Here is a 125,121-nt window from a genome sequence, read left to right on the forward strand (position 1 = left end):
CTGAACAAAGGCGCCTGCTCTGCTCTAGGGATAGTTTACCTAGGCTGACGTTGTACAGTTTCACTGTCTGCAGATTTCATAAAGCCTTTTTTTTTTTTCTGTGAAAATTAACTGCCAAAAATGTTTTCGTAAAACGAAGTTATATTTAATGTAAATCATGTGGCGCAAAGAACTGCAAAGGTTCTTGTAGGCAGAAAGCAAGCCGAGTTCTCTGCTTGACGTGGATGATATATCCACAACGTAACAAACAAACACGGATCGAACGCATCTACAATGCCTGCCCTGCATATGCAGTTTAGGAAAGGTTTGCAGCGACCTAGTTGGGTCGACCTAGCTTAGGCTGAGCGCTAAACTTACAGAAAGCTTGAGCTGATAGTGCAGGCAGGGCCGTCTCCTATGTCTGTGTTCATCCCCATCAGATCGTTTTCTTTAAATTTGGCGCACAATCGTATGATATGTATGGTACGTTTCTTGTCCGCTTATTGCACTGACAACATGTCGTATGTCAAAGACGAGAAGCAAGCACTTCCGCGTCATATGGCTTTAGCTGCCCTTCATTATCCTTCTTTGCATTACTTTTTCTTCCCTTTAATCTAACTTACCAATGCAGGCACTAAACTTCTAAGGGCACTTTTTTCCGCCATGGAGCGAGATGAAGGACTTGGATGTTCACGGAACCCTAAACTCAACATAAGAGAAAATCGAGATAAAAATGCAACCGGACTAAACATCAGCGCTGCGGTTTTCCGTGCCGTGAGCATACAATATACGCACCTGCCTCGTTGAAGTCAAGTCACATCGCTCTGTCCCGCTGATCTCTGGTTTTGAAATTCGTCATTTGTCGTTCCAAGAGACAAGGGAGTATTGCTGCCAACGCGCTTTGCGACTGTCTTTCCGAACCATTGTATCCACACAGCGAAAATGTTCCCCCCTCCCCCCCCCCCCCCCCGCCACCTCCGAAATTTCGGTCTACCAGGACATATAACACCACGTGCGACAGCACGTGCCGTTTAGAAGATTTGTTTTTGAGCACTGTAATTATGGCCCATGTATTAGCGATGAAAATACTGTTATGTACTGAAAAAAGAAAGAAAGGAAGCAGACATTTCAGCTTATCTCATGGTGGTATGCAGGAAGCGTAGTACGAAGAGCGTTCATACGATGCGCAGTGCGTCGGAAAGATGGCTGTTCAGCGGAAATTTGCTAAATGTGTGTTCTAGTGAGATAAGTCGTACAGTGGCGATGATACTGTGTGTCCGTTGAAAGGATTAAGACCAGGAGTTTCGTATTTATAAGCGGTAATGTTTATCAACAAAAAGACAATCCCTTTCGAGGTTAGGCTTTTTCTCCGCACGTTCTCTCGGTCCCAGGTGAGAGCGAGGGAGCGCGCAGTTTCTCCTCCGCGCACCCCCCGAGGCAAGTCGAGGAATCGTTGGCGGGCATCGGTCAGCGGCGGTTCTTGGGGCAGCTCGACCTGTTGTTATTCATTTGCTTCATTGAACGCGCATCCACTAGGCGGGCCGTTTCACTTTCGTCCAGCCAGCGCAATCGTTCCGAAAATGCCTCCGTGTTCGCGTCTTTTGGGATGGACCGCTTTGCTGGTCGTTCGCGAGTGTAAGGGCAACGCACCCGGTTCTGCTTTCTCGACGTTGCATGTTCCTGTCGGAGTACGGTGGCGGTTATGATGGCGCCTCGTGGAAGTGCATGTGGCGGCACTGTTTGCTGTGCCCCCCGTTAGTGTTCCCGTGTGCTGTGGCCCGTGTCTATCCTACAATGTTATCAACAAGTGCAGTGACCTCTGTAGACTACAGCAAGTCTGAACATGAAGGCGCCGGGGGAAAGCTGAGTGCTTGACAATGACAACGAAGTTTTATTTATTTTCATGACGATACATGGAAATGGACCGGAACGAAAAGTCACAAAACGTGGTTTGAAAGTGTTCCAAGGCGCGAAAGTAGACGGACAACAAGTTGAGCTATATTAATCAATCACGCTTTTAATACGCAAGAAGAAGCCCATGAGCTTAGTTAACAAGCTCTCCATGTGGCATCATGGATTTTGACGGCGACTGCTCGGACGCAGTTATTTTTTTTTTAACAGGAAATGCGGACCAAATTAATTGTATTCCGAAGGAACCAAGGGCTAGGCTTAGCAAGTTTCGAGAACTACTGGCGCGCGCAAACGTGAGACCGGATCTGTTACAGGCATATGTTGCGGTACAATGTAATTGGAGAAGTTTGGAGGAAGGAAAGAAAAATAATTAAGGAGATGTAGACAAAACGCTAGACTGAAAAGCTTGTATCGCATACGTACCTGATTATATCAAGCACGCTAGGTGGCTATTTGTCACCGCCACGTTTCAGGTGGGATGCCGGTAAATCGCCATTATCATAGTGATAATCATCATTGATATCCGCGACGCGATGCCGAACTCTGGGTCGTTAACGCTGCGTTATGTCTTGTTACATCTCCTTCGTAACTATCTCGGAACTGTTTGGTGGGAGCGTATATCGATTGGGTCGCGGTATGCGTCCTCGGAGATCTAAGCGCCAGTCCCCGTAGTAGTTGCACTGCGCCTGGAGTTCATATAGTTGCATGCGCGAGTGTGCCACGTACGTCAAGCCCGTCGACGTGCGATGCGTTTTCGCAACGACCGTTGCAGTGTGCAGAGGCGTACCTCCAGTGTGTCTGTTGCAACGTATATTCAGCTCGAGGCTCCCCTTTCGCGGGTGACTGCCGGAGGGAAAAGGTTGAGCGAGTTCAAGGCATGTCTGCGGTGGCGCCGCTAACGCGTGACCTTGGCTCGCTCCTTCTGCACGTTCGTGGAAAGGCATACCACTGGCCTGACGATGCACGCTGGTCTGACGAATAAGTGCTGGCGCCAGTCGCTCAGCACCCATGGCGGTCGGTCGACATGCCGCACTTTCATTGCTACCGAGGACCTCGAAATTCAGATTCTTTTCGGATAAATTCGTATCGTAAACTTCCTTTTTTCTTTACCGACGAGTAGTTATAAGGTTTTGTCACGTTTACTACCCGTGCAGATGGTCGCGGGTGGCTTCGGAAGAGGCTGCTCGGCGGCAACGCTCGTTGGTTGCGAAAGCCGGCGAAGGCCCACAAGCCGTCGACAGCAGATGAGTGATTTACGATCGAAGGCCTGGATGAATGACCTTGTGCAGGGCCGCGCGGTCTTGTCCTGCGCTCGTCGACTCGCTGCAACGAAAACATACAAAGTGTCCATGATGAAACTGTCTCCTGAGATGCATATGTTGGGGCCGCGCTAGGTGAGAACGAGTCGATAGGACATCATATAGTGCATCTACGGCAGGCCACGCGCAGATACGAAATGCGGCTTAGCTTCTTCTTCGCATACTCACACAGGAAGAAGCATTGTGTTTTGCCCAATACATGGCACATGATATACAATTAACTAGATAGACTACATGTCGAAGTACAGCTTCTTCTTCGCATACTCACACAGGAAGAAGCATTGTGTTTTGCCCAATACATGACACATGATATACAACTAGATAGACTACATGTCGAAGTAGGCAACATTCGCCGGTGCAGCTGGACGGGATGCAAGCAGTACAAGTGGGATACGCGCCGAAGCCAAATGTCTTAAAACTGCATGTCGCTCTGCAGAAGTTCTCAAAGAGCGAGGTAGATCTGATACTGTATTTTGAGCCAAGTCCTGTCAACACCTCAAACAAATCTCGTAGCGAGCTGAAAACGAAAGTTTAACGTCCTACCTGCGCTGCGGTTTTGATTAAGTGGTGAGGCTTTCCCGCCTTGGGTGTCTACTTGACAACATTTGAAATCACTATAATAGGTAGTGGCTGTCTTTGGAGGCGTGCAGCATGGTAGGCTACTGCTCGGTGCCACAGTGCCGGACGTACACAACGGAGCCTGGTGTCAGCCTTACTCACACGTAGCCGCAGGACAAGAACTTGGCTCGCGAAACTTAGAACCGACAAACAGCCATCGGCTACAACTCGGGTATGCAGCAAGTACAGACGGGAGGAATATTTCTGCTACGGCGCAGGGACTGCGATGTTCGTTGAGTAGCAGAAAACGCGCACTGAGACGTTCGCCTGCGCTCCCTGCCCGGCTAATGTCACGACGGTTTAGTCTATGAACGTGTTGATGCTAGACACTGGCAAGTTCACTGGAACGGAAAGGGAGTAGTAAGAAGCACATTAAATAAAGGCATGGCATATGGTCATGTTTGTGTTACGAATTAACGCACTGGATTACGAAAAAGAAGCAGTGCGAAATCACCCGCTGACTGCATACAGTGCGACGTAACTTTAGAAATAATATTGAAACGCCCAAGAATATACAAGAAAAAAAATATCGAATCGTCGCGAAGGCACATCACAGTCACCGTAGGCGTCGAAGCCCCTTATTGTTAAAACGAAGTTGTGTTTGAACAGGTCTGCGCAACAATGGTTGCCTGTGGACTGTTAAATGCTCATACGCTGCGGCCTAAAGCTCACAGCACGGTGAGAAAACGCTTTTTTTATTTTTAATAAAAGTTTTATACTACTACTACTCTCAGTGAAAGCGAAACATTGTGTGTGGACATGTATGCAGACGCGTAGTCGGTCGCCGCAAACACGTCTGATCGCTGCATGCATTGAGGCTTCGTTCTGTTATGCACCATTTGGTTACACAGACCGCCCACTATAAGAACATACTTCACATAGTGCTCAGCGATTGCCGACCTTTCAGGCAAGAAGCCGGTTCGGGAGACTCCATCGCGGCGACCGCGCGCAGTGGCTTTCACTGTACGTATTCGGTGAAGAGATAGCGTTTGTAAACGATTCTGTGCTTTCAGTCTGTCCAAGATTATTATTTTGACAGTAATAAAGTTCCCTCGTTTTGAGAGTGCTTACAGAAATGTACAGGAGGGCTGCCGCGTGGTGTTTTTATTAAAGGGGCAGATAAGGGGCAGAAGCGCCGTAAGCCAAACCTATCAGGAGCGCGCCGCGTGATCCCTCATATATACTACGCAAGGGAGGCGCTTCCGACAGATGGCGTCTCCGTAAGTCCTCGCCGCCAATAGGTAGTTACACCACATCTATAGGGTTATCGTTTTGTTTTGGTAGACACGATGACACACGGAGTTAGCAGAAAACAAGGTAGAAATCCTTTTATCTCCCTTTTGTCTGCTTTTATATCTAGTTGCGTATGTAATCTGCAGTTGCTGATGGCAGCTACGGGTATACAGTCTTCTTTCCTTTCGAATAAAACTCGCTCGACAACTTGCGCTTCATTTGTCGCGTGTTCCTTGTTTTCTAACTTCGTCGGCCACCGTGCCCCCTACAGGGTAACGATTTGATGAAAACACACCATACTTAGTACTGTTTAAGTGCAGAATTTACAAAAACCACAAAGGGACACGAACGGAATAGGCGCTATAGTTTTCAACTACCGTTTAAAGCAAGGTGTCGTGAATGTATAGATAAAAACATAGAAAAAGAAGCAGAAAAGACAAGAGAGAACATAACTAATAATTTACAACAACTAGGCCCTTTACAAGATGTGCTTGCTTTCACACCACGCGGGGTTCTTTCGGCCATCACGCCGCTCGGTATAGGGTGGTAGGGCCGTTATAAAATTTTTCGACAACGTGTAGGCTATTTTTTTTTCCTACTCCGGGTATTCTTTAATGACCTCATAAGCAAACCATAGGAAACCGAGGAAAACGCGCAAAATCTGGCGAATCGTATCCGCTGAAACTAAAAATGCAACTTGAAAGCCAGTATGCATGAAGTTTTTTTTTTTTTTTCAACGATACTCGGGAATTTGCAGAACACGAGGGGCAGAGGATCGTCGTTTATGACTTTATGCAACCCTGAGGGACGCGCTGATCATATGCACACAATTTTCGCGTCTATCGGAAATCGTTTACCTCTGAACGAAGACTGCAAGGACTGCAACTGCTGCATAAACATGCGCATTAAGAGGAAGCTTTAGCTTGCTGCCAACTCCAATTTTTCTATTAAGAAAACTGAAACACATAAATGTGCTTATTAGACAAATGGCTGTAGGAAGCAGAATTTCGATTCGGGGCCTCATATAGTTTCTACAAAAAATTGACAAAAATTGGATAGTTACAAAAATAGAAGTATGAAGTTTACAACTGCATAACTAGATCTGCACCAAAAAGCAGATATCGCAATCCTGTTAGCTATACATCACCCAGAACAGGCGTACAAATGTGGTGTGTGATAATTTTCAGCTTGGGCAAAATTGTTACACTGCTTAGGATAGTCTTGCAATACTCCCACTCACAAATTCGTGGTGTATTTCAGAGCGGTGTACAGCACATCAGTATTGCTCTCTTTAGATTTATCACATAGGCGCAGTTTGAAGAATGCGATTCTGAGCTAGAGTTGAAAACTTTATGCATCAGTTTTTTTTAAATTCCGATTATCAATAATTTCCGTAAGCAAACCTAATGAAACTCGGCGCAGTAAATTTCAGAAATTTTCAGAAATATCTCCACATTGGTACAAATCATAGCGTTATCTTTACAGCACCCACAATGCAGCGACTGGAGGAACACTCTCCAGCATGAGCTGGTGACCTGAACGGTGTTCTTTTTAAATCAGTTTTCGCTGTGACTCGATGAAACGATGTGAATATGAGCATTGATCGAATAATAGGAAAGAGCAGCATACTATAAAGTCTATTAAAAGGAAATGTAATAAACAGACAAATTTTCTGGAGCTTTAGGAATGAGTTGACAGGTAATACTGCTTTTTTGGGCTGTTCGTTACGGCCAAGCAAGAGGGCATAATATTCAAAATAAACAGCTAATAATAATGTCACCATACTAAATAGTAATCGTGTGTTTTTACCACTACAAAACTCAAAATATTACCTCAGAACATATTCCATCTTTTCAGATTCTAATTTCTTTGCAGGTAAACTCAAAAACTAACACAGATTCTGAATTGAGCGAATTTTAGCCATGAAACACTGCTTCACAAATGTACATGTGATGTAACTTCCAAGAAATGTCACATTTATTAGAAAACGTTGCTTTTGTCAATTAATTAACAGTTGCAGTCACTTATTTTGAGATCCTGTCATTTATTATTTATACTTTCCTCTTGTTTTAAATCGGGTCGCGAAGTATCTGAATGAGAAATTATATGGAACGTAGGGTCAGCCGTATACATTGGGCCAAGCCGCTGGTAATCACTAAAAATAAAGAAAATGCGCTGCTTTGATAGTGCTGTAGTAGTAATTTATCACAAATAAGAAATAAAAGGGGAAAAGCCACGGATGTCGTTACTCTCTCAATTTTCAGTGGACACTTGAACTAGCTGTTCTGCGGCAACAGAAAGAGGGACAGGAAAGCTACAATAACATCGGATTTACTAGAGCAAATTATATCCGAGGACACATAGAGGAACAACAATAAGGACGTAACTTTACGTTCGAAAACTGAGCCCTGACAATTGAGTAGTACGTAAACGCATGGAAATGGATAAATCGTTTTCCTCGGCAACCACTGCCCCGAATTTGATGATGTTTGTTGCATTTAAAAGAAAATATTAAACTATAGTAACTGTAGGAAGCAGATATTTTTTGTATTTAGGCCATATACATTTTTATAAATATTGTTGAATATCGCAAAATACATAAAAACGAAACTATAATGTTTACAGCTCTGTAATTCGGTAATAAATAATGACTTTGCAATTCTGTAAACTGTACCTAATAACACATCTAAAGCGAACAAAATTGCGGTCTAATACTGAATTATACCGCTAATTGTGAGAAGGGCTTTTGCAAAACCCTCGCAAACATTGTAAAAATTTCACGTAATATGTAGCAATTTCACCCCTTTGTAGCAATTGCTACGAATGGGTGGATGTCTGATTTTCCCTGTATTATGTAAATTCATACACCACAATTGCCCGCTTTAGGTTCTCTAACAGGTGCAGTTTACAGAACTGCGGTATGTTTTCGATAACTTAGTGCTTCAGTTTTTTATTCGCTTACCAATTCCAAGGTCCTAAATCGAAATTCCGCTTCCTAGAGTCTCTAGAATTTGACTTTTCCACTGAAATGAGGCGACAAATTTCATTCAGATCGGTCCAGCCGTTTCCTCATCAAAGCATTTTTGCGTTTCACATGCATTTGAATAGGCGGCATCGGAGTTGGCCCCGAGATGTTCATGATCATACTGGCTCTGTATTGTCTAGGATGGCGCCTGGGAAACGGAGAGGGAAAGAGAGAAGCACGTAAGCACACCCACGCGCCGACTTGGGGCTTCGTGTCTGTCGCCGCCAGTGGAGCAGCGCGCAGACAGACCCCTCGAGGAGCGCGCCTGCTGGACGCCGATAAGCTTGGTGTTGGGTTGCAGCGCTCTCTTTCGTTTATTTATGCCACGCATCTCGCGCAGGAGATCATCGAGCAAAGCGTCATCTCCACGCCGCGGTGCGCGTTATACGCTAGCGTTCGACCACGGCCGCTCAATGGAACGCACCAAGTGCGTTTCCATTGAGCGGCCGTGGTTCTGACCCTGTCGTACCCGTGCTCTAGACAACTTGAGGAACGGCGAAGGCGAGAGGAAGGGCACAATTGGATGCCCTACTCGCGCCTTCTTTTTGCGCAAGAAAAGTATGGGCGCACGGAAAATTTGCGCTGGCGGCTGTTTTGGGATCTATGGTCACTATACACAACAAGACGTTCAGCGCCCTATTTTTGGGACCTGGTGCTGCCGTGCCAAGCCTTTCTTTCTTTTTTTTTCTTAGCCTATGCAGCATTCAAAGTGATTTCTTGTCTTGCCTGAGAAGACACAGAAATATACACGTCCGTCATGCCCCCTCAATAAGTTATATATGCACAGCATAGTTGCATCAACAAACGTGCATGGGATATTCAGAGGCACGCAAGGTGTGTACGCCACCAGCGTGCACCACCATGCACGCGCCAGTTGGTAAAGAAGGGGCTGTTGTGCCGATAGGCCCGAGCGCCGACTGCAATTTCTGCACGAGGTTCATCAGATATCAACAAAGGCGGCCAGACATCCGGCCCCGCCATCTGACGGGTGTCGAAAGTGTCTGAAGGGCCCGGCTGGCTGAGAGAACTCCGATCGGGCAGGGCGTCATTCCGTTCATCGTGTGAGCGGTAGCACCATGTTGGCTGTCTCCGTTTGCCGGCGTTGACTCTCTCTGGGATCGCGGTAAGTTCACATGCTGCAAACGTGGTTTCAAAGTTGACGGATTACTATACGCGAGTGCAACCAAGTGTGGTAGTGAGTCATTGTGTTTATTAGTCGCCAGCGGCCCCTGAAATCTGACAGAAAGAGAAAGAGAGAGAAAAGGAATTAAGAGAAAAAGCTGTGTGGAAACCAAGTACGTGTCGTTCAGAACTGCCAGCTTAGCAAGTGTGTTTTTACAGGGCGGCCGTGCTGGCACGACGTGGAAACATAGTGAAAAATATTGTTCAGACGAGGACATAAAGATTAAGACTGACGCACGCCCTCGCGTCTCTCCCTATGTCCTAGTCGCAAGACTTATACTTGTGCTAAACAGAAGTTTTCACGGAAACACTTGGCTGGTTTAGTGCACCATACGCATTTCTGCAGCAGCTGTCTCTGTTAGAAGCGAATGATTCTTTATAGACAAAATGATAATGTAATTTTGTCAGGATAAAATTGATTGTGGATTCTGCGACATTGGTCAATAAGCTTAGGTTAAATGTAACTGAATTAAAATTAATTGATGATACACACGCGCGCACGTAGTACGTGCACGTAACACACTTACGCACACGCGCGCAAATCAAGTTTCGCTGAAAAATCAACGCACCTTAACAAGGCCTACCAATAAAAGGAAGGAGTCGTTTGTTCCGTTACATGGTGGTTGTTTTATAATTGTGTTGATTGTATTCGCCAAGACCTTGGAGCGGTAATCGATAGTTTTGAGATGTGGTAGTCCAATCACAGCAACATAAATGAAACTATAACTTAAGTTGTTCTGAATATTGTTCAAAAATGTAAAACAAAACACATACACATAGTAACAAGAACAAAAAAAGTAAGGGGAGTTTCGACAAAGCTTCCTCCGAAAATCGGGGAAGAAGAAAAAACGAGACATTCAAGTTTTGCTCCAAGCAGCAGACAACGAACGCGAAACTGAATGCCGTGGTGGAAGCGGCGCTCGTAATACTGGTAGAATTTCTTACCCTGATTCATGCTTTACTTTCACTTTCCGAGAGCATTTGTACATATTGTACTGAGTGTGTATTTCCTTACAAAGGAACATTATTCTATGCTAGCTGCAACTATCATCATCTGTAGGCGCTGTCAGTCGGCCTGCGGTGGGATTTAAAACGGTGCTTTCGGAAATGAAGACTTGGCGCACAATTGAAAAGTAGCGAGGTGTGTATGCACGATGGTTACGGCTACGATAAGCTCTCTAAGCAGTACCTTTATAGGGGCTTAATCAAAATTGAGCATGCGCAAACTGAGTTGGCCAAGCATAATTCTACGTGTTATAGTTTCTCTTTTGCTGTCGGGCGCCGGGCTGGGTAAAAATGAACAAGTTAGCCCTAAACGCCGTAATTAGCTTGCTGTTCGTTAAGACAGTGTAATACCACATGCATTGATATGTAAGCCATGCATTACAGAGGTTCACAGGAAAATGGAAACCTGATGCAATAAGGGATGTCTCCATATGGGGCCAATTGCGAATTCCCTGATAAAATTCGTTGCCGAAGCGTTGACTCCAGCGACCCGATCACAGTTGTTCGCTAGATATATATGCGGCTATCAAACTCGCGCATGTTTGCACAGCCGAACACACGGAATTTCGTGGTTATTGCCGTATGTAACTTCTGAGCTTAAACAAATTGACAAGTACTAATGAGTCGTGTGGTCTGCGCAGAATGCGCGTTTGTTTACGTTCTTATTGCAATATTGGGATTGTTCAAGATATATTTACTGAAAATTCTGCAATGCATGCAGCTCCGTCATGCGTCTAGCAATTTTGCCTGTCTTAATTGGCCCGATAAGACTGATCATACTTAACTGGGACGGTGATGTACTTTTACAACCTTTCCTTTGTGTTGCGTTATATAGCACACCCGGCCTCCACCTACCCATCTGCATACGCTTCTTATTTGGGACAGATGACTTTGAAAGGTGGTATGGAAGAATTGAAATCTGAGGAGTCAGGGACATCGTTGGGGGCGGTATATAATTCTCCATATGGTATCAATTATAGTTGGGCTGTCTGTAAAGCTGTACTTGTTTTCCTTTTTTTTTGTCATTTTTACTTTTGATTTTTCAGAAAATCAGTTTTTTTTCATAGCTATTAGTCTCAGAACCTTCGATTTTTGCAGAAAGGACACTGGTATGCTACATATCTGGAACTAGAACTATGCAGATATCTAAAGAAATTAAGGCAAAAAATTTTTTTTCTCTTTTGCCATAGTATAACTGCCACTATGACATGCTTTTTTTGTTTATTATACTCCCCTTAGCTTGTGTATTCATTCTAGTTGCAGATTCGTACATGGCACTAACTCAAATGTTGACAAAATTTGATTCATATACACACATCAGCTTTTTAGACAAAAGTGCTGTAAAATTGCATTCTAAGAGAAATGAAAATAAGGTGGTGTCAAAGTACATGATACAAGCCGTGATTAGTCCTTCTCTTCAACATTAGTGTAGACTTTCTCTCTGTTTCTTCAGTCCCACCTTTGCTGTTTTGCTTGAACATTCATTTTAAAGTTGCATTTTTTGTATCCACCGTGAGTGCATCGATAACATGTACATGGAAACACACGAAGGTTCAGAAGGGGCCCCTAGGTGTTTTAGCATGCTTGTACTCCAGCAGTTGTCATAAAGCGTATATTTGTGTCAGTCTTTACATTCTTCCCACAAGCAACACTGAAAAAGGACTAAAAAGTTGTAAGGTACCCTCTGAAGAGTGCGTGCCACCATAAACAAACAAAAGAGTGTGTAGCACCTATCAATGCTGCAGCACAGGGACGCTAATGTCAGTGCTCTCAGCTGGCACCTTGGTGCCGGCTGCAAAAGGCTAGGAAAAAAAAGTTGAGGGGTGTGTGCTCGAAGCGCCAGCACGGCACATGGAGTTCGGTTCTAGAAACCTGCAATGCTGGTCCTCTTGTTCTGGTGCTCTGCTGTGACCCCTCGGTTCCCGACAAGTGCATTAGAGCTACAGAGACCTCCATAATGACTAAAATGCACTATGTAGAAAAAGAAAGTTTCAAAACTAAAAGCAAGACTTTTGTCGAACAAAAGTTGTTTCCGTAAGATCAAGCCTCACGCAAATTCGACACTCGACGATACATACTTTCTGGTCGACGCAAAAAATAAAATGAGAATCAAATAAGCATTTTAAAGGGCACACATACCCAAGTGTTACATATTTTTTGCAACCTAAAGATATGCACCATCAAAATAACACAAAATCAGAAAATAGATATGGACCAAACAGTCTCACCCCTCTCAGCCCATCTTAAGACGTTTAGACAATCAGGTTGGCGCATTGCCAGGTCATATTGCATTTCCAGTTACTGCAGCATTATGCTCATAGTACTCTAGAAAAGAAGCATTTCCATCAGCTGAGTAGAGTATCAGTCTTGTGAGCTTTGATAGAGCATGAGCAAGGCATATGTGTGGGTGTGTAATCAGGTTGCATAGTTTTGTAAAATTTTGTTTGTTGACAAAACGCTCAAGAGCAGTTTGTCTTGGTGCCAAGGCAAAAGGCGGCACTAAAAGCCACCTGACTAGGCCTTTGACATGAGACAGCACGTGCTGCAGACAACATGAGCGCAACATGCTTCAAAACACACTGCAAAATATCAAACACATGCAAATTAAAATGCATGTACAGAGTATTAAACACGATAATGCAATATAAGGAAGAATGACAGAATTAGTAGTCAGCACATTCATCATCAACATGACACATAACTATTAAGGCCAATGGACTACAATTGGATTGAAGAGAACAAAACAAATGTACACCAAAATTACAACTGTTGGAGGAAAGACATTTTAGTTAGTTCTCTGAAAGCAAGCAAAGAGGGAGAACTCTCCATTGTATCTAAAAACGATGGATAACAATTCAGACGGTTCACAATTTGCCATTTTAATAATTGCATACCGTAGCTAGTTCTCATTTTAATCTTTACGAAGTTTTTGTTTCTGAAATGATATGGTGCCTTCATATTTGTTTATGTATGAAAGAACAGCTCACTTAATTTTCAGTGCAGAGCATAAAAATTATAGCTAACTATGCAACACTAATTTGAATTGACCTGTCATAATAATTTTGAGTTGATGAATCACTTATGAGCAAGTTTTTAGGTTTAACCATGTCTACTGTACTCATCTGTAATGAAGTGACCTGATTGTTCATTTTAACCAACATTATAATTGCTTATCTTCCTTTCTATTTTAGTGGAAAGCCATAAAGGGCACCACTTAAAGATGGCCTCCACAATGAGGAGTCACCTGTCTTTCACCTGTGTTTGGACACAGAAGCCCGGCGATGATGTTGAAGCATTTATGGCAGCATACAAGCAGTTCTTTGAAGTACACCAGGTACAAGCAACATTGAGCATTGGGCGATGTCGACAGCAGAAGACGTACAAGAGTGACTGTGAAGATCCAATCTGGCTTGTTGAAATCAGCCTTAATCTATATTCACGAAAGGATAAAACTCAGCTCGAGTCATTGAGTGTGGAGATAGCTCGACGGTGGTGCACAAGCGGACTCCAAGATGAGAGGATGTCTAGGTACTTGCAGTGGCTGCAACCTGACCGCAGATTTGGCTTTTGGCATGGCTGGTATGATATTGAAGAGGGCATCAAGATGAACTCCATAGCATTTGGCACATTCGTTGGCCTGAACATGTTTGCTGAACGTCATGCCATAGTCAGTAACTCCACTGGCGAAGGCTACAACATAGACTGCACATTCAAGCATGGTGAGAGGACTATGCAGGTGTTCATTGAGTTAAACCATTGCATGGGAACGACAGATGTCTATCGGCTAAGCCTGTCTTACAACAACATCTTCTGTGTGGTTGTGCACGACCCTGATGGTGGGCCCACGGATGTATTTCTTCATGTGCACACTCTTCCGTTGTTTCACAAGGCAGTGGACAGTGTGGTTCCTTTTTACATTCTTTCACACGCCAAAAGACCAAAAGATCAAATGAACTTCGAGAGAACTTTGAAGATTGGATGCACGCAGTGCAATCAAATTTTAGAAAGCAGAGATGTGGGCGGCTGTTTTGTCATCAGGCTGAGCTTCAATGACAGGCACATGGCACGGCGCACCGTTGGCCGCCTAAGCCGTAGATGCAGGAGACCCCGCTTTAGTTTTGCTGCCATAAAAACTCATCCCATTGGCAGAAAAGCCGAGGAGTTACGGCAGCAGTTGTGCTCAAGGATCATGCCAAAGCTCAAATTTCGGTGCTGCTATGCACTCAATGCCCTCATTCAAAGGAGTGATGACATTATTGTGCAGCTGATGCTGTTGGAGAACTGTGAACGGGACACTCTCTTAAGGGACCTGGAATCCTACGCATCTCACAATGAAGGTGCTCTTGAAGAGGTCCTGTTTAACATTGGCAGTGCTCTTGAGAACCACTGCAATATCACCTTTGCTGCTGTCTTGCCTGAATTGTTCAAAAAGTGCTGCAAAACATATCTGCCCACTAACGTGCCACGAGGCTCCTGCCTTGTACGACGACTGTTTGTGACACCGTCTCGCATCTTTTTCTTGCCACCTGCTCTGCATGCTGAGAACAGAGTGATACGCAGGTTTGATACGGACTATGCACTTCGAGTTTCCTTTCGTGACGACCATTTCGAACTTTTGTCGCACACCCTGGGATCTCATGGCGAGAGACTTGAGATGCTGGACGAAGTAGTTGGTGGCTTCCTGCGGAATGGAATTACGATTGGTGACCGTCACTTCAAGCTTCTAGCCAGCTCTGTAAGCCAACTTCGAGACCATGGAGTTTGGCTCTATGCAAATGTAAGAAAAATTTACTAAAATGTGAATGATGAGACTGTTATGGGCAGACAGAAAGGGTACAGAAACCCTTGCCTCTAGTGCCAGATATATGTGGGTTTGGAGACCAAAGCTGCATGCATTGCAAACAAAATAAATGCATTCTGCCAATACTCATCTAGAGCATTGAAACATGGAGGCTAATGAAAAAGCTTGTATATTGCAGGTTATTAGATACACTTACTATCTCCATTCATAAACACCTGTCTTATAGTATGTAGCGATAAAAAGTGCAGGCCTGAGATGCTGGAAAGATTCATGTAACACTCTAGGTCCAAACAGTGTGAGGGACTACAATAAGAGAAACAAGAATGTGTGCTAACATCAGAATTTATTTGATAAAATAACATGAATTTGTGTAGTATTGCATGCTTTATCAGTACAACTGATGTTGGCATAACAAATCAAAAGAATGCAAGAAAAAAAAGCATTATTTTTCAAACAAGATCAGTTGGTAGTTAGTGAGCACGTTTGTTCTGCCTCTCTTTGTACTCCCTAGTACTGTGTTGTCTGTTATAAGTCAATATGAGTCAACTACCAATTTGCTTATACTCTCATGTTGTTTTACTATCGGGAATCTAGCATTAAGCGCCTCATTTTTGGTGATGTCAGTGATCTGGCTGTGAGGAGCTATCGGGCATTGTTTGGTATATCATTGGCCTTAGTGAGGTTAGGACGGCTGAGGCTTATACAGTGCTGATTAATGGCCACGTCCTGTGCTATAGAGGACTCCCAGATAACAAGCAATGCAGGGTAGGATTCTGAATCCATAGGACCATAGCAAGCAACATTGATGAATTCTACAGCAATAATGAGAGGGTAGCTGTAGTCGTAATAAAACTTAATAAGAGTTATAGGCTAAAGTTAGTAGAAGCGTAGGCTCCAACCTCAAGTCACGATAATGATGAAGTAGACAGTTTTATGAAGATGTTGGATTAGCAATGAGAAAAATGCAAAATCAGTATACTGTAGTAATGGGCAACTTCAATGCAATAGGCTGCTGAACAAGCAATTGGCTACTACGGCGTCGATTCTAGGAATGCTAGAGGAGAGATGGCTGGTAGAATTCACGAAAAGGAATATGCTGCAAATAATGAACACCTTCTTCAGGAAGTGTAGCAAAAGAAAGTGGACCTGGAAAAGCCCTAATGATGAAACAAGAAAATAATTACAGGGTCTCTTCCAAGATCTCTCTTAAGAGGCGAATTGCAAAAGCCTACTCTTCCTCCTTTTATCATTTGCCTCTTTCTCATTGCCTCTTCTCTTTCTCTTCTTTCCTTTTAGCCATTACTGCTCACTACTAAGCATCTTCAGTCATTTGTTATCAATTGTGGTCATTACAAGCTGGCGTTAGACATGTTGGTCATATAGTCATTAGCAGTAATTACAACTAATTTCAGCCATTACTGTTCATTAATAAGCATGTTTAGTCATTTCTAATTAATTGTAGTCATTACAAGTTGTCGTTAGACATAGTGGTCATTTCATAGTTATCTCAGGCATTATTAGTCATTACTGCTCACTACTAAGCATATTAGTCATTTGTAATTAATTGTGGTCATTACAAGCCGTCGTTAGACATGTTGGTCATATCATAGTCATCAGTAGTCATTACTGCTCATTACTAAGCAATTTTAGTCATATCTAATCAATTGTAATCGTCACAAGTTGTCGTTAGACGTGTTGGTCATTTTATAGTCATTACTAGTTATTACAAGTCATTTCAGTCATTATTAGTCATTACTGCTCACTAGTAAGCATTTTTAGTCATTTGTAAACAATTGTGGTCAGTACAAGCCGTTGTTAGACATACTGGTCATTTCATAGTCATTACTATTCATTACTAGACATTTCTAGTCATTTCTAATCAATTGTGGTCATTACAAGCAGTCATTAGACATATTGGTAATTTCTGAATCATTAGTAGTCATTATTAGTCATTACTAGTCATTATTAACCTCTACGAATCTCTATTATAACATTATCATTCAATAACTGTCACTATCAGTCATTTTTCATTCTTTAATCTGTCTTTAATCGGTCTTCATATGGCGTGATGACGCTTCGGCAGGCACTCCGGCGGTCAGGTCTGCTGACACAAACTTCACCATGAGCTTAGAAAGGCTTTCGCCTTAATAGATTTCATACTTTCTGCCGATCTCAGCGTAGGGCAGGATGTATAAGCGTTGGGTAGGGTAAAGTGCAGTGATTACAGGTTAGTGAAGTCTAGGATTCACCTCAATTTGAAGAGAGTAAAAATGGTCAGGAAGAAACAGGCCAATCTAGATGCAGTAAGGGTAAAAGCGGACCAATTCAGGCTGGTATTTGCAAACAAATATGCAGCCTTAGAACAGAGAGGTGAAGATGATATAGATGTAATGAATGAAACCTAACTAGGCTGGCTTCAGAAGCAGCAATTGAAGTGGGAGGTAAGGCACAGAGGCAAATAGTAGATAAGCTCTTCCAAGTAACAAAGGACCTAATAAAGAAACAACAAAGAATGAGTGTTCAACTCAAGAGATCAGATAGAATTCGTGGAGCTGTCAAAACTGAACAAGGAAAGAATGAGGGGTTATTTGAAATTACAATGTGAGAAAGACTGAGGAAGCAGTAAAAATGGATGCAGCATGAAATCAGTGAGAAGGAAACTTGGCATAGGACAAACCAAGATGTATGCACTGAAAGATAAGCAGGGTAATATCAGCTACCTCGGAGATATAGTAAAAGCAGCGGAAGGATTCTATACTGGCCTGTACAGTACCCAGAGCAGCCACGATACCTCCATTCAAAGTAGTAATGAACAGGTCACAGAGGCTCCTTCTTAACTAGCGATGAAGTTAGAAGGGCCTTGAAAGACATGAAACAGGGAAAAGCGGCAGGAGAAGATGGAATAACAGTCAATTTAATCAAAGATGGAGGAGACAGTGCTTGAAAAACTGGCGGCCCTTTATACGAACTGTCTCACGACTTCAAGGGTCCCAGAGAACTGGAAGAATGCCAACATTATACTAATCCACAAAAAGGGAGATATTAAAGAATTGAAAAATTATAGGCCCATTAGCCTACTTCCAATATTGTATAAAATATTCACCAAGATAATTTCAATAGAATAAGGGCAACACTTAGTCAACCAAGGAAACAGGCTGGCTTCAGGAAGAAATACTCTACAATGGATCACATCCATGACATCAGTCAGGTAATCGAGAAATCCGCTGAGTACAATCAGCCTCTCTACGTGGCTTTCATAGATTACACAAAGGCACTTGATTCAGAAGAGATTCTAGCAGTCATAGAAGCATTACGTAATCATAGAGTACAGGAGGTTTACATAAATATCTTGGAAAATATCTACAGTGATTCCACAGCTACCTTAATCCTCCACAAGAAGAGTAGTAAGATACCTATAAAGAAAGGGGTCAGACAAAGAGATGCAATCTCTCCAATGCCATTCACTGCGTGCTTGGAAGAAGTATTCGAGCTAATAAACTGGGAAGGCTTAGGAGTGAAGATCAATTTTGTATATCCCAGCAACCTTCAGTTTGCAGACGGCATTGTCCTGTTCAGCAACACGAGTTACAACAAATGATTGAGGACCTTAACATAGAAAGTGTAAGAGCGGGGTTGAAGATTAATATGCAGAAGGCAAAGATTACTATCAATAGCCTGGCAAGGGAACAAAAGTTCAGGATCATCAGTCAGCCTCTAGAGTCTGTGAAGGAGTACCTAGGTGAACTACTCACAGGGGACCCTGATCATTGAAGGAAATTTACAGAATAACAAAAATGGGTTGGAGCACATATGGCAGACATTATCAGATCTTGACTGGAAGCTTACCATTATCATTGAAAAGAAAGGTGTACGATCAGTGAATTTTACCACTGCTAACATATGGGGCAGAAACATGGAATTAAGCTTGGAGGCTGACAAAGAAGCTAGAGAACAAGTTAAGGACTGCGCAAAGAATGATGGAACGAAGAATGTTAGGCATAACGTTAAGAGACGGGAAGAGAGTGGTGTGGATCAGAGAGCAAATGGGGATAGCCAATATTCTAAGTGACATTAAGAGAAAAAAATGGAGCTGGGCAGGTCATGTAATGTGTAGGTTAGATAACTGGTGGACCATTAGGGTTAGAATGGGTGCCAAGAGAAGGGAAGTGCAGTTGAGGACAGCAGAAGACTAGTTGGGGCAATGAAATTGGGAAATTCACAGGCACTAGTTGGAATCGGTTGGGGCAGGACTGGGGCAATTGGAGATGGCAGGGAGAGGCCTTCGTCCTGCAGTGGACATAAAATAGGCTGATGATGATAATGATGAGTGATCTGTCAGAATAACTGCCTAATGTGAAATGTATAGTGGTTATGTTGTTCTTTTTTATGAGCTGTTTACATGCTTTTACATACGAAGCAACAAATTAACTAGTAATCAGTCACTTAATTTATTTGTGGCTGGCACTGTACATTGCAGGACTGTCATGGAAATTCAGTGGAGTCCATACGGGCCTGGATGGGGGACTTCAGTGCGATTCCCAGTGTTGCAAAGAAGATAGCACGGATGGGCCAATGTTTTTCAACAACAGAAGAGTCGGTCATTGTGCCTCTTCATGACGAAATAATGCAGGATGCGCCAGATATTGAGGGTGGCGTGCACCCTATATCCGGGAAGCCTTATGTCTTCTCAGATGGCATTGGCATGATCTCCGAATCCCTCATGAAAAAGGTGTGCCCATGTCTATACATGAATTGAAAAATTAAGGTCTCTGACTAAGCTAAAAATCATTTCATGTTTCAGAGCTCATATGGATTTGTTCACAGTGCACTTTTTGTAACGAGCTACCAGACAAGACGAGCTTTCGTTGAATACTTGACTACATATACATACGTTTATATGGCTTCTAATTTAGTACCTGTGATCTGTAGTTTATTGATCACTGATTGGAAGAGGTGCTGGTACAACTTGCCCTTTGTACAAATATGATAGGACTAATAATAGCAGCAGCCAGCAGCAGCAATTTCATGGACACTACAGGACAAAGGCCTCTCCGAGTGATCTCCACTTACCCTTGCCTAGCATCAGCGAGCTCCATCTTTGGCTGCATTCTCTTGATGCTCATTATGTTACTCTAATTATTGGTAGTCGTTGGAAATCTCTATGCATTACAATTGTTTTTACCGCATTATAAGCACCTGTGATACTATTGTTAAACTTTTGATGCTTGCATCGCTACTAAATACACCAAAGAAGCGAGTAGTGGCCTAACAACGATGGGTATTATAATATGACATAGTGAGGGCAGTTTGACCTTCTAGGTCTAGTGTACATGCGATGGCAGGTGGACTTTTTTAGATAAATGCTAAATCAATTCTTGGTCATGGTTTTTGTGTGCAAAGAAAAATTCTTGGTCATGGTTTTTGTGTGCAAAGAAAAAAACAGGAAATGCAAAGGCAATTGTGGACCAAACAATCTTGAAGTACCTTAAGTGGAAGGTCCATCTCAATACATAGAAATGAAGAAATCATTTTATTCAGCATTCACTGCACTGAAATTAATGTGGTTTATTGTACTTAAGATAAAAAAGTAAATATATAAACTGCAGGGAACAGATCTTTTAAATTCAGAGTGTCAAGATTTTTGAAAATTTTTGAAAATTGATAAAAATGCATTCACACAAACAAACAAAATCTCGGGTGTGAAGTTTCCAGCTGTATAACTCTGTATTAAAAACAGTATCACAATTGAAGCATCAAGTTTCTAGCTAACTTGGCAATAAAAAACAATATCGCAATTCCGTATGCTGCACCTGTTAGACATCTGAAGTTGAAAAACTCAATATTTGTTTTTGGTGAAGAAGTGTTAATGTGTAAACTTCGTTCTTCACTGTTTTTGAAGATTACCAATTTTTGGAAGTATCTAAAAAATGAATGGAGGCCATAAATTAAAATTTTGCTTTTTGCAATCGATAGAATTCAGCTCTCTCACATGAATGCAACAAACTTTATTGAAATCGGTTGAGAGGTCATCCAATGACAGTATTTCTGCATTTCACATATTTGTGTAGGTGATTGGAGTGTGGTTCGAGGGCAGGCTTCCTCTTAAATAAAAACTTCAGTAAAAAGGCAAGCTACAGGATTAGGTGATGCTACAGAGATCCCTGTTATGTCTGGGTGATATGCTTTGTGTTGTGCTTCGGCAACTCTTGTTCAGGGGTAACCAGACAACATAGTACTCTAAAGAGCCACAATACAGCTCACAATATTGTTCTAATCGCAGCAGATCATGGTAGCTTCTGATAATAATACTACCTCTTGACTTAAGGGGTTTGAATAGCAAAATTTCCTAATCTAATCAAATGTGAATTTTTGACTTCATATGACACATTGAATAACAAATGTTTTCTTTTTCTAAACAAAGTGAAATATGAAAGTTGCAAAGAGTCTTCTTGGTAAAATGGAAAAGGCTTATTTGCAATATTTGGTGCATTTATTTTCATTGAGAACTGAGGAGCTTGCGAATGAAACAACTGAAAGATAATTATAGGTGCATACTTGCCAACTGTTTCGTTGTAGTTGTGTAATGCCCAATTTTTAGTGCTCGTGTATGATTGTCTTACTGACACAAGTATTTTACAATTTTTTGTTTGAATACCGTTTAGGAAAAAACCAAATGCCATAAAACACAAATACAGACGCTGAGTGATTATTTATAGCCGAATTTTTCAGACCCATTGGCTTTACGGACCTACCTGCACAGCAAGGACATCACCTGATAGATCCAATGTACAACAGCAGTCGAACCTTCGACCGCCGTTATGTGAATATTTTATTAAAAACATGACAAACATTTCTGCGTGTCTGCGGCGCAGACCATTGTTGCTGCGATTATATAGAGCGGAGTGGCTGTTCACGGCCTCCCTGCAGAATAAAGTCTGCGAATCTAGTAAACAGTCAACATATTGAATTATCAAATATGTTTTAGTATTTTTCCCTGAATATTTGTATATTTTTCATTATTTTGGCTGCCACTGTAGTATTTCTCGAGGCAGGTCTGTATCTGTGATATCATTACAGTTACGGTAATGAAACACAAGAAAGGCACATCATGGGATATTGAAGAAGCAGAGTAGTACCACAGCGCTGTACATTGTTATAGACGGATCCAAACGTGGCGAGATTGTCCAAATGATAAATTGCTTTGCCTAAATCAAGAAAGTAAATTCATAAGCTGCCGAAAGATGAGGCATCATTATTGAATGACTGGAAATTATTGAGCTGAAGTTAAGAACCCACATGCATTTGCTCACCAACTGGTTTCTTCCTGCAGCAGAAACATTAGGAACAGTCACCACTTTCACCTGGCTTTGTCCCTGTGTAAGCATTCATTTCCCTTATATTCAAACAGGAACAAACATTTTTCATTATTTGATCATGTATTCTCAACTGAAATTTAATTCAAATTGCAAAGACTTCTGATTCATATTCAGAATTTCGAATACTTGTGTACCTGCACATTTGTCTTGTTGGCCTCTCTGTTAAGAAATGCTGGTCTAGTTTCTGAAAACAGAAGTTGCATAATTCGTTTATAACTACCTGGTTTCAGCAGGAATTAACTACTTTGCTTATATTTAGTTCAAAATGGGCAGTGACTGCTCTACCAAAAGCTGGCCAAGAGGCGCAGACAGAAGGCTTGCAAGCCATAGCATGGCTACCTGCTCTAGTTTTTGTTTACATTGGCCTAGCCTGCACTGGTCTTTCAAGTGGAGCAGGCTTGGGAATTGAGGGGCCATATTTCACAGCTGAAGCATCTGTCTAACTCGCAGGGAGTTATGCTATATTATTTTTTTATATTGTGCCTGAGGCATAAAAAAGAGAAAAAAAGGGAAAAATTACCCAGTTTTCTAATCTTGCATCTATTTCAGAAAAACAGTAAACGTTGCTTATTTATTTAATAAGGCTTTGAAGATTTGGCATGGCACTTCTCAGTTGCAAACATTAAAGTGGTAAAGAGCTCTTAAATCACTGCACCCTTTGATGTCTGAGCAAAAGACATGCTTCATTGGTATACTTGAAGGAGGGACAGTGATGTATAGGAAGCATACACTCATTCTGGTTATGAGAGATGCTTTCCAAAGTTCCAGAGCTGCGTAACTGGGTGGTTTACACAAAATGGCTGGGTTGTGACGATGGGTGAATTGTCACTCTATGTGTCACATATTCCTGTTGCGTGCAATATAGTGTAAATGCAGTTTAGCCTTCAGGATGCCTTGCTTGTTCCCATGCAATAAGGGATATTCAAAATGCTTAGTGATCTGGCAACACTGGCTACATCCGCCATAATCTCCGGAGTGTAGTGATCAAGTGCTTGCATTTTGTGCATATTGCAATCATCGCCATGTAGCTATTCAGGACTCTAAAGTGCAACAGGTGTCTTCATCGTTGAGCATTTAATGAAGAGCCAACTTAACTGTGCCCCTGCATATCAACGAAGCCATGCCTGCTGGTTTTTTGCCATCTTTGGTTATCCATCCGGATGATATTTTCAAAAGGTGAACTGCTTTGAAACTGAAACCTTCACTGAGCCTCCTTTCGCAGCGATCTGGGCTAAGTAACCTATAAACAATTGCTCTTACTCTAGAATTTTCAACTGGAGCGTCTAAAACAACCTCGCATTACATTAATCTCCCAGATTCATTGCATCCACAAGAAAACGCGTCTCGTGTGAAAAGGCTTTGCTGGAAATTCTAGCTTCACAGTACTTGTTTTCTTCAAAAAAGCTTCATACATGAGGCTAATGAACACTGGTGTTGCTTCGTTTGTGTTAGATTTTTACACTGAGTGTAAATTGAAATTGTGCGAGTCTGTTCGCATGTGCGTGTCCCATGAAAACGAAGGACAAACATGATCTGTGAGGTGACGTTCAGGAGTTAATTTGTTACGTGTGCTGTTTTCTGTCGTTCGCCACTGCTAATATAGAGTTTTGTCACGATAGGGAATTTGTGAATTTTCTATGTCGCTCACATACCTCACTGCTTTTGTGCTGCTGGCATTTGTAAGTATTGCGGACTTAGCTATTTACAGACACTTTGGCTTCAAGCACAGCACAATAACATGCGAAACCTTGCAAATGCACTGTTAGGTGCGCTATATAGCTCATTGTCTCGCTACCAGAGCCAGAAACAAAGAAACGCACTATACCTGAGGGCCAAGTGTAGAAATGTGAAAAACAAACGCAAATCCGATTGAACAGTGCACTGCGTGGTGATACTTGAGGACAAAGTGTGTGAGTCTTGTCGTTCACGATGCTGTCAGTGAACTGCTGTAAAGATGTGTGAGGTGATGTGCACTGCCCTCGTACCTGCTCCTCCATTTTTGCCTCATATGTCGAAACCTGGTTTGATGGACTTTTCTGAGTTCACACTTTTCAGTCAGTAAATGGCATTAATAAATGCTCTATGTTCACGCTTATGCTAACGTGTAAAGACTCTTCTTTTTTTTGTCTTTTTTTTAAAATTTTGTCATTGTGAGCGAAAATAGATTTTGTCATCATCACGCTGTCTTCTCAGAATTATTCTCTCTCTTTTTCTTCTCTGGAAATTTTAGAGCAAAATGTATGCTGCAGAAACCCGTGAAATGTTTTTTCATTCCTTTTGCGAAATTATTTTTTTAGCCGCTAAATTCCCTAAAGTGCTTAAAAATCTCTTAAGTGCATTTTATGTAGAACAGCAGTGCCTTCACATAAGAATCTAACAAAAATTATTGCACTCACATAGGCTAAACAGGCGTTCGCGTTCTGAAACGAATATTCAAACGGGAGCAAGATTTGCCATTAAGTGCTAATGTAAACGAAATTGATGTACAAATGTTTTGTTTTTTAATTAAATAATGGGATGAACACATTGCAGTAAACAAACAGACACAGGGAAATGAGATGGACAACGTCACTTGCTTCTACCACTGTTTCACACATGCATTTTATTTTATTTGCTGATTTTTTATATATATTGCCGAAAAAGAATCCTGGCTTGTCATCGGTATTGTCACAAACCCCTTGCTTCGCATGTAGCAGCGGACATCAGTGTGAGGACATCACAGAACTAGGGTGAAAGGAGTAGTTATGTGTGTAGCTATATTGTCGAGCTAGCTGTTTCATTTTTGCCGTGCTCCAGACAAGATGGCAGAAGACGCTTTGCTGCAAGTTGATAGATGGCGCTTGATATTTAGAATTTCCCCTCTTGCAGTAGAAATCAGCATTATTGGTTGACACAGTTTAACTTCAGTGCAGCACGGGGAAAAAAAAAAGACGCACACACAAGGATGATACCAATGTGCAGCATTGACTAGCATAAAAAAGACAATTCCTTGTAAGTGAAATTTTGTTTTCCAGGTCTGTGCAAAACTGGACATGGTGCAGGTTCCATCTGCAATCCAGATTCGGTATGCAGGCTACAAAGGCATGCTGTGCACAAATAATGCTCTACAGGGTGACAAGCTCATTCTGCGCAAAAGCATGAACAAGTTTGCCTGTGTCACATCAGCCAGCATTGAAGTTATCAAAGTGTCTGCCCCCTGTGAGTATGCGACAGCACATTCTATAACTTTGAGCACCATGCAGAACAAGTTGTTAGAATGTAATTAACATACCTGCTAACTTTTACGATTTCATTGTAAAATGCCTGATTTTTAGAGCTTGTTTACGATTATCCTATTGAAACCAATAACTTTACGATTTTTCATTTGCATTTAGTAAGTGCAGCACTTACTTCAGTAGAATAGAAATACAATTGCTGACCATTTTTTCAGAGCCTGATTCTACCCTTTGATTATTCGGACCTGCCACACAGCAGCAAAATGAAGTTGTAGAACTAAACGTATAATGGCAATAAAGATTTCGACTGCCATTACACAAATATCTCGTAAATGCTTCAAAATATGTAACTTCAGTGTGACACAGATCATCATTGCTGCAACTATTTAGAGCTGAGTGCCTGTTCACAGTATCTTTGTAGGGAAAAGTCAGAAAATATTTTATAAACAATCAACATGTTCAATTGTCAAAAACCATTTCATATGTTTCACCAAACTTAAGTATTTTTCAGCTTTTAGTGCAGTATTTCCTATGTTTTAAGGTTGGCAGGCCTGAATTCAGTATAGATTGTGCTTTGAAAGAAACGGCATGGTTTTATGGGGGGGGGGGGGGTGGTCACTTATCTGCATTTTGTACCTTACCATAACCTTGTGTTATTGATAAGTGGTGCAGTGCAGTATGGACACCTTTCTTGTGTTATTGCAGCACAGTTTTTTTTTAGAGCTTGTTAGGTAAGTTTAGGAGGTAACGACTAAATAAATGAAATTGTGAAGCTTTCTTTAGTTAGCTGAGGTTTTTTTTTTTTTCTCGAAAGTTCATTTGTTTGGTTTCCACAAAATGAAGCTGTGCATTGGCTTGTAGGGGTGTGGCGAGAGTATACTTGAGAATATTACAGCTACTGGAGTAGTTCTGGAGTATGCTACAGCTTGACATCGCTACAGCTTGACATAGCTGGATAATATGCTTTCCTCACGGGATAGATTTCTTTTTTATTGGAGAATTTTTCATTTAACAAAATTAGGTATTGCTATCATTACACAGGGAAAATCTAAATATATTTTGGGGGGACTTCTTTGTCCAAATTGGGCAAGCTGAGAAGAGTTCTGATGTAACACCTTGCTTTTTGCAGCACATGTATTCCTGAACCGCCCTTTGATCACCATTCTGGAGCAGCTGAGTGTTCCCCGGCGGGTTTTCTTGCACTTGCAGCAGAACATGCTGCTTCAGCTGTGTGATGCCTTTGTCAACGATGATGCTGCCTTGCGAGTACTTGGCACCTACACAAACACCAGCCTGCCTTTTACCAAGCTACATGTGAATGGGATGTCCCTGAGTCAGGAGCCATTCACTCGCTCAATGATACTGATTGTCTACGAGAGCATGATTGGTAAGGCCATCAGTATTCTATCTCTACTTGGTGTCCACGATTATTGTGCATGGGTTATTAGATTTTGGGGTCGGGCTTGTAGGACGATCAGAGGAACTTGGGGCGACAGGACTAGGCGAGCAGGATTTATTTACATTATTTACAGTTGAACATGGGGTGCATTTACACAGTCTAGCGTGACTCCCAAATGGAGCCCACAAGACGAAGCATACAGCAAACGAGCACACAGCTCATGAGTACATTGACGAGCACAGAGCACGATGACGAGCACACTCCAGCCGCCGACAACAGCTGGTTTTATCCACTTCGTGTTCCCATAGATCCCTAGGTGAGGCAAAACGTTCGACGTCATCGTGAACCAGCCGCCTCTCTGCGGGACATTTTACCTCTCTGCGGGATGTTTTACAAACACACACACACACACACAGGTTTCAGTGCCCCCTCCGCAGGCAAACGACCTTTGCAGCGCAGTCGTCATGGTGTCCATTGTCCTGCATCCCCGTAGCCAGGTGGTCACGCCCGTCCCCAGCCGGCACCTCTAAATTCCAGAGCTGCCTTTCTCCTGTTCTCCGAACGAGGCGCTTGGTGGATGAACGCCACTGTAGTCAAGTTCTCCAAAGGAAGTTCACGGTTGGTTAGCGATGTCCTTGTTGGTTCTCTGAAGGGCGCCCCCACTGCAGGTGGATTGAAACACGTGCAGCGGGCTGAAATAACTTGCACGTTGCCGCCTTGGCAAGCCATTCCTAACAGGGTGTGCAAAGAAGGCTATGGCAAGCCGAGTGAAGGTGCTATTTTGCCTCATAAAATATGGTTTGTTGTAGAGCACCCAGAAGACTGTGAAAAACAAGTGATTAGGGACATACAGTAAAACCCTGTTAACTCGGAAGTCATAAAAGCGTGAAAAAATTTTGAGATAAGCGAAATGACGAAAATGTACGCTTGCTGACCACACACAGACCACATAGAGCCTTTCCACAAAGGTGCTGGTAACTGCTAACTTCCTGACAAAAGCTCGGTACACCTGGAGCAGTTTATAATATTCAGGGATACAATCACTTTTGAGCCATTTCATGTGACTCTGTACTGTACATGCCAGTGTCTATTGGCAACAGCATTTCTGCTACTTTGCCAAGGCTGCTTGGCACTGAAAAAGTTAGATGATTGATCTGAATACAAGACTTGAAGCCTGCTCTTCTGAGCAATTCAGAACCATTCCCAGATATGGAAAAAAACGAATGCTGCTAATTTCTAGTGTAATGAATTCCATATAATTTCACTGAGAAAATCCAGACTGAACTATGGAAGAGCTCAGCTATCACATGCAGTCGAGCCCGGATATATTGAGTCTGATGGGTATCACAAAAAAAAGTTCGATATATAGGTAATTTGGCATATAATATAATTGGCCCTGAGGCAAATGGTGGCTTACCAATTGGTGTGTCTGGTGTCGCAAAGTTTCTGCATGCAACTTTGAAAAAAAAAAAAAGAAAGAGCACGCTTCATTACGTGAAAAAAAAAAAAGTCCTACAATTATGATACCGTATTTACCCGAATGTATTGCGAGTTTTTTAAACCAAAAATAGAAGTGAAATGTCACCCCCCGCGTTAAATTCGAATACTAGGTATAAAAATGCTAAGAAAGGCACCAAACACTTATTATTAAGCTCGCCTAATGTGCCGCATTTACGTGTGTGTCGATTGACCTGCTCCTTCAAAGTCGCGCGCTCCAAATTCAGCGGTCAACCAATACGCGAACCACGGTCAGGGCGAGTTGCGAATGCGGTGCAAACGCGAAAAAGGCAGAGCAAATGATACCAACGAGAGCGCGCCAGCGAGTCACCTTGGAGGGACTAAACGCGCCGGCAAGCGCGTTTCTACGACGAGTACCCCTTGGCGCTCTAAATGGACGCGCTTTTTTCTCATCACTAGGTGATTCTAGTGACGTAGCGATCCATTTGGGCCACTGGTGGCGCGTTCTGAAGACAACAATATACCTTATTTGCTTCTGAATCCATTGCGGAAAAGTTTCCGTAAGATATTTTAATATTCATTGAATATCTTTATTCTTGGTGTACTTTGCACAATTTGACAAAATATAATAATTACCTTGAGGCAATTGTAAGTTTCATCCTTAAAGGGTTAAAGGCCGAATGGCAACAAAATTTTACTTTGTCTAAATTGGTTATGAATGACTAGTATACGACAACTAAAGCAGTTTTCGTAAAGCTGCAGTGCTGGTAATTGCTTAATTTTCTTATCAGCGGCCTTTAAATTGGGCCTAAGCACACGACACGGGGACCTGGTGGGGGCAGCTATGATGCAACTCCCAGCATGTCGCCTCTGACATTTTTCAGTGCACCGTGAGCAGCCACTGGAAATGGCTAATCTCGGAGTTCATGTAGAGGAGCTGCGCTTTCTTAGTCATGCGTCAATTCCAGCAAGCAGTAATGGCGTCGTTTTACATTTTCAGTTTTGGTATAAAATATGTCTACTTTTGCGAGCCTTTTGTAGCACAACCACTCTTATTTCAACATAAAGTGTTTCATCGGAGGCTTCTCTACATTTACACTATTTTAAAACTTGCCTAATGTTTTGTTGTAGTTCTCCTTTAAGGGAGAACAGGGACACATGAAATCGGAAAGTCTGTGCTTGAGACTGACTAGCACAACCCACAAGCACTTCATGCTTAAAAATATTCTTCGTGTTTTGCTCTTGGTGCCTTCCCCCCACTCCTTGTGCCAGGAAAAAGTAATGGCAGTCTCATGTGCTTTCACTTTCAGCTGGGCTTAAGGAAAAGAGCCGGATTGCCATTCCTCCAGAGAAGGGCCGCAACATGCTGGGTGTCCTCGATGAGACTGCAACTCTCGAGTATGGCCAAGTGTTTGTCCAGTTCACACATATGGGTGTTGACCTCCACAATGAGGCACCAAACTCTGGTGACTGCAACAGCGGTAGCACCCAAGTGCTCACAGGTATGCGAGTGCAGCCTATGCACCTTGCAGAATGAGACATTATCAAACTTCTGCAATCCTCAGTACAGTGGACAGGAATACACAGTGCCTGAACAACAGCTGAGAACTTATATTTTTAAGAGCAGATATAAACACATTTCAAACCTGGAATTCAAACAAGATGGAAGACATTCTTGAAATGATCGGTGGTGGTCAAGCAAAAGATGTCTCATGCAGGGGCCAATGTTTTGACAAGAAAACTTGTCTTTGAGTTGTTGCCTTGATGAAGGCAACAATTTGTAACATTGGTTCTAGCATTTAAAAAAAAATGGCAGAAGTTTGTTTTTCTTGTGCAGAGGCTATATATTTTCATGCTCTCAGGAAATTAAATCTTTTGTTAATTTTTGTTAATTCTGTGCAGTTTGTGTTCCTAGTCAGTCATCCTTGTTCTGAGTAGTGTAAAACTTTTGTGATATCCAGCATATGCTAGCCGTGAAAAAGTGATGCAAAAAAGCATACTGAGATGGGGTGATCATTGCCTTCTGAGCCATTTTTACTTGAAGAAATCCAAGTAATGCATGCGAGAATAAATCCCATGTTCTTTTGTAATGGTGTGTCAGCATAGCAGCAACAAAAGTGGGAAGGTGACTTATGCTCTTATTATGACATGAATCTTCAAATGTCGGCAACAGTGGCTATGAGAACCTGTAATAGGCAGAGAAAAGAAAAGAGATTGATCACTCTGAAAGAGCTATGAGTAAGTAGCATGTGGTAAAGTAATTAACACAAGTAGGAAACACCCAGCATAAAAAAAAAAAAGCATTTTGAGCCTTAACGTGAAAACACTTGATTGATCTCTTAAGTTACCTTGGTGTGCCATGCCATTACCAGAAAACCTCCTTGATGTGCTGCCAGATTACGTACTTTCCTGCTTTATATGTTCATGGTGGGGAGCACCATTTCAGCTATTCAGATGGTCTTTATGTAGAGCTGGGCGAATATCAACTTTTTTGAATAAGCATATATTTACAGCAGGAATATTCATATTGATATACAGTTAAATCTCGATGCAACGAACTGTATTATAACAATTCTCGTTCTCAGTTAACATTCTCAATCGAGCGCGTCTCATGCCTTTTCTTGTGTACGATTTTCTTGTGTAAATGTGTACGATTGCAGTCTGCAGCAGGGAACCGCAGCGCATTTCAGTTATTGCCTGTTAAAAGTGTGCGCTACGTCTTTGGTGGCACCGCACGCTGTGAAACAGATATTGAAGGTGCTTATCGCAATAGGATTGGTGGTGATAGCTGTGAATGCCGCGTGCGACGACCCTGCTGAAGATTTGCTGGTACCTAAATGAGAAGCTGAGTGCGCGCCGGCATTTTCACGTGAGACGGGCGGCGAGTATGGCAATGAAGCTGCCGTGGTGGGCAGCTGTATACTGTTCTGGACCGCACGCGCCTCACGCATTTTCTTGTTTACATGGGATCTAGTGGCCAGAAAACGTATCACATGATCGCAGTTTAGAGACGTACTGAATGTTAGTGCCGACAAAGCGTGTTTTCCGGGAACGCATGAACCGCCAAGAAAAGTGTAACTCTATTGGGTCATTTTTTTTGTTTTCGATTGCGAGCGTTGGTGCCGGGTAAACATACATAACGGGAGCGTATAAACGAGTTTCTTGTGTATAACGAAGTGTGTTAATACACGATTTCAATATAATGAAACTTCACTGCCGTCGCTGAGAATTACAAGAAAATGAATAAAAATTTCCACAGACACAGATAGTCAAACGGTCGAATTACAAGCGTCTGCTTGCAAATCCATCTCTCAAATCTGCACCTCTCAAATCGCGTTGTGGGAAGAGTCACCGTGAATGAAGTGCCCATCATGTATAAAGTCCGAATGTGATAAGATAATATTGTGCCATGCACGCTGTATGCTTTGGGTGTGAGTGAAAGCATGTGAGGGTGAGCATCAGCCGAGAAGGATGGTGGCTTGGTGAGAGCTCGCTGGCTTTGGGTCTACTGGTGTGAGCAAGGGGAAAGTGGGGGAATGGAGCGAGCTCGCGGTAACGCCTTGCAAAGGGGTGGGAGGCACTTGTGTGTCCTCTTCTCTAGTGCAGGCGTGGTTCCGCATGGCTGTCAGTACAGGCATATGCAGCCAGTGTGCCTTGTGTTAGAGGTAATCTGCTGTGTGTGCAAAGAGTGGGTGCACTGAGATGGCATGGCATCACGTGCATTGTATTCTTGTGCGTTTAGTACTGTATGTTGTGTAATCTCGATTTTTCATTCATTCAACGTTCATTCATGAAATGTTTTGCTGGTTTCTAAGATTTGGAAATACCGATTAATTCCTTTTTGAATACAAATATGAATAGCTTGTGTACATTATTCTACTCATATTCAAAAATTTGAATATTTCCGCACTCCTAATTTTGTTTTTTATTGGTGTGTATTCTGAAAAGAATTATGCACTTAAGAGCTTTCCATAGTAATTCTTATTAGCACTGCAAAATATGTGATTGGTGTAATTCTATTTATTAATGAGTGCTCCTTTTTTACATGCAGACAGTTTCTTTGCTAAGCCTAGTTATGCACACTAATTTTGCATCTTGATCATTACTTTCAGTTACGCTTAATGCTTGCTATCAGCCATCTGCATTTTCTTTTCCTTGCTAAATGGCGTGAGTGAAAATCCATATTAGTTGGCTGTAGAGATGACTTTTTTGCACACTCATTAAAGAGTGTGCAATAGAAGTCGGTGGTAACTCTGTTAGACAGGATACCAGTAAGCTATCGCAGGAGACGAAAGATCTGATCAGGAAATGCCAATGTATGAAAGCCTTTGACCCTACAGCTAGAATAGAACTGGCAGAACTTTCGAAGTTAATCAACAAGCGTAAGACAGCTGACATAAGGAAGTATAATATGGATAGAATTGAACATGCTCTCAGGAACGGAGGAAACCTAAAAGCAGTGAAGAAGAAACTAGGAATTGGCAAGAATCAGATGTATGCTTTAAGAGACAAAGCCGGCAATATCATTACTAATATGGATGAGATAGTTGAAGTGGCTGAGGAGTTCTATAGAGATTTATACAGTACCAGTGGCACCCACGACGATAATGGAAGAGAGAATATTCTAGAGGAATTCGAAATCCCACAAGTAACGCTGGAAGAAGTGAAGAAAGCCTTGGGAGCTGTGCAAAGGGGTATGGCAGCTGGGGAGGATCAGGTAACAGCAGATTTGTTGAAGGATGGTGGGCAGTGGGCAGATTGTTTTAGAGAAACTGGCCACCCTGTATACGCAATGCCTCATGACCTCGAGCGTACCAGAATCGTGGAAGAATGCTAACATAATCCTAATCCATAAGAAAGGGGATGCCAAATACTTGAAAAATTATAGACCGATCAGCTTACTGTCAGTTGCCTACAAAGTATTTACTAAGGTAATCGCAAATAGAATCAGGAACACCTTAGACTTCTGTCAAGCAAAGGACCAGGCAGGATTCCGTAAAGGCTACTCAACAATAGACCATATTCGCACTATCAATCAGGTGATAGAAAAATGTGCGGAATATAACCAACTCTTATATATAGCTTTCATTGATTACGAGAAAGCGTTTGATTCTGTCGAAACCTCAGCAGTCATGGAGGCATTACGGAATCAGGGTGTAGACGAGCCGTATGTAAAAATACTGAAAGATATCTATAGCGGCTCCACAGCCACCGTAGTCCTCCATATAGAAAGCAACAAAATCCCAATAAAGAAAGGCATCAGGCAGGGAGATTCGATCTCTCCAATGCTATTCACAGCGTGTTTACAGGAGGTATTCAGAGACCTGGATTGGTAAGAATTGGGGATAAAAGTTAATGGAGAATACCTTAGTAACTTGCGATTCGCTGATGATATTGCCTTGCTTAGTAACTCAGGGGACCAATTGCAATGCATGCTCACTGACCTGGAGAGGCAAAGCAGAAGAATGGGTCTAAAAATTAATCTGCAGAAAACTAAAGTAATGTTTAACAGTCTCGAAAGAGAACAGCAATTTACAATAGGTAGCGAGGCACTGGATGTGGTAAGGGAATACATCTACTTAGGGCAGGTAGTGACGGCGGATCCGGATCATGAGATAAAAATAATCAGAATAAGAATGGGCTGGGGTGCGTTTGGCAGGCATTCTGAGATCATGAACAGCAGGTTGCTATTATCCATCAAGAGAAAAGTGTATAATAGCTGTGTCTTACGAGTACTCACCTACGGGGCAGAAACCTGGAGGCTTACGAAAAGGGTTCTACTTAAATTGAGGACGATGCATTAAGCTATGGAAAGAAGAATGATGGGTGCAACTTTAAGAGATTAAGAAGTGAGCAGATTGGGTGAGGGAACAAACGCGAGTCAATGACATCTTATTTGAAATCAAGAAAAAGAAATGGGGGGGGGGGGCATGGGCAGGACATGTAATGAGGACGGAAGATAACCGATGGTCTTTAAGGGTCACGGACTGGATTCCAATGGAAGGGAAGCGTAGCAGGGGGCGGCAGAAAGTTAGGTGGGTGGATGAGATTAAGAAGTTTGCAGGGACGACGTGGCCACAATTAGTACATGACCGGTGTTGTTGGAGAAGTATGGGAGAGGCCTTTGCCCTGCAGTGGGCGTAACCAGGCTGATGATGATGAGAGATGACTTTAAAAAAGGAATACCATTGCCTATGCTGCCAATGCAAGCAGCTCATGCAGACATATTGTTACATCGGTGTGTCAACTTGGTACCTGTGTATGCTTAACCGTAAAAACATTTCAACTTAAAGCTGAGTTTTTTCCTTGTGTCAGTATTGGCAGGCCAAATATAAAATGGTATATATATATATATTTTATTACAAAGACTGCATAGTTGCTTCTGGCCACTACTGAATACTTCCGTTGCTCATTTTATTGGTTGCTTGAGAGATTGGTAGTGTCTTCTGAATAAGCCACTCCAAACGGATCACAGTACTCACTCATTTAGTCTTGCATGTGTGTGCCATGGAGTGACTATATAAGAGGATAATGTCCTGTTAATCATGCATGGTTTACAATAAATAATAAAGGTCAGGTTGCAGGCAGAAAATGTGAGCACTTATGCCAGGATGAGTGAGTCTCTCAAAGCCCGGTTCAGCATCAACCTTTTTTTTTTTTTTTTTCCCCGGCTTTGGGGCCAGCATGGAGAACACAATTTTACTTAAAACAGGTTGCCACAAACTCCTTGCAAAATGATAAACGAGAAGAAAGGGGGTTAAACGAGGGGCACGATTTTCATTAGTCATATCATAAGAAGCCAACAAACACTGACACCAAGACAACAAAGGGGAAATTACTTGTGTTTAATAAACGAAATAAAGAAACGATAAAAAAAGGAAATGAAAGTGGATGATGAAATAACTTGCCGCAGGTGGGGAATGATCCCAACCTGCGGCAAGTTTTCTCATACACTTTCATTCCTTTTAATTTATCATTTCTTTATTTCGTTTATTAAACACAAGTAATTTCCCCTTTGTTGTCTTGGTGTCAGTGTTTGTTGGCTTCTTATGATATGACTTGCAATATGATAGTGGCACTGGTGTTGTAGCGGGCGAGGTTAGCTTGGCATGCTTGGTGGACAATTGTTCTGCCTGAGCTTTGGTTTGAACACCAGCAGTTGTCATCGACAGGTTTATGGAGTGGTCTATGCAAATATTACTGATTTTCCTCAAGGGTGTGCCACAAAGCACCGTTTTAGTAGCAGTGTTTTCAAATGCACTCTACTTCCGTTAATTCGATCCAGGTGGGACTGGCACTAGTAATCGAATTACCCAGTGGGTCGAAATAAGCAAGATGCAATAAAAATGGCATAACACACTGCTGATTCATTGGTTGTATTTGCCCAGTACTAGCACGCTCTCGAATCAAACGCACGCCTACTTTCTATGTGTTTAAAGTATAAAACCAATGTAGAAATGACATAAAGCTCCTAAACAAAGTATAAATCTAAAGTGCACCTTTGAAAACTAATGCAGAAATGACATCGAACCTCCTAAACAAAATAGAAATCTAATGCACAACCAATATTTATCAAAAATATTGGACGAGAGCCTAATATGTGTTACATAGTGACGGCCGGTTTCCAGAACTCAGCTACACCACAATACATTTGTGCATGCTGTAAAGCATACAAACGCCGCAAATGCGTTTCTCGTTGCACATCTGTTTGCACCTCAAAGGCAATTTTCGGCCCGATTTTCTCTGAAAAAAAAAAAAAAAAAGAAATGCAGCGGATACAATGAGTTAGAATCTATATACAGTGAAGCTTTCTGTGAGTGCATAAAGAGTCAAAACATGAGTACACACATGCACAGACGTACAAACAAATTATGCCGAGCCTTTTGTTAAGCAGAGTTGCTGACTGCTAGTGAGTACGATGGATGCCTTAACATATTATGGTTTCAGAGGTAGTGCAAACGTATATAGCGAAATTCGAATACTTTTTAGCCGCAAGAAGTGTTTGCTTACTCATTACCCTGCAGCCACAGATGTGCGAAGGGGAGCTTTCTGGTTCTTTCCTTCCCCATACGGCCGGCATAGTGGATGGATCGATGGATGCTGTGAGCGCTTGCGGATGTGCAGAGGCGAGCTCCATGTAGTGGTGGCGCAAGGAACCCAGCGGCGTGCATACTGCACTATGATTGGTTGGCCTATTTGGCAAGAGAACAAACACCCTTGATCACGAAACTTGGTGAGGTTTGCAAAGAAAATCTTTGCTTTAGAAAGAGACGGGAATGTGTCAAAATTGGGCAAATACCGCACTACAACAAAAATACATTTGTGAGCTACCATTATTGCTTGAAATCTTCCTAGGGCAGGTGGAAAAGAGGTGCTTTTCATAGGAAATGACATGTGCAATGCATTACCCCTAAGGTCCATGGAGACATGCTTCCACTACTGGGGCCACTATTGGGGCCACAATTGGGGTCACCAATGTGGTCGGGCGCATGCGTGCTGACTGGTCAAGCTTGAATTATCCCAAGAAGGCCAATTTTAGGAGTAAAATAATGAAAATTTGGGCCCATAGAAATGCGTGTGCACTGGCCAAGACCTTCGTTTGAAATCGAATTAACCGAAGAATCAAACTAATGGGAGTTGAATTAATGGAAGTGTACTGTAATACGGATATTGCTAGAAATTATTAGTGCTATTACAGTGTGCTAGTCAGCTTAGCGCTCGCAGGCAGCGCTTGCTTCATGCTACATTGGATGTGCTTGAGCATGGGCCGTGGCTGCTCACCCTACCCTAGGAACTGTGCTGGTGACCAAGTGCCCCTGCCTGCACCCTGGGGATGTACGCAAGTTTGAGGCTGTTGACGTGCCTGCTTTGCACCACATCAGAGACTGCATTGTGTTTCCAGCCAAAGGCTCCCGGCCTCACCCCAATGAGATGGCTGGTATGTCCTGTCAACATTTGCACGGAACTTACTGACCTCAAGTTTTAAAGGGTTGCTAAAGATACTAAATCATGCTAGACTGGTAAAGCATTATTCCAAATGACTTCCACTTCTTGAATTTCACATGGTAACCCCAGTACTGGTGCGTTGATGTGGCATCGCATATGTCAGTGTACTTTGTCATATTTGGGCCATTGTAGTGCTGTAAAATATTCTCGAAACTTGCTAAACTGTCTCTTGCTCCTTTAGAATATTCATTCATTCATTCATTCATTCATTCATTCATTCATTCATTCATTCATTCATTCATTCATTCATTCATTCATTCATTCATTCATTCCATACTGCTACCCCGGGTGCCAGGCCTTAAGCAGGAATGAGCAGACGTAATTTTTTTGGCAATATAGTTGCAAAATATAACATCTCAAAGACATGGTGAGAAAATAGAAAAATAACTGAACACAGAGCAAAAACACATTGCAATTCCATTATCTATAATGACATGCATCATTATACAACCAATACAATGAAAAAAAAATCAGGGATTAATTGCTTAGTGCATTTATAAATAATTCGACTGTTTCTCATACAACATCAGCTGGTAGACAATTCCATTCATGGTTGTTCTTGGAAAAAAGGAATTTTTTAACATATCAGTGTGATTTATGAAATCTACAACTTCCTTGGAGTGACAAAAGCACACTGCACATTCTGATGCTGGTTTTTATATACAATGCCTTATCAATTCCAATTTGTCATAAAAAACTAAATAAAAGAATTTCAACCTTTCCATACTTCTTCTTTGTAGCCCTTCAAGTTCCAATTTTTGTAAGAGGAGTGAGGGTGATGTCTGCCAGCTGGAACAGTTACAGATTGGATAATTTTATTTGAACCCTTTCTAGCTTTTTTTTTTTCATGTTGAACACAGTAAAGGGATCCCACACTACAGCTGCGTATTCCAATGGCAGTCCGATAAATGTCTTGTACGCGAGCAGCTTTATGTCCAGTACGGCATTTTGAAGCCTCCTCCTTAGATAGCAGAACTTTTTTGTGGCCTTTTTTTTTTTTTTTTTCAAAGTACTCTACATGGTCATTCCATTTTAAGTCAGATGCAAGTATTTTTCCCAAGTAATTATTTCTAGAGACGTCTGACAGAGCATGACCATCAATGCGGTAAGTAAACTAAAACAGTTTTTTCCACAACACTCTCATTATGACTGTTCTTTTTTTGTGTGTCCATATTTAGTAAAAAAAAATATATATATATACTGGGGCCCAAGCAGACTTCGTTAAATCCATGACGCCATGGCTAGATGGTACGGGAAGTTCAAGGTGGCATTACCACCCATTCTTTGCTATTGCATTATTTTTCTGCTCACGAGCTCATTACGAGTGACCATTTTGGTATTCTAGAAGCACAACTCTGAGATTATTTTTCTGAGATTTTTCTTTTTCAAAGCTGAGATTATTTTTCTCTTTAGTCTCACTTTAAAGGGCTTCTCACCAGGTCTGGCCACATTGTGCTGGCAAGCGCCATGTATACAATGCATGCTAATGATCATGTCTGCTAAGTATTACATTGCTGTGCGCTGTGGAAAGACCTGAAATTTCAAAATGAACGCCGTTTGCCCTTCTCACAGGCACCGCACTCCCAGCCGGAGAGTCCATGCATATCGCACAAGTGCACTTACGTACATGGGTTGCCGACCTCTCCACCTTTCTGCCATTAAATATTCTCTCTCTCTCTCTCTACGTACATGGCAGTGCTGTGATGTTGCTCATAGTGGCATGTGAATTGGAGAATTATTCAAGGCACTATCTGTTATTTATGGAATCTTTTGCTTGAATAGACGAATTAAAGCTTAGAGAAATAATAAAACACACAAGCTGAATGTCTGCGTGATTTTGTTCTACTTCGCACCGCAGCAAGGGAGATGTACTTCCATTTCGTCTGCTTGTTCCCGTGTAATGCACTTGCACGCGCAGACAATGAAACTATGTCATTTTCTACCGTGTTCCAGTGCGCTATCATGTTCTGTGATCTGCTTGTGTCTGCCTTAGTATAGCATTGACCTATGTTGCTACTTAGGTGTTCTTGTGCACAGCGCGCAAAATTATGCGCTGTGCGAAACAAGGCAAACACTACAGCTCGCGCGCGTCACTGGAAGTGCGCCACGCGGCAAGAAAAGCAAGGAAAAAAAGTGAAGGTGGGGCCCATGACGTATGCATCACGTGTTCCTTGAGCTCTGGTATGGGAGAACGCAGGGAAGGAATTTCGGTTGTGGAGGCTGGACGGGGCAAGTGGACAGAGTGCCTCTCTTGGCAGTGGCGCTCACCTCCTGGAATCATTGGTTTGCGGCACTTAAATGTTTCTATCTCGGCTGTTAAAGCACCGATTTGAAAAATTCTTAGTGCAGAACGCTCCCTAGAGGGCACATATAACAGAAATTTTCTATGTGGCCTGGTGAGGGGCCCTTTAGAATGGGTGTTTCACTTGAAAGCCAACCACATTTATGGGTAAACATCGACCACATTTACACATTTTATGTATTTGGATGTGCTAATTCCAAAAGTGCAATTATTTTTGTCCCAGCACAAGTACTTTCTAGAGGACTGTACTCAAAGCTGGGTACTTCGCTTGGAGAGAAATTAGCATCTATACACAAAACCCCAACTCAATATTTAGAATGTAGAAATAAGCTAGAAAGTTTAAGGGATTGATAGTTACCTTTCAGAAAAGGGCAAAGCTGGAAATTCGGTCTTTCAAACGAAAGCAAAATGGCACAGTTAGGGCACACAGTTCCCGAATTGATGGTGGCAGAAATAGAGCAGGTTTAGGCCTCAATTTAAAGGTGTGCATGCATAGTCAGTTGTTGTTAAAAAATAATAATGAGGTATGAAATAAACGAAATATTGACGCCAAAATTTCTATATTGGTGCAGAAGGGTCAGAGCAATGTGAAAATGAGAAAACTGAAAACACAATTTTTTGCAACCTTTTCGGCTTTTAACCCCTTAACTGCTGATTACGAGATAACTCTCTAGAATAGCAGCTTGGGCTTGTTGGTTTTCCATCCTGCTAGTAACAGCGCAAAATATAGACAAGGGACGAGAGAAGAAGACACCACAAGCGCTGTTGTGATGGCGAGATAACTCGCCATCACAACGAGCTGCTGATGACAAGTGAACTCGTCATAAATTTTAATGATTTTTGCACATGTGTATGTGTTGTTTTTTTGTAGTATTGACCAAAAAAAAAAAATTGATACTCAATGACTTCTGACATTTTTTTGCATTTCTAGAAACGTTCTTGAAATTTGTCACTGCAGTTAAGGGGTTAAAGTGCTGCATCAGTCCCTTAAGAGAAATTGCAGGTTGTAAATACCCATTCCTTTTTTACTTTTAGAAAGGATATTTTTCTTGTAAAGGTATAATTATTACTCCATTTTTAAAGGACTTTAAAGGATCAAAAGTACCTGCATGATATTTCAGGCTTAATTTGTTTGTTAACCCTTTGAGGGTTGATTTTTATCGCGATATGCGACCGCCCAGGGTCGATTCTTTTTTATTACAGATTCCAATTCTCCTTAGAAACTTCTTTTGAAAAAAATTTACCGTAATTTTTCTAGGGTGACCGTAAAGTGAGAAACAAATATTTTGTGATGGTATATATATACATTTCATTCATGAATAACAGCAATAAAAAAGGAAATAAATTTATAAGAATAAAAAATTTGATGCACTGTTATACACGTAGTTCAAGGCTTTGAAGATGTGCACACGAGAATATTTTGCAAGACTCAAATGTTCCTGCTCTTATGCTAATATGTACATCCGTAGAGTAATCGAACTGCGTAGGTGCACTCACTCAAGAAAACTGTGTGGTTGTGTGCCCGTCAAAAAAGCACAACTTGTGACAGACTTCCGCTAATCATCTTATTGTCAAACAACAGAGGCAATTAGTTTTCATGAGTCCCCGCCCCCCCAATAAGAAGCAACAGAAAGCATGCACGGTGGCATCCATCCTATGCGCACCTGTGTGAGCACTAAACGAGCGAGAAACAAGTGGTCGCCCTTTGAGCGATTAGTAATGAGATAGCCATCAGTTTTGCAAGCGCAAGAAGCTGAAACCGCCCGCGGAACAAAACCCAAACCGTTGCTTGCCCGCGTGCCCGCCAATGCACGAGCGTTAGTATATAGACGCGCGGGAGCAAACTAGCTCTAAAACCAACCGTTCAACTAAAAGCTAGAGAGGGAGGCACGCGAAGAAAATTCTCTGTATTCCCACATAGTGGCAGCACATGACAGAAAAGAAAAAAGTTAGGAAATTGGTGCGTTTTTTAAACGTACAGACTGCTCCATAAATATACGGCATCGACCATTTTGAACTTGTTCGCGGCGCTGTATATTTACTTCATTGACTCTGAAAGGGTTAAATAAAGGTCAAAACCTTCAAAATGTAATAATAGGCTGGCAGGTGTCAGAGCACCTTAAATAGTTTATTATAATACTCATTTCTATGAATAATTTTCGGTTTCTGTACTCTGGAGGTGGCCAAGTCATGACGCCACAGTCAAATGTCTCACTCTGTTCCTGTGATTACCTTGGCTGCCCCATGTGGGTGTAACCAGAAGAAATGCGTGCAGTGCTCCTGTTATTTTTCTTTGAGGAACAACATTATACCTAGGATTTTTGGTACACAACATTTGCAAATTTTTCTTGTGTCATGACATCATGATTGTGTCGATGATTCCAAATCCTGCATTTCAAGACAACTTTCACAACAAATAAAGTATCTTAGAGGGTTTCCTAGCCTTCACACCATATTCACATGTGCGCTTGTTTATTTTTCTCTGGTGACTGCTTTTCACCTGCCAACAAATGTTAAACGTAATTGCTCCACGCTGGACATGCCTGCATGTATCGGAAGTCTTTTTATGTTATCAATAGTTCTATCTGTTGTCTGTTTTCACTGAACATTGTCTGATTGTGTGCGCGACTCTAATTGTGTAGCACTCTCTGGAAGGTGTGCGTGCACTAGCAATTACACTGGAACATTCGACGAGTCATGTATAAAAGCCGATGCACTTGACCCCTTGATCAGATTTCACCGATCGCCAACTGTGCTTGTCGCTATCATTGTGCTTCGAGCGCACCTGTTTTTGTGGGCACAGGTTCTCCCAATAAAAAGTTGTTTCGTGATTCACAGTTTTGCTGCATTCTTTACCGTTACTATAACGTGACATCTGGTGGAGGTGCTTCACCATTTATATTCCAGGCACCCCCTAAAAGCAGTGACCCTAGCCCCAACTACGAAGACAATGCCAACATCACCCTGAACCATCGAACTTGCTTGCCGCAGACTACAAAACCTGCCCCCCAGAGCTCAGATTTCTAGCCAAGACAACCAGAAAAACCAAGACCAAGTCAGCAGTCACAATGACGGATGCAGCATCCCCCGCAGCCATCGTCCTGCAGCAGCCAAGGGAGCCACCTATTTTCCATGGATCCTCGTCGGACGGGCCAGAAACCTGGCTTGAGACATTTGATAGGATCTTGACATTCAACAATTAGAAGGCTGAAAAGGAGTTGTACCATGTATACTTCTACTTGGAAGATGCCAGGAGGACGTGGTTCAAGAACGACCATAACAAAATGGATCCTGTTTTGCAGAGGCTTCCTACAGACATTCACAAGCGTCATGCGTAAAGAGTGAGCTCAGGCTCTGCTGGAAGCCTGGATGCAGCTGCCAAATCAGAATGTCGCAATCTTCGCCAAGGAAATGACTCTGCTATTTCACCACGCCAACCCCGACAAGTTTGAAGAAAAGAAAGTTCGTTTTTTTAAGTGCGGTATGAAGCAAGAGCTCTTCGCCGGACTGATGCGCAACTCACTGATGACTGTAGCTGAATTTCCTACAGAAGTGTCATCGATTGAGAAGACGCTTGAAATGCACATCAGACAATTCAACCGCCTCTCGATGCCAGACTGTGCAGAAGCCCACAACGACCTGTCAGAAACCATCAGGTTTGTTGTGCATGAAGGTCTACGGAAGATGTTCCCATCATTGCAACCTGAAGTGGCATTGATTGCTGACACCTTGCCCGAAAAATTCAGCAGTAGCTAAACCACTGCAGCCTCAGTTGAAAGGCATGAACTACGCCACTTCTGCACGCTGCCATGTTCCTCCTCAATTCCCGCATCAAAACCCCATGACCCCGCTATTCCGTTGCCAAATGCCATCGCCTACAGCCCGTCGGCCCGCGCAGTGCCTCAAGTACGACCGACATTTGGCGTGCCCCCTGACCACCGTTCGCTGTGCTACCACCGCGGAGAAACGGGCCATGTCTACCGCTGATACCCATACCTCAACTCTATGCCTATACTGTAATGATTGAATACATTGAGGAAGTTGTGGAAACCAGCAATGTGTTTGTCCTCTCGGATTCTGTCGCCTCTACCTCGGCGGTCATAGTTCAGGAACCAGTCTTCGACATCGATCCAAGTCTCCCGGCCCATGAGTAAGCAGCAACAGCTCAAAAGTCTTCGACGATACAAAGAATGTTTTTTGACATTGAGCATTCGACAAACGCCAGTTGCAAAGCATTGCATAACAACACAAAAATGTGCTTGACCAGTCCGCCAGAGCCCTCACCAAGTTTCCACTTGAGAATCTGAAGCTAAAAGGCAACAAGTTGACCAAATGCTGCGTGACATCATCGTCCAGCTGTTGAAACGCCCATGGGCATCTCCTGTAGTCTTGGTGAAGAAAAAGGATGGAACCCTGCGTTCCTGCATCGATTATCGGCGGCTGAACAAGATTACAAAGAAGGACATATACCTCCTTCCACGGATAGACTATGTATTGGATCGGCTCTACAATGCTAAGTACTTCTTGTCGATGGCTCTCAAGACTGGCTACTGGCAAATAGAAGTCAACGAAAGGGTTCACAATAAGACCGCCATCAAGTTATCAGGGTTCACTCTGAAGCTGGAAAAGTATAGCTTCACATACGATGAGCTTTTGTTCCTGGGCCACGTCATCAGCAAATCTGGAGTCTGTCCTGATCTACAAAAGACATCTGCCATCACTAAGGCCCGGATTCTGAAATACTCCTTTCCTTACTAAGGATGTCTCACGCTGTAAGGTGACCTGGCGTCAATTCTGGAACGTACCTTACTAAGAGGCACTAAGTTAGAGCTTCCTTGGTGCTTCCCCGCGCTTAGGAAGCCGGCAAGCTACCTTCATGCTTCCTAATCGTGCTCCTCTACCTGAACGCATGCTATTCCGCACGACTTTGCACGCTCTACGCTTGGCTAGGATAGGTGCCGTGCGCAGTCAAGGCCGCGGTAGCCAGCCGCCGTGTAGTGACATCCAGTTTGGTTCAGTGGACCGCGTTTTGTGCCATATCTTTTTACTTTGATTTTGTGAAAAGAGAGCGGCGAGAATGACGGCTTTGTGATATTTATCCGAAGACGATTTTTTTTCTTTTCGGATTGTCCCACAGTTCTTTATTTGTTTCACTTCGCGTCTGCGCACGTGCGGCATGCTATTATATTCTGTGCACAGCAGCTCCCACGCTTTCGCCTTCGCGTTCAACGACACACCGTCTGTTTTCTGGCTTTCAATCACATTGCTGTACCTGTGTAGAAGTTCTGTGGACTAGTCTTTCTCTTCCTCTGTGAAATAAGCTTTGCCCGGCATGCCAAATTTAATACACACACACGCAAAACAAAGCGCACGAAAAAGAAAGCGACGCCTGACCAACTGAACTCAGATGCTGCCATAGTTGCTAGACTGAGTTTGCTTTCCTGCCATATGCATCATGTTTGAACTATTTTTGCGTTATTAACCAAAGAAATGGAATTTATGCCCCGGTATAGAAGTAGTAATGCAATTTTAACAGTCCCAGCACTTTACCTTCGCAATTCATTACAAATATTTCACATTTTTTGTAAGTAATCTCGAAACCAGAAGCCTCTAACGTTACACTTCCTTTGGTGAGGTGCTCCTTCCGCAGGGAAGGCAAAAGGAAACTTTCAGAATTCGCGGTGGCCTTCCGAGGGCGCCTAACGTTTAGGTAGCATGAAGGACTCCTTGCGGAAGGTAGGGAAATGGTCTAAGGTTAGGAGCATTTCAGAATCCAGCCCTAACTTTCCACAGCCCTGTGATAAGAAGGGAGTGTGCAGATTCCTTGGCCTGTGTGCCTGTTATAGGTGCTTCATCAAAGACATTTCTCGCATCATCGAGCCATTAACCTTCCTCACGAAATCAGACGTTGATTTCAAGTGGCAAGCACCACAAGCAGAAGCATTCCAAAAGCTTAAACAACGCCTGCAGTCACTACCAGTTCTTCCCCCCCCCCCTCAACGAAGACGCCGACATCGAAATCCACACCAATGCAAGTAGCCTAGGCCTTGGTGCCATCCTAGTCCAGAGTAAAGACAGATTTGAAAGGTTCATTGCTTATGCTAGCCGGTCGCTGTAGAAAGCGGAAGCCTATGATTGAAAAAAAAAAAAAAGTGCCTTGCCGTCATTTGGGCTACCTTGAAATTGCTCCCTTACCTATACGGCAGGTTTTTCAAAGTCCTGAATGACCACCATGCCTTGTGTTGGCTGGCAGATTTAAAGGAACCTTCACGACGCCTTGCGTGATGGAGTCACGGACTCCAGAAATTTGACATCATTGTCGTCTACCAAGTCTGGATGGAAGCACTCTGATGCCAACTGCCTGCCACACGCCCCCATTGACCCGCCGCTGCAAATTGACGAGGACGACGATGCCTTCTGGAAGACTTCGCTGAACAGCAACGAGCAGACCCAGAGTTAAGTAGCCTCGCCGAGTACTTGGAAGGCAGCACTGACGTTGTTTCTAGGGCATTTAAGTGAGGATTGTTTTTGTTCTCCCTGCAAAACGACATCTTCTTAAAGACGAACTTCTTGCCACTCTGCGCAAACTACCTTCTCATTGAGCTCGTAGCACTGCGGCCAGAAATCCTGCACATCCTTCATGATACCTTTCCTAGCAAAAGCCTCGACCAGCAACTTTCTATTACGCCTATCTTGCTGGCTGCTTCCAGCTTGTTTTGCACCTGGAAAGTTCTTAATTTCATCATCCCCACCTAATTTTCTGCCGTGCTCGACTGCGCTTTCCTTCCTTTGTTGCATGCGGAGTTGTAATATATGTGATGCAGTAATACCTTAGAAAGTGTTAGAGATCAAATACTACAACTGCACTACGCAATGCGTGGAGTGAGACATCTGTGACTGTACTACCTGCCTAGCTTCGACAGCATTGCACGTGGGATCTGTCTATTTTTTTCCTCCCTTCACATGTGTGCAGGTTCAGACCTTGACGGTGATGAGTACATTGTGATTTGGGAACCAGACCTCTTCTTTCCTGGATCAAACAGAGAGCCCATGGTGTTCAGCGACACTTCTATCGGAGCTCCCTCTACTGGAAACCTGGCCAGTGCTCTCTGAATATTTAATGCAGAAAGTTGGGCTAGTTGGCGTTGATGCAGTTGCTATGACATAGTTACTAGCGCAAACAAGACTAAAGGAACAAAGAGGGAAAAAGGGTGGACAGGACAGAGCACTAGTGTGACATAGTTACTAGTACAAACAAGACTAATGGAAAAATTGTGGGACAGGACAGAGTGCTCTGTCCTGCGCCACCTTTTTTCTGTTAGTCTTGTTCGTGCTAGTAACTATGTCACAGCAACTGCTCTCTGAATATGCTTCATTTCTTGACCAAATGTGCTTTGTGCTATCATGTATGGAGCTCAACAACATGATGTGGGCAAGTCACACTAGTGTGCTTGTAAGCATAACTGCCCGATTTAGTTATCTGTCAGGTGGTCTCTGTGAGCAATGGATATTCTCCCAGTAGCTTGGAAAATCTGGAAGCTGTAGCTGCTGTGTCTACTCATTTACAGATACAGTAGACCTGTTTATTGGATTCTGGTTAATTAAATGCCAACTGCAAGTCCCGGTCAGTGCCCGTTAATTTCTATGAGCCCAAACTTTATTTATTTGGATCCTAAAGTTAGCCTTTGCAGAATAATTCGAACTTGACCAGTCAGCATGCAAGTGCTTGACCCCTATAGTGACTTCAATAAAGACCCATTTACTGGAGCATCTTTCTCGGCAGAGCTTAGCGCACATTACATGGATTAACATGCATAAAAGAAAATATACCATAGGAAATGCCTATCTTTGGCCTGCCCTAGAAGGATTTTCAAACAATAACGGTAGCTCACAATGCCTATTACAATATTTAGCCGATTCTAATGCGCCCCCCCGCCCCTTTTTAAAAAAAAATCTGTTCACTAAAAATTGCGTTCACAGCGGTTGTAGGCTTTGCCGCAAAGCTCGGCTGTATTGCGGTGAAGTTGACTTTAGGAAAGTGGCCGCCGCTGTGCACCACATATTAGACATTGCCCACTCTTTGTGCTAAAAAATCGGGTGCGCAATAGGTTTCGACATTGTTCAGGAGGTTTAATTTATATCTATGTTTGTTTTCTACTTTAGACAAAAAGTGGGCACGTATTTGATGAATTGGGCAGTTACTGCCAAATCAATCGGAGGTGTGTTTTGACGGTTTTCTGCATCTTGTTTAATTCAACCAGCATATTAATTCAGTCAAGTTCCTCAGTCCTGTCAGGGTCGAATTAATGGAAATCGACAGTAGTAGCTATGACCAACTTAACAACAAATGGTTCATTGGCAGTGGGTAGTCAGTGGTGTATTTGGTGTAGGCTGGTAGTGTAACATGTCATTGATACACGGTTGTGGATGGCTAAGACAGAACAGTGATCTTGGTGCACTTGTCTTGGTGGCAAGAAAATGTATCAGATGGCAAGACACCACCACACCACACAGCATGCCAGCTGCCAAGCTCTGCCTAAGTTTCTCAATTTTCGGTTTGTTTCTAAACGTTCCAAGGAGAAGCCATGCACTTTTGTGCTGATGAAAAGTGTGACACTGCATTTGTTGGCAAGCACTTGCAATGAAAGTTCCATGTGAAGCAGTTTAAGGTACTTGCAAAACTTGTGAAGCAGCATGATGTGGCACGCCAGCTCACACCCTGTTTTAGAGGGTGTGAGAAACTACAGATCGAGAATCTCAGGCCGATATCGCTCACGTCGTGCCTGGGAAAACTGTATGAGAGAATAGTCACCAGAAGGATCCAGCAGCACCTGGAGAACGGGAGGTGGTACCCTGACAGCATGTATGGCTTCAGGGCCAACGTATTGACGCAGGACATCCTCCTACAACTCAAAGAGGAGGTACTCGACACAATGCCCAAGGCGGGTGAAAACGTTGTGATGGCGCTCGACATCAAAGGCGCCTTCGACAACGTCAGCCACGCGGCCATAATTTAGGGCCTCAGCAACACCAACTGCGGAAGGAAAGTACACAACTACGTCAAGGAATTCCTAACCGACAGAACGGCAACGGTAGGGCTGGGGGAGTTGAGAAGCGACACCTTCTCCACACCATGTAAAGGCACACCCCAAGGCTCCGTGATATCGCCCGTGCTATTTAATGTGGCGATGATCAGCCTGGCAAAACGACTCGGCGAGATCCAGGGCATCCAACACTCGATGTACGCGGATGACGTCACGGTTTGGGTCACGCAAGGTTCACTGGGACAAAAACAAGAGAAGCTACAACAGGCTGCGCGCTGTGTCGAAAAGTACACCAGCGAGAGGGGACTGGTATGCTCCACAGAAAAATCCGAACTACTGAGAGTAGGTAGACACCCCACCCAAGCAACACTGGAAGTAACGCTTGACGGTCAAAACATCCCGGAAATGAACATGATCAGAATCCTGGGCATGTGGCTACAGGGCAACAGAAAATAAAATGCAGCCACACCATCAGCCTGCTGAGCAATGGGACGGAGCAGGTGGGCCGGATGATCAACAGGGTCTCTCAAAAAAGATACGGCATGAAAGAGGAAGACACACTCAAACTCACTGGCAGCCTGGTTGTCAGCCGAGTCATCTACTCGCTTTGGTACCACGCGATGACCAAAGGAGAGAGGGAACAGGCGGACACGTTACTCAGGAAAGCATACAAGACGGCTCTCCATCTGCCAAAAAACACGTCTAACAAAAAACTGCTCCAACTGGGCATCAGCAACACTTTCAGTGAACTGGCGGAAGCCCTGCTCGAAACGCAAAAAGCCAGACTCGAAAGCACCCCTGCAGGGAGAGTGCTCCTGACTAGGCTGGGACGGGACACGAGCGGACACGTAGATAGATACGCAGACGTGCCCGACTGCTTAAGAAAAACAATAAGCGTTAGGCCATTACCTAAGAACATGGACCTCCACGAGAGCAGAAGGCAGGCGCGAGCCGAATACGTGGAGAAGACACTAGCGCTACTAGACAACACGGTATACACGGATGCTGCCATGTACCCGCGAGAAGGGAAGCACACGGCCACGGCGGTGGTGGTGGACGGTGACGGGAATCTGATCACATGTGCGACGGCAAAGGCAGCCGGCACAGCGGAGGCCGAAGAAATTGCCGTGGCGCTGGCGGCAGTAGAAGGATATAGGACAGGCAGGCCTCTAAACATCTTAACATACTCGAAGGAAGCATGCAGAAATTACACGAGGGGCAGGATTAGCAAAGCCGCCCTCAGAATTCTTGGCGGAGCCAACTTCGCCGAGAGGAACGTTACGCACAAGTTAATCTGGATTCCAGCCCACGCAGGCATAGAGGGTAACGAAAGGGCAGACAGCCTAGCTCGAGAGACCATGTTCCGAGCAGAGCAGTCGCACGCCCCGGAGTATCACCCACACGCTTGTGAAGGAGGATACACAGAAATCTTAAACTTATACAGAGGGACGAGAGCCAAATATCCCCCACCGCACAAAGCTCTAACGAAGGAGGAAGCAACGAGTTGGCGCAGATTGCAGACAAACTCCTTCCCAAATTTATACATTCTAAACAAAATGTACCCAACACAATACAGAGACACCTGCCCATGGTGCGGGGCCACACCCACACTATATCATGTCACATGGTAATGTAAACACAATCAATCATTCCACCAACACAATAACCCAAGTGCGGAGCAATGGGAGAGTCTGCTTACCAGCTGCGAGCTCACGGCCCAAAAGACCTTAGTGCAGCACACTAGTGAGGTAGCTAGGCTCAGTGGAGCCCTGGAATAGGGGCCCACCCTTGCCGGAAGAGGCTCCAAGTCGCCGGCGCCCAAGAAGACGACGGAGACCTCGAGACGCTAAATCCTTGAAGGAACCAAATAAAGTTTTTCTCTCTCTCTTTCTCTTTCTCCATGTGTGCAAAGAGTAGGCATGACGAGATCACGTGGCATCATGTGCATTGTTTTCCCGCACGTGGGGTTTTAGTACTGGAGGTTGTGTAATTTCGAGTTTCGAAGACGTGTTTAAGCAAGAGGCAGATGAAGTGTTTGCTCTTCACTGTTGGTGCTTTTCATGATGGCGTCGTCCCACTGTGGGTGACACTATCAGCCGCAGAGGCAGAGTGGACTCAAAGGCTGGCTGGTTTTGCTTTGTACCACCGATGTGAAGATACCGTTAATGTGGCGTGAAACCATATCTTTCGTCGCTGACTATCAAATACAACAAAATTAATTTGATTTCTCATTAAAATTTACTTTTTCCAATTGACTGATAATTTACAAAATGTTGCGGCCCCTACCATGCAAAAAAAATCTATCGGTGACTGTAGCATTTTTGCAGCCATGAGCTACTATTGCTGTTCTGCTTTGTTATAGGTGTGCGATGCTTTCCTTATGCACATATCGCCCTGTTTTGCCAGCCGCCATCAAGTCACAAAGACAAAGCTATCTACATCGTGTTAACTGCCAAGCCACAGTCACATTTGATGGCGCTGTCTTCGCCCATTGCTAACACTAACATTGCTGCCAAGGCTACATTGGTAGAAAAGTAGCGGAACGACACAGCATCTCTGGGATTTGTGGCCACGAGCTACAAGCACTAAATTGCTGTTATGCTTTGTTATAGGTGTGCGATTCTTTCCTCATTTGTGCGTGGTCACCCTGTTTTGCCAGCGGTCATCAAGTTGCGAAGACAAGCTATCTACATTGTGTTAACTGCTTTGCCACGATCACGTTTGGTGGCGCTGCCTTCGCACATTGCTGGCGCCAGCATTGCTGCCGAGGCCACGTCGGTGCAAAAGCAGCGCAACAACACAGAATCTCCGGGATTTGCAGCCACAAGCTACAAGCGCTAATTTACTGTTCTGCTTTGTTGTAGGTATGCATTCAGACTTATTTGAGTAGTGTTGTACCTGAGTGGCCGCTGATCCTGTTTGGCTCCCAGCAAACCACAAATGTCCATTGGACATACCACAGAAGACCAAATATCTAAGACATTTACCAATGTCTAGTTCACATCTATTAAATGTTCCACTAGTACATGGCAGTCAAGGGTCACCCAAAGGACATCGAATGTGTTAGTGATCTGGACAGCTCTTGCATATCCAAAGCTTTTGCGCATTGATCGCGCATGCCACACAAATACAAGCAAATTGTCTCTAATGCCTAGCAATGGGATGCTGGGAGAGGAAAAGTTGCACTATTACCTTTTAGAGGACTGTGGCAGGCCATTTATTTTATTTTTCCCCATCATCATCACTGTGCATGTTCAAGATTCTACGAAATGGAGAATGTGGTCCTGAATCTGTTCATTTCAAAAAGATTCAGTTTGCAGTATTAAAGCCCAGAATTTATGTTACGAAAGCATTTATTTTTTGCAACGTGGTTATGAGTAGCAGTTTATGATTAGCTTTATCAATTGTATACATAAAAAGCAACATTGATAGGACATTGTGAGTCTCACTTGTGTGCTTTACCTAGTGCTTACTGAACTCACTTTCTTCACATAGCCATAGCAGTATTTGTAATAATTCATAATGATCAAAATGCAGATCTACAATTTTGTGAGTCCATTTTCACCTTTTGATGAGCGCTAGAACTATATGTAATAGGAAAGATACCTGATGAGCATTTAAATTTATATTTTGACATTTGCATGTTTGCATGTTAACAAAACATTTTTAACAAGGTCACCAGCTACTTGTCGACAACGATTGTAACTGTGGCATTAGTGTGCCTCAGCAGATGTAGCATGGAGGACAAATGAAGTGCCGAACAGTGTGTGGCCGAAGCATAACTAAACGTACAGTGCATGCCATCGGCCAGTCATTGTGCACGTGTGGGCATGTGGTTCTCGTGCAGAGTGCAGTGCTGCTCGCCCTACTGTTATAAACGCCACTTGTATTTGTCCGAAAGCTGTCTTCTCGTCACACTGCAGCAGTGCCATTCCCACCTGCCAGTACACTGTTATGGTAGCTAGCACCATCGCCACATCTGTAGCATAATACAGCTGGCGCATGCCCAGTTTCCTAATGCATGTTGCTTTTGTTTCCACCATCAAAGCTGCCAGTGTCTAATTGTAATTTGAATAGCACCAAAAATGTATTACACTGGAGGAGCAATAACAGTCCTAGCCACTTTAGCAGTAATCACAGGCAGGAATGGCACTGCAGTCGCAGGGTGAGAATACAACCTTCAAACAAAATGCGGGTGACGTAATTGCAGTAGGACAAACAGCCCCCTACTTCTTGTCAAAACCACACACACGTGCATGTGTACAATAATGACTAGCCGATGCCGCACATTGTGTGTTCGGTTATGCTTCGGCCACACGCTCTGCTATTCGCATTTCATTTGTATTTGGTAGTACATCTACTGTGGCACTTTCAGGCATGCAACTCATTATAGAGTGAACAGGAAAGATCCAATAGATGTTCTATAGACCTCCTACATCCTTAAAATGAACATCTATAGGAAGTCACTTGTGTGCAACTGCGATATCCTTTCAACGTTACAGAGGCATGATCTGGATGGGACTTAGATTATCCATGGTACGTATTTGTAATGTTGTTTGGAGAAATATAGATATCTATAGGACGGTGTGCAATGTCTAAAACATGATGTTCTATGGACATCTATGGGACATAAATGGTTCACTGGGCTATGTGAAGGGACTTGGTAATGTGAATGTAACCTGCGCCATGGGCATTGATCTCGACGTGTATCATGGTTGTATTGGCACATTCTGTCCATGCTTGGGATGCCAAAGTTCAACTACTGACCATGTAAATAGCATCAGTGTCCTTTTGCTGAGACCTTCGCATCCCCACGTTACGCCATGAAGAAATTCCAGTATCCTAGCCTTAGACATCTTCTCTGTAAAAAATATATCGCAGACATTAGAGTACAACTTAGTGACATCGAGTAAAACATCAGTGGCATCCGCAAAATTAGGGATGATGTTAGTTCTGTTCATGGCACAATAAATGAAGTAAGGAGTTCATATCAAAGACAAACGAGGAGCTCGGCGACATTGTATATGTTATTAATAACAAGTTGAGACGTGACAATTTGTTGATGGAGGGATTACCAAAGACAGAAAGGACTACGCAATCATTGAAATGAAAGTACAAGGTTTTATTTCAGCTCATTTAAGTTGTCACTTACAGGAAAATGACATTGAACAAGCTCACTGCATTGGTATGCGTCATACTGCACAGAACTGCCCCATTATCATAAAGTTCTTAAACTTTAAGTTGAAGGAAGAAGTACTGTGCAATGCCAACAAACTAAAAAAAAATGTGAAACCTAAAGTATGGCTCAAAGATGACTTCTCGCTGAAAGTACTAATAGCCTGCAAAAAATTGAGGGATCGTTAAGATAAAATGCAAAGAAAACGAATGCTTCACAATCAGATGTAACCAGTGTGTCTGCCAACTGGGAAAACCAAGAATTCTCAGCGATATTGAGTAGTATGGAAATGCTCAAGGAAATCTCAGGGAATTTGTGCTTCTATAAGGGAAAATTAGCTGTAATATTATTGAAAAGAAATGAAAGTCACGGTAATGCTGGCTCGAGTAACCAAAAGGAATTGTAACGAATCGCCTCTGATGCCGTGTCGCCGGCTGGAGGAGTTGGCAGTGTACAGTCAACAACCCACGTACCCCATAGTCAATGTATAAGAACGTCTGAAATTTTGGACGCAAGAACCCTTTGCTGTCCGATTTTCTGGACTTTTTAAAATCAAATCCACCACTGCCGTCATCTTGATTACCTCGCTTCCTCAAACCGGCGCTCTCACACGCAGATCTGCTGGCAGCCATAGCCACCACCGCAGCAACACTAGGCCTAGCTGCTTTGGTGTTCGCTATTAAGCTCCTTGCCGTTCGGTGCTGTGTTTTTCACTGAAAAAATTCGCCGCTGTCAGCAATGGCACTCTCTCCTCCTTTGTCACAACAAAGGCGGAGACACTTGTGACAAAGTTCGAGCCTCATACCGATGAGCTTGCTATCAGTTGATAGAAATAGCTAATATTAGAAAATATTTGCTTCTGTGTGCATCTCCTATCTATAAGTATTTGGGAATGTTCGACTCACCGTAATAGTTCTGCAGAAACCCGGAAAGGCGGTGGTCTCGGGTTTGAGTCCCGGACCAGGACGAATTTTTTTTCAACTGCGAGGCTTTTCTTTCGAGGAACCCATATGGGTTTCCCTTTGTAGCATTTGCTATGATTGGGTGGATGTCTCATTTTTCCTCAATTAATGCTCGACTCGATTTGCAATGGGTTTGACCATTTTGTTTCAAAGCTTTTTTTGTTTTGCTGTGCATTTTACTAATCCCTCTCCTGTTTTCATTTGGAATAAAATGAGCACTACTGGTTACTATTCAAACTAGATTAAGTCGTTCTTTTATTTTTTAACATGCTTACTAGAGAGTGACAGCATCGGGTGATATGGTGTCAGCCTGTCTTGACATAAAACAAAGTACTGGGTCACTCAGAAAATTTTGCAAAGGCACTCGGAGAATTTTGCAAAGGCACTCGGAGAATTTTGCAAAGGCACTCGGGGAAAACCTGGAAAACTCAGGGAATTTGGAACTATCAACTTGGTAGACACCCTGCTTAGCAAACTTCAGCTGCATGGTAACAGCTTCAAATATGAAGCAGTCTTAGGTAGGGCAATCAAGACAGCCGGACAGGAGGGGATAAGGGTAAATGACGAGGGTGCTTGTGCAAGTCGAATCTGCATGCAAATTGTCTTGTGTCTGTGCTGCTTGCAAATTTCTGCAGTGTTATTCCTAAGCTTGATGCAGTGAAACGTATCATTCGCACATGTACTGTGGATATTATTATTGGCACCAAAACATGGCTGACCGCTGATATCCCGAATGGTGAACTATCCCTCCCGAAGAACTTGACAGCTTTTCGCAAAGATAGGATTCATTGCAGGGGAGAAGGTGTAATGATCGCTATACAGAACGATTATCAGCCTTCACCTATGCCTATTGATACGTAACTTCAACTACTGTAATGTTTTGACACTATGCATCACATATATCATAGGTGCGTGTTACCGCTCCCTAGCAGCCAGCCGGACTTCGTTAGATCCTAAACTATTCTGGAGCTGACACCACTAAACTGAAACAAATGTTAGATGAGTTAGCCCCCATGTTTAAAGACATGTTTTATACCCGCACAACAAATGAGAACTAGATTGTCTTATGCAATAAAATGAAAGAAATTGAACTTGCTTGTATCCCTAAAATAACCATTAAACATTTAAACCAGAATAGATGCACCATGGTTCACGCAATAAGTTAAAAGAGAATCCGAGGACACCTAAGCACTTATAAGGAAAGTATTAATGTCCAATTGAATGCCGCTGAGCGGTCCTTCGAGTTAAGAGCTCTTCATGGGCAAGCGAACGCATTGAAACACTTTGCATTTTCATTTTCATTTTCATTTGGCCTTAGGCTATGTTCACACTTCGTAAGCGGCAAGTGGGCGGAAAGGGCAAAGCGTGCGGAAAATTTTTTCCACGCATGTCCAAGATGTTCACATTTGTTTCGCTACTGCAGCGGAAACCACTACCGCTTTCGCCTACGTCCATCTAGTCGGTGTACATTTGTACTTTTGGCGCTGTTCATCACACCATTTCAAGCGGTATGTTCATTCATTGACTCATCATTTATTAAAAGCTATCATTTCACGCAACTGCGTGTGTCGTCTTAACTTTCGTCTACCATGGAAGAGGAAGAAGACATAGTTTTGATACTTTTAGCTAATTGCTTTTCTTAAAAATGGACAATGAACAACGGGAGGTGTTAAATTTTACTACCGAATATTTACGCGCTAGTGCAGCTTCCAGTGAAGTGGAACAGCTTTCCACTTTGCCGTGGCAGAAAAATAGTTTCGAGACCGATCGGGCTTGCCGCTTGGTTTTCCGCCCGTTTCGCTGCCTGGGGAAGCGGATTTTGTCAAGTTTTTGCCACTTTCACCTGCACTGAGACCAAGTGTGAACGTAGCTTTACCGAGGCACAGTTAGAACACAGGCGAGAGCTTGCGTGGTCAAGGAACGCATCGATAACGCAGGCTTCCAAGAGCGAAGCTTCTAAGAGCGAAGGTCACATAGTGTCACAGCAATGCCCTCTCTCGTCTCGCAATACCATGGCAGCAAGTGTTCCCTTTCACCTGCTCTGCTCCGTCGAGGCCTGAGCCAGCAAGAGCCAGCTCGTGATGCGGTATCGCAGCCAATGGGAAGTCAGGTGCTGTTTTGCTGCTACAGACGCTGCTAGATTTTTTTTGCTCAGTGGGCCATTTGACAATTTCACATCAAAATGTCCTGATAGGGAAAAAATTGAGCATACCGAAGAGTGAACAAAACAAATGCTGACAGTGATTTGGCAAAATGCAAAGAGGCGTGCATTATTGCTGAGACAGCAATTAATGAGGCTAAAGACAATTTCTTTAATTATGCATTACCTAACTTGTTAAAAACTAGCCCTACAAATTTTTGGCACGTGATTAATCCTAAATAACAAGCAGTTCCTTCAATGAACGATGAAAGCGGTAAATAATGCTGTCTCCGTGGAAACCACAGCCGATGTCTTTAATAAATACTTTTCTGAAAATTTCAATGAGTCACCTTTTCAGGCTATTCCTAGGGGCACTAATTCAGCTCTTCGTCAGCCATGTGCATACGTAACCATAAGCGTACCAGGCATAGCCTTTGCTATTGAGCGTCTGCCACTTAATTCAAGCCCTGGTCCTGATGGCTTCAACCCTAAACTTCTGAAAATGACAGTGTGCGTTTCATTCATATTACTGTCAGTCATCTTTCACAGCGGGAGCATTCCCAGTGACTGGAAAATGGCACATGTCATTCCCAAATTGAAATCCAGCAATAGCACAAGTCGTTACAATTACTAACTGATATCATTGACCTGTATTTGCCGCAAACTGTTAGAACACATTCTTTTCTCACACATATGACTCATATACTTACTCCCGAGGACGCCACTAGCTTACAAGCGGACCTAGTGCAACTCAGCCAATGGTGTAAGGTCTGGTACATGGGGATCAATGCAGAAAAAACAAAGCTTATGACATTTTCTACACTTGGTAATACTTCTCTGAATGCTCATACAATAAACAACAGTTATACAGTTAAACAGTTATAGAGGGAGCACAAAGTTTCAAATATACCTGTGTGTCTAACTACAGATCTAACATGGCATACACACATAGAATACATACCAAAGAAGGGGAAGCATTTAAGAAATTAGGATTAATCAAACATTGTTTGTATCCTTCCAACTCGGAAATGAACTTTCACGCTTGCACACCTCTCATCAGGTCTTGGTTAGAATATGCATCGATAATGTGGCACACAAGGACTGTTACTTTACAGAACTGCATCGAATCGGTACAGAATAAGGTGACAAGATTCATACTTTCCTCATATTCACCCTACGTGAGCATATCATTGTTAAAAAGCAACGTCAACATTTTCTCCCTGAACATACAATGCAAATATTTGTGTTTAACAATCTCTCATTCTTTATATTATGGTGAGACAAAATTTGCAACCTACCGCATGAAGCCAGCACATCACATTTCGCTCTATATTTGCTCGAGCACTAAAATATCAATGTTCACCTTTAGTGCAGTTCATAAACAAGTGAAACATGTAAAGAGAAAATATTGTCATTTGCACTGAAGCAGCTAATTTCCAAAGTGAACTTCTGGAGCATCTTCTCCATGAATAATGTGTGTTCTTATGTTTATGGGTTTCTTAGAATTGTGCAACGTTTCTTATTTCTTCCTGTTCTTTTTACTTGTATACATTTGAATGTGTCACTCACCCTTCACATTATAATACTGCTGTTACCATTTTCATTATTCATATCAGTGTTTTTCTTTTCTTTGGTGTTCTTGTGATTTATGCGCATTTGGAAATGTGTAATAGTTCTCTGGTTGCACCTGATTTAATTATGGATGACATTCTTAATGTGCGGTTAAACTTTCCTTTATACCAGTGTTACACACTTCCTTTTGTACAATTAAAATCTTCTTTCTTTTTCTTTTCTTTCTTTTGTGTTTTGTTCAGGTGTTTCTGTATCTGATACAATGATATTGTATTACAGGCTATCCTCTAGACATGCTGCACACTTGGGCACTTTGTACCGTGCAGTTTTGAATGTCCAACATCGATGTACTAGTCTGACTGGATGTGATGCTCAGTATGACTGTCAAATATAGTCTTACACTGAATGAAGTGTGCTGAACACAAAGTGCAGTATTATATTTGTCATTATTTTTATTTTAATATTTTGCTTCTATTGTAGAGTTTCATTAATGTCGGAGCGTAGGCATGTGGAGGTATTCGCAGGGGACGGCTACTTAATAAAAGAAGTAATACTGTGACTCTATGCTTTGCAGAATCAATTGGAATAACTAGGAGCATGTAGCTACTTCTTGGCAGTGCTTCAGGCTACTCTAGGCAACATGAGAACCACTTATAACAGTAATAGTTTTGTCTCATGAATGTCATCACAAGTGTATTGCAAAGTGGCTGCCTGCTTGTGCCTTAACCTGCAACTTCTTGTGCTTTGGAATTGTGCAGGACAGTGACATCATTCAGTTCCTGTGCCAGTACATCCTTAATGACAGTGTAGGTGTCATGTCTAATGCACACCTGGCCTGGGCTGACCAGCTTCCAGATGGCATTTGCTCTTCCACCTGCCTTGCTCTTGCCGAGAAGATCTCTACCTGCCTCGACTTTGCAAAGACGGGCATCTCCGCACAACTCAGCCGACATGAACGAGTCCAGAAGTATCCCGATTTCATGGCCAAGAGGGGGATCAAACCCACTTATCGGTCTGCAAGGGTACTGGGAGAGCTCTATCGCCTGAACAAAACACTGATCAGCAGCACTTGGCACACATTAATTGAGACTGATTTTCACTGCAACCTGTTTGATTACCCTGGGTGGCAGAAGCACCGACATGCTGCAGAGAGTGCCCGGGATGTTTATGAGGTCATGATGTGGAAGATCATGGATCAATATGGCATTGAGAGTGAAGCTGAAGTGGTAGCAGGGATCATTAACAGTGTCTCTCGCTACAACAAGAGCAAACTGGACAAAACCAGTGTGGAAACCCTGGTCTCTAAGCAATACCAGGATGTCACTGAAGTAATGCAGAAGCAGTTTGTTGTGGATGTTGAGGTAGCCTCTCGACAAGATCAAAGCCAGCGAACAACGTTGCTGGAGATGGCTTCTGCCTGGTACATGGTGACTTGCAGTGATCGGCAGTTTAAGAAGCACTTCTTGGGGCTTCCATGGTGCATCATAGACAGCCTGTTGCTGCTTTTGAGAGAACGAAGCAGTCCAAAGCTGACAGACAAGCCAGTATCACAGAACTTGTTGGCTGCAAAGATAAATCAGCAGTGCTTTGGTCGTTCGCCTGAGGATGATGCATTTGACATGCTGTGTGCCTGGGCGCGAAATGAAGATTTGTTGTGTGATACTGTTACAAAGGCTTCCCAGGTTTGTATGTCATGCTTGAAGCGGGCTTTCCAGCAATTTGTGTCTAGCAGCCAGTGTTCAGCTGAAGCGCCTGTAGTACCAAGCTTCGTCGCATCTCAGGGAGATTCGGTCAAATGTGGGCAGACTGCTGGCGACTACGTTTGTGGGTTTCTTCGCTACCTTACCATGGCGCTGACAGTGCTTCCTCTCTGCAATGAGTGCAGCTCACCTTCTGGTCAAGTATACAAGCTGACGTTGGCAGCTTTGCACAGTTACTCTAGGCTGGCTATATCGAGGGACGTCTGCTGTTTTGATCTTCCTTGTGACCCCAAGCTCCACGACAGTACAGAAGATGTACAAGAGTCTGATCCCATCCGGATAAATGTGAGTAGTGCTATTGTTGTGCATGCATTACAGTGCAGTCCACTTCAAAAAAGTACAGTTGTATAATCTGTTCGTCCATAATCATACATTCTCATACCATGTTTACTTGTGTAAGGCCCATCCTTGTAGTGATGTTATATCTGTGCCAATTGTGCCGAACTGTGTTGAGAGGTGAACCTCTGAGCTTACCTCATGCCAAAATGGTTGCTCAGGCTTTCCAAAATGGAGCTTAGTCCTCAAGCACTGTTTCTCCGCACCACTGAAAGTGGCATGGCATTGACCAGAAGCTGCATTAACTGCACTGAACCAAGTCAAGCCTTTCCAATTAAGTCTAGATCATACCGCTGTTTTTTGCACAGGCTGTTGTCTATTTTCATACATTCCAGTCCACCGCTTCTGAGTTGCTTAGACAGCAGGACAGTGTTGCTATTGAGGCAGCAGCGAGCAATTGTGGTGGCGCTGAGCGAGACCTCGCACTCCTCTCCTGATGACCAGTGTAAAACGGTAACCAAAGTTTCAAACGCTGCATAGCGTCTTGCTCGATTTCTTAAAAGTAACAAGCACAGTTAATGTCACAGACATGGCGGCTGTGAATAATTTTTACACTATTCAATTTGTCGCCTAACCCCCATTTTGTTGGCAAGGCGATTTCACGGCTTTAAGAATGACATATGGCGGCTACAAAGATTTTGGTTGACTTTGCACCAAAGGGCGACTTTTGCTGCTGGATACTGACGAAGCACCGCTGGTTATGCCTAGCTGCATCGTACGGCTGTAACAGAAATTCGCTGTTGGCTGATGTGGTGGTGGGCAGCAGGTTGTCGCGGCAAGGTGGCCTCCACTATGTTGCGCCAGTAAACCATCCCAGTGATTAGCCATGAGATGATAGGCTAGACTGGCGTCCGGAGGCTGGGATTGGGTCCTCGGTTGACATGCCGGCAGCTACTGCGAACTGGCTATATTACAACGCACCCCCTGCTCCAGTTCAACTGCGATGAAGATATGACCAATGAGATGAGCGCATGCCATGCGGAGATTTAGAAACCATGAAGAAGGTCGCTCACTTTCAACCATGCTAGAGTAACTATGCTTTCAAGGTATATCTTCAGTGTACCTCGGTGCAAGGCAGTATAGCGTACGGTGGCTGTGGTCTCTGAGATAGTACCAGAGCGTGCGCGCACTTCTCCTTTCTTGGAGGTTGCGACAGCAGCACTCAACGCAGTTCTCTGTGTGGCACTGCGTGCAGTCTCGAAGGGCACATCGGTGGCACTGTCAATTTTTTGCAGTTCTCCATTCAGCACTGTGTAGTACCGCATGTATACTACGCCTATTTGTTCGATTTGGACAAACGGCCTTTCACATGTTGTTATCTTATTATTGTTGATATTCACGTGGCCTGAGTCGGTGTAAACGCGACATGATGTGCTGCTGCCACGAAAAGTTGCAAAGAATCAGCGGTTACTATGCCGTTATTGGGAGATCACAGTTTATCAATGCTTCGTTTACGTAGTTGCTGCTAACAGCTCACGATGGCGCTCTACTTTTTGAAATTCTTACTTTTTTCAGCCGAAGCAACATAGAAAACATAACTTCGCAACTCTTGGTGTGCCATGTGGCTGATGCTGCAGCTGTAATGGCAAGACCTTTGCAAAATGCCAGCATGCCACAATAGTTTACCCTTCCAGCCAACCAGAACACGTTGCTATCGTATGCAGAATCCACTCGTGTCCCATTGCTAGTAAAATATGGCACAATCTCTCTGAAGAAGAAATGGCAGCAGCTGTGCTTGTAGTTTCAAAATGCGGGTGCTTCAAACTGGTCAGGCAGTGTTTCAAAAAAAGTGTGGTGCTGCATTTCGTTCATTGGATGACCTTTTTAATGAAAACTTGCAGCTAGATGCAGGAAGGTGTCGGGAACAAAAATGAAGTTACTGAAAATCTGATTTTCAGACCAAAGTGTTGCCGAATCTTAACTGCCAATGCCAGCATCAGTGTTATTCATTTTTGTGCGTTTTGAAGGATGAGTTCATATATAAAAAAACTCCTGATACAACCACTTTTCACGGTACTAATCAAGTTTGTTGTAAACGAGCTTGACTATAAGTGTTCTGAGTGGCCGGTTGTTAGAAGGGCTTTTCTGTTGTACGGGATTGTACTAGCATAGGTCTCCTTAACCCTCTATATTGCTACCAAGATTCTCATTCATACTGTCACATTCAGCTCTGTTATAGAACCAGTGTTATTGACTTCATAGTTTCGCTGTACATCTTTTTCACCCATGTAGACAATGTACTTGCAAGGGTAGTAAAAAAACAGGAAAGATGCAAAATATACATGGAAGTACTGCACATGAAATAGGAATTAATGTAAAAATGTATGCCATGGTTCCATCCCAGTCACCTTGTTTTGTTGAACTTAGTGCATTGTCTCCAAGTCGAATATGCCATTTTAGCTAGGCTATACAAGTGATTTGATGAACTATAGGCCATTAAATGTGGTTGTCTTCTTTTAACATCGTCGTACATATTATATGTATATTATTGATCTGAGTAGATTTATTTGTGCTGAGAAGCGGGAGTGAAGTGCCCTGTGTCCATGTGTGTGTACATTGCATGAACTCTTTGTAGACTCACTTTGCTTTTTCTGGAGTCCCTAAGAGTGCCAAATGTAAAAGCAATAGTGCTTTATTGAGTATAGATTGAGTATTGAGTATTGGTCCCGGGTTCGAGTCCCATACCAGGACGAATTTTTCTTCAACTCTGAGGCTTTTCTTTCAAGGAACCCGTATGGGTTTACTTTGTAGCAATTGCTACGACCGGGTGGATGTCTGATTTTCCCTTTATCAATTACTTCTCTCCACCTTGTGGGTTTCCGCAGAACTACTTCGTCAAACACTTAACTTTGCTTCGTGTGTTGTCGACAAATTCGACTTCGCCCTGCCATCTGCTAGCCGCCTGGTTAGCTCAGATGGTAGAGCAGCTGCCCCGGAAAGGCGGTGGTCCCGGGTTCGAGTCCCAGACCAGGACGAATTTTTCTTCAACTCTGAGGCTTTTCTTTCGAGGAACCCGTATGGGTTTCCTTTGTAGCAATTGCTACGAACGGGTGGATGTCTGATTTTCCCTTCATCTATTGAGTATAGAGCTGCACCTTAGGTGTTGCTCAATTTTCGTGCTACACAGTTTGACAACCCTGCATCTCTATATTTAGTGGTTGAGAAGTCCGACTATGTTGTTTTCTGTCACTCTCACAACCAGGTTCAAACTACTCAGTTCCTGGGCATGCTGCGGGAGCAGGAAGACTTGGTGAAGCAACTGCTTTGCCGGTGGTCGGGTGTGGAGCATGTCAACATCCACCTCTACAGCTACCGTTCGCGCAAATACCATTATTTGATTGTCACAGCCGTTGGGCGCCAGTGGCAGTTGTGTTGTTTCGATGAACTGATAGCACAGCCATGGCTTGAGAACGCTATCATCAGCAGGAGGCTGGGTTAGCCTACAACTTGGCTCAGACTAGAGAATGGCCCTGTTTTAGATTAGCCACACATTCGACAGTTAGATAGAAAGCAGACTTTGTAAAGGACGCCACAACATCCTTCTGATAAGGATGCAACCATACAAGGGCTATGCAGTATTCGTTACATGTGTAAAAAAAGAGTTAAAATCACCTGTGATCATACTTTTGCCAGTAACCCATTCAAATACGCTTCCTTCCCTGGGAAGGTCCTTGTTTGGTTAATATCCTGCCATTTAGGCAACACCTTCATGCATGTAGAACTACTGCTAAAGGTAGCCATGGACTGGAGACGGCCACCACCAGGACATGGCATAAATTGTGGGTGGCAAGCTGACTGGTGGCATGCTTGTTTTTCCTCTAATTTTCGTTATCTTAGAAAATGTCACAGCATTTCATTTTTTCTTGTTATAACTGATTGTTAGCTCTTTGTTATGTTCACTCATTTAATCAGTGTCATATTCCACCCTGTTCTGTCATTCCATATCTTGCCTTGGCAAGAATGAGCCTGCCACAGTCCTGGTGTTATTGTATCGCTATGTTCACATAGGTACCAAAAGTGAGCTCTGCTCATCTCATTTTTGTCACCAGACATTAAAAACTTGTACTCTATGTTAAGCTCAGAATTACTTGGTTCTACTTATATAAATTTTTACCTTGCTTCAGTATCACTTGACCCGCCGTGGTTGCTCAGTGGCTATGGTGTTGGGCTGCTGAGCACGAAGTCGCGGGATCGAATCCCGGCCACGGCGGCCGCATTTCGATGGGGGCGAAATGCGAAAACACCCGTGTGCTTAGATTTAGGTGCACGTTAAAGAACCCCAGGTGGTCGAAATTTCCGGAGTCCTCCACTACGCCGTGCCTCATAATCAGAAAGTGGTTTTGGCACGTAAAACCCCAAATATTATATTATTATCAGTATCACTTGATTCTTTCATAGTGAGGTTTACTTAAAGTTCATGTCTACCTTTTCAAATGGGACACATTTCACTGTATACTTTAGCATGTTGTCAATAGTAGAAACTTGACAAGCATGCAAAAGCTAGAATGACTCCAAATCCAGAATGACTTGGTATGTTAAAACACTGCCAGTTAATCTTCGTATTATCAGTTACTTTTTGTGCATATCAAGAATTAGTGCTTGCGTGATTTTCAAAGATTTCACGAATGTTCAAGTGCCTTTCGAAAATATACATTGTTGATACAACCTAGTAGCTGCATTCATTGCTGCTGTTTTGTGGTGTTAGTTCTCGGGTTTTAAGTGTTTGCTGTATTGATGTTTCAAGAAATAACCGACCAATACACATGTATTTTGTAACCATTTATATTTATCATTCTTTATAGGCAAGTAGTCTATTAATGAAACACACACAAATTAGTGACTTAAGCTGATCTAATCTTGCTATTAAATCTGAATCTCTATTGCCATGTATACTTAATATTTTTACAGCTGTTGTATGGACCAAAAGTATGAGGTATTTCTATATATTTCTTTCTCTGTAACAAGCTGTTACAATAAATGTTTGCCCATTCATTTTGTATACTGTGGCTAATGCTTGGTGTTGAAACTGAGAGTGCTGCTTGGTGCATATCAGTTAAACCTCAATATAACGATCTTCGATATAACGAAGTATTTAACTTTTTATAACCTCCTGTCCATAGAAACCCATGTAATTAGAACCTCAATATAATGATGTGGGTTTGTATGCGATTTCAATATAACGAAATTTCGCTTCCGCAGCAAAGGAATACTGAGACAGTAAATGGAAACTTCCGCAGACGCAGATGGTCTTATGATTGAATTACAAGCGGCCTCAAGTTTCCGTGACCTGTTGGAGCGAGAGGCATATGAAGCATTTGCTTCCTGCTGCCAGCACTTTTCATGATAGCGTCGTCCCAGTGTGGGCAGTGCTATCAGCCGTGGTGGCGGCGTACACGCGAAAGTGTGGCTGGCTTTGCTTAATGCGTACCACCTATGTGAAGATATTGTCGATGTGGAATGAAACCGTATCATACATCGCCGACTCCCAAATTCTTTAAAATGAATTGTTTTCTCATTCAAATTTGCTTTTTCTGATTGCCAGATAATTAGGAAAATTCAGCGGTTCCTTTTCGTGAAAGAAAAATCAATCGGCAACTGTACTTATTTGCATAAAAGGTCAAATTTTAATACAACTAAATCTTGATAAAGCAAATTGACGATTTTAGCTACTTTGTTATATCGAGGTTTAACTGTATAACAAGTTCAGTCAACTATTGTCTTACTACTTAAAAAGGGATGGAAAAAAACAACAAATTATTGCAGTATTATGAAGTAAACACGTGCTTTCACCTGGGGCTGCTAATGTGACCTTGTAAATCTATATTGGTTTGCCTCCTACATATGTCACTTCCCTGCTCACTTTACAGCTAGTTTGACATTCTGCCTGGCCGTGGCGCAGCTGGTTACTTTGGCGAACGCTGGTACGCTTGGTCTTGAAACATCCTGGGCCAGTGTTGTGCTGAGTGCAAAGATTAGCGGCAAGGTTGCAGTAGAATCAAAGAAAATTTCATGTATAACATTTACAAATTTTAAAAGGATGGAGAGTTGGGCGAGTTGTCTGTCTTCTTCTAGTCTTTGTGTTCCTTTGCACTACAAACCAAGAACATTTACAGGTTGATAAGGTTAGTTAGATCAGCCTTTGGTAACTCATGCATGACATTCAAATACGTGATTCCTGTCCCTAGGTCCCCAGGTTTCTCCTAGAATTGGCTAAAATCCTCCAGTATAGCAGGATGACATTAAGTTCAGTAATCCAAAAACCTCTCATGGTTTCTCATAGTTCATAATCTGGTCAAGGTCATGCGTATTCAAGTGCACATGTTCTTGGAGGTGCCATGGTATATGTGGTAATTCATAGCTGCTGTATGGTGGCTCTGTGCAAGGCTATTGTTTCGTTATTCAGTGCTTCAGTCAAAATGCAAGGAATAAGACAATGTCACCCTTGTACTGTTATGGCCAGTTTCGCTTTGTAACATGTATATGTGGTTGGTGACTTAGGTACATATAATGTTTTCTTTCTTTCTTTTTTTTTTGCTAGCTCTTCTGAGCGTCAGGTGCCTAGGGCACAGAGTAACAAAACAGATTCAGCAGTAAGCAGCTTTTTCTGCCTACTACTCTGTCTAAGATTGGAGCCTACCATCAGCCAAAGCCAGGAATTCTCAAGAAATTGGGCAGGTTTTGTAAGGTCAACAAAAATAAGGGGAATTATAGTAATGAAACATAAAATAGCAGCAAAAGACTAAGAAAGAGACACACAACATTACTACAATTTCTATAAGGGACATTGTTGCCTGCCTTCATTTGTTTCATGCCTCATTCAGCAGTCATTTACATTTTGTGTATAGCCTTGAACATTGCAGAACTTTGCGACCTGCAGAGGTGTCTGCTGCAGCAGGCATCTGGTGTGTTTCGACACCACGGACCCGAGCACATGGAGGTTGGGTCCTCCTGCGTTTAACCATGGTGGCAGCCGTGTCCAAGGAAAAGGGGACCCTGGGTGTTGAGTTGATGCTGAGGGTTGGGACCTTTAAGGCCCCTTGGCGGAGGCAACAGACCTCTTTGGCCTTGGCTTCACATAGACGCCACCTCTAGACTTACCTGCCCGGCAGAAATAAGTAGTTGCGTTTCCTGTCCTCCTCTCCAATCTTCGTAGTTCTCTCTCTGTTTCAGTCTTTCCCGTCTTCACTTCTTTTTACTTCCAACTTTTCAGGCAGCAACGGTTAACCTTGTGTGGTATAAAACCACCCTTGACTATTCATGTTAGGTTATAGTAGCGTGTAGTTGGCAAGGACCTGTCCTTCACAGGTCCTGCCAGTGTTTCCTTCTTAGGCTCCATGGTTGGTGGCTGGCGTTGCTGCAGAAATAGACTGCATTTATAGCTACTTCCTTCTCATAACTTCTTGATCGTCCCCAGAAAGGGGCGCTTTTCTTGTTGAAGTACTTTAGTTTTTTGGCCAGAAGAGAGAGTGGCCCTACACCTCATGAACACCATCCGAGGTGTTATCTCAGATGATGATTTGATGGAGCTGACATAGGCAGAGTTGTTGGAGGGCTGGAGTGAGAAAAATGTGATCAATGTGAAACGAATTAAGATGAGGTCCAGGCAAAGCACTTAATCCTTGCTTTCGATTTCAGTGTGCTTCCAGAGACTTAGGCAGGGTGTATTAACCCTTCGAGGGTCAATGACGCAAATATACGGGGCCGTGAAGAAGTCCAAAAATGGTCGATGCCTTATATTTATGGCGCCATCTGTACATTTCAAAAGCGTGCCAATTTCCTACCTTTTTTTCTTTTCTATCATCTGCTGCCACTATGTGGGAATACGGGGAATTTTTTTCGCGCACCTCCCTCTCTCGGTTTTCATTGCATGGTTTGTTTTAGAGCTAGTTTGCTCCTGTGCATCAATATACTGCTCGCGCATTGGCGCGCGCGCAGGCGGCCGGCAGTTTGGGTTTTGTTCTGCGCGCGGTTTCGGCTTCTTGCGTTTGCAAAACTTATGGCTATCTTGTTACTAATCACTCAAAGGGCTACCGCTTGTTTCTCGCTTGTTTAGTGCTCACAGGGGTGCGCATAGGAAGGATGCCGCCGTGGATGCGTTTCCATTGCTATTTTTTTTTTGACACTCCCGAAAACTAATTGCATTTGGTTGGCAGTAAGATGAAGATTAGCAGAAGTTTGTCACACGTTTTGCTTTTTTGATGGGCACACAACCACACAGTTTTCTTGAGTGCGCACCTCAGGTGCAGGTGAGAGTTGCGAAATATTCTCGTGTGCGTATTCTCAAAGCCTAGAACTATGTGTATAACAATGAACCAAATTTTTAATTCTTATAACCTTATTTGATTTTTTATTGTTGTTATTCATGAATGAAGAGTACATATATAACAATGAAAAATATTTTTTTCTCACTTTACTGTCACCCTATAATAATTATGGTAAATTTTTTTGAAAAAAGTCCCTAAGAAGAATTGGAATCTGCAATAAAAAAAATTGACCCTCAAAGGGTTAAGGTCTGTGTCGAGCCTTATGTGCAGAACCCCCTTCAACTGACCTGTGCTAGACTGACAGGTCAGTCATCCTAACAGGTCAACTGACCTGTGCTAAGTGCAGTGCCCATAACCATTCAACTCAAACTTGTAAGAACACTCATCACTGTGCGTACTGTGACTGGGAGCCTGCTACGTACTCACGGTCCTGCCCATCTTGGAAGAAAGAGATAGTAACAATCAAAGCAAAGAGAACATTTATTTTAAAGAGGCAAGAAGGCGAGTGTCACATGTGCCAAAAAGCAGCTTTGCCAATGTGGTGCATCAGAAGACAGCACCACAATGGCCTCTGGCAGCAGCCAGGTCCAGGTGTGTTGAGTTGTTGGCAATGCCTGGTTGGCTGAAGCCAATATGGCTCAGCCACCCCAGATGGAGGAGCAATCTATCTTTGAGCTGGTGGCCTCCAGGATTTCATCTATAAAGGTGAGGCCTTCAAGGTGAACACACCCCTTGTAAGAGTGGGTGTGTAACACCTCGCAAGAGGCGATGAACACCACTTCCAGTCAGACGGCGCATAAGGAGCAGTGCGAATCCCTCGACTGCTAAAAAAAAAAGAAGCGTAAATGCACATAGAACTCTGTAGGGAGACTTGCTGTGATGCGAAAGGCCACCTAACAGAAAATTTTCTCTTTTCCTCAGATTCATGCGTGCCTGATGAGAGCCAATAATATTCTACAGTGTTGAACACAAAACATACTCGTCCATCATCATCATCAGCCTGGCTATGCCCACTGCAGGGCAAAGGCCTCTCGCATACTTCTCCAACTACCCCAGTCGTGTGCTAATTGTGGCCCTGTTGTCACTGCAAACTTCTTAATCTCATCTGCCCACCTAACTTTCTGCCACCCCCTGCTACACTTCCTTTCTCTTGGATTGGAGTCCAGTCCGTAACCCTTAATGACCATGGATTATCTTCCCTCCTCATTACATGCCTTGCCCATGCCCATTTGTTTTTTTTTTTATTTCAACTAAGATATCATTACCTCGTGTTTCTTCCCTCACCCAATCTGCTCTCTTCTTAATCTCTTAAAGTTGCACCCATCATTCTTTTTTCCATAGCTTGTTGTGTCATCCTCAATTTAAGTAGAACCCTTTTCGTAAGCCTCCAGGTTTCTGCCCCGTAAGTGAGCACTGGTAAGACACAGCTGTTATACACTTTTCTCTTGAGAGATAATGGCAACCTGCTGTTCATGATCTGAGAATGCCTGTCAAACGTACCCCAGCCCAATCTTATTCTGATTATTTCCATCTCATGATCCTGATCCGCGGTGACTATCTGCCCTAAGTAGATGTATTCCCTTACCACTTCCGGTGCCTCGCTACCTATCGTAAACTGCTGTTCTCTTCCAAGACTGTTAAACATTACTTTAGTTTCCTGCAGATTAATTTTTAGATCCACCCTTCTGCTTTGCCTGTCCAGGTCAGTGAGCATGCATTGCAATTGGTCCCCTGAGTTACTAAGCAAGGCAATATCATCAGTGAATCGCAGGTTACTAAGGTATTCTCCATTAACTCTTATCCCCAATTATTCCCAATCAAGGTCTCTGAATACCTCCTGTAAACATGCTGTGAATAGCATTGGAGAGATCGTATCTCCCTGCCTGACGCCTTTCTTTATTGGGATTTTGTTGCTTTCTTTATGGAGGACTACGGCGGCTGTGGAGCCGCTATAGATATCTTTCAGTATTTTTACAACTGTTCGCCAACTGTTCATTCATGAATAACAACAATAATGTACATATATATAGAATGTGCACACTAGAATATTTAGTTTAGGCAATTAGTTTTCACGAGTCGCCAAAAAAGGAAGTGCATGCATGGTGGCACCTTTTGCGTATGTGCACCCCTGTGAGCAATAAATGAGCAAGTCACCCTTTGAGCCTGACGCCTTTCTTTATTGGGATTTTGTTTCCTTCTTTATGGAGGACTACGGTGGCTGTGGAGCTGCTATAGATATCTTTCAGTATTTTTACATACGGCTCGTCTACACCCCGATTCCGTAATGCCTGCATGACTGCTGAGGTTTCGACAGAATCAAACGCTTTCTTGTAATCAATGAAAGCTATATATAAGGGTTGGTTATATTCTGTACATTTCTCTATCACCTGGTTGATAGTGTGAATATGGTCTATTGTTGAGTAGCCTTTACGAAGTCCTGCCTGGTCCTTTGGTTGACAGAAGTCTAAGGTGTTCCTGATTCTATTTGCGATTACCTTAGTAAATACTTTGTAGACAACAGACGGTACTCATCCACAGGCCAAAGCATAGTATTGCGTATGGTCATGTCATGCCTTAAGTGGAGCGTTTTTAAGAATCCCTACAGAAGTGACCACTTCCTGATAGTTTGGAGTCAAGCAAAACAGCTTGAATGCTCCCTCCCCGCACATTTTCCAATGGAAGGTTGGCTCAACCAACTGAGCACGGTTCCGAGAACTTAAATACATATTTAAGCTGGGATGACATTGCTTTTTTTTAATATATAGACGATGCTGTGGCCTACTTAGCAGGCTACTTTACAATTGATGCTGCCACCAAATGCATCCAGCAAACTAATTGATTGACAAATAAAGGTCACATCTTGTGGCTGAATGCAAATGTAAAGAAAAAACCGTAAAAAACCATGGGAACTACTACACGACTCTCCAAGTGCCAGAAACTTGATTAATTTTAAGCAGATAAAGTCGTGTCACTGGGTAGAAAAACACATTGACATGCAAAACAAGAGAGCCTATTAATTCTTACACCAGTGAGAAAAAGTGTGGAACAGGAAATAAATTAGAAGGCTGGCAGCCACATCCCTTAGCTTTCTAAACCCTTTCAGGGTCGATTTTTTTCGCCATATGCGACTGCTCAGGGTTGATTTCCTTTATTGCAGATTTCAGTTCTTCAGGGGGACCTATTCCGAAAAAAAAATTTGCGTCATTTTTCTAGAGCGACCGTAAAGTAAGAAAAAAATATTTTGTGTTGGTATATATGTACTGTTCATTCATGAATAACAACAATAATATACATATATATAAAATGTGCACACTAGAATATTTCGCAAGTCTCAAATGTTCCTGCTCTTTCACTAATATTCTTACACTAATATTTACGTCCGCAGCCTAATCGGACTGCGTAGGTGAGCGCACTCAAGAAAACTGGTTGTGTGCCTGTCAAAAGAGCAAAATGTGTGACAAACTTTCGCTAATCTTCATCTTATCACTAACCAGAGGCAATTAATTAGTTTTCACGAGTCTCCAAAAAAGGAAGCGCATGCATGGTGGCATCCTTCGCGTATGTGCACCCCCGTGACCAATAAATGAGCGGTAACAGGCGGTCACCCTTTGAGCGATTAGTAACGAGATAGCCATCGGTTTTGCGAGCGCAAGAAGTCGAAACCGCCCGTGAAACAAAACCCACAACCCGTGCGCGCGCCAATGCGCAAGCTGTAGTATATAGACGCGCTGGATCAAAGAAGCTAGCTCTAAAGTAAGCCATGCAACAAAAACCGAGAGAGGGAGGCGCAAGAAAAAAATTCCCTGTATTTCCGTACAGTGGCACCACATGTCAGGAAAGAAAAGGTTAAGAAATTGGCACGCTTTTTAAACATACAGATGGCGCTGTAAATATACGGCATTGACCATTTTGGACTTGCTCGCAGAGCCATATATTTACATCATTGACCCTGAAAGGGTTAAAGGGACACTAAAGATAAATGAGCCCTTCTGTATCAGTGAGCTAGTCTTCTACGATATTAAAACCACCACTCTTGCCTCAAAGCGCTTGGTAAGCTAGGAGAGGTGCAATAACAAATGAAGGGTTGTGACGCCTCCTTTAGGTTCCTGTACCAGCTTGCTGTTATATCATGGATTTTGAGAGCATCTTCTAAGGCCTAGTTATTTCTTTAGCGGTAAAGATAGACTGCACTATAAATTTGTGTAAGGGCCACCTCCCCAGCTTGGCAGTCCAAAATTTGGGGGAAAAATTCCATCGGAGAAGCAATTGCATTTGGTGCCATATATGGCCCTTACACAAATCTATACGGTACACTGTGTTTTAAAGGAGCCAAAGATTGAACATATCGAGCTTTGGGAACTCCTGCTGAACAAATGTGGCCCAAATTAAAAAAAAATACTCTTAAGTCTGTGACATCACAGTGACGTATTGGTGTTGGGGATGCAGCGCAAAATTCAAAAGCTGAAAGTTTGACCTTCATTTTGTCTTCTAATAATTAAACTCATTATTTTCAAATTAACAACAACAGAAATGTCAAAGAACACTTTATCCATCTAAACTGCTTAGTGTTTAGCTTTAGTGTCCCTCTAAATACCCAAGGAAGATCAGGTAAATTTTATAAGTGAACACTTTGAACATATCCAGTTCATCGCACTACATGGAAACTTTTATACGGCTTAAGGAATGTGCAGAATGACAGCCCCTTGGTTGCAGCTGTGCGTGAAATGAAACGCACAATTGTTCATTTGTTTAGCTGAACTTCAGGCAACTCTCAGTGGTTGCAACAAGTAGGCACCATGTGGCTACCGTATTATGTATGAAATGGTCAAGTGCTTGCACCCAGAAACCCTGAAAATACTCCTCTGTCTGTTTTCAATGGCATGCGAGCTGCTGGGTACATTCTGTCTGCTTGGAAAGAAGCTATTGTCATCCCCATACTTAAAGAAGCAAGAACCTGTCCTTAGCCAGCAGTTGTAGGCCAATGGTTTTAACAAGCTGTCTATGGCAAATTAAATGAAGAAATGATAAACTGGCCATAACAAACTCGGATTGAGGCAGACATTAGGGATGCCTTCATACATAAACAGTTCTTTATCTCAGTATTTCTTCACTTAGAAAACCATATGATACAACATGGTGCTTCAACATTTTCCCTGGGGCCTTTCCATGATGGATGCCTACGGCAGCACGCTAAACATAATCGAAAGCTACCTGTCGAACTGCCCCTTTTGTGTAAGCATTGGCCAGGCTTTGTCCAGGTCCTTCAATCAGGAAACTGGTGTTCCACAAGGAGGCATGCTTAGCTGTACACTGTTTGCTGCGCGACTGGCCACTCGAGGCACATTGCGTATATTCGCTAGCTTCTTTCACTCTCTGAAAAACACTTTAATATGGCACGTATTAAGCAACAGAAAGCTGTGTCAGGAGCTTTTCATGTTGCTCTAGTACTTTCTCACCGACTCTTTTCATCTAATTGTAATTGCGAAGTTAATTAATTAACTGATTATGTAATTAGGCAGAATGCAAAAAAATAATCCGAGTACCTCTATGCGACGGCAAACAACATTACCTTGGTTCTGTCCAACTACGTGGCATTTGCATATTAATAAATCTTGGTGCATGATAGTTGGGACACCCTGTATAACTAGCATGTAAGAATACGCTGGATGCCAGGGCACAGGCATTCAGGACAATATGCTAGCAGACGATACCACATTCAAAGCAACAAGAGCTTTTCTTCAATAAAGCCCTTCATTCACAAAAAACTAAGAGGCTATTGGCAGCGTTTGTGGGATACCAAAACCTCTAATAAACTACATCTAATTAAGCCACAGTTAGGCACTTTGTCACCCACACTGAAATCATGACAAACCGATGCCCTGTTTTGTCGACTTTATATAGGACGTGTATGGCACCCTGTTGTCACATTACTGTGGTCCATGTCAGTGATACAGAAGAAAGCATGGTTCAAAGATGCAATTTAAAAAAGCACCTAGGTGATTTCTGGCAAAATATTTTTTGTTACTGTGTTAGCTTGCTGCACCCAAGAAGTCTGGCAGTGGCAACACTAAGGTAAGAGGGACGGAAGTAGTCAAGCCCAGATGAGGGTAAATAAATCCGGAGTGGACTGAAAAGTAGATACATGTAATATTGACACAGTTCGTCCAGTTGTACAAATTTCTGTTCTTTATTCTAATTACATTGGTGTTGCTTGCCAAACTTCATTGCTTCCCAGCAAGGTTCTAACAAGTGGTAGACAAAAATATACCTTTATTGTATCTAGTATTCGTTGGAAGCATATAGTATTAGTTATGTGCATGTTATTTTGAGGTTGAACTGTAGTGGCTCATTCGTTTCATCCCTGTTGTGCTTCATCTGTATGTCTTTTGCACCAGCGTTTATTTTTAGACAACCATGTACAAGTAATTTTGCCTATGTGCTGTTTGTTCAAGGCAGAGGCAACCTTGTGGCACTCACAGCCCTTTCCAGTGCTTCCCTGTATGCCACCAAGAGTACATTGGACAGGGAAGCATAGGCACACTTGCTGGCCTCCTTGTCGAACGTGGCCTGGCGAGCAGAATTGAGGCTCAGCTTGGGTGATGTGCCCACCACAAATGGGAATGGCTGCAGAGCCCAAGTGCGCACTCGGGGCACGCCACCTGTAATCAGAAAAAAAGCATTGCTAGAACTACATTGGCAGCCAACGACATTGAAAGTCCAGGGGAAGTTCACCCGTTCAAGCGCATTATAACTGAGGAAGGTAATCGGAGCTAATGGCTGTATGTTTGAAAAATCCAGCTTGTGGAATTGCTGCTGATTCTAATGATGCCTGGTGCAGTCAACATGATGGTAGGCGTAATGTCATCTCTACCCGTGTTCGGTATGTCCTCACCTGTTACATAATTATAAGGGCATAAGATGTCTACTTCATATGAACAAAAAAACCATAATGGTTTTCGAAGCACTGTTCCTATTCCAAAGTGTGCTTAAAAGCTGCAATATCATTACTTTATTAGAGCAGCTCTGGCAGTGTTCTTTTTTTATCAAATCAGGAAAGTGATTGTTTAAGTCTCACTGTGCCTCTTGAACTTACGGAAGATAACTACTTAAAAATGTGAAGAAAAAAAAAGAAGCACGTAGTGTAGTAGTACTAGTAGCAGTAGCACTAATAGTAGTATCAACTGCAATGAGCATTGTAACTTTTCATTTTCTAATGGACATTCGAAATGTCATGGCCACGTTCTTGAAAAGAATAGAGAAAGAGGAGAGAAAATGTTTTAAAAAAAGATTTAAAAACAATAAAGCATCAAAATAAAGATACAAAACCAAAAGTAGACTGAACGGTCATGAAACCTGCTCCTTATGACTGATATCAGTAATGGCATTAGGACATGAATGTGATCTGGAAAGCTTGTGGTGGCACTGTATTTAACTAAAGATATCCAAGTGTTGCATCATATGACTCTTTTTGGTTTGTGGTGGAAAAAATAGATTGTGTTACAAAGATTTGCATCAATAGAAATTTTTGAACATAAGTGATTCATGTAAGGCAGCTTAACAAGATGCCGATACCAACAGTACCACTTCTGTGGTGACATCACTATGAGCAACCGCGAATATTTAAAATTGATTTGTGGAGAAACCATAACTCTCAGTCATGCCCTTAAGCACACATGACCAAAGCACCCAAAAGAACCTGAATGGAAATTTTGTTAAAATTCATCAACTTAAAGTAGCTGGTGGTGGTGATTTTCTGAAATAATAGTGGAACAGATGCACTGGGGATGCTCACTGCTGTGACAGTGTAGCGAAATGCATAGCAGAAGCACGGTGACAATACAGGCAATAAAAGTCGTGCCAGCAATGGCACTGTCATTGCTGGCAAAGCTGGTGGAAGACTTGTGCTCCAGCAATGACGGCGATGTAGGCAGCACAGCCATTTTGTTGCTTTTATCACTGCATAGAAAGATGGTATATGGAGGCTGCTGCCCATGTATTTACGAGCTTATGAATACAATGAATATGATTACTTGGAGGAAACAAGCTTTGAGTATTGCATATAAAATATTTTCTTGCATTTAAAATGATGAGAAAGGCTGTATGGAGCCTACTTAATGAACAAATTTATGTTCATTACAAGTAATGCCACTGACAGCCAATAAATAATCGGGTTGACTGAGTAGCCTGTAATGAGCAGCTGGAAAATGTTGAACACATTTTGCTAATAATTAAACAAAATAACTATACATTTTTGAATGCAGATAGAGTGTTCAGTTCATTAAAATTCTTTTCATAGCAGTGAAGACGTGGCAATCTTTGGCCATACCTGGCCCTTGCCACATAGAAATTCAAACATCCTCAAGTGAAGAAATGCCAGTTTTTCACTGCATGTGAATACCTTGTATGCTTCAACTCCCCTCAATTCTACTGGTGCTAACTCCTACCAGCCCAGTTGCAAACATAGTGCTGGACAGAAAGTATTTCGTGAAAATGCCTGTAGTGTGTAGCTGATTGAAAGTCATTGCTATCATCTAGAAAAGGAATTCAGTATGGTATTACAGCACCACACCTCGCTTGTGAACATGACGAGATCCCTCAAAAGAGCAAAAGATTGCACATAAACTAACAATAAATGTAGGCAGCCTATGGATGATGTATTTCTAATCAGGTCAAAGCTAATTCTTATGCGAAAAAATTTGCTGCTATGCACGGTCATAGGTATTTGGTGCCACGTCACATTAGGAATTTCATGCCACAAAATCATTCGTAACAGAGGTTGCAGGGGTAGCTGAGGCTTTTTATCTGATAAGGCAGGTTTTAACGCCTATTTTCCCCACATTTCTTCCTTCTATACCATGTCTATGCTCATGGTATTTTTGCCATCCCTTCATATCTATTATCTCTTTAACTCATGTTAAGCATTTGTAAACAAGTAGTAAAGGTTCTCACGTTCTCTACTACATATAAATAATGGACTACACAATTATTCAAAATTTTGAGTACCCCTGCTCCTTGCTTAGAGGAGGTGAAAGTCGGGTGCGAGCTTTCTCCTTATACTTTTTATGCAATCTATAATTCATTGCACCTGGTGTGGAGGTGACTTCGAGGAGTGTGTTGGCACTGAAGGGTGCAGCCTGCAGCACCATGCTCCGGTTCGTATTCAACAAGCTATCGCCCTTGGCTGAGCCAGTGTACGAGAGGTGTGTGTTGTCCAGTGACACATAGCAGCCCACCGTGATGTTCATGCCCAACCAGCCAGGAGCCGAACACTGGCCCCTGCAGGAAAAAGTGCGTCATGTTGAAAATAAGGCAGGCACCATATACCAACAGACAAGGCCTGTTGTATATGAATGTAGTTATAGTTATATTCGAATGTAGAACAAGTGATTGGTCCCTTATTTTTAGCCGAAAAGCACACATAATGCTACATTCAGAACCACCTGCCATGGTGGCCAAGCGGCTATCATTACGGAATACAAAGTCATCTGTTCAATTCTCGGCCTTGGTGGTTGGAATGCGGAAAAAAAAAAAAATGCTCATTTACTATACTCTCGGTTCACGTTAAAATACCTCCTGGTGGTTGAAATTATTCTAGAGCCATTCACCATGGCTTCTCTTATAGCCATATTGCTTCTTTGAGACATTAAACTCCATTAAATATTTCTTGCATTTGGTCTAACTGTCGAAACATTATAAAGCCAACTGTATAATGTTTGCGTAATGTGTAATGTTACAAGCAAGCAGATGCTAGGGATTACCTGCGAGCGAGTCCGGGAGTGACCAGCCCTAGCAAACGTCCACCGTGCAGCTCCACACAGACGTCGCGATTGGTAACGGCTGTGCTAGGCACCTTGAATGCACAGTTTGGCACACTGACATTCTCCAGCCCCAGGCTGCGGGCATGCAGGGGCACCAGGGTCGTGAGCAGACTGTCCATATACAGGTTGGAATCGACAGGACTGCTTGCCTCTGACCCTGCAGCCGCACAGGGAATAAGGCATGTACATAAAGTGTTAACGGTAGCGAATAACAATGGTAGTAATACACCACAATATCTTTATCAATTTTCTCTACTGTTACAAATGTTAGCTATTCTGAATGAGCTTGTTTTACTTTGTCTCATTAGTCATTGGCTTCAGCCTCAGTTTCTTGGTGTTTAAGTCCTCCCTGATATTGCCTAACCACCTCTTCTTAAGGCGACATCATTTTCCCTTAGGACCAGACTGATGGCATTGTCATCACCTAATTTTTTTCTTGTCGTTAGACTAAACTGCCTCACTCATCCCTTTTGAACAGCTGATGAAAATTTCACTCCTCAGATAAGGTCATTCCACACATCTGTCTTGGCACCCTCATTTCAGCATTTTCCCACTTTCGTAATATAAAGCATTCTCCAGAATCACTTTAGCTCTGTGCAACATTCTTTGACACTCACACACACTGCACCAATTTCATTTTGTGATTGAGGTAATCAGTAAAGCATGCTATGTATGCTCGGTAAATGCTCTAAATGACATAGGAGACACAACTATATATAATCATGATAAAGGAATGGAAGGACATATTGTAGTTTCTTCTGCCATAATTTGACATTAGCAACCAGAGTCTTGGAAGTACTATTGCATTAACCCCCCCACCCCCTTTTTTTTTACTAGAATGCTACAAGGGCCTTGTACAAAGCAATACATCTAGTAAGAAGAGGCACTTGTAGAGATAAATTTCTCACCTTGCATCAGTGTGCAGGCAAGTGGGACCAAGAAATACAGGTACAAATGCATTTTCTTGCTTACTGATGCTGCAAAAGTGCAAGAATCTGTGGGACATAGTTGAGAGTTATACATTGAAAAAAGTTTCAGGTGGAGAGCTTGCAGCAAGCAGCCTAAACAAGCAGGTCACTCTGGAGAGCACTAATTACTAGAGAATTAGAGGGATATGTTTTAATCAAATGAGAACCATGGCATCTGCAGTGCAAGTGCTGTATAACTTAGCAGTGTCACTTTGTCAACTTGTGAATGGGACCTGTACGTGTTATGTGGACTTTGTCCGCAGATGAGCGAAATGTAAGGGGCATAGAACTAGCTACTGTCATGGTATTGTTTAGATGGGAAGTGCTATTCTGGTTACGAGTGATCTTTGAAAGAACTGCCTTTGAAAAAAATAACTGTGTAGCAGCCATTTCATGTGCCAGTATGGCTGAGAAATTATTATGGTGATACATTAATCATGCTTAAACATTTGAATATGAAGTGTTGAGCATTAACATGATAATAAGTGTTGTCACAATGTTGTCATGTCCTGTTAGTGACAGGCTGTGCTCTTGCAGCTTTTTTGTCCTTACAAACATGAGTGCATGGCACAAGAATGACTACAGCATCTCTTTAATAAATGAACTATACTTAGCTTTAAAAATTTGCAACCTAAAAGAAAAAAAATGTTTTCAATAAAGGACGTCAGCGAACTAAAATAAAAAAATAAATGATGTGACTTTCCTTTCACTCCTGCATTTTCTGCACTGTCCTACACAGTGCTTTTAATGAGCATCAAATAGTTAAAAGAATGCAAAGGCAACATAGTTGCCAGTCTTGAATTGTTAGTGCAAGTTTATGGGCTGCCCATGATCATAAGTCATTACAAGTTTTTGTACAAGAACTGTATTGCAATGTCCATGACTCTGCTCCAAGCTTTTTCCTTTATGTATTAACAGACAGTCTGCATGCGGTAATTTTTGAATCTTGTGTAGAAAATGCAAATATCAATCCTTGGCAGTACACATTCAAAGTAGCAAAGCCGGAACTCGTAAGTACTCACCTCTGTCCGGCTGTCGTCTGACAAGACGACCTCCTGCCCAGGCTTTTGTCGTCTGCCCGTTGCAAGTGATAAGTGGCAGTTGCACTCAGCTAATGGCTACAAATGAGCCACTTTACAGCCGTACCCTAAAAATTCTCCTGAGAGAAGCATTTTGTCATATCAGCTTGTGGCGTTAGCTGTGACGCCAACAATGTTGATGTAGATGAAGTTATGCAAACTGTCACTGTTTTTGGCAAACAATATGGGCCACCAAAAAGTGAAAGAAATTTTTTACAGGTGAATGCAAAAGTGACAGACCACTGCCCCATTTTAAAACCATGATGGGGCAACACTTGATAAAACAATTAGTATTAATTCTTACATAAAGTGTAGTCATATGTCTGAAGAATATTCTCGAGTAGAAACAACATATTTGCAAGCTAATGCAAAAGTGGGGTGTGTGTTATTTTTGCACGTTAGGGTACATTTGAAGATAATTCAAAATGATTGCATACCTTTGCTTGCAGAAGCTGATCCATCAGAAGGATCATGAAAATATTATTCACAACCACCTGATGCACCCTAAAAGTGAGGAGTGCACAGTTCATATTTCTATGCATGACATATTTCTACGCACTGTACCTTTTACTTACAGGTTGAACAGCTGGGTCATGTAAATTCTTTGTTAACACTTAGTTTGGATCATTCTGTTCATATTTCAGAGTGGTTAAATATTCCAAGCTGAAAGAAATTCTTTCAGCACCAATAAACATTGCATCAGGGAAGCACAACAAAGGATTTGAAAGCAATGGGCTTCCTGTTGATAATTCACGAGTGTCTTTATGAGGGTGCAATTATTGTTTGTACAACGCTAAGCAAATGGTGCAACACAAATAGTCGCAGCTATTGCATATGATGAAGCAATAAACCATATTATGTGTTAACATCAGAAGTGTTGTAATATTTGTGTCGTGACTGACGGATACTTTATTTGGAGGCCTTCTTGAATCAGTAGGGCTAGTTGATGTCTCTTGGTGAACAATAAAAGCTTAATGGAAAGCTTGGTGAATGTTCCAAGCAGTGCAAATGATCAAATTAACATTCTTGCGGCACTAAAAGCATAAATGTTCATGAGATAAACCTGTTCACTTGCACTATATATAATCACCAAAATCTCATTGCCATGAACCCTGTAAAGTATCTTTCACAAAGCTGTCAATGTAAAGAGAAGTGGTGTACACTGTATTCAGACAGTACACTGCCCACTGACTGATGTGGTCAAGGTGTACCTGATTGTCAAGTGTTGGAACCACTGCTTTAGCAGACTTACGGGTCTCTTAAGCAGGCTATGTTCAAAAGAGCAATAAGTACTGAGGCAATAAGAAATGTTCTCTGGGCTCTATACTGAACCCTTTATTTATTTATTATTCTGGACACCTCCCCTCCTCACCATTGCAGCCTGCAAGTCTAATGACATTTTGGAGATGTGGGAACATGTCGTAACTTTCATGTAATAACATTCCCATATGCGTTTGTTGCGCCCTCTAGCTTCTCTAAGGTTCTGCCCAATGGTAAAGCACTTCCGTAACTGTACTGCCAGTACCGTGATTATGTTTCAGGACTCCAATACTGCCTGCTACAGTGAACTCCCACTTGAGTGAAATTCAAAAGACCCAAACAAATATTTCACTTAACTGAAAGTTCACTAAACTGAATATTCACTAGAATATGGAAGAGCATAGCGCACACGGATGTTGCGTCAAAAGTGCAAAATGCAATTTATAGAGTTAAGCACATCAATATATGTGGAATGCATAACAGTAATTAATAAAGGGGAAATGAGACATCCACCCAATCGTAGCAATTGCTACAAAGGAAACCCATATGGGTTCCTCGAAAGAAAAGTGTCGCAGTTGAAAAATTCGTCCTGGTCCGGGATGCCTCATTTCCCCTTTTTAATTACTTAATTCCCTCCACCTTGTGGGTTTCCGCAGAACTATTGCATCGAAGTGCATAATAGTTACGTTGCAGCCTATCTCATACTGGAAAAACAAAAAATCTAATTTTCATTTGCACTGGTGCTTTTAAAGCGCAAGTAGTAACAAAGCTGTCCAGGGAGTCTGTTTTTGTGCACTTCCTCTGGCACAGCTAGTTGCTGCGACATGAAGTCTCACAACTTTCCAAGGCATCCTACAGCCTCGGCTAGAAATGCAGGATTTGAATGTGCGTCTGCCATTGCACCTTCCTTGTCGCACTCTTCTTCAGGATGAACACTGGAAACAATTTCCAGATCTAATAGTTCAGCACGGGTAACCAGCTCACTGTCACACTGCTGAAACTTCTCAGGCAATGGCACGTCGCTCAGGTTTAGTACACGTCCCTCAGATGAAGCTTGCCTCTTCTTGACTGTGAGTTGTGGCCGGATATGGTTCCGTAGGACTTCCGTCATCTGGTCCGAGGTCTTACGCCAGTCACAGTACATTCCACGGTGGGTGCTTTGCTGAACACTGAGGTTGCATAAGACCCACCGCCAGTCCTTGTAAAACCGGACTTGCCTGTACCACTCGAAACGAAGAATGCAGCACATCCTCTTCGAATGACCAGGTGACTGGTTCATCCATCCACACAACAGCTGAACGTCTGCTGGGCATAAGCCTTGTTGTAAGTGCCACGATGCAACCCATGCACGGCAAGTAGACACAGCTATCCACGATGCAAAAATTTCCACATGTGCATTAGACATCAGTTGTGAGCGCATGTGGTGCATGTTTCTTTTTCTACGTCTTTTGTGTTCTTAGCACTCTAAGTCTTTATTAATATGCATTACCAACTAGCCCACTTACTCATCCTTTTACAATGTATTTCTATTACACAAGGCTCTTTTCGTTATTTCAATCCCTCTCTTCAAGACCCCGCTATTTTAGCATCTAAAGCAGGGTGCGCTGATGCTTATGCGATCAGCGGTGCGCCAACTTACCCTCCACTCCGCCCCCCGCCCTGCACCCTCGTGCGCGCTTCATCGTGTTACCGCGAGCTCGCTCCCCCCCCCCCCCCTCCCTTTGCTCGCACAGGAAGACGTCACTGGTGAAACCACCATCTTTCGTGTCTCACCCTCGCACACTTTCACTCGAACCTAAACCGTACCGTGTGTGTCGCTCTTGTTGCGCGGCACGCGATTTGAGAAGTGCATTTGCAGGCAGCCGCTTGTGATTTAATCATTTGGCCCTCTGCATCCACAGAAGTTTCCATTTATGTCTCAGCATTTATTTGCGACACCAGTGAAATTTCGTTATAATGAAATCACATACAAACACACCATTATATTGAGGCTCTAAATGGTAGTTTTATGGACAAGGGGTTATGAAAAGTTAATTACTTCATAATACAGTTGAAACTCGGTTTAACGAAGTGATGACCACTCTCGAATTATTTTGGTAAATTGGGAAGTTCGTAAAATCGAGAAAGGAATTTTTCGGTCCTTCGAAATCTAAAATTGCCGCTAATCCAGCCATCTGTTGCATAAACTATGAAATAACAAAAGCAACCACCGCTGCCACTACTGAAGCGGTGTTGAGTCGGCTGTTCTGTGCATGGGCGCGGCGTGCAGCCTTGTTAAAATAAAGGTAGGGATGTGACCATGGCATCTAGATGTTTAACGCAATAGCTTTAGAGCGCACGCTCTAAGAACAAATCGTCTGTATCAAAATTAGAAAGAAATCACAACCTTTTTGCTCAATTTATTTCAGAAAGAACTTCATTTAATCGAGTTTGGCCAAGTTTGTTTCGTTAATTTGGGTTGATGATAACATTGAACCCTATGGGTACCTGCCGAGGAACGGAAATTTCTTCATTAGATCAGGAACTTCGTAAAATTGCAGTTTGTTAGATCAAGTGTTAATTGTATCGATAATTTCATTATATTGAAGTTCGTTATATGGAGGTTTAACCGTATGTACTTTAGCATATCAAACTTTCATGGCAACATATACTAGGAAGGTGGCTTGCCTTTGAACCAATGACAGCTGTGCTAAACAGGTTTTTTTACTATCAAACTTTATTCCACACAACCATCACTGCATAAATGACATGCACAAAGTACACGCCCGGCCAGATACATTGTACAGATTGTTACAAAGATTACTGTGTTCACAGACTAGTAGTTGTCGATTCATTTGCTAAGTAGACTATTCTAAGGGCAAGAACTCACTCGTATGGCCTTGGCATGTCAGGCTTGTGACACTCGGACAGTGTACTGTGTAGACTTAAGCATGATTTGTAGATAGTTGTGCAAACATGCTGCAGTGCTGGTCAGATATTTATTGCAGTGTCGGAACTTCAACCATGATGTGCCATAAATTTATTATGTACAGTGAAATTTGCATACATCAGACTGTGGGAGCAAGGTGGCATTTGGCTGCTTATTATGAAGCTCAACTTAATACAAGAAACTAATAAATTGTGACTTTGAATGCTGTGACTCAGAAATCAATGTATTAGCAAGGACTTGCCATCTTTTTATTTTAACAGTCCCTCAAGTGTATAAGTTCTCGGATTAAGATACATGTAACATTTACATGAGAAGGCTAAGCACTAACTGCGTAGCAGCTTACACAGGAAATGCTAAGTGCTTGAACATCTGAGTTCAACTGCAGAGAGGTTCACACTTCACAGAGAACACTTGTCATGTGCTCACATTTCAAAGAAAAAGAGGGTAGTGTGTTTTTTTGTTTTTGCACCACACCATGTCACACAAATTAATGTTACTTTGTGTAAGGTAAGTGGATATATTCATAAAAAAAAATATGCTTGCAGAGTGTGTTTATGCATTCAAAACATTATTAAATGAAATCTAGTTAAATACTCCCTTACTTTGTACTTGCTCAGAAAAAAGAAAATAAGGATAGAGTTACGCATATATTTTGTGTGTTTGTCATCATGAGGCTATCGGAAGAAGCACCATAACAAACATATATTAGCATCTGGACTTCCTGCAACTTTTTACAGTTAATGCTATTAAAAGGCTAACATAAAGCAATAGAAATGCGGAAACAAGCTAAGCAAAGAACAAATGCAAAATACAAAACTTGTGTTTCCGAATGCACATGAAGTAGCTGGTGGTGCAACAAGAATGCAACAAATGCTGATGCAACAAAGAATAGACTGGAGTAGATCAGGTACTGCCATCATGGGCCACCTGATAACAATTTCACCAGAGTGAGGAAGATGGGAATCCACCGGGAAATCGCACCACTGCTTGATAGGCACATATACGCACAGAGCAGTCATCAGATGGCCTGAGCCATGTGCAGTGGTGTCAACATGAGCTCCATGACAGCATCCTTGAGGTTGGCACCCCGAAGGTTTGCTTCGTGTAGGTCGCTTCCAGACAAGTTGCAGTTCTGTAAGTTCAGTTGTGGCACATAAGATGGTGGTCCATGTCTTATTAAAGTGCCCTCTGTTGTATCAACAGCAGCTGCACCAAAAATAAAGCTAAAGGAAACCTGCCAGACTGTTGCACTAGCATGTAGCACAGAGATGCACAACTATCCAACAGACTATTCATTTGATTTATGCAAACCAATGACCCAACAGGCATTCCTGTGCCATCACCTTGCATAAAGTTGGCATAAAGTTGCGAGTGGATAAAGAACATGTTGCACCAGTAGAAGTGCCAACATACATTTGGTATCTGGACGTGCATTTAGAACTTGGGCGTGATATTTTAATATTATTTTGGCAGCGCTGCACAGTAACTGACATTAACTTGCATATTATAGGTCAGTCAGGCCATGTTTGTCTACCATGGGCTTCATCTCATTCTTTGCACTGGTCATATGCCATTCTGTATTCTTTACATTGTACAATTTTCTGAGGGCTATGAATGCAATGGAATGGTAAAACATTGCAACCTTGACTCGCATTTCCTTCACAGGTCGACATAAAGGTTTGCTTGAGTTAATTCACATCTGTGACAGCAAGATAGAGGAAACTGATATGGTTTGTCCGAGTTAGAAATTTATTTAATTAAAGGGCTCAGTAATGTATTCAGTACATCCTCCATTACAGCTGATTAATTTCTTTAGATGGTCTTGCTGTCTTGCAGAAAAAACTTGCAAAACAACAGTTCTTTAAGTTATCTGGCAGGATTGATCTCATATCTGTGAAAAAATGCTATACAAGGTACGGAAATGAGGCGAATTAGTACTGAATGATGTCGTAGATAAGTAAGAAACTAGATTAGACCGACAAAATGAATGATGCAAGCAAGGCAGAGTGCAGTCCAGTCCACAAGCAGCATAGTCTGGCTTACATTCAAGCTGAAAGGCAGTCGAGTTGGTTGGCAAAATTTAGTTCCCATAAACTGCTCCATTGCGTCATCCCACAGCACTGGGAAACATATCATAACTTTGCTATTGTTCTCTTTGTCTTCTCCTGTGAGTCTAAATTAGCATTTCCTGGGGTCAAAACAAGTTCATGCATATTGTTAATATGCTTGACAACATGAGTAGCTTATTTTATTTATTTATTTATTTATTTATTACTTTTGCCATCTTCCATATTGATTTCAGTTTACAGTATCAGACTTCTGGTGAGTATGTTTGAACAGGCAGAAGTGTATGGATGAGACAAGTGATGATATGCTGCATGTGAGAAGCAATACAGATTGCAGTACTATGATGCAGGAATTACACACCTCGAGATCAGCACCAGCGAGGATGGCTTGACGCAAATGGCAGTTCTGTAGATTTGCATTCTTGAGTGTTGCAACTCTGAGGTTCACCCCTGCCATTTGGCTACCATCCAGATCAGCATCCTTCAGATTCACTCCTGAAACACACCAACAAGATTTAATGGTTGATTGAATGAATATCGTGCCAAGTCTATAGTGCAGTGCTCTAAAAGTGTTATACAGTGGCAGAAGTGGGGATTTTTTAACTGAAAGCACTAATACCAGGAAAGCAAATGGCATGCGAGGCACTATGGCTCAATCCATTGCTATGCATGAGGCACTGTGGTCGACTGGTTGAATGAATTATGAAGTTTTTCATCCTAAAACAACACAAAGGCTATTAGAGATGCTTTAGTGGAGGTCTCCACATTAATTTTGATAGCCTACAGTTCTTTAACATGGGGCATCAGTATAGCACAATTGCTGTGGCCGGGAATTGAACCCACAACCTTGTGCTAAGAAAAACTCCTAAAACAACACAAAGGCTATTAGAGATGCTTTAGTGGAGGTCTCCACATTAATTTTGATAGCCTACAGTTCTTTAACATGCCCCCATCAGTATAGCACAATTGCTGTGGCCGGGAATTGAACCCACAACCTTGTGCTAAGAAGCAGAACACCATAGCCACTCGGTCACTGAGGCAGGTGCAGCTGGTTGTTTAAGGCATTGGTTTCCAAGCACAAATAACCCAAGAACAAAACAAATAACCGGAGAACAAATTCCAGGGTGTTACAAAATGGTTTAATGCCTCGGGTGACCTTTTCCTTTAATAAGCCAAAGAGCCAACCACTGAAGACAGGGAAGACATAGTGCTCACAGGTTCATGTAAATTGCATGTGCAATATAATGTACAGAAATCTGGAATCCACCATTGGCCCTTCTGCTATAAAACACCATATACTATCATCAAATCTAAAATGCCTTTGTCATTTCTATCGCTGCAGCTATTCACTGTACTTTCTTTATACTATAGTAAACTCTTAGCAGTTTCCATTCACAAAGCCTCATCAGGCAAAAAATACTTTTAATTTTCCTCTCGGCTCTATTTCATACCGGAAGTAAGGTTATGGAAGCATTGCATCTTATGCAGTAGCACAGGGGTTCCCAAGCTATCTGGCCTTGGGGAACCCCACCTGTCTTCCCAGAGTGCTGTGGAACCCTCTCACTTCATTTTTTACACTGACGTGCTTATCCACGGCGTTGTGATGTTTGTTGTGACCACGGAGCAAGAAACATTTAGGAGTGGAAACTCCACTGTTTGCGGCGACCAGAAAAGGTCACAAGCCAATGGAGCCGTTATCGGGCTGACGGCCTGGAAAGAAATTACCGCCGTTAAGAGCGCGCCGGAGCCACTGGCCCAGGCGCTGCATTTTTTTTGTTTCGCTGCGGCTTCTACGACGCGCCGCATGGCGCCGCCACTGTATACGGCCCCGTCGGCACATACAACAATTGTGACCTTATCTGGTCGCCCGTGCTCGCTCGCGCTGACGGGAGTTTCACCTCCTAAATGTCTTACTCCGTGGTTGTGACGAATCAATTGAACTGCTTAAATAAGAACAAAAAAAAGTGTGCAAATTATCAAATAACTTAAATATGCTACTCAAAAAAAAAAGGTCCTTTATTATTTGTACTAGAGATATGAAAATACTGCCGCTCATAGAGTTGTTTTTGTGTAGCTGCTATATTTTTTTAGTTATCTCTTACACAACTGCAAAATATACTGATCTTCGGAGGCACTTCCTTGTGTATTAAATTTTCGCAAAAGGCATCGTGCTGTCGCTTATTTAGCTCTTTGTAGACTGGAAAGGGCCATATCTATCCAAACTGCATGTATAATTAGTGGAAATATGTAAAAAAGACTAGTGCACTTTAACATAATTTTTTTTCAGTTTGCTTACGTCTATAGTGGACCAAATAAAGTTGACTCACTCACTCACATTCCCATGAGCAGTTATAATTGACCTATACTAACGAAATTTGGCATACACACTCTTCAAGATATGTAGAGTGATGATATCTACTTGAAACTGCAATACCTCTCGGCAGTAGTTGTGAAAGTACAAGGTTATATTTCATGGGATTGTGAAAAAATTCAGTTGAAGTGGACTAATCTTTTCTTGCATACTTCCACTAATTTTACATACAGTTTGGATATCTATTGGCACTTTGCAGTCTATAAAGAGCTAAGTAAGCTACAGCACAATGCTTTTTGTGAAAAGTTAATACACAAAGAAGTGCCTCCAAAGATCACTATATTTTGCAGTTGGCCATAACTAAAAAAATATAGCAGCAACACAAAAACTAATGAAAGATTTGAAATCTACATAAAGAACCGAATGGCAGTACTTTCAAATATCTAGTACAAATAATAAAGAAAAAGTAGTTTCGAGTAGCACCTCCCCTTCAACAAGCTTATTGTTATCCACTGAAGTGGGGATGGGGTCTAAGTTGTTTTGGCTGTTCGTGGAACAGCCTAAAAATGCTGTTTGCAAAACCCAGTTTGGGAACCCCTGAAGTAGCATTGAGACTACTTTTATGTCTCCCTTGGCAGTGCCAGTGCAGTGCTTGAAACGTCAAATGTAATGTGCCAGTGCTGTACCCTTGAATTAAGGAGCACTGAAGTGTGCCGTTGTACTCAAAATGTAGGGGTAAGCCCTCACAGCGTACACTACTTGAATGTACCATGTGATTTGCGGCAGTTATGACTGCATTGATTACAGCCTGCCTGTCACAGAAAACACTATGTTAAGAAGCCATGCATGTGTCCATTATAGAACAGTCTAAATGTTTTGAAAGCTGTAACCCCCAAGAAGAGGATACTGTATTTTACACACATAATGGAAGCGTAGATACGACACTAATGGCAACAGTAATCTTTGCTGTAAAAAAAGAATAAAAATTCCACATTCCACCTCTGCACATGAGACAACACGTGCACAAGTGGTGCCGGAGAATGCTAATGCAATTACCTTCCAGGTTGGCACTGTTTCCGGCAGGGTCCTCCATGTTACAAGAGCGTAGGTGGGCTGCCTCCATGTTGGCACGCATCATTTTGGCCCCAACTAGTTGCGCACCCTGATTGGCAACAAAATGGTGAAGAGGTGAAAGCCTTTTCTTTTGCCATGCGAGAAGAGCCCACACAGTGTTTCCTAAACTAGCAACATCATTTCATGTTAAAATGAGCTGTGCAAACAGGGACGTCATAATCACACATCATAATGTGCTGCTGTGAACTGGGAAACCCCAGTGGTAAAAAAGAAAAGAAACTTTCTCTCTTCCTCTCAATGTACTCGACACCCTGATTAGGCTATGTTTATGCACATGTCACTTAGCTGTTCAAGCAATGCAGTATAATGACCCACAGGCTGCATAGTTTATCTGCTGTTTCATTGAGTCTGCTTGGCGATGTGCACACAACAGCTTGTGGCGTCGAGCTTGGTGGTGGGACCGTTATGCGACTGAAGAAAAGAGTTGACCAGTGGGAGGGCTTCTTTTATAACACATGTAAATAGAATTTACATAATTTACTACTAATTAATCATTAAAGACAATGAACAAATGAAACAGCATTACCTGAACGGTGTTAGACTTAGTGAGCAGGTGCTCCATTTTAGAGCACTGCAAAAGGTAGGAGACTCGAAGAAGAAAAAGACACATACAGCCTAAAAAACATTGCGTTGCAGCACTGCATCTACTGCTTTCATATTTGTTACTTATTGTTGAAATCTCCGAATACTCTTAATTGTTCTTTAATACATTGTCGTACAATAAATAGTGTCCAAAGCTCAACGTCTACGACATGTTTCCGGCTCACAAAATCGCTTCCACCACATGCAACCAGCGTAAGCATAGCCTTCCAAGACGTGCATCTGTTTATCCAGAGGGCGCTGCACTGGTGCATGGATTTGTACACCACCTTATACTGGTGCTCCTGTTTTTGCATGTTGGGGTCTGCAGTGTACTGCAACTGTAAATTGATAAATCATAGGTGCAGGCCTACTTCCTAACCTCGAGGTTGGCCAAGGTGAGGTCAGCACGCTCGAGGCAACAGTAACTCAGGTTGGCCCACGTTAGGCGACATTTGCGCAGGTTGGCCCACTTGAAATTGATGTGGCGCAAGTCCAGTCGAGACAGGTCTGCACCCGACAGATCCACACCCTGGAACACAAGAAGCTGGCAGTTTTATCCCAAGTGCAGAGGCATCACGGTGACCAGAATAATGGGAGCACAAAACATGCAGTGCTTTGTGTTGTTTCACTTCCATATCATCTGTGCAATGAAACTTGCGACAAAATTTAAAATTTATTTCTCCATTATTGTCTGCTTTGTATCATGCTGAAGATGTAAAGAATGCATTAATATTTCTTTTGCTGGCTGAATTACCAGGTACTTAAAAGAAGAACCAGCTTTAGCATCATGCTACCACTTATTGTCACTACTGCTGCTCTGGCCGCCTGCAAGCCTTCGCAAGTCAGAGCAGATCCCTGCCAGAAGTGTGCAAATGAAGTGTGCAAGGGTGCAAGGTGTGCATAGGCTAGCATATAGAAAGCTGGCAGGCATTGGGGATGGTAGTGGCAATAATAAGTGGTTGTGCTATGCCAGAACAGTCCAATGTTAAATACTACACTAGCATCAAAAGTGGGGAGGAGATTGCCAATCATTCTTCATAATCATCTCGTAAGAAGGGCTGGTAAGTAGGGGCCTCTCTGGAGGTAAATGTCATTGTAGTGGCACTTGAAACTATAATGAAGTCTACTGATGTGCTGTTTTCTTTTCCGCAGTCATGCAGCCAGGGTGAGGCCACAAGAATGTTACCACCAGCCGAGGAACAGGGTACATGGCAGAAGCAGTAATATGCTATATTCTATACCTGCCTGAAATCGAAGTTCTGACAGGTGAGATGTTCTGGTGAGGATTCGAATCACATCTTGCCTTGTGAGTGGAAGGCAGTCACCAGGATCACACTCACTCTGCTGTTGGGGGTGATGAAACAACAATTTCCCATGAAAGACCAAGTAGCCAGCAGGTTAAAAAACGCATCGCTATTCAGCAGTGACAGCATCAGAGGTAAGCAGCAGAGACAGAGCAAAACATTTGTACAAAGACAAACTCCCTACTAGTGGTCGTGCAACGTCGAACAAAGACAGACAAGAAAGGTGGAGTATGGAAAAGAAAGGCAAATTTTTCTGGCAGCGTGTTGCATTATCATGGCAACAGTGACAAGGTATGGACAGGAAGATTGCCTTTTCAGCTACTGGAAGGCACTAGCATGTGATAAGCTCTAGTGTACCTGTGAAGTGTAATGTACCTTTGCATAGCCAAGCTATGCAAAAGCCTGCAATCTTTAGATTAAATGTTATGTAGGCTAAGGGCGGCCACAGTATACTGTGGCATTTTATTCTTTACCACTTCTAGTTTGATAAGGTGTAAATAACATCAATAAATTAGGGACACGAAACTATGCTACCTTGGAAAGTGTCTGCCAAGGCTTATGTCTATGCAAGTTCAATCCTGGCCACGACAGCCATATTTCGGTGGGGGGCAAAATGCCAGAACGCCAGTGTACTTTGATTTAGGGGCACATTAAAGAACCAAAGCTGGTGAAAATCAGTCTAGAGTGCTCTGCTACGGCATACCTCATAATCACATTGTGCTTCTGGCATGTAAAACTAAAAAACAGTTTATGCACGAACATGCTACACCTACACTGTAGGTGCCACAAAAGTAATGGTGTCCTTTACTGCCAACAGAAGGTGCTGTGCACTGCTAGATGAAATTTCGATATTTTTTTTCATGTTTTGCTGTTGTTGACAGCAAATCTGGCTCACAGTAAAATAAACCACCAAGTGTGTTCATTTAACATAATTTTAGGCAATGTATGCTTTCTTCCAAGGTGCCACCCACATGCTTATTCAAGACAAACAAGGTAGTAGAATCACAGAGGGACATTTGTATACCTGTAGCCAATGATGTAACACACACACAGTTTGAATTCAGCACAGAAACAGAATCAACTGCAATCCTACGATTCAAAATGACACTGTGAAAACGCAGGCAAAGTGCCACCAGCAAACAAAAAATGCTAGTGTGTTTCATAGCATGTAAGCCAGCATAGCGTTAATGTTGTGGCTGTAGGATTGACTTGTCTGCTGAATAGTGGGACTCCATGCGACGACATGTGGCCAAATTTGGTATGAACAGCACAAGCATATCACAAAGAACAGCACAAAGACCCTTCATAGCATAGATCGTGTATCAATCTTTACGGCGGCTACACATATGTAGAATGTTTTGTATCACAAACAAGAGTGCGATGTTTACCTGACTAATCCGTTCCAGCTCTGGAATGACGGACTCAATTCCATAAAACTTTGCTTCTTCTAAGACACCTGTAAGTGCATCATGATGTATAACATGTAGAAGAATTCCAGGTAACATCTCTACTGCACTTGATGAGTATCGGCAAAATGCTGGCTGTTGCTGATGTTTGCAAGAAAACATCAGCATGGGGCCAGCTTTTATTTCTGCATTCAAATACAGCTGAAATACATCTATGTCCTCATTATGCAACCCTTAAATCAAACGTGATGGATTTAATAATTAAGGCTAAATCATAACTATTGGAAGTGCATTTTAATATAGATGCTAAATTTTTAAACCAATATTGCGAAAAGTGGACAAACAATATTTGAAAATTGAAAAACTTAGGTTACAGCACCAAAAGCAGAAATTGCAGTTCTCTAAGCTTCACCTGTCAAAGCACCTAAACCAGACAAATCCAACTTAGTGGTTTGCAGCTATGTGAATGATTGTTTTGGCTGTGTGAGTATTGTGGGAGTCCCATTTGCAAATTATTTAAAAGCAATATGTATATAGTATATCAATTTTGTCTGCTTGAGATTTTCTACACTTGTGTGTGTGTGACTGTAAACTTGAGGCTTTAACTTCTTGAAACTTAGGTATTTAGCAATTTCTGTGAAAGGGCCTAAATAATAAACCTTCTCCCTAAAGTAATGATAGTTTGTCATTCTTTTTAAATGCTACACGTTTCATTCAGATTGCTTGAACAGTGGTCAGACAAGAGACTCTCCAAATTTCACATGTACTTGAGCAGGAAAAACTTGCATTAAAGCTGCCCCTTAATGCTTCAGTGTGCTGTTGTATCATATACAACCCTGTAACAGCAGTAAAACAGAACAAATATATGTTTGGACAAGTAAGTTCACTATATTACTGATGTATGAGCTTGTTTGCTGGCTTAGTCTGCCCTTGTTATAGCAAGGACAGGAATATAGCAAGTGTTTTAATGAGACAGAGTTCAAGAGATATAGCAAGCACACTACAAACAAAAAACAATGGCTCTCCTACGTGCGTGTGGTGCTTTTCACACTGGTTCAATTGTTCAGAGCTGTACCAAACGGCAGGATTCTCCTCTGCTACAAAAGGGCTCAGCTGCACTTCTTCAATTTCAAAATGTTGATACAAACCAAAATTTCATATGCCATGAGACTGCCATAATTAATTAATATTTTATCACATGAACCATTTAACGTGTACCAGTTTTATAGCACTGAATGGAACTGATGAAAAAAAAAAAAATACTGTTCTTCCTGCATAGTCATGTGTCATACAACAAAAATGAAGTTGAGTCTGCACACTTGAGTGCACACTTGCACAATTCTGCACATTTCAGTTATGTACAGAATTTGGGTAGAGAACTTCTTATGGAAATTTGTATGCTCACTTGATGTAAAACTGGACAACTGCACTACTATCTATGATTATAAGCTGCTCAAGGTCATGACTGACATGAAGTGCATTTGCTTTTACAGCGAAGCTCTATGCCTTTACCGTCCAAGGAAATTTTCATGTAGTTGTGGTAAGCGAAGAACCCTCCATACGTGGGCTGATCCCGGAGATAGTGCAATGCCGGGCCGACCCACGACAGAAGTGAAGCAGGCGTTAAGCCCTCCCCATATGTGGGCCGATCCTGAAGATAGTGCAATACCAGCCCGACCCGCTGCAGAGGTGAAGCAGGCGTTATGCATTCCCCACATGTGGACTGATCCTGAAGATAGTGCAATGCCAGGCCGACCCGCGGCGGAGGTGCAGTTCACCGTTAAGGGGCCCACATACACAGCTTCGTTGGTCATCCTTCTCCACAGAGTGGAAGGGCACCGAGATTTTTTTATTTAATTAGCTTTCCTTATTATTCATTTATACCTGCTAACTCTAACCTGAACAAGCTGCCCTTGGCCCTCACCTATGACCAATGTGTGATCTTTCAAATTGATCACTTGTATATATAATTACATGGAATGCATAGGTACGATTATTTTGTTTGTAGTGTTATAGGACAACCCAGTCCCTTCTGTAAAACTTTCAAGCCTTCGTAGTGGTGTGGTGAATGGATAGATGCAAATATAGATAAGCAGGAAAGAAAACAAGTAAGTAAATGTCATCATTCCATCCTGACTCAAATTCAAGAGGAAAAATTTTATTTTCGCATGAGTGCAATGCACACAGCGTCACATAGCTGCACTCACCCCGTGGCGAAACCCCTCGATCCAGAATAAGCTGCCCATGCCTAAGGTAGTTGAGCAATGGCTCAAAATAGGTAGGGCTTCGATCAACCAAGTAAGCTCCGTGGCTGTCCTTGGCACTTGGCCATACTACGCCATCAGCACCTTTGCTGAACAGACGACCAAGCATAGAGCAGGGCTCTTTGGAAACCAATGTGCTTCTGAAAAGACAAGACATTCTACAGTTCAAAACACGGAACTTACACAGAGAATACTGAATAACTACTGTAGTGCAGCTAGGAAATTCGGTCCCCTTGCGAAGGTTGTATCACACTGCATAGCTTACTTAGCATAGAAGGGTGGTTGTTTGGGCTAGTTGGTTTTCCGTAATGGTAAGACGTGCAGTGCGAAGCAGGACAGAGGGACACTTCTCGTCCTCATCTTTTCTGTGCCCCTTTGTCCTGCTTTGTGCTACATCACTTGACCTTACGTAGCAAAGCTGTTCGAAGGAACTTTCTACGCTGTTTTGCAGTAAACAAGAAGCAGAATCAGTTACCATATGTTGGAATGGTGACAAGAAATGCTGTGGAATGACATTCCTTGCATGAGATTGCTTACATTGATAAATTTCTAATTGAGATAAATATAGCTTTCTTTTTACTAAGCATAATTAGATAAGTACTGTGAAAGATATAGTGAAGAATAGACTGCAAGACTCTACCTTGACGAAAAGATATGGTGATAGGGTTATGGTAGAAAACAATAGACAGCACTTCAAAATGCAAGGTCTTGGAGACAAGAGAATAGTAAGTAGGGCAATGTTTAATTGTCAAATTATTTAGTCAGGTGAACAAGTATTACGCACACTCTTGTGGGCAAAGCACAGGCACACGTCATCTGGTCACCTGTTCACTTTAGCGTTCCACTACTCTATTGGCAACTGTGAGCTCCTTGTATTAATGTTGATCTAACTGTGTTAAAGGTAGCAATTACTTGCAAAAAGGCTGGGAATTTGTCAGTGGCATCCAACTCTAAGCATCACCTGCAGCAAGGAAAATAATTATTATTTTACACATTTTGCTGATGGCTGCTGACAAAGGCAGTTAAGCTAGATTATGAGCCGAGTGATTGAGACCATTGTCTGGTCGAGCTAAGTGAGTGCTTGCTTTATTTCTACCTTATAGGCTATCACCGAATAGTACGGCATCATATACTGCCAGAAAGCGTCTCGTCTCACTTGTGCACCTGCTACAAAAGTACAAGTGAGCAATGGAAATGACATTTTGTGGAGCAAGCAAGTATTTGTTTGTCAATGTTGTAATGTCAGCTTGAAAAATTCTAAAGGATATCATCAACTGCTGTGACAACAGCAGGGTACCTTGTAGTAGCGAAGTGCTTTCCTCCCACATTAAGCAAGACCCAGTCTGGGTTACCACAGGCCAGGGGCTGTGGTGCTGAGGATGACGTGTCTATAGAAATACACATACACAAAAAAGTAAGAACAAGGTGAAACAGACTTGTACTGCTGCTTTAGTACTGCAAGCTGCAGTGCAATACCTGCAGATTATATAGTATGTCCCTCCTTTAGCAAAGGTGACAGACTCCCTCCTCTGGTTTTTACTTGCATTTTTGCATCAGTTATCAAAAACATCATCGTTAATTATATTGGAGGGTATACTTCAGGCTATGCTTTAAAGAAGAATTGACGGTACCTGTCATATCACATGATGCCCCATTGTGTTTGTTTGAAATGTTGGGGGGGGGGGGTCTATTACTTTTGCATGTGATGGTACACAAGCTCAAGAGTAATAATTGAAACTCGAGAAAATAGCGTAATGTTCCACATACAGAAATTAAAGAAGTCCACCTCAGAAGCATGAGATTCGTTTAAGTCTTATGACAACTACAGTATAACGAAAAACTCTTATAGTGATCACATTGTTTTAGGATGTCATTCTGGAGAGGCTGTATTACTGTAGCACTCCAGATGCTCTAGTGGAACACTAGATAACAGATCTTTAGTTTCGTTGCCTTCAGCATACCACTGCGGCATCTGACAGCAAACCGGATTAAATTCTGGGGTTTTACATGCCAAAACCACGATTTGATTATGAAGCACACATGACAAACCGTTGGCAGACGACACATTCATTGCCGTCTACGGAAGGATTTTTGAAACCTGCCTAAATGTCATGCACTGTCGCTGTCTACAGGGGTTCATACAGCTGTTAGCAACGACTCGCCAACTCTTCGTTTTTGTGGTAATGCCTGTGTACCAATTTTTTTTTGCATACGTCGGTAATTGGTCGGCCAGCCGTACTGTTCTAACCATGATTACTAATCCGGAGGTAGGGCTGTTCTAACGGTTAGCCAGTCCTCGGAAGTTCAACATAGCAGCATGGCGGGTGGACTGTTTACATGCAGACAGTCGGTACATCATCTCCGAAGTGCGACACCTGTTCCTCCATCCCCCTGCTTCTAAATGGTAGTATAAACCGCTGCAGCTCACCAGTAAAGCTTTCGCCAGATGAAACAAACAAGGCTTCTTCGTCCCTGAAAAGTATTAAGCACGAATTAATCCACCGTGAAAACAAGGTAAATCAAGCGGTTAGGTACTAAGATACGCAGTACGCTGTTTCGGAGATCAATGCCGCGATAAACTTGCCTTATCAGACTTGTGTCGTCGATCTCTCCACCTCTACTGGTGAACAGACGTTTAGCTCGGATTCCGAACTTGGAACTGATAGCTTTGAGCAGCTCGTCGAGAGATCCGGGAACCAGAAACACCTTTCGACGACAAGGGGACAAGATCAATGCTTCATTCATTCACGACGCGATGCCAGACAGCCCCACACGAAGTCGCCAGTCATTAGCCGCCAGGCACACTTTATTTGATTCGGCTTAGTTCGACAAAATTTTCGTCGCTTACCTTTCCATCGCGATTTGTTCCGTTTCGGTACACAACCACTCGCGCAGTCTTTTCTTCAGCGTGCTGCTTACTTTCCATTGATAACAGATTGAAGCAAGAATTATGTTCACTCACTTATTTAGTGACATAACAATTACCATCTGAGCCTTATAACAAATATGAGATGCTTGAAAAACAAGCAAAACTTGTGTCGGCGCAAGCAGAAGAGCGTAGCAATGGCTGTAAATGACTGCCGTATCGGATTGTCTTGGATGTGTCAATGCTATTTACATCTGTCGCCCCATAGTTTCCACGTTATCTGTTTATGTAATGTCAATATGTAACAAATGCTCAAACACAATAAATGAGCCCCATACTCTGGTCTTGTGCGAACAAAAATATTTAAGCAAAACTGGCAGTACGTAAACTAGAGTTCGCATGCGATCGAGTACATAAACAAACTGCAGCCAACATGGCAGCGCCTACAGACGCTCGTACACCGTTTGCTGCCGCGGAAAAACAGGTGATATGCTTTGGTATAGATCGCTATAGTCCTTAAAACCCGACAAAGAAAGCCAGTTAGAATCTTCAACAATATAAAGTTGGTCTCGTCGCGCTGTTACAATTAGAATCGGTTATGTGGGAGCACTAACTTGTAGTTGCGGTCTGGTCTGTTTGTTTTCAGGAATCCACGGTTCTTGACTTCACTGACGTTGCTTCCTCAGGTATGTAACGTAGGCAAGAAGTTCTATAGTTTTAACGATAGTTTACTTGTGGCACTTTTACAGCAGTCCACGATGAGACGTTCCATTCTGCGGATAAACCTGCTCCCATCCCGCATAGCCAAGACGTATTTTCAGCTGTGCCCTCCATGGTGCGTAATTTGCCTAAGTCACTGAAACACAGTCATATACAATACTCCTGTAACATGAACGCTTTCGAATATGCTGAATTTGAAGTCGGCCACGATCGAGCGCTGCTGCACATCGTGTTCAATCATGTGCATGCCTTTCATCCAGTTACTTATTCGTGCTTCGATTGCTCACGATAACATATTTATGCAGATCCACTTCGGTGAGCTTTGAAACTGCCCCCATGTAGTGGGGATGTTAGACTGGGTGACCAAGTGCGCGTCAAATATTGCTTTTTAAGCGTCGGCTTACTTGCTTGTCCAAATGTTCGCAGCTCTTGTGGCAAGCAGGAAAGCAGCAGGCGAAAAATGCATTCAGCATATATGCCAACATAGATCTCCTGAGGCCATACTTTCACGTTGAACCACAAGAAGTCCGAGCCAGGTAAGACATTCATCTTTCGTTACTGCACTCTCCTCATCACATCTTATGGACAGCTTTAAACCAGCGCTGTTCTCTCTCTCTCTCTCTCTCTCTCTCTCTCTCTATCTCTCTCTCTTTTCGTTTGTGTGTGCAACTTCTACAGGTCCCCATTCTCCTACGACCTGAGTGAAATGTCACATCATTACCTGCGGCTAATGGCAAATCAAACAGGAAGTTTAACTAGGTAGATTTTTGTGCTGAAGTTGGCTCATGGCACCATGCTTGAGTAAACAAATGCATTGTAAACTGGGAACTGTAGCATTAAAATGGTGTAAAACGGAGACGCTGGTGCCGTTGCCAATAAATTGTGAACAAGTCATGTTATACATTGTTCAGGATAAGTACAAGAAGAAATTTGCATTGTCTGATGACATGACTGGCTTTTAGCCTGATGTTACGTTTTTCTTTGCATCTTTATAGAATCTTGGAGTCTTTCCTTCCTCGCTGGCCATCACATTATGCACCACTGGTAAACACGGAGCATCTAGCTTTCAGCATATTTGAGTTTGAATACCATAGCATTCTTACCTTTAAATATTTTCTTGCATGCGTTTTTGTTGCAGTTAATTCCAGCTGAGCTTTATGGGCCTCTGATGCTAGTTTTGACATTGATAACATTGCTACTTTTTGGAATGAAGACATCTGGCCATACTGTGGTAAGTAGAGCTGCCTGTCACCAAAACTACTTTTGTTATACCTGTTTCATTGTCTTCTTCATGTGAAGCAAACTACTGCCATTTTTTACTTGAAACCCAATTTGGTGAAGAGCAGTGTGCAGCCAAACTCTGTAGATGACTCCTGTAGAACTAGTTAGATAGTGGTGCCAAAGTGTGTTGCCTTGATTTGTACTTTTTTGCACATGGGAAAAACTCGGCAGCAAGTCGCCCATGAGTGCCATTTCCATTTATGCACACCTACTGATTCCTGCCAGTGTGCTACACAAGCATGTGATAACGGAAAGTTAGTTGCGGTAGCATACACTGTGCACTCTACTTAGGCACATAATTTTTTTGTAACGTTGTTACCATAAGAAGGGCTTTGTTAAGAACAGGGTGTCGTGACATAAGGCTCGAGAGATGATGGCGGAAGAGTGAACTGCTGACGTAGCACCAAATGGAAAGCTTGGCTCTTTCTGCCTGCTTAGTTGTGGGCTAGTTATATTGGAGCACTTTTGTTTCCAAATGTAAAGGTGGTCCATCTGAAATGTCCGTATTAGAACGACTTGCATGGTACATGAAAAGAGCTCTTTCTTTTTTTTTTTGTCAAGAAGTATTTCAGTGTTCTGATTTTCCCATGAGTGCAGCTTCTCCAAGCATTCTTTATCTTGAAGTGCTGTGTAGTCGGGATATCGCAAAATGCAACACCGGCCTCTTAAGGCAGAAAAAGCTTCACTCACTGCTGTTCGTGTTATCATCTCTGAATGCAAAAAGTAGCCTGTAGTTGCCTTCTGAAATGCTGTCATGTCTACTAACCGGCATTTTTATTCTGTCTGCTTTTAAAGATTTTACACTTTCCAGTTCTTTGTTATTGCTTAGATTTCAAACCAGAATCACATTTCCTTGGTCTGCTTGGTTGAAAAATAAATTACCACCATTGTACCTACATTTCACCGTCAAGTGCAGACAAATCAGGTGAATGGTGATGCCCGCAAATTTGTTAAATGATGTGGGCCGAAATATGAAAATGTTGCGGAACTTGAGCCGAAACAAAGTAGTGTTAAGTGCATAATTTGGTTTAAGGTTAGAACATAGTGAATAATTTTTCCTAACAAAAATGGGGACTTTGTTAATTCTACTTATTTAAATTACCTCTTATTAGTTAGCTTTGTTATGAAGGAAATAGAGGTTCCTGTTGACTAAGCAAGTTGGGCTGCTGGAATTTTCCAGAAGGAAGGCACACTCATGGGCACGGCGTTTGGTGTCAGCTTCGGCTATTGGCTCGGAGGTTCAGCCTTGGTTCGTGCTGCCGGTTACATCAGCAGCACACAACTGTCCTTCTTCCAAGTTCTCTCACTGATGGTGAGTAATCTGAGTGGCGGGTCACGTAAAAACATACAGTCGAACCCAGTTATAATGAACCTGAGTGCAGGAAATTATACTCTATATCAAAAATGCAACACAAGCAATATTTGTGCAAAAGAAGTCCCTTAAAATTAACTGGGCATTCAAACCTCGAGAGCCTAAAACCTCCCATAAAACCATTCGCAGCAACTTTTTTTTTTTCGCATGCTTTTCAATTATAGTTTATTATTCCTCTCTTTCTTTCCTTTCTTTTCTTTCCTTTCTTTCGTTTTGACCATGCAGCACTTTGACAGCCTGTTTGGGCGAAACCAGGTAGTGTGTGATACAATGCACAACCTGATAGAGAACTACAGATCCCACTGCGTTGATTTGTTACAAGTGCTGTTGCAAGAGTCGGGTTGCCATAGGGCAGTGCAGTCTCTCAGCTTTGTTCTATTGTGTATCACTAATTGATCACAAATATTCATAGATGTTTACGATACCTGTGTTCACAGTAAATTACTCTATATATTGAAGACGATAAACAAGATGAGAACAAGGTAAAAGCGAGAGCCAACGTTTTGACAAGTGCGCTTGCATTTTTCAAGGCGACATATGCTTTCCTCAGCACAGTATATATAGGTAGGGTTTTCCTAAAGGGGAGAGGGGGTAAGGCTTGTAGATACAGCAACGAGCGAAGGTGTTTTAGCGGCGAGGGTGTAGAATTGAGAATAAAAGAGTGTTGTGCACAAGGTCGGTGACACGGCCGTCTGTCAGCCACATGTCAACGTCAGAGTAAATGGACATCACGCGGACACAGCTAAAAAGCTTCCCAAAACCGTCGCTGAGCATTTCAACCAAGCAGGCCATTTTGATGAATTTAAACTCTACATCTTACAGTCAAATTTCTGTTCTGAACGAGAAAAAAAAAAACACTGAGAATAGTACCTTATCCATAAGTTCAAGACATTGCAACCAATAGGCATAATCATTTCAAAGGGAGCTTTAAAATCTATTTGCTATGCTAAATTTCAAGCTATAGGCAACAACACTTAGTTTAGTTGCTTTGTGTCTTTTTGGTTTGGCTATGCCCACTGTAGGGCAAAGGCCTCTCCCGTACTTCTCCAACTACCCCGGTCATGTGCTAATTGTGGCCATATTCTCCCTGTAAACTTCTTAATCTCATCCGCCCACCTAACTTTCTGCCGCCCCCTGCTACGCGTCCTTTCTCTTGGAATCCAGTCTGTAACCCTTAATGACCATCGGTTATCTTCTCTCCTCATTACATGCCCTGCCCATGGCCATTTCTTTTTCTTGATTTCAAGATGTCATTAACTCGCGCTTGTTCCCTCACCCAATCTACTCTCTTCTTATCCCTTAACCTTACCCCATCATTCTTCTTTCCATAGCTCGTTGCGTCGTCCTCAATTTAAATAGAACCCTTTTCTTAAGCCTCCAGGCTTCTGCCCTGTAGGTGAGTACTGGTAAAACACAGCTGTTAAACACTTTTCTCTTGAGGGATAATGGCAACCTGCTGTTCATGATCTGATAATGCCTGCGAGATGCACCTTAGCCCATTTTTATTCTTCTAATTAGTTCAGTCTCATGATCCATATCCGCGGTCACTAACTGCCCTAAGTAGATGTATTCCCTTACCACTTCCAGTGCCTCGCTACCTATTGTAAACTGCTGTTCTCTTTCGAGACTGTTAAACACTACTTTAGTTTTCTGCAGATTAATTTTTAGACCCATTCTTCTACTTTGCCTGTCCAGGTCAGTGAGCATGCATTGCAACTGGTCCCCTGATTTACTAAGCAATGCAATATCATCAACGGATCTCAAGTTACTAAGGTATTCTCCATTATCTCTTATCCCCAGTTCTTCCCAATCGAGATCTCTGAATACCTCCTGTAAACACGCTCTGAATAGCATTGGAGAGATCGTATCTCCCTGCCTGACGCCCTTCTTTATTGGGATTTTGTTGCTTTCTTTATGGAGGACTATGGTAGCTGTGGAGTCGCTATAGATATCTTTCAGTATTTTTACGCACGGCTCGTCTACACCCTGATTCCGTAATGCCTGCAAGACTACTGAGGTTTCGACTGAATCAAATGCTTTCTCGTAATCAATGAAAGCTATATATAAGGGTTGGTTATGTTCCGCACATTTCTCTATCACTTGATTGATAGTGTCAATATGGTCTATTGTTGAGTAGCCTTTACAAAATCCTGCCTGTTCCTTTGGTTGACAGAGGTCTAAGGTGTTCCTGATTCTACTTGCGATTACCTTAGTAAATACTTTGTAGGCAACGGACAGTAAGCTGATCGGTCTATAATTTTTCAAGTCTTTCGCATCCCCTTTCTCATGGATTAAAATTATGTTGGCGTTCTTCCAAGATTCCGGTACACTCGAGGTCATGAGGCATTGCGTATACAGGTTGGCCTGTTTTTCTAGAACAATCTGCCCACCATCCTTCAGCAAACCTGCTGTTACATGATCCTCCCCAGCGGCCTTCCCCCTTTGCATAGCTCCCAAGGCTTTCTTTACTTCTTTCGGCGTTACTTGTAGGATGTCGAATTTCTCTAGACTATTCCCTCTTTCATTATCATCGTGGGTGCCACTGGTACCGTATAAATCTCTATAGAACTCCTCAGCCACTTGAACTATCTTATCCATATTAGTAATGATATATATATATATATATATATATATATATATATATATATATATATATATATATATATATATATATATATATATATATATATATATATATATATATATATATATATATATATATATATATATATGTTTTTTTTTTATGAGCACTACTTTCTGCCACTCCTATTATCTCTTTCAGAGACAGGATAGCTCACGACCACCACCGAAGCAGGTGATAGAGGGGTGCTGTGCATGTTGTTGACACACCGGCTGACGCGCGGCCGTTGACATGTGGCTGACAGACGGCCATGTAACCGGCCTTGTGCACAACACTCCTTTATTCTCAATTCTACACCCTCGCCACTAAAACGCCTTCGCTCATTGCTGTACCTACACGCCTTACCCCCTCTACCCTTTAGAAGAACCCTGTCTATATATACTGTGCTGAGGAAAGCATATGTCACCTTGAAAAAGACAAGTCCACTTGTCGAAACGTTGCCTCCCACTTTCACCTTGTTCTCGTTTTTCTCGTCGTCTTGAATTTCCATGTCCTGCCTTCCCCCTGTTTTCCCGCAATATGTTGAACTGTTTTTAGCACTTGAACCAGCCTGTTATAACCAGGTTTGGCTGTAGTCATTATAGATTAAATTTAATGACAATATGTTATACCACATTATTTTTTGGCGTTACTGTCTCTGTGCTGTCCTTGGATTTTTATGGCATAAAAAATATGGAAACATGAAAATACTCCAGGACTACATTCATTTGTGCTAGAGGGTGCGTACTTGAATTAAGAAGGAACACCGCCAACTAAGACGATCACGAGATGGAGAGGATCACCTGTGTCGTTCTCCCTCTCGTGGTACTATATTGTAGTGATGTGATAGTGATAGTGATATCGTGATGTTGTAGTTGGCGCTGTTCCTTCCTAATTCATGGAAATGCTGATCTCTTGAAAAGTCATGCAGTTTGTTTTGTTTCAGAAAGAACTGAAATATATGTTGCACTGCAAAGACAAGATGAATCTGATCAATTTTATATATAAGAAGTGTGTAATTCCTTAGGTTGTGCCAAAGTCTGTGTAGCCACCTAGCCTTTCCTCATCCATGCATGAAGACTTGCTGCAGAAATGAACATATGACCTGTTTTGAAAGGGGGCACTCCAGGCACTCTTTTGAGAAAAAGTAATAATTAATAAACATACAAATAATCAGTTTAACATGTCTGTTGGCTAGTTGTATATGGCCAGCATCGGGGCACCAACACTGCCTACTATATGTTTTAGTTCTTAGCATTATTTGGAGTTGTATAGAATATTACTAGCTGAATATGTGAGATTGATTGCAGTGGGTAACTTCATGTCTACGGTGTAGAAAAAAGATTTCACTGCTTTTTTTTATCTTTCTATATGCTTTGGTGGCTTAGTGGCTATCATGTTCTTTTGTTGAGAACAAAATTTTTGTATTCTATTCCCTGTTTTAGTGGCCACTCATGTGAAATGTAGAAACATTGGTGTGCTAAAATATGGACACTCCTGTAAGGATTTAGGGAGCCTAAATTGAAATTCCGTTATTTTAGCTTCCAAAGTCCACACGTGACTAATGTCTAAAACCAATGAGTCTAGTATTTTCTCAGTGTTTTAATGGGCTGTTGGTTACTTGATTATTTGCTTGTGCATATTCATGACCTAGCTGTATTTGTGCCATGGTAATACCTTGCTGCGGCTGTTTCCAGGCGAAAACCTCTCTACCCGCCGTGGTTGCTGAGTGGTTTTGGCACGTAAAACCCCGTAATTTAATGTCTTTTAAACTGGACTACATGAAAGTAACGAAAGCATAGAAGAGCACAAAATAAACTATGAGCACTTGATGGCTACTTATTCTCATTTTACACATTCACTGTTCTCCGTTGATTTAATGTATCTTGTTTGTCTTGTTCAGTTCTTTTCATTTGTGTCACAGTTTAGTTTGGGTTACATTTTCAGTGGTAATTTCTGAATGACCCTTTCTAGGGCTACGGACTGTCCGGTCATTGTTTGGCCCTGCTGCTGGGAAATGCATTCCACCCTGTGCACTCCCACCTTTTCTTTTACATTGTGTGGTTGCTGCTTGGTGGTTCCACAGCAGCCAGGCTGGTACGTTTTCTGCTTCTCTGGTGAGATAAAAATTACATCATCATAAAATTTTAACACACGAAGTGAGAAGTGCAGACAATGAAAGACAGTAGAAGAAGACAAGATGAGTGTTGTCCTTTGCTGTTCGTGCTGTTCACTTTAATGCAAAGATGTACCAACTTGTTCAGCTAACTATTCTACTATAAAATTTTAATTCCATTGTTGGATAAGGGCCCTTCCTGAAGATCTGCACTTACCTGTGACGTTCATTAGCTCAAACCACTGGTATCTGTTATATCTTTTACATGACACGCTCATTTCCACTTTGCCTTCATGGTTATAGCTAAAATATCTACCGTATTTACTTGTGTAAGGCCTGCACTTTTCTTAAAATCTCTTACAGGATACTGGCCTTACACGAGCCAGGCTTATTGCTTCTCACAGAGGCCTCTAATTACTCTTCAACTGCTAGGCACGATAATGCGACCACTGGCAGCTGATTATGGGCACATTGAATTAGTCGTCCTCTCGTGGTGTTCACTGCCTTCATCTTTTGATGCGTTCACCTGATTGGTGCTTTCCATACTGTTTGACATTCGTGCCACCTTGACGTACTTGAGGACAGTATTGAATGAAACCACATGCCACGCATTCAATATCCAAGCGCACGCTTTTTAGCTGCAATGCCCTCTTTGTGCCCCCAAAAGCACAATGCAGCTAAACTATGAGCCGCATCGCAGTTTATACTATTGAAGCACACTGAATCCATGTTACACGATCCTGTAGGATACGGTTATGATGTCATTGTTGACAGGACATTAACTAGTGCCATCTAGTAGCGGCTTGTGGAAATTAACCAGCCTGCAGGTGCATCAGTGACGCTTAGTGACATTAACTAGTACCATCTAGTAGCAGCTTGTGGAAATTAACCAGCCTGCAGATGCATCAGTGACGCTTAGTGACCTTTTTCTCCAAATTGTTGCTCTTCAAGGTGTAGGTGCGATCCTATTAGGGGGGGGAGGTGGGCAGGCCTCACAATTGTAAATGCGGTACAGACGTTTGATTTCCGCCTCAGTTTGCGGTTTTTCTACCGAATAACAATATGTCTGTGTTTCTTCTGAACTAATTTTTATTCAGTTACTGTTGTATTACAAAACTAAACCTCCCAAGTTACTTTATTTCATTTTTATTATGTTTTGTGAAATGGTGGTACTGGTACTACATGATTGTCATTGCACTGTAAGTAATTGTTTGTCCAACTTGGCTCATTGTGTCATATGGGGAATTTAAGCTTAGTTGAGGGCAACACTGTAAATGTGGCTGAGACATGGACATTTGATGCTCACATTTGCACATACTTATGTAATATGCATCCAAACATAGTGTTTTCAGTCTCACAAACAGCAATAAAATATGCAACTGAAACAATCCCATGTGCATAGAAGAGGCAGATAAAGCTATGAAAGATTAGCAATCTTACTCTCTTACTGATCACCAAGGGTTCATCATCTAAGACCATCATCTCTCAGATTCATCATCTCAGACCAACAGAATGAGTACATTAAAGCTTTCTCTGACTTTGTTGATTTGCTTCTTCATATTTGGCATGCAAAAGCACATGAGAGATTATAGGTGATGTTCATTTGTTTGTTTAGATATGTTATTAGTAAAGGCAGCTTCTTTATTTTACATTGCAAGCTTCTTGCAATTCTTTGATACTTCCAGTAAAACGAAATGCTCTTAAAGGGGCATTTTGATTATTCTGTGCGGTACTGAAAGAGAGTGTGCATGTGTGTATGTCCTTGTTACGCATGCACACTGTCATCTTTTAATTTCTGTATTGGATGTTGTACTCTAAGCAGTACAATTGTGCAACCCTTCGCTCAGATAGGTGAGATGGAGCCCTTCTTTCTTCTTTACAGATGTCAGTCTTTTCGGCCAAGACGGCGAGTGCATCACACAAAGCTGTAACAGCTGGAGCTGCAGGCGCTCTCCATTTGCTTGCTTTGCTCTACTTTCATTTTGCATACCACAGGACTGTTCAAGGTAAGGCAACAATGGGCTGCATGATTTCGCAGAAGATATGGCACGTGCCCGCTGTGTTAGCCCAGTGGCTATGATGTTGCACTGCATAGCTCGAGGTTGCAGGCTCGATGAGTGCAATATGTAAAAATTCTTTTTTTCTTTTTAAACTTCGATTTAGGTGCACATTAAAGAATCCCAGGTGGTCAAAATTAATCCGAAGTCCCCCGCTATGCCATGCCTTACAATCATATTGTCGTTTTGGCATGTAAAACCACAGAATTTATATTTTTAAGGTGTGGCACATTTGTTTTGAAGCAGCTGGCACTCGGATTGTGGCATTGTATGAGAAATTTTCATGTTGGTTTGCTAGCACGAGCCTTTGCAGCTTTATCTGTGCAGATTTATACCATTTAAATGTGCTGTAATGGTAAAAATGTAAAAATGTGTGTAATGGTGTAAAAGTGTTGTTGTGCCTAACTGAAAACATTGCATTGAGAAGCTCTAGTAATATGATGTGTATGGGTTTTTGAAAGGTGAACTGATACTGCAGTGCATCCAGTGCCACGTGACTGCTTGCACAGTGCTGATCAAGAACAGGCAAAATGCCATAACATTCCAATAAATCTCTGGCTTTGCAGCTTATGCATCAGCTTATAACCATGTGGTAGATGTATACTGAATTCACGAGTCATAGTTTTGTTCCTGTGTGTATTCTGTCAAGTTCTAATTGCTACATTTAATGGATATTCGCTGTGTTTCAGAATTGCTTGACTACAAAAAACCTTAGCTGAGGGTCTTTCGCTTCACTTCTTTATTTGAGTGTATTGCAAGAAATGGAGAGAGGTTGGACTTGGCTTGTTTCCAACTGTGGCAGCATTTGCAGCATGCCATCAGGAAGCAATGTGAAAGCATCTTCATAGCTTTGCAAATTGCAAGAGCTACCACATAACGATATGCCTTTTAAGTTGAGTGAGTGGCACTGACATTGGCAGCAATTGGAGCAGTGGAAAGCATAGGTGAATTAAAGGGTGTTTATATCTTTTTTAATTTCTTCATGCTTTTTGTGGTTTTAGTGACTGTCTGCATTTTTTTTTTGTGGAGCCTTGCAGCATTTGTCTTGTGTTGTTTTTTGTTGCAGTGCTCGAGAGTATCTGAACAGGCCCGTTTGGAAGGACACATGAAGAGATTTCTTTGGGTGCTTGTTTGAGATACAGACTTTTGGTTCCATCAATCTGTGTTTTGCTAAAGAAATAATGTCATGTGGCAAGCAGCTGTTGCATTAGCTTGCTGCTCTGGCACTTGGCTTATTTGTACCTTTGGTGTGGATCTTCACTGCCTGAAACAGCAAAGTTCCAGGCTCAAAGGAAAACATTCAGAGGATCTTTGATCCATCATGGTTTGATTTTCGTGTGCTTTCACAGATGCAAATTCATAGTGAACTCGTACTTAGTTCGAAGAAATCTTAGGTCGGAATTGAAAGCTCGCCGCCAATGAAGCGAATAGACACTCAATAGAATGTGTAATTTTAAGCAGGAAAAGCGCTGCTGAGAAAATGTTATTTATTCTACTGCCATCTTGAGAAAAAACAAAGTTGCACAAGGTGCTCAAAATGTGAACCAGTGGTTGTAACAGCTAGCACATTATTGCATGCTTTAGGGCTTGCAGCGTTTCGTATACAATATTTAGTTGCAGAGAACTTTCAAAGCTGTGCATGAACATTATGCCAAGAGCCACAGCTCTTGCTTCCCTGTTTTTCCTTTTCTCCATACGATTTACACCCCTGGCTTTGAAAACTTTCACCTAAGTTCCGGTTTTGATTCTGTAGTGTACCATACTACACTATTTAATGGCGGCCTCACGAACAATTTTTTGTTCTTAGGGTTTACAACTTGTCACTGTCTTGGTAGTACAGTTGGTTGGAGTGACACATTATGGAAGGTTCGAGATCTGAAACCTTTTTAAGGGCCTGTTTTGAATCTTTAAGTGTTTATGTAATTATGACACTGCTGGAGAGCTGCTACAGTGACAGCATACAACAACGATGCATGTGATGCCATGAATGTAGTTTTATAGTCATTGTAGCAGCTATGAGTGTAAAAGTATGCTTTCTCATAATCAGCATGTGCACCACGTTTGGTGGTGTTTCAAAACTTTAGCAGTTGAAAATCAGCATGCAAAGGAACAGGACCAAGAAGGTTCATTGTCAAGCCCCATATCCCTAAGAAATTTTGGTTTTACTTAAGACGTTGTAGAGCACTGACCAGAGTGTGTTCTACTGCAAGAATTTTATATAAGAGTTTAGTAATAGTGGACATAAAAGCAAATTAAATGTAGTGGTTGGTGGTGCAAGAAAACAGCTTTTGGAAGCCCTCTCAGCAGCAGAGGTTCTCTCCCATTGCCTCAGCCAATGTCCTCAAGCGATGTTCTTTCCCTGCTTTCTCCAATATCGGAGCCGACAGCCTACAGTGCATTTACATCACGAGGTGCACCTCTTCTTCCTCCCTCCTTTTCTTGCTGCATGGTGTATTTACATGCGTGTGCGCTAAGCTTTTCAGTGGAATCCTTATGTTTGCATTGGTGCTGCTACTTACGCGCTGCCGTCAAGGCCTGTGCCGTAGGCAAGACCTGTGCAATCATACTTGCCGTGCAAGTATGATTTTGCAGAAATGATCGTTGCTGCGTGGTCTACGAACCAGCCTTATTGTTTTGCAACGCCCGAACTAGGTGAAGGGAAAAGTGTAGGTTGCGGCAGATTCATGTCAATCTCTCAGTCTCTTTCTCACTGTTGTCAAACAACAGACCTCCTGATCATCATTTAATAAAGTAAAAAGAAAAATACAAGCGAAAAAAGTTAGAAACATTGATGGCGGTAAGAAATTAGACAAGATGAAGTAATGTTTGTTGTTTTGTTGGCCGTATAAACTGGTGTAAACATTTGCTCACCAATTAACAAGCATGGTGTCGCTCGCACAGGCAAACCTGCTGGCGTGATGAATAGCCCCGGCAGCAGGGAGTGACCTCTTATATGGACACTGCACGCTCATTTTCGGCGTGGCCGCGATGTTCCGTATAAAGTCTGTGCGATAACACCGTGGCCGCGCGCCGTGTGCTGTAAGTGCGAGTGAAAGTGTGCGAGGGTGAGCCGAGGATAGTGGCCTGATCACGCGCGCGCAAGCTAGGAAGGCGCGGAGGAACCACGCCGTCTTGCACCGCGGCAAGGCACAGGGGGGAGGGGCGTTCTACTACGGCGGCGGCTGTGTAGGGCGCGGTTGAGCGCGACCGCTCAAGGCTCTATCGTGAAAGCGGTCTGCGATGAGTACAAAGTCTAGGTGTGCCGAGGGCTCGTAGCTTCGTGTGCGCTCTGTTCTTGACGCTTAGTTCGAGGCCACACGAAGGTCAATTCACTCGCTGCTGCCGTCACTCTTCCTCACGCCAGTGTTTTGACAGCGAGCGTCGGCGCTCATCGAGTGGCATGTGTTTGTTTGCCCGTACCAACGCCTCCTCTATTTTCAGTGCCCGGCAATTCACGCTCTCAGCGCCGTCGCGTCTCCGTTCACGTAGCGCGCTTGGCAGCCGCGAGGAGGCACCACGTAAACAGGGTTTGTTTATCACCCGATGGCTCGCGTGATTTGGCCATTTGGGATTTGGCGACGTGCTTTGCTGCGTTGAAACATGTGCTTTTGCGACACGTCTCGCTTCGTCTGACATGGCGTACTGTTGCGTGCCTTTGTGCAAGTCGGATGAAAAAAAGAAGACTCCGGGACTATCGTTTCATGAATTTCCATCAGACTTGGCATTGAGGGAGAAGTGGATTGCTGCAGTTCGACGCGATGGTTGGAAACCGAACGACAGGTCGTGCTACACAAAGGTTTGCAGCCGGCACTTCAAGAAGGAAGATTTCATTGAAGGCAAAAGACGTCGACTGAAGAAAGGTAGTGTACCTTCCGTTTTTGATGACTTCCCTCATCATTTGCAATCGAAGGCAACACGAGACAGGAGCACAGCAAGCATAGAGAAACGAGCCCAGTTTACGTGTTCGCTGTCGACGAATGCTTCGGCCGCCACCGCATCAACCTCTGCCTTGCTACCGTCCGTAACTTCGGCCGAACCACCTACTGAGGAAGGTGCTCTAATGGACACAACACCTGTCAGTGAACCCGCGGACCACTGTTATGTGAAGAGTAATATGAGCAATCGAGGCGTCCAGGTCGACTGCAGAGCACCAACAAGTCTACTGACAACAGAAAGAGCGAAGTGGAAAAGAAAAGAGAAAGACCTAAGAAGCCAAATTTTGCGACTGACACAGACAGTAGATAAGTACAAGCAGCTGCTAAAGGAGCTTAAGGAGGATTCGCTCGCTACAGATCTTTCTTACATACGGCAGAAAGCAACGGAAAATGAGTCTTCTGCTTTAATTTTGCTTGATCAGGTGAGAAATTTTAGGAAGAAACGACCAACATGGTCTGAAGAAACGACCCGTCAATGTGTTGTGCTGAGACACCTTTCTACAAGAGCGTATGAACACATGCGGGGCCATGGAATTTTCAAACTTCCTGGCAGAAAGACACTGTCCGCATACATTGGAATACAGAACAGCGAAACAGGCTTCACAGAACTTGTTGAAGCTCGCCTCAAAGCAGAGCTTGAAAATCTCAAGGTGCCTCAGTCAAGAATGTGTTCTCTCATCATTGACGAGATGCGTATTAAAGAGAAGCTGCAGTACAATAAGCAGCAAGACTGTTTTGTGGGGCAGGCAGACATGAGCTCGCCGAATGCTAGCAGTGACCTTGTGTTAGCTAAACTCCCTTTTGTGTTTCGTGATCAGTGGACTTTCATCCTCGTACAGGATTCCTGTTGGTTACTTCTTTACAAAGGGTTTAACTGGTACGCAGCTTCATGCGCTTACGGTCTTCATAATGAAGAAAGTTGAGTCTTGTGGTTTTCATATTGTCAGACTTTCCACTGACAACCACAAGGTAAATGTACAAGCCATGAGACTTCTAGGGAACGGCATCGTTACCTACAGAACTGACCATCCATGTGACCCGGATAGGCCACTGTTCATGAGCTTTGACCCCTGCCATGTGCTAAAAAATGTGCGGTCCCAATTTTTGGCACACAACATCGGACCCAAAGGAGAAATTTCAGCGTCATATCTGAAAGATGTGTATGAGCTCCAAAAGAACTTGATTGTGAAGCCGGTGCGTTACCTCAGTCGGAAACATGTTTTTCCTAATAACATAGAAAAAATGAATGTGGTGAGGGCTATTCAACTGATATCTCCTGCGGTAACGGCTGTTTTGCAACATCTTCAGGAACAAGCTGGTCACACTTGTCATATTTCATTCGCAAGTGCAGGCCCGACCATCACTTTTATGGAGAACTTCTATCGCTGGTTTGTTCTCCACGACACCAGTAATACAGTTCAACATCTGCGCCAGAGGTTCCCAGATGTTAAGCAGTACGACAGCACAGAAGATGCCCGGCTTGAGTGGCTAGAGGTCACAATGCCAATGTATCTGCATGAACTGAAAACAAGGTGCACCCATCCTCGTGAGTTTCTGACAAAGGAGACATACGAGGCATTCTTGACCACTACGTACAGCACTGTGGCTTGCATAAAACACCTGTTGAGGGCTGACAAATTTGCATTTGTATTGACACGGAAGTTCAACAGTGACCCGATAGAGTCTCTATTTGGAACACTGAGAAGGTCAGCTGGGTGCAATGATGCACTAGATGTTCGTGCTGCCCTTTCAGGGCTTCAGAAAGTGCTGAAAATTGGAATAGCTGCATCCAATCCACTTTCGAATGTGGCACACAGTGAGCCGGCAGTCATGTCAATAACTGTATCACCTGAGAAGCCAGAAACATCTGTTAAACCTCATTCGCAACTGGGAAGAGCTGCTCTGAATGTTCTTCAAAGACTCAACACTACTGTTTTGCCTCTATACATGCCTTCCCTGCAGATATCTGCGACCGTATATGTTGGTGGCTATATTGTCCGCGTCATCAGTGAGCAGATAAACTGCGAGAACTGTGTGGCGATCGCATCCAAGCCACTAACAAATCAGCCATTGCAGACGTTCACTCGCAGCCAGGACCGTGGGGGACTTTTATATCCCTCTGACCAGCTGCTTTTTGTCCTGGACATCTTGCGTGTTTTCTCTGAGCGAGCCCTGAAGGAAAATCCAGCTCTTCCGAGACCCCTGACTAGCTTGGTGGCACACGCTGTTCCAGCTCTGTGTGCCTCAAAGTTGCTGCAATGTAAAGAGAATGACATGATGCACCGACAGAAGCTGATGGAACTTATTGCAGTGCGTTTTGTGAGGCCTCTCCTTGCAAACTATGCATTTAGCATCACAGACAAGCACGATGCTTACAAGTACTTTGCTCAAAAGCCACTTTCAAGAAAGAGTCTAAAACTGAGATAAGCAGTGTAACACCTTCAGGTGCTCTTTGCACAATTGTGCACATAAAGTTAAAAAGCGAAAGCAATTTGAAAATAAACATCCCTTGTATGTATTTCATTAAACTTGAATCACTTCTGATTGTATTTATTCTGCAGATTTGAATAAGTGTCGCACTTTTCATTGTTTTTCAGGTATGCCACTGACGAAGTCGGAAAGGCTCTTTCTTAACACACTATATGTTGCATGGTGGACTTTTTCATATTGACTTGATTCTAGAAGGTCCTTGACACTTCACTGAATAGAGTCTGTTGAGGTGATTTAAATCATGGTGTGTGCATTCTTCCAACCCAACATAGCTTATTGAATTGAGTATTCTTAGTCTGTTCTGCTGCTGTGCGCGTTGCGTTATCCTAAGGTGCTAGAAATGCAGTAAAGCTAAATTCTCAATGGATTCAACTGGCGCCAGAAAAAGACAAGTGAATTTCACATCCATTCACATTCTGTAATATTTGTATCTGCTTCGGATGTCTTTCGGTTGTTTTTCTTTGATATCTTTGCTCAGTGCTCCTCGTGGGGCAAGATATGTTGAAATCGTCACATATCCAGACCTGCGGAAAACAAAGCGGGAGAACACGTCTTGCTGTGTTTTTATCCGCTGCATTGCCACTTTCCACCACGCGCACCACCCCCGCCCCTCCGCTGCCCTGGTAAACCAGCGTAGGGGAACCCTGTTTAGGTGGAGGCACCTGGCGGCAATGCGTTGTACTATCGCCGACGGCGGCGGGCTATTGTCCTGCGCTCTTTCGCCGGGCACTGAAAGTATAGAGGAGGCGCTGCCCGTACGCACGTGACATGCTTGTTGATCTAGTTAATAAGCGAAAGTATACGTGTTATTACGGCCGATGAAACTCCTACCCTTCCTATAGCTATCTACTAATTTGCTGCCAAAATCGCTGCATCGCCTTTCGGGAGAGAGAGAGAAGAAACTTTGTTAATGAATGGTCCGGCACTTTCGTTGTGGTGGCCTCAGGTGGCGGCTCGAAAGGACTCGGGCGGCATCTTTGGCTTGCCGGACGACCCAGAGCTTTTTCGCTTCATCGCGTCTTCTGAAACTTATTACACACCTGCAGCATTAGAATCGCGGGAAGACAGCGCACATGAATTGACCAGCCATCTGCACTCTGCCTTTGATTTTGCGCCCGCCACCGATTAGATGCGGCGCGCGGGCCGGATCTAGGAGGAGACGCCGCTCTCCTCCACTAGCGCGTGTTGGAACAGGGGACTTCCAACACTCGTTGCGCGGGATGTCAACGTATATCAATCAACCATCCTACTCGGCTCACCCTCGCGCGGTTTTCCTTGAACCCACACCATATGGCACAGGGAGCACAATCTTATCGCACTTCGATTATATGCAGAACGTGTCGGCGACGGCGAAAATTCGCCTGGAGTGTCAATAGTATTGCTATCGCAATAAAATCAATATCCGGCGACTGAACCTTTTTCCTGTTTGATTCCGAGTCCGGTGCCCAGCTTGCTGGCGCTAGCAGGAAGTCCTAGGAGCCGATGCCACTAGGGTGCCTCGATGCCACTCGCAGTGCGCGCCGCCTGCTGGTTCGCACTGACGTTGACCACAGGCCGCCATGTCTAAATGCTTTCACGAGGAAAAGCTACACCTTAATCCGACCCACTTAACTCTATCTTATATTTCCACCAGTGCTGTGGAAGCCGTGCTTGGTGTCCCATTATGGCGGCGCTGAGGTCAGCTGCGAGCCAATCGCGTGATGAAGCGAAGCATCCAGCTCAGAGACCAAGCAAGAATAGTAGAGCCACTTACGCTGCATATGTGTCATGGACATTCAGGTCAACAACATGGGTTCGGAGTACCGACCTTTGGCCGTATCGGCCGCCGTCTTGCCCTACACCGGCTCTTGAGAGAAAGTCGGGAAATTTAGAGCGTCGCCGTCCTTTCGCTTCCGTGTGCGGCGTTAGCGATGCAGTCGAGAAAGAAAAGCGAAGTGCAGCGAGCGTTTCGCGTTGCCAAAAATATGTTGGAGTTTTCAAAGATCACAAATAGGGCCCCTTATACATTCAGAAATAAATGCCTCAGTGTGAGTGTACAGCATTGGCTTGCTGCCAAAATTCCGCGTTCGGAGCCGCTGTATGTTTGAAAACGCGAGGTTTTGCGAGAAGTTGTGGCCATATAATCTCTGACTTCGTAATATGTTATTTGCACAACGTGTCCTACAAACGATCGAGCCAGCCAATCACTTAACCAGTTCTGCAGAGCGGGAACTTCAGCCAGTCACCGGTTTCTCCTAATTTCGCGACCTCTGCCGTTGAATCTCGTGTAGGGTCGGTTTTAGCCGGCCGTGTAAGTAGCGAACGTGTGAAAGAGGGAATGTAACGGACGACCCAAAGGACCACCCGGAACCGGCAGGATTTCTGGCTTCTTGGCAGCCGATCCTCCATCCTTACCTACTTGCTCAGTTTTCATTCGTCGTAAGTTTCCCCCGCTAATTATGGCGGCTTTGACCCGCGGATCTCCTGACACCGTTTTGTTGGGGCACGAATCGCAACAATGCAACACAGACATTGTAATTATTATTATTGTGATTATTGTTAGACATTGTAATTATGGACATTGTAATTTACACATACACGAGGGGGCTGCGCCGGCGATACGCCGTGGATGAAAAATGGGCAACGCCTCGTGCCATCAGCGTACCTGCCAATTTTTACGATTGTATCGTAAAATGTTCGATTCCTAGAGGTTGCCAACGACTATCGTATCAATACCAGTCATTTTACGCTTTCTTTTTATTCATTTGCGGCCCATTTAGGGCGAAGCAGAGGGATTTTTTTCGGACCCCGACTTTTCGGACTCGCTGAATTTACACCAACTGGCAGCAATGCCACCAACAACGCGACATGTGTAATTTTGGCCGCCGTTGCATGAATATTTCACAAATAAATATGAACATTTCTGTTATGTGATTCAGATAATTATTGCTGCGAATATAGAACGAGAGTTTTCACAGCGTCTCTACAGAACAAGGTCGGCAGATTTTGTATTTCTTGTTAATCTTAGCTTCTATATATATATATATATATATATATATATATATATATATATATATATATATATATATATATATATATATATATATATATAAACAATGTACTCTTCCGTATAGTAGGATACAACTTAAAAATAAAAGAACAGTAGTTGGCAACCAAGGCCATGTAGGATTGTGCTACTCCGCCAGCCCATTGCAGAAGCAAACAATCGTCGTCATGCGTCCTTCTCGAAATGGCGTCGTACTTGATATCTGCTTAGCGCCTGCTGTTATTGCAAAGTCTTTTCACCAGCGGAAGCGATGAGGTGTGCAACAGAACAGACATGGATGAAGTGTATGGAGCCTGAGAATTTCACTCTGGTACATTTTATTTCCCTGCTGAGCCCGTTGTACTCGTGAAAATACACTGCCAACATTAAGTTGAACTTAATAATAATATTTGGGGTTTTACGTGCCAAAACCACTTTCTGATTATGAGGCACGCCGTAGTGGAGGACTCCGGAAATTTTGACCACCTGGGGTTCTTTAACGTGCACCTAAATCTAAGCACACGGGTGTTTTTGCATTTCGCCCCCATCGAAATGCGGCCGCCGTGGCCGGGATTCGATCCCGCGACCTCGTGCTTAGCAGCCCAACACCATAGCCACTGAGCAACCACGGCGGGTCAAGTTGAACTTGACAGTAGAAAGTTTTAGAATAGGGGCCCCAATAGTTTGGGGCCCCTAAGAGCTTTGCGGGTGTTAGCGTTGGGGCACGCAGGAGTGAAGAGCTTTAGAATAGGGTTTTACGTTTGCGGATAGCGTCTTGCGCTGTGACAGCGCCAATAAGGGTCATAGAAAAGCTATTAGAAATAATTAAATAAAATATACAATAATAGGAATAGTAATTTCGATGCGTGTATTCGCGTTTAATTACAACTTAGAGGTTATTCTGTTAGCAGCAAACAATTAGTTACGCTTAGTTTTGAGTAAACCAACTTTACGTGCCTTCACCAGCCAAGCTTAGCCGTGTTACGCCTACGAGCCATAAAAAACACAATTGAATTCGGAATCGGCGGCGTCTAATGAATCAATCTTCATAGCACACGTTAGATGAGAGAAAGCGATAACCGCAGTCACTTCTCCTCGTTACCACGAATCGAGCCCAGTTTGGCGCTAGGTTAGAGCCGTCGTTTCGATGGGTGCCGCCATGTTTGCTGACGCAAAGCTTTTGGGGCCCGCTATTTGGGCTCGCGCAAAATCGGTTAAATAGCCTTCCCAACGCAAAACCCAAACATAGTTTGCGTCTCGCGCATGCGCAGTGGCTTCGACGCTAATTATTTGGGGCCTCAAAACGTTTGGGGCCCCTATTCTAAAACTCTCTAGTACATAGTTGCAGCGAAGCAAGCGTTTTATTTTAGTTCAATAAAGAATTAGGCTTTCACCGTTTCACTATAATAGACGAGTGAAAACGTATAAAATTACGGGCTTATAATCTTATTCCTGTGGTTGTCGCCTTAGTTAGGTAACAGGGAAAGTTTGAAGTACGAACTGTTTGCAGCTTCGCTGAGGAAAAGTGGCGAATGTTAGTACTTAATCGTTTCGATGATAGCATTTTTTTTTTTTACATCTTAGGGTTGGCAGGTTTGCAACAGAAAGTAACGATAACTGCCGCCGACTTGTCAACACGGCTACGCTGTGCCACGTGCCGCTCAGACTGCCGCAGGGGCGCACTCTGTAGGAAGCTAGGGCCACAACTTTAAAATTAAAAACAAAAGTTCTGTTTCGTTAAGGAGGCTGTAAAGAAATCACTGCAGGTATGCAGCTCCTTGACCCGCCGCCGTCCTGTGAAAGTCTGCGAAAACATTAACAATATCCCAATTTTCGCAAGAAAGCTAGGCAAATGAAGCGTACGGATAAGCTGCAGATGGAATATCGTCCGGTTACAATATATATATATATATATATATTGTAACCGGACGATATTCCATCTGCAGCTTATCCGTACGCTTCATTTGCCTAGCTTTCTTATATATATATATATATATATATATATATATATATATATATATATATATATATATATATATATATTTCTCTTTTATATATATATTTTCTTTTTATATATATATATATATATATATATATATATAAAGGACGTTCGTGTAGTTAGATTTAGGCGCACGTTAAAGAACTCCAGAACGCCTCATAGTCGCATCGCGGTTTTGGCATACGAGACCCAAGAAGCTTTTTATAGAGCCTCTCACCAGGCCCCATAGCAAATTTTGGTTTTGGAAGTTGTTGCATGTCCTCTAGGGAGCGTTCTACCGCAAACATTCTTCAAATCGGCTCATTAATAGCCGAGGTAGAAATATTTCAGTGCGGCGAACCCATGATTTCAGCAGGCGGGCTCAACTGCCAAGCAAGACGCTCTCTCCACTCGCCCCGCCTTCATTTTTTTTTTCTCCTTGCTTATTTCTTTTTCCTGCCCTACGCACTTTCGTTGACCGCGCCACGCGCAAGCTGTTCGCGCAGCGCACGATTTTGCGCGCTGTGCACAAGGAAACATGACTAGCGGTATAAGTCAGTGCTACACAAATACTGAGGCAGAACGAGCGGATCGCAGAGCGTGATCGCGCGCTGGAATACTGTAGAAAATGGCATAGTTTCGGTACCTGCGCACGTGACCGCACGACCGTGGGAACAAGCAGACGAAGCGGAAGTACATGCATCTCTCTTGCTTCGGTGCGAAGTAAAAAAAACAAAAAAAAAACGCGCAGGTATTCCGTTTGTATGTTTAATTATTTTTCTAAACTTCAATTCGTTAATTCAAGCAACAGATCGCACAGATAACAGATGTCTTGACTAATTCTCGAAGTCGCGTGTCACCACGAGCGACGTCACACTGCGGACAGGATTACGTAGGCGCAGGAGCCCGACTACGTCACCGTCCCTCTCCGGGAGGATTAGCCGCGAGTGAAGAAGGAAAGGGCGTTCAGATTGAAATTTCAGGCCTTTCCGCGGCGTGTAGCGATGTGATTCTTTGCAAACACGATCGTTGGCGCGCATTGCATGCTCTGCGTAGTGTCCCTGTATATGCTCCCTCAGGGAGCAGAGTTGCGCCTAGGTCCGCCGTTGTGTTCCAGCTGTGCAGTGAAGCAACTCCTCGAGCTCGCAGGAGGCAAATGCAGCGCGGTGTTCCATTTGCTTTCTTCACTGCTGGTCGTGAGCTACACGCGGCAATTGTTCGCAAGCGGTGAGCAAGATTACGCTTTTTAATGCAGGCTATGCTCGAACGATTGGTGCAGCCGGAGGGGTGCGGAGCCCCCGACATTTTTAGTTTGTATTGTTAGGAACGGCCTGCAGAGGTGCCGACATGCAAAGTTTTCTCAGCCAGCCGCAGCTGCGAGCGTGGCGAGCTTCCCCGAAGCGACCATGGAAGCCTTCCTCACCTGCCGCGGTGACTCGTTTCGTAGGGACGACGATGTGCCGCGTCAACACCCCCTCGGCGCCGCTATGACTAAACGCGGTCAGCGGACCAAACATTGTTCGTGGATTCGCCGTTTTTCCCTCATCTAGGGAGAACGGAGTGTTTATAAGCAGCTGTTGTGCGGCTGCTGAGTGTCCTTTCTCTCGCAGTCATGCTAGACTGATGAACTGCAACGTCCTTATGTAGATACTGTAATTAAATCCATATTCCTCGTTCTCGATGAGAAGCAGTCCTTCCCTTCAACAACGTCCTCAGCGCGGATAAGTTGGACGAAGGCATGGGCCAGCTACCATCTATTTCATGCCCGTCTCCAAACCATCACAACTGGTTACCAGCGGTGAGATTGACCTCCCAAACTTTACAGTATGTACACGCACATATACAAACACACGCACGAAGGTACATATAGGAGTAGGACTCTCCTCGATCCCTCGAAATAAAATCTTGACTACGCCTGTGGCTCGAACAGTTAAAAAATTCGCGTGCAAACGCGCATTACCTTGCAACACAAAGCGGTGCAATGTTTTTCAGCATGCATATGCAGTTTCCTCGCGGAGGCCGGAAGGCAAGAAATGTTTTAAAGGGTGTTTAAAGAAAACTTCGCTCACTCGTTCACATGTGGATAATTATGTGAGCACATTTTGGATGCCTAAACCAGACGAATAATGATCGTGGCCAAGAGAACTATCGTTAATGCAGTTATGCCAGTGACCGTTAACTGTGACCATCATTCATCACTAACCGTCATTCACAGCTGCTGCACGTTTTCAATATATGCGGTACAGACACGTAGATTTAAACGCATTTCAAATGTTCACATGCGCACATTTTATGGAAAGCTTATTTTTACAATTTATACCGCAAACTTGACAGCTGCTTCGTAGCAGCAAATCTGCAAGTGGAAAAAGATTCAAGGTGCACGAGCTTCTAGATCAAACTTATTTCGAACAACGGAGCGGGTGAACAATGGCGGGTGGCAGCAGGGAATGAGTGCTGGTTCTTGGAGCCTTGGGGGCAGAATTCAAAGCCACTGGAAATGCAACAAGTTATTAAGAGTAACAACAGGCTATTTTTATTGCACTAATGTCACAAGATTGCAAACTTGCAAATTATTCACACATTGCAGACTGTAATATGACAGCACATTTTTCTTTCTCTCTTCATACTGCTTAGGTTAGTTTAACACAGCGCTTATTAAACGTACAAAAACAATTTCACATTCCTCACGTCGATTAAGGCTGATCGAAAAAGCAACACATTGCGGGCGGTAACTGCTGAAGCTATCACAGCTGTCTCGTCAGCGGGGGCTCACGATGTTTTCGCATACTACAAAACAATGAACACGAGTACATTAATCGACTTTACAGGAAAAATCAGAACGCCGACAAAAAAAGAAAGCACAGTAGAGAAAAGCCATGATGCAGCGGGCAAATTGTATCTGCTATTATTTACTCTGTTTTGAACGTGCTATTCTAGAGCCGCATAGACAGAACAATCGTACAAGCTACACAGAGAATTGGGTGAGTTGGTAAGTTTACATTCTTGCGGATATGTACAGCGCGACACAGACGTGTCGTTCATTCTTTGTCCCACGTCTGTGTCGCGCTGCACATGTGTTCCAAAAATTGCAGAAGTGAACAACCTTCCATGCCAGGCGTACGCATTTCAGCGTGTACAGGAGTGTTACACGTTATAAATGCTGCTTTAGTGTAAACAAGCCGAACCCACCTTTGTAAACAAAGCGAACGCACCTCGCATATCCTGGTCCCTTTCGGAGCTGGCAGGTCTCGTCCGTCTGCACGGCACCGCGTAAAAGGCTTTGCCACCTTCCGTGCGATTTGTGCAGTTTGGTGCGCTGCACCCCGTCATACTGGAATACAAGGGTCAAAATGATGTGTATCGTACCACTTCACCAAAGTTATTAACTTAATATCGTCGAATACCGTACCTGCTAACCGGAGCCGATCAGTGCAAAGCACGCTCGGCCAATTCGGCGGTGCGCTGATTGCAATTTCGATGGCACTGACAGAAACGAGTCGGCGCCGCGCCCGTAAAGTTGGCTTCGCAGCGGCGCAGTTGAGCGTCATTTGACGTAATTTTTGTACCACGTCATAGCGCTAGGCGAATAGCGGTGCGAGCGGCTCCGGAAAAGTTATGCGCAACTCTGCTCCCTGCGGGAGCATATACAGGAACACTAGCTCTGCGCTTGTCAGCTCAAAATGGCCAGACCTGGTGAGGGGCCCTTTAAGGAGGCCATATACACTTTATAGACACAGTTTGCGATGCCTTAATTCGCGTGTCACACACATCACAATGTTTCACATCGCAATGTTCCTGAGCGCCGTGGTCTTTGTCTCCGCAGAGCAAAAGAAAGAGTGTGTTCTCCGATTTATATATATTTTACCAATATAACACACTGCCCAGTGGAGGCTGAATCCCTGTGGCTCGGCAACATTGTTTTCACTATACCAGGCATAAAACTCAAACATTGTGTTAGAAAAGCGCCGATCGCCTGCCGCAATGATTTCCTTTGTGTGTTGTGCCCTCTATCCACACTCCTGAAATGCTGAGCCTACTTTTCATGATATCTGTTGAAGTCTTGTAGAGTCCTGAGGATGTTGACTGCAGGCGGATGTAACAAGATCTCTTGACAAAACCGACATGACTTGTGATTTACTTGTTCAGTAACACCACACGATCGTATTGGTCATGTAGAAAAGCGATGGTATCGTCTTATCACAAGACTTGCCAAGCACACGGTTCTTAAATAAAGAAAAAAAATCGTCAACTTCATCTGTTTTCGAAACAGCGTGCGCACAACCCTGCCCAACTTGCTTGGTTTCCATTATGCACAGGGCTTATGTCGCCTACTAACTCCGACCCTTCTTTTTTTAAAGCTCCCTGTTGTCTCCACTGTCATTTCCAATGGCTTCCATTTTATTTTTCGACTATGGCCTAGCAAACGAATTTACGTATCAGATGCAAACCAGGGTACG

General features: G+C 42.9%; 3 protein-coding genes and 2 pseudogenes across 6 annotated transcripts; 3 read left to right on the top strand and 2 right to left on the bottom strand.

The window, feature by feature from the left end:
- Positions 1–8,371: 8,371 nt before the first annotated feature.
- On the top strand, positions 8,372–65,811 carry LOC142559884 (uncharacterized). The gene is made up of 14 exons (XM_075671570.1): positions 8,372–9,208; positions 13,464–15,049; positions 19,551–19,802; positions 21,803–22,026; positions 22,999–23,005; positions 25,464–25,647; positions 26,794–27,051; positions 29,832–30,023; positions 37,313–37,459; positions 46,803–46,940; positions 51,236–51,407; positions 53,376–53,409; positions 59,482–60,768; positions 64,022–65,811. Exons 2-14 carry the CDS (start codon positions 13,493–13,495, stop codon positions 64,256–64,258), a joined length of 4,689 nt encoding a protein of 1,562 aa, XP_075527685.1. The 5' UTR covers positions 8,372–9,208; positions 13,464–13,492; the 3' UTR covers positions 64,259–65,811.
- Positions 65,812–75,333: 9,522 nt separating this feature from the next.
- LOC142559873 (uncharacterized) lies at positions 75,334–80,975 on the bottom strand (annotated as a pseudogene).
- A 4,380-nt stretch (positions 80,976–85,355) lies between these two features.
- On the bottom strand, positions 85,356–99,288 carry LOC142559876 (BTB/POZ domain-containing protein KCTD9-like). 2 transcript variants are annotated; one of them, XM_075671558.1, is made up of 11 exons: positions 99,053–99,287; positions 98,789–98,910; positions 98,633–98,676; positions 97,502–97,592; positions 96,148–96,344; positions 93,923–93,990; positions 92,476–92,574; positions 91,610–91,759; positions 90,571–90,676; positions 87,565–87,698; positions 85,356–86,269 (listed from the first exon to the last, which is right to left on the bottom strand). In XM_075671558.1, exons 1-11 carry the CDS (start codon positions 99,128–99,130, stop codon positions 86,156–86,158), a joined length of 1,203 nt encoding a protein of 400 aa, XP_075527673.1. In that variant the 5' UTR covers positions 99,131–99,287; the 3' UTR covers positions 85,356–86,155. The 2 variants fall into 2 exon arrangements, with proteins under 2 accessions (XP_075527673.1, XP_075527674.1); XM_075671559.1 differs by lacking the exon at positions 92,476–92,574 and having other exon boundaries at positions 99,053–99,288.
- A 126-nt stretch (positions 99,289–99,414) lies between these two features.
- Positions 99,415–117,075, top strand: LOC142559877 (protein YIPF3-like). Of its 3 annotated transcripts, XM_075671562.1 has the most exons (11): positions 99,416–99,554; positions 99,717–99,756; positions 99,820–99,905; positions 100,217–100,326; positions 100,786–100,834; positions 100,929–101,021; positions 102,252–102,383; positions 107,038–107,160; positions 109,062–109,185; positions 110,303–110,359; positions 115,769–117,075. In XM_075671562.1, exons 1-10 carry the CDS (start codon positions 99,504–99,506, stop codon positions 110,317–110,319), a joined length of 825 nt encoding a protein of 274 aa, XP_075527677.1. In that variant the 5' UTR covers positions 99,416–99,503; the 3' UTR covers positions 110,320–110,359; positions 115,769–117,075. The 3 variants fall into 3 exon arrangements, with proteins under 3 accessions (XP_075527678.1, XP_075527677.1, XP_075527676.1); XM_075671563.1 differs by lacking the exon at positions 115,769–117,075 and having other exon boundaries at positions 99,415–99,554; positions 99,823–99,905; positions 110,303–110,477; XM_075671561.1 differs by lacking the exon at positions 115,769–117,075 and having other exon boundaries at positions 110,303–110,477.
- On the top strand, positions 110,620–115,762 carry LOC142559875 (uncharacterized; annotated as a pseudogene).
- Positions 117,076–125,121: the final 8,046 nt, after the last annotated feature.

This window comes from Dermacentor variabilis, chromosome 10, assembly GCF_050947875.1.
Source record: "Dermacentor variabilis isolate Ectoservices chromosome 10, ASM5094787v1, whole genome shotgun sequence".
Lineage (NCBI taxonomy): Eukaryota > Metazoa > Arthropoda > Arachnida > Ixodida > Ixodidae > Dermacentor > Dermacentor variabilis.

Bases quoted from the DNA above. Each gene is read 5' to 3' on its own strand.
- LOC142559877 (XM_075671562.1), top strand. From the start codon at position 99,504: ATGGCAGCGCCTACAGACGCTCGTACACCGTTTGCTGCCGCGGAAAAA. The intron at 100,327-100,785 runs GTAAGACATTCA...GCATCTTTATAG, and splicing joins CCACAAGAAGTCCGAGCCAG to AATCTTGGAGTCTTTCCTTC. The intron at 101,022-102,251 runs GTAAGTAGAGCT...GGAATTTTCCAG, and splicing joins AGACATCTGGCCATACTGTG to AAGGAAGGCACACTCATGGG.
- LOC142559884 (XM_075671570.1), top strand. From the start codon at position 13,493: ATGGCCTCCACAATGAGGAGTCACCTGTCTTTCACCTGTGTTTGGACA. The intron at 15,050-19,550 runs GTAAGAAAAATT...TGTACATTGCAG, and splicing joins GAGTTTGGCTCTATGCAAAT to GACTGTCATGGAAATTCAGT. The intron at 37,460-46,802 runs GTATGTCCTGTC...ACATGTGTGCAG, and splicing joins TCACCCCAATGAGATGGCTG to GTTCAGACCTTGACGGTGAT.
- LOC142559876 (XM_075671558.1), bottom strand. From the start codon at position 99,130: ATGGAAAGTAAGCAGCACGCTGAAGAAAAGACTGCGCGAGTGGTTGTG. The intron at 96,345-97,501 runs GTACCCTGCTGT...TTGTCTTTTCAG, and splicing joins AAGCACTTCGCTACTACAAG to AAGCACATTGGTTTCCAAAG. The intron at 87,699-90,570 runs GTAATTGCATTA...GGTGTGTTTCAG, and splicing joins AAACAGTGCCAACCTGGAAG to GAGTGAATCTGAAGGATGCT.